This window comes from Lacerta agilis, chromosome 6 (assembly GCF_009819535.1).
Source record: "Lacerta agilis isolate rLacAgi1 chromosome 6, rLacAgi1.pri, whole genome shotgun sequence".
Taxonomy (NCBI): domain Eukaryota; kingdom Metazoa; phylum Chordata; class Lepidosauria; order Squamata; family Lacertidae; genus Lacerta; species Lacerta agilis.
In genome coordinates this window covers 29,632,849-29,753,381 of record NC_046317.1, presented here as the reverse complement: position 1 = coordinate 29,753,381, position 120,533 = coordinate 29,632,849, and the positions used below count along the sequence as shown (strand labels likewise).

General features: G+C 42.0%; 2 protein-coding genes across 2 annotated transcripts; one reads left to right on the top strand and one right to left on the bottom strand.

Annotated features, from left to right (window-relative positions):
* The first annotated feature begins 41,859 nt into the window (after positions 1-41,859).
* On the top strand, positions 41,860-50,799 carry IFI44L (interferon induced protein 44 like). Its single transcript, XM_033151749.1, has 8 exons — positions 41,860-41,936; positions 43,232-43,731; positions 43,820-43,871; positions 45,564-45,759; positions 46,983-47,135; positions 48,387-48,558; positions 49,265-49,365; positions 50,227-50,799. The coding sequence occupies exons 2-8, from the start codon at positions 43,239-43,241 to the stop codon at positions 50,437-50,439; spliced, it is 1,380 nt and encodes a 459-aa protein (XP_033007640.1). The 5' UTR covers positions 41,860-41,936; positions 43,232-43,238; the 3' UTR covers positions 50,440-50,799.
* An 11,270-nt stretch (positions 50,800-62,069) lies between these two features.
* LOC117047878 (vitellogenin-1-like) lies at positions 62,070-97,726 on the bottom strand. The gene is made up of 32 exons (XM_033151106.1): positions 97,660-97,726; positions 96,931-96,960; positions 96,669-96,811; positions 94,941-95,192; positions 92,412-92,573; positions 91,478-91,638; positions 90,306-90,453; positions 90,004-90,164; positions 89,739-89,904; positions 88,149-88,274; positions 86,692-86,901; positions 85,331-85,548; positions 85,130-85,227; positions 82,466-82,590; positions 81,706-81,777; positions 80,407-80,593; positions 79,439-79,532; positions 79,113-79,298; positions 75,258-75,393; positions 73,371-73,563; positions 72,763-72,878; positions 71,788-71,961; positions 70,655-70,795; positions 68,543-68,743; positions 67,666-67,808; positions 67,423-67,561; positions 66,287-66,419; positions 64,854-65,052; positions 64,289-64,392; positions 63,726-63,820; positions 63,452-63,608; positions 62,070-62,110 (listed from the first exon to the last, which is right to left on the bottom strand). The coding sequence occupies exons 1-32, from the start codon at positions 97,700-97,702 to the stop codon at positions 62,070-62,072; spliced, it is 4,554 nt and encodes a 1,517-aa protein (XP_033006997.1). The 5' UTR covers positions 97,703-97,726.
* Between the last annotated feature and the right edge of the window lie 22,807 nt (positions 97,727-120,533).

The following is a 120,533-nucleotide window of genomic DNA, read 5'->3' as shown; positions in this document are numbered from 1 at the left end:
TTGGGAATAGAATAGTTGCTTTGGAAGATGATAATTGGGCATCTGAGCAACATCACCAGTCCAACGGAGTTGATGCTGAAGAATCATTGATTCGACACTGGTGGTCTTTGCTTCTTCCAGTACACTGACATTAGTTCACCTGTCTTCCAAAGTGATGTGCTTTCAGTTTATGGGTCAAATGAAATGACATGCAGGTTTTCTGAAGCTACAGCTTTGCAGCACAATCAAAGCTCAAGATGTACAGGTATGAGAAAGTTTGGATTCAGTGGGTCTTGGGCTCTCCCCATTGCGTATGCACCTCCCTAAATTCAAATAAGTGTGAGACTGATTTAGATTCTCCCTTTGACTCAACTGCCACTATTTCATGTGCATTTTGTGCAAACAGTATATATGTGTTTGTCATCTTTTGCCCGAGGGGCAACTCTGTTAGCCTATTGCAGCAAAACCAACAAGCACTTTAAAGATGCACAAATGCATTATGACTTAACCTGTCATTGATTAGAGGCTATTTCAATAGCTGCAGAATGGCTAGAAGCATCTCTCTGGCAGAGGTCTTTCCTATCACCAGCCAACCAATGCTTTTAACTGGAAATGCTAGAGCTTGGACCTGGCACTGTCTGCACTGTGACAGGACAATGCTAAACTACAGGTGCACATCAAGCTAAAGAAAAAGGTCACTAGTGAAAGCGAAACAACTTGCTTCATTTTAGCACAGTGAATGATAGCTCTTCGCATAACAAATTGTAGTCAAGACTGATGTTTGCCATATGAAACTGATGCGTAATCATTTCATGGTGACTCGTCTACAGCCAAAAACAACCAGTGAATCTGCTATAATCTCATCAAAAGAAAGAAGCCAGAAAAACACATGTGTAGAAAAATATTCTCTGTAGTAGTTCCATGAAAGATTGAGTAAATATAATCAAGTGTTTTATATACACTTCCGTATATCACGCAGGGCCAAATTAGCTGAGATGCCATCGACAGATTAGCTATTGTGCAAGAGGCTTTTGAAAGGAACAGCAAGTTTATGGGGACTTGATTGGGACCCTGGCAGGACCGAGATCTGTATCTGGACTCCTACACTACAATTGGAAGAAAATTTCCCATTCATTCTTATGGACCTTTTTCTGATGCAAATAGGAAGCCCAGTATGGATGAGTACCACTGCAGAGGGAAACTCTACCTCCCTGCAAGGAGCCCAACCTACATATTCAGTGTGTATTCAAGAGCACCATATCCCACTTCTCGTGTTTCTTTTGACTGAATCATCCACTTCTCAGAGCTCCCTACTGGAGGTGTATCCTTGGTACACAACACCATGTTGTCCCTCAAGAGGTTCTTTCTCAGGAAGTATTCTTTTCCTGAAAGGGATGCTGTCCTTCCCTGAGATCCCCATTCTCCATGGCAGAAGACCCATCACCCTGGGAGTAGGATGCTGCTATGACAGTTTGAAGGCCTTGTAAGAAACCTCTCAGCTTCTCCAAGTCCTCGGTGTTAAGATTACCTGAGAGTCAGGAACCCATTTAACTGAATACACATCTATGATTTTGTCTGGCTGGCAGATAGTCATACATATGACAGTAGAATACACTGGCTAAGCCTCACATCTATGTTGGCTTCCCACCTTCATAACAGTTTTATTATTCAGAAATCTTTACTTGCAAAGCTATGTTATGAAGACCAAGGGTAGGAAGTTTCACAGTTGCTGAACTTATTTCTTGCTCTGTTGCTGAACTCACACAGGTGCTTAATGTGCCTGCCTGCTTAACTATTTACCTCAACATTTTGTTATTGCAACCAAGATGCTTCGACAGCTGAGGTTCCCCTCATGGACGTGGAACTTGACAATGATATACAGCATGTCTGGCTTGACTGCATGTGAGAGAAGTTCTTGAAACCAAAATCACAAAACATCTGGGTGGGGGGAGGGGACAGGAGCTGGATTTGATGAAAACTGGCTAATAGCAAAAGCTCTTCTCTCTGACAAATCTCATCTACTTATTTTCTGTGCGGAGTGAAACCAGATGGGGGAATGGTAGAGAGCCAACGAATATATTCTTTATGGATTTATAAAGATATTTGACTGATTCCAGGGTTGGAGACCAATCACACTGATGAGGCTCAGATTGTCCTTGGTGACATAAGAAATCTGTAAGGTAATTATAATACTATTATCTGCATTAGAACAAGATCAGAAAAAAGATGATAGTAACAAGAACAGCTGATTTTAAGTACTTAGCCATCCTTGAATTATTTTACTGAACACCTATTCATCATTTCTGCTCTCCTTCCCCCTGTGTACACCTACCTTTGTCACATTTCCAAGCAAGGAAGACTCAAGAAAGATAGTGCTTGGTACAATCCTTCAGTGTACTGGACCTTGAGTAGAAGTTTTCAAATTTCCCAGTAGTCCCATTCTCATAACTGATCTAATAGCGTTCCAGGAAAGATATCATTCATACACACAAGTTAACTTTACAGTAAGCCCCAGTGACCATTCACAACTGGCTTTTAAAAAACACAACCACAGGACCTGAATATCAGAAGGTGGTGAAATCACCAGGGCAGTTTCTGGGAACAATGAGCCTCAGTTTTTAAAAAGGAAGCAGAATTGCTTAATTTATTAACGGGGGAATCATATAACGTGTTTTACCCAATGTCTCCATTGTGACAGATTTCATTTATTTCTTTTAGGAATGGTTCCAAGTGGTGATGGCCTCTCTTTGGGTTGGAAAGGGTGATGGAAGTTCAAGAAAATGTGCACTTGGTGGATGCTCTAGTTTTTGCACTGCACACAGCTCAGCTACCATGTTTGGGGTCAAGACAAAACTCCCAGCCTTTATTTATCTTGGTGTACAGCAAGGGTAAGAAATCACAGCAGATTAATTACCTCCTCCACAAATTTATGTTGCGAATTATAGGGAATGTTGCTATACTTCCAATATGAATCAGATGAAGGCATTTCGCTTTAATCTCTCAAAGGAAATTTACTCAGGTTACCCAATTATTTCTCATTTGTGTGTGGAATATGCTCGATGATTTTGCAGATCTTGCTTCTAAATGTCCCCAGGAACCACAACTATCCAGGAATCCATCTTCCATTTGAACTGAACATGTAAGCTGCAATCGCTTCACAGTCAACCTGAGGTGTGCACATTTGACACAACCATCGCTGATGGGAAGATGACAACATCATGAATCAGAGTTCGGGGTGCTGCATGTGCATGGAAACCAAACAGGTAATGGGTGAAGGCATCCCTCCTTTGGTGTGTACAGTAACATGACCTGAAAACCCAGTGGGGATGAAGGTAGAGGGACAACCTCGCTGAATTTTAAGCCACTAATGTTTGCATAGCTTTGAGCTAGCTTCATAAATGTTTTTACGATTTCTTTCACTTCTGTTGGACATATTGGTTCTGTTTTCTTTGAAGAGTCCATGGTCACTCTGAAAAATACCACAAACACACACAACACAACACAACACAACACAATGATTTCCCTGGCACCAGCGTCATTGCCTTGTAGGTGGCAGATGTAAACAGTTTCATTTGCTCATGCTTTTATGAACAGTGATAATGATTTTTATTTGCCACTGCTGAAATTTACTGTTGTATTGTTTCATTGCTGCAATATTATTTTGCCTTTTACTGATTTTCTGCTCTTTTAGTGGCATTCTGTAGTACTCTTTATTTTATTTTTATTTTTTAAATATTTTTTATTAAAGATTTTCTTGATTTACAGAGGTAATGCAATGTCTCTCTCATATTCTTCCATATAACATTTTTACAAATCGGTTATTGCTTATAATTAATTCATAAGTGTAGATTAAAAATAAAAATAGGGATGTAACTGTCTCCATTCTCTCTTTATGAGATAGATAGATAGAGAGAGAGAGAGACTTTCTCCCCCTGTCTGACTTTGTCCAACCTGTCAATTTCCTGTTTCTTCCTGCACACACCTTTCATCATGCTCCAATTGTGTTGCTTTCTCCAAGCTCTGGTGGCTTTCCAATGGAGAGGAATTTCTAGCTATGTCCTAATTATCTGCCATTTAGGAAGCATTAAACAACCACCTAGACTATTAATATCAAATGAATGGTAACTCAGGACCCCATACACACAGTTAATATCTGTTTCCCACAATGAAATGAAAGTAATATGACACAACAGTGCTTAAGGTTGTAGTCAACTAACTTTTACTCTGAAATTAATGACTATAACTAACATTGGATCTGCTCTGAGTAAAACCATTAGAACCCTATATCAGCTGCGAAAATGAAGTGAATAAATCATATAATTTGCCCGAAGAGCTTTCAACCAAGGGGAAAAAAGAAAATAATGAAACCCCCAGTGACACATGCTGCTCATTGGAAACCAATAAGAGAACCCTGCCAGTTTTCTATTTCTTAAAGTATTATCCTTACATTTGGGGTTATGATTTGAAAGGAAGGCTCTGAGGGTGATTGGTAGAACTTACCTTCTTCTAATTCTGTAATATGCTGAAATTTATTTGTATCTTTGCTTTATGATCCTCCACAGTTGTTTATTGTTTATATTTTGTTAAAATCAATAAAATTATATATGTATAATTTAAAGACTGATCTGAGGAAAGAAAGAAAGAAAATACGGCTGTAAAGCACTTATAAAGATTTTAATAGCTTTGAAAGCAACTTGGTTAGAAGCTGGCTAGTTCCAATGAGATCCCCCCCCCACCCCAGATTTAGTCAATTTACTGAGAAGAAAGACTCCCAGTTTTGAGGCCATATAAATATGACAGCAATGCATAATTCAGTGCAGTGTGATTTATTGAAGCTTTATGAAGGTTATCGCACACCAAGGATTAGAATAATGGAATCCCAGTAAAGTGCTTAAAGTTACGAGAAGGTTATTACATCTGTTTGCTTATCTCACTGCAGGCCCAAGCTTCCTGCACACCAATAGTTTAACCCGCTTGACCCTGCCCACAGATGCATTGCAGACAGGGAGTTGGAATAAACAAGCATGGCAGGCCACAGTGTTTGCAGAGCAAATAATTTCAGATGACTCTGGCAAATAAATAAACTGAGGCACACACTAAAGGGTAAGGTAAGCAGCTGGTCTGATCCAACGCTGGCACAACACACAGAGAGCAATCCAAACACAAGACTGCAGAGATAAATGGGTTAGGATTCAGCGGATCACTGGCTCAGCCAGCTGCTTCCCAGCATAGTCCCACCTCCTGGTTCCTCCAGGAGCTAAGACCAGTGGATCTTACGTCCGTGTAAGCCTTGAAAAATTCAAGGAGCACATTTTCACAGCGCTGGTTGTGACCATCAATAATTTGATTTTCCTTTACGGGAAATATTCAGCTTGCTGCTGCTGCTGCTGAATAGTCACATGTTTTCTGAACACTGCCCTTCCTGAATTGCATTCCTGAATTTACAACTTGCTGGAGAGAGGGCAAGCGACTCTCTCACAAAGGCATGCTATTCTCAGGTGATAGCTATGTTCATTCCACCATCAGAAAGTGCGCACACATTCAGGTGCAATTTGAGTGGGAAGGTTGTGAGAATTTCTTCTGAGATGCCATGGCATTATCCCATGATCACTATTCATTTCAAAACCTATGGCACAGATTCTCAAGTTCAGCTCACGCTGCCTTTTAGCATGCCTTTTTAAAGCTATCTGCAGAAATCTCTTTATTTGGATAATGAACTTTCCACTTTTATTGTTTCATCCCAGAATATGGGTGTGATCCACAAAAGTGTCAGGTCAAGGGGGGTGGTGGTGGAGAGAAGGACCACCCTCCAGGCATAACACAGGAACATTTCCAGCCTGTCTCCCATCAGCTATGAGCGGCAGCTCTCTAGGGAGTTCCGAAGCAGCCTTCCCGATGTTTGTATGACCCGTGCCTTACACAGACACCGGGCACATTTCAGATATCTTGCAGAGTAAAAAGCAAGCAGAATTGAGGTAGAGGTGTGTGCTACAAACTGCATTTATTGCTAAGTAAAAGGCAGAGTAAAAGAAAACATGTCTTCCCTCTGTGAGAGAAGTCCGAAGAAAAAGACAACAACAGGAAACAGAGTACAGCAACATCCGTTCCCTATGATTCCAACAATCTGTGTGAAATATATGAACACAGTCTTGTGACTGCACAGTGAGAGGAAATAGAAACCTAACAAAAAGTGCATTACTAGGAGGAAGCTATTATGAGCCCAGGTAAACCTACAGGCCATGCAACTACCAATGGAACTGTCTGTTTCCTGAAGAGGCATTTTTCTGATACTCACGAAACCTCCTGGTGAGTAACAGAGCAAAGTGAGTAATAGAGCAAAGTGGGTAAGACAAAGTGGTTGCAAGACAAAGAATCCAAGTCTCCACACAAGGGAGATGTTGCCTACTCTGAGTCCCTCCTCTTCTACCCCCCAACAACATCCTGAGTTCCTATGGAAAGTCCCAGGAGTGACACGCCTCTGCATTCTCCGTTCTTGAATGCAAAGTGATCAAGGAGCCCTTGGAGAAACAGACTCTCCCAGACTCTCCAATGAGGTCTCTGCTGTCTGCTCTCTCACTCCCCCACCCTCCTCCACTATCTCGTAACTTGGCAGTTCTTCATTCAGTTGTAATTCAACCCTGTCTCCTTCTCCTCTTGAAACTGCTGGAGACAAGGGGGTCAAATCTCCCCCCCTCCTCTTTTGAGAGGAGCCAAGGAGATAGGGGGGAATCTTCCCAGCCTTCCTGTTCAGTCCAGTCCCTGACAATACAACACCCTCACATTCATAAACTGGACACCTGCAATCTGTGCTTGGTTTGACTGGGAAAAGTTACATTGCAGGGACTGTGGATGCACTGCATCAGCTTCTTCATATCTAATAAGCTTTGACAGAGGGCACTCAACTGGAGTGTTTGTTAGTCATTTAGTATCGTGGATGATGGTAAAGAGACAGCAATTGGTTGGTACATTGTAGCCTTTGGAAACAACTCTGTTGAGCTTTCTTTAATAGCTTTTGTCATTAGAAAACCACGGGGCCAAACTACACTTTGGCTTAGATCCAGAGATGACTTGTAGAAGGCAAGGCAGCACTGCCAAATTCTTCCAATTTACCCATCCTACGACACTCCCCTGTCACCCATTGCACATAATCCAGAGAGTCCCTCAAGCCTATTAAATCTAGCAATCGAAATCAGGAAGCATGAAAAACAGCGTTCGAAAGAAAAAGCACACACATTCAGTTCATTCAAGGGATTCCAAATAAATAGGTTTATTATTACCTTTTTGAAGTCTTTTTTCAAAAGCTTCCCCCCCCCCCGAAGGCATATCCCATTTCCTTTTCGTGCCACTTAAAATGATCAGTTTCAGTTCAAAGAAATGTACATTACAGCAAATACTGTCTGTATAACATATTGTAGCTAAATGGTGAAATGAAGCACAGATGCGTGATACGATCACTCAAGCAAGGTGTTTTCGGAAAGCAAAATAAATGATAGGGAAAATGGTGATCGAAATCTGTGCTAACTTTTTAATGCTTTTCAGTGAGATGAAATTGTAAATGTTCATCTTGCAACTGATTTCCCAGCTGATAATGTCCCCCCCCCGCCAGTTATCGCTAAAGGTATACAATTCCATGGGAGTATACATTCATTAGGACTGTGGGCATATGGAATCATTTAGGCTGTGATCTTTTACACACTTCTTACTTGGAAGTAAGATCTTACTGAAATCAATGGAATTCGCTTGCAAATGCCATTAAGCACTTCCCTCCTACTGCCATCTTTCTGCTTTTAATTTTACAGAGTCATTTGTAAAGCAAAGCATGCCTGGGCCAAGTTACTTTGGCTCCCTCATTTTAAGTAACTGCTGTGTTTCTTGGAATGAAAAACTCTGAGGGAAAATGGCATCGAATATTACTCATACTGACGTCATGAAAGCAATTACTAATTAACCAGCAATTCATCACAGTGCATTTAGTGACCAAGAGGTGTTCCCTTATACTTGCTTGAAGACACTGTACAGAGGAACAGAAAATAGCTGCCTAAAGAAACACAGCACCCAAAATAATATAGAGAATTTTCAGCGAGTCCACTTATTTATTTATTCCTTCAGGTTGTGTGTGGGAGGGGAAGCAGAATTGCAGCTGCTCTCCAGTTCCCCAAATTCCATGTGTTCATCTGAAGGTTTAAAAGAGTCTGCACACATACAAGCGGTATGTGCATAGAGTTTCTGTGCTGGCCCCAAGGGTTTGTCCATGAAGCGAGGTCCAAATCCAGTCCTGGGTCTAGGGGTCCAAAGGAGGTCAATCCGACAGGGAGCGAGGCAGGGAGCAGATCAAGGTCCAAGGCAGGTTCAGGCACAAGGTTGCAGGTTGAGCACACGCTTGCAACTAAGTTGCTCACGCAACTTGGGCTGGGTCTGGCTGGCTTTTATCTGGCCCTATGCTTAGGGCGGTCCCGATCCTCCGGAGACTCGCCTCTCCTCCGGGCCTGGAGGCGAGCACTCCTCCTCCTGCAGACACTTAACTCCCTTCGCCTCTGCCCTGAGCCTCTGTAGCTCAGGAGAGGATGGTGGGTTACTGGATCCAGGGGATGCCTCAGCTTCCTCTGAAGAGGCTGGGAGTGGAGCACCTGCAGGCAATGGGTCCTCCCTCCCATCAGGAGCCAGAGCAGACTCTGCTGATGCCTGCACCTGGGGATCCAGCACAGGTGGGGATCCTTCAGGCTCAAGCCCTGGCCCCGGCTCAGCTGGTTCTGGAGGCGGGGAATCCCGTGCAGGCTGGGATCCCTCAGGTTCAGCATCAGAGTCTGACTCCCAGGCCATCACACCACCTCCCCCCTCCAGGCCCCCCCCTCGACCGAGGGGCCGGACCAGGCTTGCTGGGGTAAGCTGCATGGAAATCACGGAGGCAGGCAGGTGCGTGGACGTTTTCCACTGGTTCCCATGAACGATCCTCAGGCCCATACCCCTTCCAGTCGATGAGGTATTGGAGCTTCCCCCTGCGGTATCGTGAGTCGAGAATGCGCTCCACCTCGTACTCAGGCTCCCCCTCAACCAAACTGGCTGCGGTCGTGGATTGTCTGGGTGGAACTCGTCGGGCGGGGCGACTGGACTAAGTAGGGACCGGTGGAACACTGGGTGAACCTTGAGCGATGGAGGTAACTGGAGGCGAAACGCCACCGGCGACACCTGCACAGTGATGGTGAATGGGCCGGCAAACCGTGCATCCAGCTTTCGTGAGGGCCGAGAAGGATGCAGGTGACGGGTAGAGAGCCACACCCGATCGCCAACATGGAGTTCTGGCCCCTCTGACGATGTCGGTCAGCCTGGGCCTTGTATGCGTCCTTGGCCTGGCGCAGTTGCTCCATCAATAATTGTTGCTGGGACTGAAGCTCCTGAACCAGTCTGTCACTGCGGGGACCGCGGAAGCTGGCAGCACGTCCGGGAACAAACGAGGATGGAGCCGTAGGAGGCCTGGAACGGGGTCTGCTGGGTGGAGGCGTTCAATGCATTGTTGTAGGCGAACTCCGCCAATGGCAAGTGATCGACCCAGTCATCCTGCTGGAAACTGCAGTAACACCGGAGGTACTGCTCCAGCACCGCATTTGCCCGTTCCGTCTGGCCATCGGTCTGCGGGTGGTGGGCCGAAGATAGACAGACCTCCGTCCCAAGGGTCTGTTGCAGGGCTCGCCAGAAGTGGGATGTGAACTGGACGCCGCGGTCAGAAACCACACGCTCGGGCAGGCCATGCAGGCGGAAGATGTGCTGCAGTACAGTTGAGCCGTTTCCTTAGCTGTGGGTATGGACGGAGGGGGGCACAGTGCACCATCTTAGTGAAATGGTCCGTGAAAACCAGGAGGCAGGTACAGTGACGAGATGGGGGCAAGTCCACCACAAAGTCCAGCGAGACCGTGTGCCAGGGACGCGGTGGGACTGGTAATGGCTGGAGCAGACCGGGGGGTCGCCCGGTAGGACCCTTGGCCCGCCGGCAGACATCGCAACCAGCAACATAGCGTGCCACATCAGCCTTCAGGCGGGGCCACCAGAACTCCCGGCTTACCAGATGGGTGGTCCGGTACCGCCCAAAGTGCCCTGCTGCTGGGGCATCGTGGACATCTGGAGAACCTCAGCCCGCAATGGTCCTGGTGGATGTATAGACGACCCTGGTGCAGCAGTAGGCCCTGGTGCAGGGCCAGCCCCGGATATCGAGGGCATGACCCGTCAGACAGTTCCCGGAGCCGTTCCTGTGCCCAAGCGTCGACCCGTTGCTGTTCTCGCACCCGAGCCTGCAGCGGCTTGGCCTCCTGAGTGGCCAGGAATGCGGCTGGTGGTAAGATAGTCGTCGGTACTGCCTGCTGTACAGTGTCTGCGACGTCCTCAGGTTTCGGGACAGGGCATCCGCTTTCCGGTTTTGGGAGCTAGGGATGTAGCGGATCCGGAACTGGAACCGGGAGAAAAACAGCGCCCACCGGATCTGCCTTTGGTTCAACTTGCGGGTGGTCTGGAGGTACTCCAGATTCCGGTGGTCCGTTCTCACTTCCACCGGGTGTCGTGCCCCCTCAAGATGATGGCGCCAGACCTCAAAGGCCACCTTGATGGCCAGTAGTTCCCGCTCCCACACGGTATAGTTACGCTCCCCGGAAGGAGCTGCCGGTAGTAAGCGCAGGGTAACAGTGGCGCATCGGGTCCGTGTTGCTGAGACAGGATGGCACCGAGAGCCGTACTGGAGGCATCAGTCTCCACCACGAAGGGACGAGAGGGATCAGGATGCTGTAAAATCGGCGCCCTCTGGAAACAGGCTTTCAACCCCTGAAATGCCACTTCAGCCTCCTCATCCAGGAGAAGGGCGTCTTGGGGCGCAGCAGTCGGGTTAATGGGGTGGTGCGATGAGCATAATCTGCAATGAAGGTCCGGTAATAGTTGGCGAACCCTAGGAACCGCTGTAAGTCCTTGCGGTTCCGGGGCGCTGCCCACTCTCGAACCGCAGCCACCTTCCCAGGGTCCATCTGCACCCCGTCAGGGGAGAGTCGTGTCCAAGGAAAGTCTACTGACCGCTGGTGGAACTCGCACTTGCTGAGCTTGGCGTACAGTCGGTGCTCCCGCAAGCGCTGCAACACGGACCGAACGTGACTCTCGTGACGGGCTGGGTCACGGGAATAAACCAGAATATCATCTAGGTACACCACCACGTATTTGTCTAGCAAGTCCTGGAACACGTGGTTGATGTACCGTTGAAACACGGCGGGCGCGTTGCATAATCCGAACGGCATAACCAGGTATTCAAACTGCCCATACCGGGTCCCGAATGCAGTCTTCCACTCGTCCCCGGCACGGATCCGAATCAGGTTGTAGGCCCCTCGGAGGTCCAGTTTGGTGAACATCTGCGCCCCTGCACCCGCTCCAGCAATTCTGCAATAAGGGGCAAGGGGTACCGGTCTGGGATGGTGATCTTATTCAGGGCCCGGTAGTCATGGCAGAGGCGAAGCTCCCCACACTTCTTCTTAACGAAGAGTACAGGAGCGGCAGTGGGTGAGGTAGAGGGCCTAACGAACCCGCGTTCCAGGTTCTTGCGAAGGAAGTCCTGCAAGGCTTCACGCTCTGGCTCCGAAAGAATATAAGCGGCTCACAGGCAGGGGCGCCCCAGGCTGTAGGTCTATGCCGCAGTCGAAGGACCGATGAGGCGGCAGCTTGTCTGCTCCCTGTTCCTCGAACACGTCTAAATAGTCCTGGTACACCAGGGAGCGTTGACAAAGCCTGACCCATGGGGGCAGCTGCTACTAACTCGGACTGAGCATGGGAACCCGGGTCTGGGAAGCGTACAGTCCGATTGACCCAGTCGATCTGAACATTGTGCGACTCCAGCCAGTCCATCCCAAGCACCAGGGGAAACCGGGGCATGGTGGCAATGTCCAGGGTTCGCACCTCCCGGTGCTGCTGGTAGCACAGGACCAAGGGCTGGGTCTCCCGAGTAACAGCGCCCGAGCGTAGGAGCCGTCCGTCAATTGCCTCCACCTGTACTGGTTCCGGCTTGTTCTGAAGCGGCACCTGATGCTGAGTGGCGAAGGCAGAGTCCATATAGGACGGGTTGCCCCCGAATCCACCAGAGCGTGGGTGAGAATCCAGGGCCCACCGGGGGGGGATAGACGCACCGGTATCATGAGGTGTTGCAATTCCACTGGTGAGGGCCCATCATGCGATGCTTGGGACCCAGGTAGCCTGGGCCATCGGCTACTGGGGTTGGCCGTTTTCCCTGCGGCTGGCGTTTCTCAGGGCAGGTTCGGGCGTAGTGTCCACTCCCACCGCAGTAGAGACACAGGTTCCCCTCCGACGCCGAGTCTTTTCTGAGGGGGAGAGGCGTGGCCGCGCTGCCGAGCTGCATCGGCTCCTCCAATGACTCAGCTCTGGCCACGGAACTGCAGGGAAGCACCGGCGCCGGGAGGCCGGAGTGCCCGGCCCGGGCCTGGCGACGGTCCTCCAACCGATCGTCTATCTGCAGACTCCGTTGGATGAGGGCATCCAGTGTGGCAGGGCGATCCAACGTGGCCAGCATCCAGTATCTCGTCTGAAAGTCCCTCGAGATACTGGTCCCGCAGGGCAGAGTCGTTCCAGGTCAAGTCCTGCGCCAGCAGCCGAAATTCCGTGGCATAGGTGGCCACTGTGGACTTGCCCTGTTTCAACCGCCGAATTGCCCGATTGGCTTGACTCCCCTTCTGAGGGTTGGCGAACGTGGTTTCCAGATGATTGCAAAACCCCGTATAGTCTGTCAGCAAGGGGGAGTCTTGCCGGAGCAGCGGCAACGCCCACTTGGCCGCCTGGTCCTTCAGCAAGCTGATCAGGAAGTGCACCTTAGTGCGATCGTCAGGGAAATCCCGAGCTCGCCCCTGAATATACAGCTTGGCCTGGGCGAGAAACATGGGAAAGCTGGCTGGGGACCCATCAAATTTCTCTGGCAGGGCCACTGGGTACTTGCCAGGAGCTGGGCGGCGGCCCCAGGAGCCAGTAAGGCATCCAAACGCTGCTGAAGCGCCGTAACCACATTGCTTAGCTGCTGCACGGTGTGGGTCAAGGCCTGGTTCTCCTGGGCCAATGCCACCAGCGCAGCCGCCTGGTCAGCCATGGCTACTAGTTCCTCCCGAACGCACCCCAGCGAAGGGGGAGTGCGGGTGTGGCGTGAGCAAACTGTGCTGGCCCCAAGGGTTTGTCCATGAAGCGAGGTCCAAATCCAGTCCTGGGTCTAGGGGTCCAAAGGAGGTCAATCCGGCAGGGAGCGAGGCAGGGAGCAGATCAAGGTCCAAGGCAGGTTCAGGCACAAGGTTGCAGGTTGAGCACACGCTTGCAACTAAGTTGCTCACGCAACTTGGGCTGGGTCTGGCTGGCTTTTATCTGGCCCTATGCTTAGGGCGGTCCCGATCCTCCGGAGACTCGCCTCTCCTCCGGGCCTGGAGGCGAGCACTCCTCCTGCAGACACTTAACTCCCTTCGCCTCTCTGCCCTGAGCCTCTGTAGCTCAGGAGAGGATGGTGGGTTACTGGATCCAGGGGATGCCTCAGCTTCCTCTGAAGAGGCTGGGAGTGGAGCACCTGCAGGCAATGGGTCCTCCCTCCCATCAGGAGCCAGAGCAGACTCTGCTGATGCCTGCACCTGGGGATCCAGCACAGGTGGGGATCCTTCAGGCTCAAGCCCTGGCCCCGGCTCAGCTGGTTCTGGAGGCGGGGAATCCCGTGCAGGCTGGGATCCCTCAGGTTCAGCATCAGAGTCTGACTCCCAGGCCATCACAGTTTCTCAACATGATCTGAAACCCCGAAAAGTCAGTCCAATCTTCTGGCTGAACACTATTATGCTCCCCTCCCATAATTCTATCTCATTGATTCACTGAGTGTGTGATGCTTGTGTTGTATTTAGGCACAATGAATGAACAGGCACAGTCTCTGGAAGCACCCTTGAACGAAAGAAACCCTTCAGCAAGCCTGTATTTTAGAGCCCTGCTGGGGAACGCGCTCTCTCTCTCTCTCTCTCTCCTCTCTCTCCATCTCTCTCTCCATCTCTCTCTCTCTTTTGTAGGGGCACAATAAGCAATTACAGTTCAAATCAACTGTCATCTGAACATGGGCTTCTGAGATATACAAAATTGTTTCAGTTGTACCCTGGCCAGACATGTTTCATAAAGGGAGAGAAGCTCGCTCTGTGTTATATGTATTTTATAGCCTTTTCCATCCCATCCCCAGCTAGGAGTGTATTCAGGGAGTCATCAGATTAATACAAACTACTAGGATTTTGTGCGTCGCCATAAATTTTCCTGAGAAGAGCTGAGTAATAGCTTGCACAAAACAGCAATTTGAGTTCATGAAAGAGTAAGAAAACCCATGCGCCCCATGCAGGGTGTCACCCTGAAAATGCACAGAATGAACATGGCAATCGACTATGACTTCCTCAGAAGTCCATGCAACCTATTTGCAGGAAATACAATTAGGATAGGATTGGCAAAAATGTAACAGACAATGTTAATTTTCCACCATAGCGCCTCATAAATATTAGTGTAATTTGCATTACTTTATTTGCAGGATCAAAGTGTCAAGAAGTCTATTACTTTAATCCAAGAGACATGGACTCTTTTAAAAAAACCATTCTTAGCTTATTCATTTAAGCATGAAGAATACAGAGGCTAGCCTATTTTAGGATTTAATAACATTAATAATTGCCTGGTCTTTCATGTCATTCAAAATCTGTGATTCATTGTGGGCTAAAGGACACATGTATTCGGTTTAAGCAATACATTTTGTTTATATAATTAATTGAGATATTCTGATGCCACTCTTCAGTCAAACTTTCAGGGCTGTTTTTAACAAAGGAATGAAACTTTGAACATATAACAATAATAAATGAAAAGCTCAAGTCAAAAGGCGCTATTAAACACAGCAGAGCAGTTAAAACAAAACCCACAATTGCCAGAACAGCAGATAATAATAATAAAAACCCTGAGCAGAGGGGAAGGATTTTTCCTGGTGCTGAAAAGGCACCAGAGATAGTGTCAAAAGAGGTCGTTTCATGCATTGATTACCACTGAGAGCTAGTGTGGTATAGTGGTTAAGTGCGGTAGACTCGTAATCCGGGGAACCGGGTTCGCGTCCCTGCTCCTCCACATGCTGCTGCTGGGTGACCTTGGGCTAGTCACACTTCTCTGAAGTCTCTCAGCCCCACTCACCTCACAGAGTGTTTGTTGTGGGGGAGGAAGGGAAAGGAGAATGTTAGCCGCTTTGAGACTCCTTCGGGTAGTGATAAAGCGGGATATCAAATCCAAACTCTTCTACTGAGAAGGTCATTCCATTATCATTACCTGCCCAGCTTCAGATGGTGAGCTGATACACTGATAAGGATGACTTTTGGACTTGTGAGGTAGAAAGTGATCTTTCCAGCCCTTGGGTATCTGAGTCTTTATTAACAACCACCAACTAATCAAATTGCTGGGTTTATGAGATGTTCAAAACACATGATGGCAAGGAAGAATGTATGCTAGCCCTTCAGGTTACGGGCAATTGGGCAACACCACTTTGAAAGTTTTAAAGAGAGAAAAAAAGTAAAGTTGATATAGATGGGATTGTGTTTGATTCATGTATGTTATATGTCTGAAGGCTTTCTGCCAGCTGTGTGGTCACAATCCAAACTCTTCTTCACAAACTTGGGAGCATATTGTTGGGAAGGATTGCAACTGACTGACCCCCATCGCCTGGTGTTTTCTTCACACTAGATAACAGTACAGAAGCATTGGTTCTATTTACCATCATAGCTAGCTCGCATTTATGTTCCGAGCAGCTTTAATTTAATAGAAGTCAAATCAAAGTTCAAAAATATGTCATGGAAGTTGGCTTTTGAGCTCTAGAAAACAGGTAATACAGATTATAGCCCATTTGCTTCTCCACGTATGATAATGTACTGAAAACATTCTCCGCAGTGCATCGGGATACCTTAAAAGGAGTGCTGGATGCCTAGGCAATCTCCAGGAACCAGAATGGAAACCAGGACTCAAAATCATACATACATTTCTGGGCTCCAGAAGTGGCCAGCTAACATTTTATAATAACCCCTGGGTTTTCAAGAGCTGTGCAGCAGAAATAGGTTTGGCAGTTATGGCCTTCTTCTGTCATTACAAGTCTAAGAAGGAAGAGGCGGTTTATTAGTTTTCTGTGCCACTTATCTGAAAAAACAATCACTCCAAACGGCTTAGAGCATTTCAAGAACTCGTTTGCCATAAATCAATTACCCGAATGTAGTAGCATTACCCAAATATGAAAAAATGTAATGCAAAATACTGAACTACCTTGCCAACGATAAAAGGACACTAATCCCAAATCATAATAAATCTTGAAAAACCTTCCTAATAAGGAAGGAAGTGGCAGCTTGAGACTGCTGCAATCATTATCCTTTCCCAGAGTGCCTGTGGGAAGGACACTAGTGTGTTCGTGGAAGAAAGGTTGTGGCAGCAGCCAGGACTCTGCTGCTGCTGGTTCACCACCAAATTCATTGTCAAAGCCAGCAGCTTTTAAAAGTCTTAAAATGAAAACAACAACAACAACAACAACAACAACAACAACAACAACAAACAACAAAATTCCAAACCACTTTAAATAAAAGAAGAAAGGAAGTGTAACGTGAGACTCTGTCTGCCAACATAACTGTAAGCCCCTCATCTTTACCTGAATCACTTGGCCCTTCCTTTTGTTTCATTTCTAGAGTTCAGCTGAAATATCCCCTCAAATCTGGCCAAACCTCCTGTGAAGAAACTACACAGTCAAACCTCGATTCCCAGACACCTCTGTTTTGGAATGTTTTGGCTCCCGAATGCCAAAAACCTGGAAGTAAGTGTTCCGGTTTTCGAACATTTTCCAGAAGCCAAACATCCGATGAGGCTTCTGCTTGAGTGCAGGAAGCTCCTACAGTGAATCAGGAGCTGTGCCTCAGTTGTCGGACATTTTTGAAGCCGAATGGGATTACGGAATGGATTACATTTAACAACCGAGGTTTGACTGTATATTATTACTTAAGGCTAAAAGGGCTACTCGCTTAGACTATGAATGTAGTATAAGTAAGTTACACATTGTGGTATAATAAAATACCTGGGCTTGAAATGGTGCATGAGGTAAAACTGTATCTCTGTGAGAGAGATAATGAAGCAGGGGGCTGACTCCCAACAAGAGCAATGTTAGGCTTGCTAAGGAGAGAAACACAGTTGGCAGTCAGCTGCGCCGAAAGAGAATATTTTGGGTATTTTATACAGTTGAGGATCGGGTGGTCATGAACCCCATTTTACAGGGGATTCTGCTATCTGAAGGTGTCCTGTATTTGAACGGTTGCCGGGTCCAAGTCCAATTCAAAGATAAAGAACTATAGGGAGGGAGAGCAGGGAGGCATATTGTCTTTATATTGAAATGTAAAATGGTTAAGTGCTTGACTCTGATGGCCAGCCAAACAATTTTATAATTGGATTCTGTGCGTGTCTATAGTGTCAGTTTTCCCACCACAGCCATGTTTTTAAACTGAGCTAACAAGCTAAGGGATGTGAGATTGGACAATACACTAATGATAATATACTATGTAATTAACTTGGCTGTGATGCAAGCTGCTGAAATCTTCTTGCACACTGATGAAAGCTGGAAGATCCTTCGGACAAGTATGAGGATTTTATGGCTCAGGGGAGACATGAAATCTAGTCCAGTTGCTATAGAGAAAACAATTGTAAATCCCCCTCGGAAGTGTGACTATTTCTTGGCATTTAAATGTCACATGGAACAGGTTTTAATGGAGTCCTTTGCTACGCTGAATCTTATGCACAGAGGAATACTATTTAGAAATATGCTCTATTAAACATAGCTGGACTTTGAGTAATACATACAGGGTAGCTAGCTGGGTCAGGCCAAAGCAATCTTCTCAGCTCTCCAAGACCCACCAATTTTTGTAGTGGCAGGAAAATAAATAAATAAAGTAGACATGGCTCTGTGCCCTGATGAGGATGCACACCATACCTCACCATTCATCAGATTGATTTGGAATCTGATTGGAACTTTGGAAGGCAGTGATTTGCATACCCATAAGCTGAATAGAGGTTGTTGCATCGTTCCTTAATCTTATTAATGGGAAAGGCACAGCTTGCATTCCTGTTTCAGTGCTGGACTGAGCAGAGTTCTGTTTTTGTGCTGTGTGCTTGTGCATGTGAAATGTTCATATGTGAGGGCATGCAGCTCTCAGAAGTTGAAAAATGGTGAATGTGGCCATGAGGTCCAAAAGCATTGGCTACTTTATATAGGATCAGGATGGCAGTTAACTTGATGGTTTAAAATGGCAATTAATAATGCTGAGCTATACACATTACCTGTAAGTAAGTCCCAAAGAACTTAGTGGGACTTGCATCTGAGTAGACACTCATAGGATTGCATTGTTAAGGAGTCTTGGAAAGAAATTGTCCTGGGTATCTTGCTGTAAATGATATTCGCCATCTTCCAAACCAGCTGTTGCCTAATAAAATATGTAAAAAAAAATGAAGTTTTTAAATATGGAGCTAAAATAAGATGGGGATTGGATATGCATGCTGCTTTAAAACTGTTTTGATGGCGAAGGTGTTAAGCACCCTGGGACTTGGTTTCAAAAGGCTTCAAAATGAATTCAGTCTGGTATTGGCAGCCTTGGGTGAATGAGTAGCATGCCATTTGGCCAGCAGCTGACTTTCCTTTGCAGTGTAGTTTTCGGTTTGCTGTAATGGCATACTGGAAAGACCTTGGACTTACTGAGTCAGTGTGGTTAAAAATATATCCACAGGCATTTTTTTTCATTGGAAACCATGTTTGTAGAATAAGTTTCTGTTAACATTCTCCTACTTTTCTGTTTGTTTGCAAATTCTCTTTCCCCTGCTTTTGGTATTTTACTGGAAAGTGAATGCTGCGGTTTAGAACTATTATGAACTCTCTTCGCTAAAGAAGGACTGGCCATAATTTTCTGCATTCACTGAACTACTTGTTCTAGCCACTCAGTTTGAAGGTGAGGTGGGGAACGGGTGAATCAGTTTCTCATTTTTCTAAAGTCCAGTTCTCCACATCAGTTTGTAAATTCATTTTTTTTAAAAAACCACATGAACAGAATGATTCCCCCCCCCCAACACACACATTTTGTGTGTGCATGTTTGCCTGATGATACATCTTAGCAAGCGATTTCCCCCAATGCATTTTCTATGCTGGCTCTCTATCTTGGCACAAAAACTGGGAAACTGGAAGCTAAGGCTGATGCTGCATAATCAGTAATGATGTTGTGCAATGACACACATTGTGCTTGCTTATGCAAACCCACATTTTTCCTTGGTCTTGAATGGGAAGGATGAAGTACCTGGGACCAGAGAAAATGTCCCACATTGTCTGGGTCATGTATTGCCTTATGAAGCATCTGGTATATCACTATGTTGCTACAGGAATCCTCCTGTGAGTTGGCCTATGCATTTGTTACTTACATCAGCACCAAGATAAACCAATAAAAATACTTTAAGGCTACAATCTTATAAGTCTCACTAAGCTCAGCTTCTGAAGTGTAAGACCTCCAACAGACTTTATTACAGAAGATAGACTCCCAACACACATTCCTAGGAATCTTTGGGAGAAGTAATGAGCTTTAAGTGTGCATTGGATATGCTCTAAAATATATGGCTTGGATCTACCCAATATTTGTTTCAAAAATGTGCACCAGTATGAAGGTTCATTATTAATAGTTTTCGATTTTTCTTTTATTGAATTCTGAAATGATGATTACTCTTAATTCACTGTTTTAAGATTTAGTGGCTGCAGCAACACATTTCAAAGATTCCATCGGTTTGCTTTGCTTTGCTTCTCTTCCCTTCTTTGTTTTATTCGAGTGATTGAATTGTCACCAGCCATTTATTTAATTAAATTTGTATAACCCTTGATAGCAGACTTTTCAGTGCTGTTTAGAGGACATAAAACATATCCAAACAATTGAAACCAGCAATAAATTAACTATAAACAATAAAGCAGACCAGCTATGTCAAACTTGAGTTTGGATTAAAAATTAAAACCAAGAGTTAACAGGCTTTTGCCTGGGTTTACATGTCTTTGACATTCCTTGTCCTCTAAAATAAAAGAAATAAAAGAAGAAGAAGCAAAGACAGCCATATTGGCCTTGGTTCATAAATCAGCTCATATTTCCATTTTCAATTAGTTACATAAACCTTTTAACAAATTATCTTTTGTTGAATGTTCAGCATTGTTAAGAATAATTTGATTGCATTGTTTCCCCTGAATTACTGTAAACTTGAAGATGACTCCAATGGCTATGATGTACAAACAAGTAATCACAATGGTATGTAACTCCTTCTTACAACATTTTGAAATGCTTGTACTGTGTAAACCAGAATAACTTGGAAGGTCAGGTTTGCTTTGCCTTTACCATTCTAACTGATTCCATCCCACAAGTCCAATTTGTACCAATTTCCTACAAGAGCCATGAGGATATATAATGAAGAACATGGGGCAGAATACCACATGCTATATTTCCCTTGAAACAGAAGTGATATGCATTGAGGTGCTTTCTTTGTATGAAACTGATGCTGTCAGTAACATCCCCGAGTCAACCATTTGTGAAGGTTAAACCATGCATTTTTTCTGCTTCACAGTTTCAAACACAGCCAACAGGAAGCAAAACAACATACAAGTTATTAAGCAGAAAGAAAACCAATTGTTAAATCCTGTTGCAGTGCTGTGGGTCTTTTGAACTGCTGGACTTTATATGCTTAGCAGGGAACTTAAGACAGGAAATAAACTTCAAGTCCTGACTAAATACAGTGATCAATGAAGAAGAAGAAGAAGAGTTTGGATTTGATATCCCGCTTTATCACTACCCGAAGGAGTCTCAAAGCGGCTAACATTCTCCTTCCCCTTCCTCCCCCACAACAAACACTCTGTGAGGTGAGTGGGGCTGAGAGACTTCAGAGAAGTGTGACTAGCCCAAGGTCACCCAGCAGCTGCATGTGGAGGAGCGGAGACACGAACCCGGTTCCCCAGATTACGAGTCTACCACTCTTAACCACTACAGCACACCATGGTGCATCTGCAGCAGCACAACTGGATGCCTTCATTTGCCCCAACTGCAACAAAACATGACTCTCCTGTGCTGGTCTCTACAGCCACAGCAGGCTCTGTAACTCTCAAACGCTCTCAAAGGCACACTCCTGCATTGTCCCCCAAAACAGAGGATGCCAACAACGAGACCTTGGTCACACCCACACTATACTTTTTCAGCACTATGTTATCACTTTAAACTGCTATGGCTTCCCCCAAAGAATTCTGGAACTGCAGTTTGTTTGGGGTGCTGAGAGTTGTTAGAAGACCCATAGTCACCTCACAGAGCTACAATTTCCAGAGTTCCCCGTGAAGAGGGAATGATTATGAAAGCACTTTGGGAAAGGGGAAGGGCTATGAGCACTAAAGCATCAATTGCTTACAACGAGCTTAGTCAAGACAAATAAGCAAACAAAATTCATACATGTTCTAGGATCGCGTCAATACAAGTGAGCTGTCTTTCTTCTCCTCTGATCTTTTCTTCCATGCCTTGAAGTTTAGAACATCATATTAGTTGGCACACTCAGTCACACTGAGCAATGACATATTGCTTTGTCTTGTGTGTACTTATTAATCCAGTTCTGGGATATCCACCAATCGTTCAGGATTTAATATCAGTTTAAATTAACATCTGATTGAGAGAGTTCAATTAAGCTCACAAAATAATGGTCAGAAATTATGGCACTATAGACTATCACAAAACAGATGGCACGAAAATTACTTTGGATGTTCAGCGCAGCAGTAATGTTCCATTTTAGTTCCCCAGGAAGAACAAGAATACAGCACAATAGCTGGAGCAGCCAGAAGTTCCTTGTCAGAAAATGATTGCTAAAAGATAAGAGACTACGAAGTGTCTGGCAACAGTAGCAAGGAAGAGCTAGGCACACTCAAGAGCAGGGCCTACTAAGAGCATATTCGAATTATAGAAGTGTAGAGTTGGAAAGGACCACGAGGGTCATCTCATCCAATGTCCTGCAATGCAGGAATCTTTTACCCAACATGGGGCTCAAACCCATGACCCTGAGATTGAGAGTCTCCTGCTCTACCAACTGAGCTGTCTTGCCCAGGGCCTGCTCTGGGTTTTTTGGAGCCCCTTGGACAAGCTGCTCTCAGTGATCCCCACCTCTCTAAATGACCCACCCTCTTTCTTTCCATGCACTAGTCCTCTCCCTGTGGCCCCAATTTGCACATCTGCTCATAGACAAAAGTCAAGGCAGGTGAAGGACAACACTCTATCTCCTCACTCTTGTCATTGCTTGCATTGTTGCAGAGGACAAGTGAGCAATAGCAACAGTTAAGAGAAGAAGGAAGAGGAGCAGGGACAAGAGAACCCAGGGATCAGCAGTGAATTGGTGTGGGTCTTAGCATGAGCCTAACAATACACTTCCCCAGACATCACTTCTGATCTTCCTTTAGGGCATCTGACAGCTTGGAACAGGTACTGGATTCAGTAAATAGGGTTAGATTGGGACCCAGGATGCCCATAGATTCTTTGGGAAGCCTTGGGCAAATCATAATGATAATCTCGCCATCTGCACAATGGAAATGGAGAACTGCTAAATCACAGAGTTCTGTCACATCAAAGCAGTTCCCAGGTAGTTACACTGGGAAGATTGTAAAGCAACAGGATTGGAGCCAGAGTTGCTCAACTGGGAGAAGAATGTGGGTTCTCCGTGGTAAGAATCCCCAAGTTTTATTTATGTGCCAAAGACAATGTTTTTCTTTTATGATTCTTCTGAAGCATGCACAAGGGCAATTCAAGAACACAATTTGGAAAAGGCAGTGACATTTATTCTGTTAATAAGCTTGAAGTTTCGACACTAATATTGTTTTGTTTAGAGTTAAATAACAGGAGGTCAATTATAGGTTCCTGGTAACCAAGCCATCAGTTAAAAGACAAGAATCAAAACATCAGTGAGTCTTTGCAGTGCCATGCCTAAACATGCATAACAACCAAAATCCACATTGTCATACTCTAAAACAGATACATTTAAAAAGCATGAGAACAGCTGAGACAGATAGAATTGGCTGGGCTGTAATTTGTACTGGGATGAAACTTCATAACAGAGAATAGGATAAGTTGGGTCTGAAACAAGAAGGATAAATTTCAGTGGCGAGAAGAGTTTACACAGATTTTTCTGTAATTTTCCGGGTACATAGATCATTGTTATCCAGTGTCCATAATGCATATATCTATTATCCAGATTTCAACTCTCTTAAAAAAATTAGTTCCTAGTTTTCCAGAAAGTTAAGCTGCACAACAGCTTTTTGAAACAGGAAATGTATTAGATGTAAGCTTTGGCTTAAACTGGATATTTTCCCCGGTCTTGTTGGTTTCAACCAGATATCATATTAAACATTTTTATATGGCATTGTGGGAGGAATTCCTAAGAGCAGGAGAGCAGCATCTCCAGTCTTGTGGTTCATTCCTGAATAGCAGTGATGAGAGCCAGTTTTCTTACAAGATATCTTTGTGTTTTGCACAGAGATTATTAAAGCATGTAGAGCCAGAATTAAAGAAAGAGAAAATACTTTATGTTTCCAGCTTGCCACTTGCAAATATTACCTACTTTCAACAGATCTTCAATGTGGTCCTAAGTATGCTTGCTGACAAAAGAACAGAGTTCAATGTGACATAGTCCCTAGTCAATGCGCTTATTGCAGCCTAATCCTAATGGTCATTTTATTTTAAGCATATGACTAATGTGAATCAAAACACAGTATATGGCTTCCATTGGCGTGAATAGTTTTTCTTTCAATGCAAATAGCACGGGATTTAAAATATTAAAAGCTATATATAACTCTTTTATTTATGGCTTTCTTGTATTCCAGCAGGAATTTCAATACTGCACAGTTTTGATACGGTGTCCACAGTATCCAGTTATTGGTTAGAAGATAGAGCAGAGAGCATGCCCTGACAGTTCTCTTACAATGACCTTTAGCTCAACAAGAAATTTAGTAGGTGACCGTGAAAAATTATTTTGTTACTAGGGAATGGTGAATCTGTTAAGTTTTAGTTTCTCTCCATCTCTCAGTATTTCCAGGCTTAAGGTCTGTTCTCCACATTTCCAGACTGTTGTGGCTGCATTTATTTATTTATTTATTTATTTATTTTTACTACTATCATCATTATTATCATTATGATTATTATAACACACCTGAAAATTCACCAGCATTTCAGTGCAAATTTCTCCTAAATACCAACATTTTTGTATGCACTTTTGTCTACGTGCACACTTCTGCACTTATATGCAGCCAAATATAAGGCTTTTTAAAATGTTCTTTTCACAAATATATACACACTTTATCCCATGATAAGGATTTTTGGACACATTTTGTGGCTGAATAACTTAACTGCAAGATTCAGACAAGTGCAGATTTTGAAGGATGGCTGTATTAGGGTTTGCGTATATTTTTTTTTAAGGGTGAATTAAATAGGTTCACTTTTAACTGCAAACTGAATTGAATTTCTCCCCTCTGCCTAGCTGATACTCAGCCAAGAAAACTGACAAAATTTGGGAGGAACACATTGCTTGGAAGCAGAGGTTTCAGACACCTAAGAGCTTTGCAATAACAATTGGTCCAGCAAGCATGCTAAAATTTCATTTGAAAAAAGAAACGGTTAGATTTCAAACACAATAAGGGATTTTGCAGTGATTTTTCTGCACCAAAGTACCTGCTGGAAATTAAATTAGTGCAAGATAACTATTTGTTTAGTATAATATAACTATTTATTTAGTTTCTTCCACTCGGCTGAGACCTACTTATTGTACCAGATGTCTTCCTGGGATGTAAAAAGATCAAATAAATTATGGGATGCTAATGTTTCCGTTCCTCCAGTAGCCTTGTGAATGCCAGTACTTTTTGGGCATTTTAACCTCTGTTTACCACACTTTCCCCTTCTGGAATATCAGTCCTTTCTTGCTTCCTTTATTCAATTCTCAGTGTTTTTCTTCAACTTCACACCTCTCTGTCTGAACAGGTCTTCCTGTTTTGCTTTATCACTACCATGAACTCAAGAACTGGACATCTGAATGCATTTTATAATTTCACCTTTAAAAGTTGTCCGCAGACTCTCTAACCTTTATCTGTGCTTATTCTATTTGGATGAGTTACACAAAAATAATCAAAGTTTCAGATGAGTAATCTAAGTTGGTGGAAAGGCAGAAGGTAACTATTAAACCTTTGTAATTTTTTTTTGATACAATTATGTTCAGTTTATATCCTGTGAGTCTATGGCCAGCCCTATCATTAGGCAAAGTGGCAGCAGATGTGGAAGGACAGCAGTGGAAGTTCCCCTGACCCAGTCGATCCTCCTGAGCTCCCTAGGCATCACCTTCTGTTGGAGGACAGAGCTGTGTGTGCCATGCAGCCTTTCATGCACCCCCATAAGTACCCTGCTACTCTCATATGTATTAGAGGACCACAATTCAATTGCCATTCCAGCTGGCTCATGAATGTGCAATAGGAAGGTGCCACATTATCTTTTGCCTCAGGCAGCAAAATGCCTTGGGCCTGCCATGTGTGATTCTGTAAGATTGATTGACTTCATCATTCACTGTGAACGTGCAGGAATATTAGGTACACATTCAATTCAACATGAATGAAAGGCACAAAAGATACAATTCTATCCACACTCACTTTGGAGCAAGCAATCCTATACAATGCAATACAATCCTATACATGTCAACTCAGAAGCCCCATTGAGTTAACAAGTGTGTAATATTTCATCCTGAAAGATTGTAGCCTGAAATTGGTTTATCTTGGTGCTGGGTCATCACCCCCTTTTTGTATCTTTCCCCCCATGCTAAAAGGAGAGACCATTATGGTTGTCTGAAACAGAGCTTGTCTGATAGAATTTTGCAGAGATATCACTACCATTCAAGAACTGGCAACACACACAGAGACACACAATTTCTAGTTTTGAGTCAAAATATTATTGGATTTTAAATAGCAATTTTCTAATGACCTATGAGGGGAAAACTGGATTTGGTAATAGAAATGAAAACTTGGTACTGAAAAGTTATAAGCACTTCTGGTTCAAGTATCTGTAGTTCAGAGTTCTGACCTCTGAAAGAACTAAACATACAATTATACAAGAAGACAGACTTGGTTCCCATGGCTGCTTCTGTGAAGTCCATGATTTAAAAAGGAATGCAGACACGGTTATGCAAGTTCCAACCTTTATAAATTACCCATGATTTTATTCTTTTTTTGTGCCCAGAAGGCATATCCATCAGAAAGAAGGTGTCTTAGCTGCGTCTTCTGGAAATAATTTGTCAGAGATGTTATTTTACTGAAAATTGAGAGTTCTTGCATTCAGTACGGATGGGTAGATTGATTTTGATATAGTTCTATGTTTTCATTTTTAAATAACCCACAAAGCAATGCATAATCCCTTGCCTTATAGAATAGGATTTCACCACTTCTTCAGTCATAGGCAAACACCCCCTCCACACACACATTGAGGAAAACATTAGATCTATTAAATGAAGCAGTCATTTTGAAAGAATCTAAATTACCCTCCAGTTGAGTGTACTTTGTGTGTTCCTGGGCAAATAAATTGTTTTACTGATCATGGACAAATGGAGAATCTGTATGCCAAAAAACAAACAAACAAAGAAACCAAAACAAATCTGTATTTCCTTTTTAAAAATTCCGAAGTAAAATAGGAGGCTTGCTGTGAATGTACAGGCAATAGCATAGATGACACTTTCTCCGCATAGGAAAGCTGAAAATGAAGAATACTAGCTCACTGTGTTGCAAACTTAGCAATCCCATCTGAAACAGGCCTAATAAATTGACAAGTCTTTAAGGTTCTTAAAGAATTTGTTATTATTATTTTATTTAGTCTATTTAGATAAAGGTAAAGGTAAAGGGACCCCTGACCATTAGGTCCAGCCGTGTCTGACTCTGGGGTTGCAGCGCTCATCTCGCATTACTGGCCGAGGGAGCCAGCGTACAGCTTCTGTGTCATGTGGCCAGCATGACAATACCGCCTCTGGCAAACCAGAGCAGCGCACGGAAATGCCATTTACCTTCCTGCCGGAGCGGTACCTATTTATCTACTTGCACTTTGACGTGCTTTCGAACTGCTAGGTGAGCAGGAGCTGGGACCAAGCAATGTGAGCTCACCCCATCGTGGGGATTCAAACCTCCAACCTTCTGATCAGCAAGCCCTAGGCTCTGTGGTTTAACCCACAGCGCTACCCGCATCCCTATTTAGTCTATTTATAAACTGCTTATTAGTCAAAGATCTTGAAATGGTTTGCAATAAAAACAAAAAGAGAAAATAGTCAAAATAGATGGCTATATAGTAAGCACGATATCAAATGATTTACATTAAGAAAAATCTAAATATACATTATTCATATCCATAAGCATCCTATCCATAAAGCTAAGATAAGAGAAAATTAGTAGGGAGCATGAAACAAACTCTCAACCAGCATAAAAACACATTATTTACACAATCACTCACACAGTCTCACCATCCAGTCCTGCAACCATTCATTACTTCAGACAGTATTTCTGATAACCAACCACTTATACCCAAATTACTAACAGTCACCTCTTCTACAACCCAGACACCTTTGCTGCCACACTTGTATCCTTTGTACACAGGAGAATTACAGGCTCTACGCATCTCTGTCGCGCTGAGTCATGAGCCACAACCAGGTAAAATGAACCCAACAGCTCCATTATGCAGCTATATGACTGCAAGATATTGCTTAGCCATTGTCTCAGGTTATTTATGCTTTTCATTTCGTGCTACTGTAATAATATACAGTGCATTCGCCACTAGCAGCTGCAATTAGCTAGGAATGAAGGGCAAGATGTTTCTGACAAGGCAAAAGCAGACCGCAATGTGTATGTTTCCATAACACTTTCCCCTAGCCAAGGTGCCTTTTAGAGTAGCTGGCAAATGCAAAGCCCTCTGCCCCTGGAATGAGGCCACTTTTTGATTATGGTCTGCAGGCGTGTGAGGTTAGAATCCTCCTGAAACGAAGGAGGTCAGAGCTATGTTCAGTGTCTGGACAGAAACCACTTGTATGCTGCCTTTAGTTCCCTAGAAGAAAGGCTGAACATAACTAGAATAAATAACAACAACAACAAAATATTTACTGTGTGCACATGGGTAAGTACAAAACATGCAACCCATTTTACAGTAACAGGGTGAAGCAACACCTTGTTCTCCCTGCATCTCACCCCCCAATACCATACTAGGAAACATCCAAAGCATCAAAAGAAACAGATGATAGGCTCTCACAATCTGTCTTCCCCATACAAACAGAAGAAATAAGCTCAAGCTATTGGGGTGATTACCTCCAGTTCACACCTCACATAGAATATTTGCTACCTGCTTATAGGCATTAGTGCCAAACTAGTGGAGGATAAGCCTATCAATGGTTACTGGCCACAATGTCTAGGTTCTACCACTGTTGGAGAAAGTACCGTATTTTTCTGTATAAGACGATGGCTTTTTTTTTTTTTTTACAAAAAAAAATGTTAAAAATTGGGGGTCGTCTTATACATGGATAGTGCAGAGGGGGGACGGGCGATTGGTGGCAGCCACGAGCAGGAAATTGTCAGCGGCGATTGGGTGGGTGATTGGTGGCTGCGGCAAGGCCTGCTGGCAATTGGCTGCTGCTGTGGCAATTTGGCGGGTGATTGGTGGCAGCTGGTGGCAAGTGGGCAGATGATTGGTGGCTTTGGCGAGGTGTGCAATTGGGGTCGTCTTATACATGGGGGTGTGTTATACATGGAAAAAATACGACATGTCTCTTATTACCAGTTGCTTGCTTTCAGAAGTGGTAAGAGGGCTGTTGTGCTCAGGTCCTGTGTGTGGGCTTCTGATAGGCATCTTTTCGGCCACTGTGACATAGGATGCTGGGTTAAAAAAGCCATTGGCCCTTTCCAGAAGGTCATACCCTCCAACATTTCTCCGACAAAAATAGGAACATCCTATTCCATACCGTCCAAAATTTCTCCGATGAAAATAGGGATGTCCTAGAGAAAAGTGGGACATTCCAGGATCAAACCAGGATGGCTTCTGTAAATCTGGGACTGTCCCTAGAAAATAGGAACACTTGGAGGGTCTGGAAAGGTTTTTCTTTTGTTCTTATCTATAATTCAACTGGGATGTGCACAAAGCCTGCGTGGTTGGTTGACATGGCAGATGTGGAAATTCCTAGCCTTGCAGAGATCATACAAGAGAAAGTGTGGTGTTGTCAGCCTCTTGCTATATTGTTCATTCTTTTCTTTGGCTGGCTTGTTTTAATGCACAGCTGGGGAAAAAGCACAGAAAATCAGAAATCAAGATGGCAGAACACATCCTGCATGGAGAGCTCTTATGTTTCCTTAGATGGCAAGATAATATAGTGATACTGTACAATGGTACTTGAGGGGCAAGGCATGTTATCACAAGAACCCTTGCCGTGCTCTCACTAAAAGCAGATACATGGAGAGGATCGCAACAAAGGTGTCCATGGGCTGAGGACATGCGGGCTGCCCTCCGTTGTAAACTGGAGAATAAGCTCAAAGTCTGTAAGAAAAGAAAGTGCAATTTAACAACAGAAAGTGGGACGAGCCTGGCCATTTCATGAAGAGGCAGGCAGAAATCTCCATGGTGATACATCTCTGTATTTTCTACTACATCCTGTATTCATGTTATATAGCTGGGAGCTATCTTACATAAGGCCTTCCCCAATTGACACAAATCTGTGATTTTAGCTCCACATGTATCCTATTGACTCTCATGTGGCAAAAATTGGCTAATGATGGATGGATAGAACATTATCCATTCCCACTGAACTGGCAGGTGGTTGTAGTAGACTTTGGCTTTAGTTCTTAGCTATTGTTTATGAAAAGCACAAAAAGGTTGCTTATGCAACATTGAAAAACATCACATTGTACACAGTTTGGTAAAAGGCAGGAAATCCCAAATATAGTGCAAGAACTTTTATTAGAATATTGTATGAGCTTTGCTAAATTGATTATGAAAACTTACCCCTGATTGAAGCGATCGAGTGGGCATGGATGGCGTGTGTTTGCTGAAACTCTCAAAGAAATCTGAAAGTTTGAGAAGGTGGGGCTTCCCTTTGCAGAAGCCATGCTGATTCTTCCTCAGGAAGGCTAATTCTCATAAGCATTTAGCTTTAATCATGTTACCCACTCGTTTGCTGAAGATCTTCAGATTTCCACCTTCACACAGCAGAATCAACCTGAGATTAGCTGTGTGACAATCTGCAGTGGCGACCAGAAAGGAACATCACCATCCAAATGTGTGACCAGCTTCCTCTCCCTGATGGGAAGAAGGGATTCGCTGGTATAGCCATCTTCTTGATTAGAGCTACTTACCTTTCCATAGTCTTGGCATTGTTACATAACCCCCCCCCCCTTTTTCAGTTGTTTATGACTCTGCTGCTTTTTATGTTGGACTGAGATCTGGCTTTTGTCCCAGCTGTTCCACCTGCAGGTTTTCTTTTCCAGTTGTAATTATCACAATGAGGTTGAGTTCACACATTTGTATGAAATGTGGGGTACTTGATAACTTGAAGAGGGTGCACAAATCACTTCATTTGGTGAGTAACTACAGATCATTGCCTTTTAGCACACCAGGAAAAATATCCCCAGATGGGAGCCATTCAGGGAAGTGAAAGGAGACAATGATAAGATGCTAGTGGCTTGGCTTATTACCAGAACTGTTGCTGCTGTAGCTTTGAAGTTAATAACAAAAGTGTCAGCTTCGTGAAGAATAAGAAACCTATAGAACTTAGTAGCACCTGTCCAGATCCCTTTAGGAAGTGTTTTTCCCCTTAAAATGTTTAGGGGTACTCTCATTTTCCTACTCATATTGAAATACTGCCCCTCAATGAGGCCAAACTTAGATTCACGAAATGTTTAGGGGTAGGCGTAACTCTGCATCTCCCCCAGAAACAAGCACTGCCTTTAGGTAGACAGAGATTGCAAACCACATGAGGTTTAAAAGAGGAGAACAGATTAGATCCTCTTGTGTAATCTATCCTTGGAACACTGTCCTTTCTCTTTGACTTGTTCCAGAAAAAAATATATGGATTTCATAACAGAAAATCAAATATTTGGTCCAAGATTGTGTGCAATTAAACGTTCCATAAAACAGTTTAAAAAATTTTTTTTATTTACTGCCAGTTGTTTTCCTGCAGTCAGTCTCAATTTCTTCATCACAGTTTTAACAAAATAATTTCCATCACTCTGGAAAATTGAGGGAAAAGGAAAATTAACACTCAGTTTAAAAGAGTGGTATTTGAAGAATAGCACCAGAGACAATCAGCTCAAGGAGGAAACTAAGGCCTGAAATATAGCAGGCAGGACTTGGGCCAGATTCTATTGATCAGACAAAGGCAGAGCAGAAGGTAGCATTCATCCCAGAGCCAGCCACTCTAGAGGCTTCAATATATGTCTTGTCACTCACAAGGGCCAATGTTGCACATCCCAAGCTTTTCTCAACCCAAGAAAGCCAGAGCCTGTGCTTACCTGAACACAGATAAGCCACCAGCTGCCCTGTGGGATGGATCTTGGACCACAATACCTCAAGGATCACCTCTCCCACACAAACTAACCTGAACTCTGTTTTCATCACCTGAGGCCCTTCTTTGTGTGCCTCCTCCATGTGAGGTCCAAAGTGTGGCAAAATGAGAATGGACCATTACTGCAGTGGCTCCCTGTTTGTGGCATCTGTCTGTCTCAAGAGACAATGGAGTGTACCTCTGGGGGTGTAGTTAGTAGCACCAAAGTGATCACCCTGGGGCACAAGCCTGAGCAGTGTGTATGGAGGTCCTGGGCTTCTTTGACAAGCCCTCTCCCTGGCTTCGCTGATGTGGTCCAAAGGAAAGCAGAGCGCTGCGAGCACCAGCCCAAAATGGCTGCCATGACCAGCAAAAAGAAGAAAATGAAGAGGTGATGGTACTCTGTTTTGGTGGGCACTGTCTCTCACACACAATATTTTAAGTTTCAGTAGCATTGCATCCCCAACCCAATTGCTCTGGAAACTGTTTGGCAGACCCTTCAACACATAATTCAGCATGTGAAGCATTTGACTTGGATGTGGATAGTTGGAATTCAAATCCTGGCTTGCCCATGGGTTTATTTGTGTCTCTGAATAAGTCCGTCTCTTTCCACGTCAGTTCCTCATTAGGAAATATAGCTAGTCATCTGGAGCCTTCAGATAAGAAGCATCTATAAATCTAAATCAATTAAGCAACTGGAATGCCACACGCTTATACATTCTGGAACTGTTTGTCTGCAAGTAACAAAGTAAAAACAAAATCAAACCTCAAAATTGCCCCCATTAAGTTTTGCTTATTAAAACAGAATTTAATTGCTTTCATAAAAAAATAACACCACAGAACTGCAATTTTAATTCAAACAGAATGTCTCATTTATATTTGTGACAGCCACTTCCGTACAGAACCTCTCACCCAAGACATAAATGAAAGTTGTCAGAGAATTGTCAGCCAGTTTTCCTGAGCGTTTGCTTTAAAATATTGTTGCTTTCAGAACTTGGTTAGTCACTTCATTAAACAGGGTCTTTTTGGGGACAGACTTCCTTTGAATACCTGGAAAGTTGGATAAAATCACAAAGGATATGTTTGGTTGCAAGGAGTTGTCACTGCAGAACATACCAGATTCGTTTCAGGAGCTGCCTTCAAATCTCAGCCAAAACTAATATCCCATTTTGATCTGTCTTATTCAAGCATTTGGAAAAGTCCCCACGTCTTCCTTCATCAGAGAAGTTACAGCATGACAAGTACCACTCACTGACATCTTCAGTAAGTGGCAGGGTCTCAGCATATTGTCAGGAAACATTGCTGATGCCTGGCTCTGGGTCCTTTTTTCTGGTGCTCAGTTTGTGCGGCCATGTGGTCTACTTTACAGAGGATAGTCCCCTAGTTGAAGACTAACAAATGAGAGCCTGCTATTTGAAGCCATCTATTTTAGGGGTGGGGAACCTTTTTGACACAGTGGGCCAGATCCACAAGCCAAATTTGACAGGTCAGTGGGGCAAGTCAATCACATGATGTCATGAAAACATCAGGTGATGTTTTATATGATATCCTGTCCACCTGTTAAAATCCCTTGCACAGAAGTGCACAAGCACCCAAACAAGGAAGGAATGACCTCCAAGGGTTGTATGGAGGTCAGTCCTGCTTTCTGCATGGGTCAGTTCCATGCACCAGTTCTCTGTGACGAACTGGAGCATACAGCCGAACTGGGCAGGATTAAACCCCCTCCCCCCTATCAGATGATGAATAGTTGATCCTATACTCTAGTTTCAAGGTGAAGAATCATAAGAAGGAGAGTAGGGGGTCAGCAGAAGTCAATATAGTGCCTTTAAGACAATATGTTTCTCTGGACACAAGAAATAATTGCTAACACGCCAGTATAGCAAATATGAATGCTGCAGAAAGACAGTTTTTTGTTGTTGTTGAAAACTTCAATTGTTTAAATGTTTTCTCCTCAAGCATGAATATTTCCTGAGCTTTGAATGAATGGATTTCAATTGTGACAAAGATTTCCCGATAATGTCTCAACGTGGTGAAGTGGTTCAATGGTTTAGTGGTTTCATCTATCTATCCTTTAATTTTCTGTCAAGAGGATCATGCTTAAATAAAACAAGATAGGGCCTCCTGTCATGTAGCAACGTGAAAGGGATTGAGACACATATTTGGATCTGAGGCATTAGAAAGGCTCAAAATATTGCCAAGTTGATGGTAGCTTTGGGATGAACAATCTTGCTCTGCAAAAGTTTCTGAGGCCCAGTAATAACAGGCACATTTCAAGAGCATCTCAGAGTGTAATCCATTGCTGATTAAATTTTAAGGACAAAACAGAAATAAGGGACATCTGCTCCAATTCCTTGGTATGGATGAAGCTGGCCATTTCAATCGACATAGGCAGTCTGCTGTGAAACGTCAGGGACAACATGACACGTAAAAATGAAGAAACCACAGGGAGACCTACAGGCACAAAGCCAATTCTGCTAACTCCTCGTGTCACTGAGCAAAGCAGAGATTACGGACAGATTAACCGGTCCATATTTCAACAACATATAAGTACAAGAAGTAGGTGGTAATGTATTCTTTTCTGAAAGACGTTTACACTGGGATCCCTTTCACATGACTTTTGAGGGCAGTTTATAGTGTGACTCCACCCTTGCCTGCTGAAGAGATTTCAGAAACCATGCCACATGAAACATAATTTGGGTGGCCCTTCAGATGATGGGCTTGATGTGCCTCATCTGATCAGCAGCCCATGGAATACGGTTGGGTACTTTCCTCCTCCTCCTCCTCCTCATCATCTAAAGAAACTTGTGAACTAGTGCAATTTAAAAGCATTGAACTTGTGTTGACATGGGGCAAAATGAAAATATGGTTCACGGTATGTTTTATTTCCATGCGTGTTTGATGTCCAGGGCCGGATTTAGGTTTGATGAGGCCCTAAGCTACTGAAGGTAATGGGGCCCTTTATATGTCCAGCTGTCCTTTGTCAACAATAAATTGACAATGTTTTTTTGTGTTGAATATATGCTAATAGGTAGCTAAAGCCATTTGCACATGCAGAATGTAGGCACCCTATATATAGAAATGAGCAAACCAGTGATATTTTAGGGAGCAGGCTAGCAGGCGGGGCCCATTACTTACACCATAGGAGCCTACACAACACAAAACACTGTTGCCGTATGTAGGTTTTATTTTATTTTATTTTTATCATATTTTGGAAATTTACATCAAGGTTTTTTTTCTTTACTTTTTTGGGGGGTCCCAAGAGAGTGGGGCCCTAAGCTATAGCTTGTTTAGCTTATACGTAAATCCAGCACTGCCGATGTCATACTAAGCCAAACCATAGCTTAAACAAGCATATGGGAGGAAATCTCAGTTGCTTTGCTGCTGCACCATAGTTTAGTTTAGTATGTCATCTGAACCCAGGTTTTCTCTCTCTCTCCATGAGCTGTAACCATGGCTTGTCCTATGGTTTACGGTTCAACGTTTGTCAGGAGAGCTAAACCATGAACCTGCGTTTGGATAACATGCTGTGCCAAAGGATGGCTTTACTCAGTGCAGTGCAGTCATGAAATGAACAGGGAGGAGCGAATTAGATAGCATGCTTGTGTGTTGATTCTAAGCATTACAACTTGTTCTAATTTCTTGTGATTTGACCATGCATGTTACAGTAAAGTCACCTTTTGTTTCCATTTTAAAGAAATATCCAAATCATATGGGGAAACTGCTTTGAAATAACTCCATGCCTAAAGGAAGTATATATTTTGGCAGGGATATAGAAGTGATGGCAGTTGCTTTTCATCTCAGCTACTCAAATCTTGGCAAATATTCCCCAAGTCTTTGCCATATGTCTATGCACAATAGAATCAATTTACATGTTGGTTTTTTTTTAAAAAGTTCCTATTATTCTAAACACATTGCAGCTTTGTTTCTTAATGATCATCTACTGAATAAAAAAGCACTTAGCAGGTGAGTAGAGCTGCATGTATTGTTATTATTATACCGCTGCTGTATATCAGGGATGGAAAACCTCTGATCCTGTCTATAGTCTGGCCTCAACCTTCACCTTTCCTGTTTCACTCAAGCCCTGCGCCCAGCAGTGTATTACAACAGTGTAAACAGAGAGAGACTTGTCAACAGTGTGGAGTTGTCTGCAAGAAAATAAACATAGCCCATTGGAAGACTGATGGGGTAAGGAAAGAGAGTCAGGTTGCTGCCATTTTTAAAACACCCTAGAGATTTTAGAATAGTTGTGGCTTCTCAAAGACAAAGCAAGAGAAAGAAAGAAGAAAATGGTGTTGCAAAATGAGAAAAGGGGGATAGAGAGAGAGAGAGAAAGGAAGAAAGAAAGAAAGAAAGAAAGAAAGAAAGTGTGGCACCACGAAAGAGAGAGAGGGCACACAGACAGAGAAAGAAAAGTGATGTTCCCATCTATATTTGGCTAATTGTCTCATGAGTCTTTTGTTCACCTGAAATGGGTGGACATCTTCCATATTTCACAATTACAAATGGTAATTTTATTTTTCATCCCGCAAGAAAAAGGCTAAAGGATGAAGTGAAATAATTTCACCCATCATCCACTCTTTAAAACTGAACTGAAAGCTGGTATAAACAGCTGACAATGAGCTTCACAAAAACAATCAGGCTGTGTGATTAGAAACGACTGTTTTCTTTCTAATCAGTGTCTGCTTGATGAAATGAGCTAAACAGGTTTGTTGGGGGCCTGAGAGGAAGAATCACGATTCACAGGACATAATCTGCAACCATAATCTGTAGTGTTTTGCAGTGCTTGCTCTCATTGATCCCTGTGAGAATGCAATTACACACTTGAAAGCAGTAGGATACAGAAGTACAGAAGTGGGAGCCATTTTAATTGCGCCCCTAATGGCTGATCATCAGAAGTGTTCCATTTAGAAAAGGACATGTGTTGGCGAACTCAGCAAACACATTTTGCTCTCTTAGAGGCCAGGTGAGCCTTTTGCACTAAATAACCAGCAATAAAGGATCAACAGGTTAAAAATAATGCTCACAGGGAAATGTGCAGCTGCCCTTTTGGACATCTTCCCACAGCAGTGCAAACAGACAAAGAAAGAAAGAAAGAAAGAAAGAAAGAAAGAAAGAAAGAAAGAAAGAAGCCAGTTATTCATATTAACAATAAAATAAATGTCGAAGAAGGAGACATATTAGAGATTTTCATGTAATGGTTTTGGAAGTCTATGGGAAAGCAGTGAGAAGCTGCAAGTTGGTGTGTGTCCCCTTTTCCCTTCTTCACCATCTGACACTTTCTGCCTCCAAAGCTTGTTTGAGGTTCAGGTGGACTGGTTTAAGCCAATTAAGCAAAGTCAACAATGATGAAATGAATCACCCAAAAAGGGGGGGGGGCAAAAGAGGATAGCAATTTGCATAAATTTTGCATATGCTAACATATTAACATAGACACACATTTAGAACTGATTATTGCCATTTAAATAGAAGTACATTTCTCAGCACAGTATTTCAGCCAACAGACCTATGTGCTCCTTCCCTCTTTATATCACAAACAAAATATTAGAAAGGGAAAATAATCCAAAATCCATTTTAGGACAATACCTTTAGCAGACCTAGCAAAATATTGCAAAATGATCTGTCAATGCTTGAGAACTTGAAAGCTTTTGTATTCTGTGACATTTTGGATGGTTCAAAAAATAATAATATTGCCCTAGGTATGGATTTGGGAATTTTGCCAACCTGGTCACCCTTTACCCTTAATTAGAATACAGAACTAAAATCCTTGCTTAAGAGCATTACCATCAGATGAACAGTTTTGTGCAGCTCAAAGGTTTGTAATCCCAAATGTTATTGCTTTTGGTCCTCCCAGCATTCCAGCTTTATTCTTCTTTATTACAATATTTGATCATCTGAATATTATGAGATAAAATGACATATTTGCCTGCAACCTGATGGTTTCACGTTATACAGTGATATTCTGAATATTGCTCAAATCTCAAAGAAAAGCATGTTTTCTGAACTCAGCATTCCTATTCTGATGACAGATTGCAAGGTCAAATGTATGAAGAAACATTTCGTTTATTATCTCAAAATCCAAACTTGGTTGTTGTTGTATCCTCTTATAACTTAAGGCAACCATAAATGTATCAACCTTGTTTTTCTCAGCATTTCATTATTTTGAACATTTCAGCATTTCTGAAAGTAATCCAACATCCTTCAAGTCATCTTTTGGCACTTTCAACAAGCTAGAGTCCAGTGCTTAAAAAAAAAAGAAGAATAAAAATTCCAGATGAATTATGACATCTCTAGAAAACAAGAGCACAGATGTCGTTTATAAACCTGTGAAATGAAATTTTGCTTAGTTATATAATTGGTATTGTCTACACAAGACATCTGACATGAGCATGTTCCAGAACCTAGTGAAGGAGAAAATACAGAGAGAAGGGTGGCAAGAAGGTGGGAGATGAAATGTGTTGGGGTTAGAAATGCAAATTGATTTCATTGTATACTGTATGATACAATCTACCTTGGAATTCATGTTGGAAGTATGTGTTGAAGTACAAAACTATACTAAGAGGGCCATCTCGTGGCAAATGGAAGTATTACCAAAAGCCAGACACAGCTGATTTACAGATGAAGGATTTGGTATTTCTGTATGGATCCATGAGTTCAGTGAGAGGCGTTGACTGGCTTATATTTTATCAACTTGAGCAGATTGCAATGCTATGCATTTTTACTAGGGAGTAAGCTAGTGCATTTACTTCGAAGTAAACACTCATAGACTTGAACAGCGTGACTGCTTTTTATTCTAGTATTTCATTCCCAGTATGTACACTTCTACACCTATGCTATGATCAGGAAAATTAGATCAATGGATTAAGGCATTGCAAATCCATGTATAATGGAATACATATTTTTAATTGCAGATTTTACAACTCATGCTGGAAATCATTTCCAATTTCACTGCAGAATACCTGGTTAAAACTCATTTTGGGAGCAGCGGTGGTGTGTGTGTGTTGGGATTTTCACCCACACATACCTAATGAATGCAATTTTTTTTTAAAAAAAACAAATGTTATTAAAGGTTGCATAAAGTCAAATAAAATAAAAATATTGTGGTATAGTGACTGGAGAAGCAAGGTCCAATGTCCGGACTAAGGATGCAATTGAAAATGGGCAGGTTCACAAGCTTAGTCCCTTTGTTTGTAGGTTCGACTGCATAGTTCCTCCATTCCATCTCTGAAATTCCTGAAGACTTCTTTTTGCTGCCAACCCCAACTCCATGAGCTTGTGCTGGTCTGTGTTCTAAGGCACACCTTCTGCATGTTGTAGCTGTTACTTGGCAGCTGAATTCAGGACTTCAAAATAGCTCACCTGCCTCAGGAGGGGCTGCCTGCAGATTTCATCTGAGTTTGCCACCATCATCATTTAAAAAAATCATAGTCATTTGTTGATTTCCCAGTTATAGTCAATGCGGAGACTTCCACAGTTTTGGAAAATAAACCAAAGTGAAATGCCAGCACTGAAGCAACCTGTTATCCAAAGCACAGAACAGATTATGAAGCAAATTTTCTCTTAAGGAAGAGCCACAGCTTATTCCCATTTTAGACATAGCAAAATGAAAAAGGAAATTGGAGATTTGCTCAGGACCTCAAAAGCACCAGCAGCTCAGCAAGCAGATAACCAGGCACCTGTTCAGAAGATATGGGAAACCCATTCCAGGTATCTTCCTCTCACATAGCAGAGGGCAAAACACAACTGAATCTGATATTATGGCTTTCAATGATTGCAAGCAAGGGCTGTTGCAACAAAAATACTGTGTGTGCACCAAAGTGGACTTGAAAAGGTGGGTCTCGTGAGATTGTGCAGTGTGATCTCTTGTTGGGTTTCGCCCTTGACCCATGTAAGACTCACCTTCTCTCTCCCACAACCACCAGCAACCCTGCTGGGCATTGGCCAACAACACCAGACCTCTGATCAGCTGTGGAAGCAGGAGCTGTGTCCTCTCATTCTTTTTCATGTGAGCCAGTCCCTTTCCTACAGGTGGCATCACAATTCAGGAAACCCTTTGTTGTAAAGCCTCTTGATAAGATGAAAGAAATTCACAAGCATTCTCTCTCCTTCTAGTTACTTCCAAGAGGCATAGATACCCCGTTATATGCATGATGAAATACGTGATCTGGAGCACACTCCGTTGCCATAAGAACAACTGTTTTATAGAGCAGAGATTATGTGACGAGGGAGAAAAGGTACAGAGGAATAAATTGGTGCTCCTCCCATTTTTTTCCAGTGGGTAATGCAAGTTCAGTTTTGATTACTGCCACAGAGCCGAGAAAATAACTAGCAAACTCCCAATGCTTGAAGTACACCTGAACAATGGTGCAACTGTTTTGCACAAGCCTGCAAAGAATAGCTCTTTTGTTCTTTCAGCATGCCTCCTTTGTAATAGGAGTAATAACTCCCAGAAAAAGATGTATGATTAACTGATCCATGCACTAGAGACTATGATTCCTGAATGTTCTGATATATGTTCATGGAACAAGAACATGCTGTCTCTGCTTATTATATTTTGTGGGGAGAAGCTTTGTATTACTTTTACCTTGACTCACCTATAGTAGTAGTAATATATATATATATATATATATATATATATATATATATATATATAATGAATAAGCTTGAGAAGTTCATAAGGAGAGGAAGCAGAGATGGCTCAGTGCCTAGCTCCAAACAAAGACATCTGAACAAGTAAATGAAAGCTGAAGATTTGAGAAATGCATGATGTTCTGTACCCAAGAAAAAAAATGTAAGAGAGCAAGAAAACATCAAAATGCAACATAACAGTCTTTATTGGTGTAGCATACATTGGCCTTAAAATATTCTAAACTTTTATTGTAAACTTAACTATCTGTATATACAGAACTATAGCTAAAACACACACATGCTGTTGAATTTTCACACTATTGTTGCTTTGTACTTGGACTTTCTGTTTTATTTATTTATCAGCTATTTCCCCTCAAAGAGGTAAAAGGTGGTGGTTCATTTTTAAAGGGTTGCACATCATCCATGATGTCTGGTTCTAGTATTTGACTACTGCACGCTTATTCCCCACGTACTATAGGAAAAGAGAATTTGGCTATACTAGTCTTGTGCTGATTTCAAATGCATGAATCCCAATAATGACCAATGGAAAACATTAACACTGGTATGGTTGGACTGTCACCACCAACTGTAAAGCTGCAGAAACGTGGAGGGCTCCACCTGTTGGTTTTCTGTCTGTCATGCAGCTGTGGAAGCTGGTGTGGGAAAAGGTTTTTTTTCTGTCAAAGGCTGCATTATCTCGGGGGCTGACATCAGCAGCTGGCAAGGCCAATGGCAGGGCCAAAATCATAAGGAGCAGACCACCCAACATTTTACAGAATAACATGGGGACGCTCTAATAAGATGAACTCCACCCCCCCCCGCCACGTCTGCTGTAAAAGAAGTGCTCTAATTCATGGTTACAAATTGGTGAATTTAAACTGGAACTAGTTCTGACTGTTCCAGGGTGGAGGAGGAAGCATAACACACCATACCCTAATTTTATCGATTGTTTTTCCAACTTAAAAAATGCAGTCAAATTCCATCTATTTATTTATTTAAAAACACCTCTAACCTGCATTTGCATGGAACTGAAATCGACAGATTTGCCTGTCCCTACACATAAGCCCACCCCTGACTGGGCTGCCAGGATGGAGTGCCCCACACATGTAAGAAAGGGTGAAGTTTGGGCTGCAACACATCCTTTCCCTCTCTCTGCGTCTCATGTGAATGTGGAATCTGTAGGATTGCTTTGTTCCAACACTCTTCTTTCCCCCAGACTAAGGGAAAGCAGAATCTTCCCTGCATTAGCCAGGCCCTCCTCTATCGGCCAAGAGCAGCCATTCATCCCCACCTATTTGCGTTGCTGCCCAAACACCCAGTCGCTCCTTCTCCTTGCAGGATCTTCGCAGCCTGGAAGGATTCAGGGACGTGAGCCATTTGCTCTTGCACAAGCTGAGACCCACTGCACCCCTCCCCATATGCTCACAGTCATTTCAGCTTTGTCTAGGATTCTGTCTTATTGGCAGGTATCTTGCAAGAAATTTCTATTTTAGTTCTACCTCCCTCCCTAAGAGCATTTCCCCTACGTAGTCACTAACTCCAGGAAACCCACGAACACGTGTTACTGCTCCCTGAGCGTCTCTGAACTTTCATTTTCGTTTCTTCCTTTCAGACACGAGCTGCTTCTCAGAGGGAGGAGGCTTGTTTGCAGACGCTCCCGGGGCCCGGGCTTCCAATCTGAGGTAAAACAGAGCTCTGGTCACAGGGGAAAAAAAAAAATACCCCAAAGCTAGTAAGATCATGTCATGATGATATTTTCCTGCCACGTGCAGCTATTAAAATAGAATGGGGACTTTTTTAATGGTTGCTTGGCTGCACCGTACTGCTTTTGGTGATTCAGCAGCTCAGCTTAACCATTGCTTTGTATGTATGTTTGTGAGAGATTTTCTGAATCTGATCCATCAGGGAAAGGGAAGCTTTCCGGAGGGCACCGAAATTTGCTAACTTTATCTACAAGCACCCTGTTAATCTCTTGGGTGGAGTCAGAAAGCCTCCGCTGGCATTGTTCATGTGAAGAGAAAAATATTATTCTTCGCCATCTAGTGGTGGTTTCTGTTTTTCAAACGTTAGATGGGGGAAAGCTGCTTTATATTTGCAGATCACCACGAAAACCTGATGCTTACTTAATACAGCAAGCTGAAGGCACAAACACAACAAGCCTCAATCAAATGAAGCTCTTATTGTCAAAAGCTTGTTCTCCAGCTCCTAGCACATGGGTAGGCAAACTAAGGCCCCGGGGGCCAGATCCAGCCCAATCGCCTTCTCAATCCAGCCTGCTCATGGTCCGGGAATCAGCGTATTTTTACATGAGTAGAATGTGTCCTTTTATTTAAAATGCATCTCTGGGTTATTTGTGGGGCCTGCCTGGTGTTTTTACATGATTGGAATGTGTCCTTTTATTTAAAATGCATCTCTGGGTTATTTGTGGGGCATAGGAATTCATTCTCCCCCCCCATATAGTCCGGCCCCCCACAAGGTCTGAGGGACAGTGCTGAAAAGGTTTGCTGACCCCTGTCCTAGCATGTCTTGGGTGGGACTGTAGGATTGAAGTCAAGAATCTTCCTTGCATTTAGCCTATGGAGGTTTGCAAGAGAAATGTGGCATATGTGTTTGAAAGTCTTGATTCCAGCATGCTCCCGCTGCCCATCCGTTTATGGGTATGTGGAATCATGACTTGCTCCATCAAAACTTTATGCTCCCAATTGTTCCTCTGGAATGCTGCCTTTCCTGCTCCACATCTGATGTCATATGGGGCAGGTAGGGGTTGCTTTATGAAAATGGTCTCAGGTTCAACATGGGAGGCTTAGAGGAACATGGCTGGACATGGCTGGCAGTGGCTTTCTGAGTTTCAGACAGGGATAGCTCCTAAACCTGTCTTGAGATGCTGGAAATTGAACTTAGGACCTTCTGCCACCTAGCTTTGGCTGTTCCCAATTCTAGAAATACTTATATTCCTACTATATCTCATTTCTTTCAGATTAAGGATGGCCCAATCTCGATTGACCAAAACTGAGAGAAAGGCGCTGCTGGATATTTTGGGATGCCAACATCTAAGCCTTCTCTATAAAGCAAGTTTGCACACCTACGATGTCAATGCATTTCATTACAAATGCAACAATCAGGGCCCAACTGTAGTTGTGGGATACAATGCAAGTGGCTATATCTTTGGAGGCTTTACTGAACAGAGTTATGCTTCATCTGGGAGATACCTATTTGATAACAATGCTTTCCTCTTTAGATTGAAAGGGAAAGAGCAGGAGCCCAGCATACTAAAATTCCCAGTCAAGAATGCTGTTGAGGCTGTCCTTGATAATAGTGGATATGGTCCTGCTTTTGGAACTAACACACTTGTATTCCTGTCACAAAGCAAGAATAGTGTTGCCACAAATACTAACACTAACAGTTACACATTCAATGCAGAAGACCTACATGGAAATGACCTAGTCCTTTTGGAATGTGAAGTATATCGAGCTGAAGGTGAGCTGAAATAATGACTAAGAAGTTATTTCATTTTTTGAAACCAGTTGATTTGCCCTCTTGCTGATAATTTTTATTTTCTCCTTAGGGCTGAGTAGCATTTTGGAAAAACCATGGCGGGAGATGACATGGACAGCTGAGTAGGTTACTGACTCGAGAAACACTGCCACCCCATTTCCCCCCACCCCACACAACATTTAGGAAAGCCAGGGGCATTGTTTCATTTATTTATTTAAGGCATTTATATGCAATTTTATCCCTATTATTTCCAAGTGGTTTCAAAGTTACCCCAATTCAAGGGCACATTACAGCTGGGCTAAAGCACTTGACCAGTGAGGGCCAAGTGAGGGGTGTGGCTTGTGGAGAGTTCTGGGGGGTAAGATGGAAGCCTGGAGGACCACATTTGGTCTCTGTGCCTGAGTTTCCCAACCCCTGCTTCTAAGAGGTTTCTCTTTCTTACCTTTTCTTCCCTTGGCTAGTCATCCTATCAGGTACATGGTCTAAAAACCACTGAGCCTGTTGAGCTTGCTGATCGTAAGGTCAGCAGTTTGAATCTGTGCAGTGGGGTGATATCCTGTTACTTTGTCCCAGCTCCTGCCAACCTAGCACTTTGAAAGCATAACAGCGCGAGCAGATAAATAGGTACCATTGCAGTAGGAAGGTAAACGGCATTTCTATGCACTCTGGCACTTGTCATGGTGTCCTGTGCACCAGAAACTGGCCATGTGACCTGGAAAAAAACTGTCTGCGGACAGATGCCGGCTCCCTTGGCCTGAAAGCAGAGATGAGTGCTGCACCCCATAGTCAAATTCAACTGGACTTAACTGTTCAAGGGTCCTTGACCTTTACCTTACCATCTCAGGATGCCATCCAGTTGTGGTTTTGGAACATCCCCCTTCCCTTCAGTCTAAAAGAAGAGTTACAGGGCAGCCTTATAGTCAATGTAGAAGGAAATCCCATTCCATTCATTGCGGATATAGAACAGCATCCTTAACCCTTGCACATTGTTTATTTTAACAGTATCACTATGCTGCTGGGGTCCGACAGGCGCCTTTCAAAAGTCTGTGCTAGAAATAAAATTAATGATTGATTTCAAAATGACTCCATTTTAACATCAAATATAGAACTTATTGATATTGCAAAACCATGACCCAATATGAAATGAATTGGTGGTGCATTGGAGTCTAGCGTGCTAACCTAAATTCATCTGTGGGCTATCGGAGCACTGGGGAATAAACAGAAGCATGCACTATGCTATTTGAGGCTACAGCTTTACCTGTCATCACCCTGGCATCAGATAACGTCAGATGATGGGCAGGTGGGTATAACTTGGACCTAACGGCCTGGCAGGTCAAATGGAGAAGGCTGCCAGGCCCAGTGAGGCCCACAAGCTGCAGCTCCCCACCACTTGTGATTAGTTTAAAAGCTGATTCTATATGAAGGCATGTAGAAAGATGTCTGCATTTTCTTATTTTAGGAGAATCAGGCAGGAAAGGAAGATATTGTATGGGGCAGTAGGCTAAAAATGGTGGTAAACAGCAGAAATTAGTCTCCAAAGAGAAATTCTTTTGGAGGTGGTATTTAAGCAATTTCTCAACAGCTGTGTCTGAAATGTGGCCAGTTTAGGTCACTAAACATGTAGGTACTCTTGTGCTAAATTTCAGAAGGTTTGTACACATTATCTTCATTTGATTCACAATTAAAACCCTCAGGCTTTAACATAATAGAGTGTTGCTTTGCTTATCAACTTTAACACTTTATAATCCAGGATATATGTAGATATGATTAAGCTAATATGGTTAATAGACAGGTGTATTTTGCTACCTTGGCAGGAAAAGGGAAGCGCTGATGAAAGAAATAAGAACTTACAAACCTTGCTTGGATGCTGTGCCCCAGTGTCGGGTTCTGCTCATTGGGCCAGTTGGAGCAGGGAAATCCAGTTTCTTCAACTCTGTTAATTCAACTTTCCGAGGCTACGTGTCAAGTCAAGCTTCAGCAGGATCAGATTCCACAAGTCTGACAAAGCAGGTAGCTCTGCACTGCTAAAACAAAAGTTAAAATGCATTCAGTATTTTTCAATGTTTCAAATGCATGTATTGTTTCAAAATACATTGTTTAGCCTAGCTAATAACAAATGGGCATTTTGCAAAGAGAATCCATGCCTCACAAGCCTTTTAAATCTGCAGACCTGTAGATAAGGGTGATTGTGTGGAAATAACTGCATGTGTGGCTGCATTTTGAAACAAACCATTTGTCATTAGGGGTAACTGCTGAGACAGTAAAATTTGTAGGTGATACATTATTCAGAGGTGATATCCTAAGCTAGAAGTGAAGAGCTTTGGGTTACAAAGTCCGCTAACCCGGAAGTAGTACCTCGGGTTACAAACTTTACCTCAGGATGAGAATGGAAATTGCACGGTGGCAGCGGGAGGTCCCAGTAGCGAAAGCACACCTCAGGTTAAGGATGGTTTTGGGTTAAGAACAGGCCTCCAGAACGTATTAAGTTCGTAACCCGAGGTACCACTGTATTTCCAAACCTGTTGGCCAATAGCTAATGACAACAAAATGATACATGAGATTCAATATCTAATTCAACTAGGGTTACTAGACTACAACTCCCATCAGCCCTTGCCAGGAGACCTTGTGAAAACCATAAAAAGCACAAAACACCTTGTCCTGCCCCTTCCTTTCCTGGCTGTTGTAAGGGTTTTCAAACTGCAAAGAAAACATTCAGATACCTTCAAAGAGCCAAGCCCAGTCCTTTTGGCAGCTGACTGATTGTAGCCCATAAGCGTATGTTGGTACAGAAGTGCCTCTTGATTAATGCCATTTGTCCAAATTATAGAGGAACCAAATAACACTGGAGACAGGGGCTCGTCCATGGCAGGGACACACCCAGATACGGGCTTGTTGGCACAGCAGGATGCAGTGAGCTCCCCAGATCCCACTGGGGAACATTGCCAGGATTTTTGCCATATAAATCCTGGCTTTCCTCTGCCTGAACCTCCTCGCTGCCCTCTGTGGGCAGCGAGGAGCTACCACCATTGACTCGTGACGTGACCGGAAACTTGCCTTTCTAACCTGTTTCTTATGTAATGGAACTTCTGTGGTTTTATACAGAGCCACAAAAATCACAGGAGGTTAGTATATATACTAGTAGGTGAGATTTGTCATTTACATATGTAAAATACAAAGGAAAGCAGATAGGAATAGATTTCAATATGGTGTTATTTGCATTTTTTAAAAAATAGTATAGGACTTACCAACTGAAAAGCGGAAGCGGTAGAACCCCACTCCCAATCATTTTCTGTGATACCATGGGACTTGAAGCTCAACACAGCACTGGTCTGGACATTGAGGATGTGCGCAGCATATTGGAGGGCCGTATTCCTGATCGGTACTTGGTAAGATGCATCATCTATTGTTCATTTTAGATTGAGAGATTATCATTTAGGAACCTCTGCTTTTCATTTCTAATTTACTTATATAATGTAACTTATATAATATCACAGTTCCTGTGGTCCACCATTATCACCCCAGCAAGCGCAGCTTTATTTTCCCAAGTGGTTTGCAAAACTAAGGATTGATTTGCATCTATGAATCAATGACATGGCAACACAGTTGCTAGAAGACTGGTCCTTGGGGCAAGCTGATCATGTGATTTGGCTCACCATGGAGCCATGGTAGTTTCAGCCCATGCCATCAAAACTCATATTCTGAGTAAAAAAATATCTGGGAAATATCTCATATATCAGGTTATTGTGCTGAGCAACGTGAACAAGGTTGGGTTTTTAGTTTCCGCCTGCAATTGAATGGATGTGCAAGGTAGACCTCTCTTTGGGAAAACCCAAATAGCCATTTGCTCTGTTTGACCACTATAGAGCAGTTCCCCTCTCCGAGGGGGGGAGAGCAGTATGGGGAAGCAGTGGAAGAAGAGGAAATGTGGGTAAGTCCTTAGAGGAGAATTTGGGAAATTGCTTGTTGTAATGGTATTCTCAGTACTGGATTGAGAATAAAGGTAAAGGGACCCCTGGCCATTAGGTCCAGTCGCAGACAACTCTGGGGTTGTGGCGCTCTTCTCACTTTACCGGCCGAGGTATCCGGCGTACAGCTTCTGGGTCATGTGGCTAGCATGACTAAGCCGCTTCTGGTGAACCAGAGCAGCGCATGGAAACGCCGTTTACCCTCCTGCCTGGAGTGGTACCTATTTATCTACTTGCACTTTGACGTGCTTTTGAACTGCTAGGTTGGCAGGAGCAGGGACCGAGCAATGGGAGCTAACCCCGTCGCGGGGATTCAAACCGCTGACCTTCTGATCAGCAAGCCCTAGGCTCTGGTTCAACCCACAGAGTCACCCGCGTCCCTTAGATTGAGAATACCAGAGTACTAATTCAGGCACTACACCCTCATCACACTGGGTAAAAATGCTCTTCAAAATGGGGCAGCAACTGACTACATGTCATTTTCAGTGTATTCGTATGCACAAATGGTCACTTTACATATCAAAGATGGCTGCTCCATGAGCACTACGTGGGGGCTGCCATCTTTTTGTATGTAGGTTCATCCATCCCTATGTCTCTCACACAACCCTATAGGAATCTGATTCCGTTGCAGCTATCCTATATTTTTGCTTCTATTACCCTTTTCCTTTTCAGTTCAATCCATCCTGTGTTATGAGCCCCAATATGCCAAACTATATCAAGTGCCCCTCTCTAAAAGACCGGATTCATTGTGTTGCATTCATTATTGATGGGTCCAAGGTTGAGATCCTTCCTGAGAAACTGGAAGAAAAACTGAAAGACATCCGTCGAAAAGCGAACAGTTTTGGTCAGTCTTTTTAATTTATTTTACATTTATGTTTTGATCAACCTCAATACCAATGTTTCATTGTCCGTGCAGGATGATTGCTGAAATGGTCCCTCAGCTATGTAGGAAACACTGACCATTGATTGTGAGTTGATGAACTTCTTATCTTGGTTTCTCGAGAAGGATTTAACACTTCTATTCAAAGCTCACACCTTCTCAAAGATAAATGATTAGAGATTTTTTTTATGAAGCAATGAGAAGCAGACCATATTGTCCCCACTACTTGAATATGTTGGAAGCAGTTGTGCATACCTGACCACATGACTTTTCAGATTGTCTCTTCTCCCTATTTGATGTCTGTCAGTGGCCTGTTGGCCCTTGGAAGGAGACTTCATAAGCCAGGGCTTAGATCATTGTACTTGCTTTACCAGACAAGGGCTGATTCCTAGAGATTTAACTATTAGCTTTCAAAAATGTAGAGGAATTATTCACAGGAAAGATCAGTTCCACCAATTTTCCCTTAAAGCATGAGACACCTTATCCGTAAATGTCTTCCCCAAAAGAACAATGTGGCTGCTATCCTATTTCATATTGTAAAAAATGGCTTCAAATAGTTCTTCGCTCATTGCTAAAAAATAATAATAATTCTGGTGTCTATTCTCAATTCAAAACAAAAAACAAACGAACATATATTGTACTACTTTTTTATAAGCTAATCTTCTTACAGGTGTTCCACAGCTTGTTATTCTAACTAAAGTGGATCAGATTTGTCCTATTGTTGAGGAAGATACATCATATGTATACAAAAGCACAGCTGTTCAGAAGCAGGTAAACTGTTAAATTAAAAGGTATCTTTAAAGCTAGCCAGGGTTTTCTTTAATATTTTAATCTTCCTTTTACTTTTTCTTTCCTTATTTTGTTTTGCTCTTGCGTCTTCGGTTTTTTATGTCCTCTACTCTGAGCTAATGAAAAGAAACACATGAAGGTAATGGCTGGCTGATAAATGTCCCTGGACTCAGCTACACAGATGATTTTTAAAGGGTTGTAAAGTGCAGTATACAAATGTGACACTAGCTGGCGATAGTGAGCTGTATTTTTCAAAACGTTTTTTAAAAAGCATTTTCACAGCATTTTTAATATGTGTGTAGATTCCTTCCCTGTGTGAGAGGCAGGAAAGGGAAGAGCTCCCAGGGTGAGAGGCTGGGAAGGTCCACCCCTTTCTGTGTGAGACAAGGATTAAGAGCTACCTTTGAGGGACGACTTTGCATTTTTCTTTTTCTTTCTGTTTAGATTAGTTTGATTTTTATTGCATTGTATAATGAAAAGCTGTCATAACATCTTTGCGCTCTAGATGTGCAAAGCAGGGCTGTTGAGGTTTGTAATTTGGAGTGTGTGTGGCCTGAGAAAAATCTTGAGGGTCAAAGAGAGGCTCACCCTGGTCTAGGGCATTAAAGGTCATAGGGCATTAAACCAACACTTTTAAGTTGGACCTGGAAATGGACTGGACCTTGTTTCTTGTAAGTGGCCCTGATTTATTTATTTTTTGGGGGGGGGTCAGTCTACAGAAATGGGGCATAAAAATGTAATTAATTAATACAGCCAGCAGTGACCTTGTGTCAGCTGGTGGAACCAAACGGGCATAAAAATAGTGTTCTCTTGGTAACAAATCACATTTTATTTCCTTTACAGATGCGGCTAATGGAAGCAAAACTTGGCATCCCCCTGTCTCATATCGTTCCTGTTAAAAATTATTCCTCGGAGCTGGAACTGAGGAATGATGTTGATATTCTGATACTCATGGCAGTGAGGCAGATGCTTCGTTTAGCTGAAGCCTACTTTGACGACTGTGATTACGAACCTTCGGTCAGTCGTTCCACGAAGGATTGTTACGCTGAGCCTTGAATATATTTACTGAAGCCCATTAGAATTCTAGTTTATGCTTTAGATTTTTAATAAAAGCGACCCTGTTTATTCTCCATTTAGGGAGATGCTGTTCCAGATTTGAAACATGCTTACATACCAATATCAGTATCTTGCTGTTGCTGCTGTATGTATGTGGCTAATGGACAGGTTAACTGTAGAGCTGCAAGGCTTTTATGTTCTTTTGGCCTACAACATCCTTTCCAACCCTAAAATTCTGTTTCTAAGACAATAATATTATATACTGGTAGGTAGCTTGCACGAAGTCCATTACACTGCAATTCCAGGCTAGAAACCAGATTGGTGTGTGCACTTGAGATTCATCTGAAGGGAAAGAGAAATTAAAAAAACCCAGCTGCCAGGAAAATATGCTATGAGCAAGTGCAAGAGGGTAACTAAGCCATTAATTAACCAGAGGCCTTGGAAAAGTTGAGAAAGTGGTACAACCTCAAGTTATAGACATGCTACTGTGGGAGGGGGGGGGGTTATATACAGTGGTTGGTGATTCTAAAATACACTTCCATGTTGATGTTGATGAGAAATATTTCAGGTGTTTTGTATCTTTTTTTAATGTCACTGCTTCCTTAAATAAATAAATGCATGCAAAACTCAGTGTATTAATGAATCCTGAAGTTACCAGCTGCAAAATATGACATCCCTGGTGCCTGAAGTCCTTACTCAACTTGGAGGATCCTTAAAAGGGGTAAGGAAGAAGGAAAAAGAAGGGTAGACAGTTAGCCCGTTGCTGACAGAAACCACAGAAAAAGAACTATCCCAGTAAGAGCACATAGTGCTGATGTGTGTAGATTTTTCTGAAACTTGCTCATATTGGGGGCATGCTAATAATCACTTGGCTAATAATCTCAGCAATGCAGCAGTTCAAGTTGAATAACCTTTGTGTCTCAGAACTGTAGGGATGTTTAGGACTGAATTGCTGCCTTCATGTGCATTCTCACCTGCTACTTAAAGGAACTCGTTTGGGGTACATGTTCCAGAGATGCCACCGTAGTCTTGACTGGGCACAGGAATCTCTGGCTGGCATTGCCCATGGTCAAAGCAATTATTTAGTGTGCTTCCCCCCCCCCCTAATAGCGTCTAGTAGTGTTTTCTATCATGGTTGCCTGTTGGGAGCTTCTATATATTTTTAAGCTGTTCAATGAGGAAATGGTATTTCATCCTTTTGGTAGTTTACCATTAGCATCTGTTGGCATGTTCACAGTAGCAAAACCAAGTCACGCTGAGAGCAAACTTAAAAGTTATAAAGACCTGTGCAACTTGGGACCTAGATATATTCTCAGATTGCCTGAGGGGGCCACAGAAGGAATTGTTGCCAATGCATCAGAAGGCATGCATTTCCTCTATATCTGGGGGTATATGACTTATATTTCCTGAACAATAATTTACCCTGCTGAAATACCTGGTGTTAAGTCAAATGTAACATACAGTGGTACCTTGGTTCTCAAACTTAATGCGTTCTGGGAGTTTGTTCGACTCCCGAAACTGCGAAAACCAAGGTGTGGCTTCCGATTGGCTGCAGGAGCTTCCTGCACTCAAGCAGAAACTGTCAGACGTTCAGCTTCTGAAAAACGCTTGCAAACCAGAACACATCCAGGTCTGCGGCGTCCGGGAGCCAGTTTGTTTGGGAGCCAAGTGGTTTGAGAACCAAGGTACCACTGTAATTTGATCATACCTTAGGAGGAAAACAGACTTGAAATCTGACCGAAAATATTTCTGAAAACATTATTTTTGTATGTGTGATTTCTTCTGTTATAAAATGTTCATTTCAATTAGAGGTGAAGTCTGTTAATAGCATTTGTCTTACTTCAGGGTTTTGTTTTTAAATGTTGATCAAGTTTGCCCTCTAGTGGAGAACAATACAATTTAAGAAAGATAAGGCACTCTTCTGAATCATATTGAATTTAGTGGCTTGATGCTGAAATAATGAGATGGCCTTGTGGAAAAGAAGGGATTTCCTATAGCCCTTTGCTATGTGTAGTCTTCAGCTCCTGAGAGTTTAGCCTGTGCCACCTGCCTTACTGCAGGAGGTGTTCTTATTCTTTGTTCCTTGCAAGAACACCATCCCAGCTGTGAGTTACTTTGTGACTAGGGATGTGGGTGGTGCTGTGGTCTAAGCCACTGAACCTCTTGGGCTTGCCGATCAGAAGGTTGGCGGTCTAACAGCTATAGATAGACGTGCGCACAGTAGAAAGGGGGGCTCAGACAAAGTAAGTTTTCTTACAGGTTCTGCTCCATAAACCCTACATTTGCTGTGGATAAAATGAGTAATGATTGCAGTAACAGAAACATGATTCTCAACAACAAATGCTACCCCCCACCAACAGCTCCTCAAGTTCTGATTTGTCCTTGAAAGAAATAGTCACAATAGCTTCTAGTACTATTTCTTCACAAGGGAGTCTGCCAGAAATCCTGCCTGGAACCTCTTACCTCTTTGGGAAATGAGAAGCTTGAACGAAAAAACGCTTTTTGAAATGTATAGAAAATTCTAAACCTGCTTGCTTTTAATGTGGGAATCACAAAAGCCTCGGATAGGTTTCAAGAAAATTGTGCCCTTAACCCTGCTAGGAATGGTAGTGATATATATTTCTAGTTATCCTGTAACCAAAACAAGATGGGCCCAGAGAGTGCCTGCTTACTTACAGACATAATGGGAAATTGGTGCTTGCAAATCTTCAGCATTTATAATGCCATGCTTTTGAACTGAAAAGAGATGGGTGGGAATATGTGTTACATTCACCCAAATCTTGCAAAGCTGTAAATCAACGAGCAAAACAGAACATTGAGCCACTCTATAATAACCTAACAGAACCACTAGATGGCAGAAAGGGGTCATAATTTAGCTTTTTTTTAAAGTGCGGAGAAATGCTTTTGAGTTGTGGCGCCTAGCTTCCGCTCTAGCCCCAGTCTTCTATTTTATGTAACGTTGTTTGGGAAAATAATGGAAAAATGCTTGCCTGCTCAGTAAGTCAGAGATTCTGAGACATCCTAGTCAATTTCTTAGTTTTCACATTTGCATTCTAGATCTACCGTATTGGCCTGAATATAAGCTGCACCTTTAAAATTCAAGGGAAAAAAGAAAAGAAAAAAAGACAATACTCAAATATAAGCTACTCCCTTAAAATTCCGCAGGCACTCACACCCATTCCGTTTTACCGTATGTCTGTTTCAGCAGCGATATTGTGAAAGCCAAGTTTTGTAAGGTCGCAAATTTAAGCCGCACTTTCACTTTTCACGGTTGGAATTTGGGGGGAAAGTGAGGCTTATATTCATGCCAATATGGTACCAAATGCCCTCTGGGCTAAAGCAGCTCTTCTGCTTTATATAGCAACTTAGCAGGAGTTAACAGTCACATCCTTTGTTTTAAATGATATTTTTTTTCTTCCATCTTTTAGAAATGGGATGAACTCTCCAACAGAACTGTGCATAGAATTCCATTAGGCTGAAATTCTAGTTCAGGATTTAATAATAAAAACCCACAATCGTGGTGTGTGTGTGTGTGTTATATAAAGAATCTACAGGTATGCCTACAAATGTGTTTCTTTTTGTACTCGTGAAGGAAAGTGCTGTGTTTCATCCATTCTTCCCTCTTTCCCTCTTACGGCAAATTTGGAAGCACAATAGGGCAATCCAACACTAAAGTTCTACATGCTCAGGTGAGTTCCTAGATCTGCAGGTGTATGTAAGTTTGTAAATTAAAAGTAAAAGCAAATAATAATAATAATAATAATAATAATAATAATAATAATAATAATAATCCAAACCACACTGTGAACTTGCAGGAGCCACAGAATACTGAAGGTAAAGAGAAAGAAGAAAATACCTGAGTAAATAACTGGGTAAACATTGGCCTGGTTAGCAAAACAAAGTACAGCAAACTCGAGAGAGTCCCAGTTCAGAGTTTTGGCTCAGCTCAGCATGACATGGCAGTAAATTGTACCAGGGAGAAACAGATTGGCTGTGATCTCCATTCATGCAGTCTTGCTAAGCCATAGTTTGGCTCACTGCATTGTATGAACGAACCAACTGAATACCAAAGATGGCAATTCCAGCCATTGCTGCTACCTTTTCTTTGCTGCTTTCTTGTATGGTGGCACTGCTATAAGCCTGATTTCTTTGCCACTTTCTGTGGTAGCAAGCATTCCCATGCCTCCCCCCACACTCCCGATCATTAACTGTGGGGAGGGGGAAGTAAAAGTCCCCCCTTTCTTTGATACATGGAAGAAAAAAAAGACTCATTCTTTCCCCCACCACCCCTTACTTTCGTGTCAGGCAGTTGTTGGGCAGAAGAAAAGAGAACGGGTGTCCTTTTTTATTTCAGGCATCAGGGGAAATTTTTTTTTGTTCTTTCTCCAGCTTCTTCCTAGAATATTTTGTGGTGATGGAGAGTGAAGAGGAAGGAATTGTTCCCTTTCCCTTTCTGCTATGGGAAAGAAAAGAGTCTTCCCTTTCTTGCTATCTTGCTAAGATGGTGATCAAGGTGAGGGGGAAAAGAATATCCACCCCCCCTCTTCTTTCATATATCAGAAAGGGAAAGGGGGTATTTTCTTCTCCTGTGCTTATTCCCTTCCTATATTGTCTTCTGGAAAGTGGGAAGGGAGCAAGCAACCATGGGAACTTGGGGCAGTGGCGATGTGGTTTGTGGGGTCCCCTGCAAAGCATTTCTATACAAGATCATCCTTCACCCAGTCTACGCCTGCTCCTAAGACTAATGTGAGTAGACTTTCTAGCCTAGGGCAAGAGTCCCATTGAGGTATTTTCACAGAAACAACTATTGTCAATATGGCCCAGCTGGAGTGCTGCAGTACTGATCCTGCTAACCATCACGTCCAAAATAGCTCATGAAAGGGAAAGAGATTGTGTGGTGGGGCCTACATTTGTTATTCAGCTTTGCTTTGCTATGAAATCAAATCAAAATAAAACCAACAATACAATATGTACCTTACAGCAACACTACAAAATCAGCTATTTATATGTTTGTACTGTATATACTGAAGACTGTGGAATATACATTTGAAGTCCCCCACCCCACCCCAAGTTTAGCCATAACGTTTTCAAACAGATCAAGAATAATTTCCAGTGATTTTTTTAGTCTGAACACCTGCTATGTGCAGCAATGGAACCAATGTGTGGTATATTTGGGGAAAGGAGCACATGTGTATTGACACTTCTAACATTAATAAGGTTTTTAAGTTTTTGGGGAAGATGGATTTTCATCTGAGTTTATTCTTTTCTTCACCCAGTTCAAGGCACATTACTAGATTTCATTATGTTTGGATTTCACAGCCAGGAGCATCGTTGGGTCTCTATTCTGTCTTTTGATAGATGCTCAGCCATCTCAGTATGGGGGCACTAATGAACACGAATTGTCGTCTGCAGAATAGCCAATGCGCGCGCACACAAAAATGAAAGAGACTTTTTAAAAATGGAAATAATATGAAACTTGCCTAACCTCTGTCCTGAATGGAACAGAAGAAATAAAAGCCAGTCCCTCCACCTTTCACAAAAGCGCCCCCCCCAATCCTCCACTCCCAGAGTTTTTGAAGCTGCTTTTGGAACAGAATTTTGCTTGACTATGAATGAATGGCTGCCACTCTCTGTGCTACCAAAGGTAAAACCAAACAGCTGCTGCATCACTTTCCTTTCTTCCCAGCATGCTCGCTTCACCTCTCTTTCGGAGCCGGTTGGCGGCTGCTGAGATCTCCAGGTTGCATTCATTTTGAGTGCACCAGCCCGGCCTTTGAATGAACCATGTCACTGGATAGTGTTTCCCATTCAAGCTGGCAGGAGGAGAAGCAAAGAGTCAAAGCCACAAGAAGGAGATGAAACAAGGATGTTGTTTTCACTGCTGCATTTCAGCGGCATTTGCATTGTGATGTCAAGGTGGGGTGCATGCCACACTTCCTATTTAAATGACTACGGAACATGTAAATTGAGTCTTGTCTGCCTTAAAATCTGGTAGGATTCTACTCGAGGCAGTTTTAGAGCAGATGTAAAACGGAACGAAAATTCCACTTCAGGAGGGTGCTGGGAGAGATTTTGGGGAGATGAGAAGATTCAAAGTCACTTTCAAAGGCTTGCTTTTAATATACTCCAGTAGGCTAGTTGAATATTATAGTTAACTGTTCCCTATTAAGTTGAAAAAAAAGCAGTTCATTTTAAAAGAATCTGCTATAGCTAGGTGTTTTGTTTTGTTTTGTTTTTGTACCTTACAATCACTGCATGTGGCCTGAGAACTACATACAGAGCATGCCTGAAGGACAATTGTATACAATAAGTTCAACATGTCCTGGTCTGACTTGGATGTTCTGAGAATAATGGAAATGATCAGCTGGAAGCTACAGTGATATTTTACAGTAAAATGGTATTTTACTTCAGACTTCTCATCATATATGTCAAATGAGAGAGAAGGAACAAGAAGCTCAATATCATTCCTGTTCGCTCTATATTCTCACCACAATGTAATCCATTCTGAGACTGTATCCCCCCACAGTTTGAGGGATAGAAAATGTGCAATGAGAGTGCACTCAAACCAATTTATGACATGAGTTGGAGAAGAAACCGATTTGCCAATTCATTATTTGATGTAGTGCAATTATTATCCAACTATATTTTACATAATGAATTAATGATGATAAATCTTGTCAGACTAAATTTTTAGAATATATTTTAGATTGTACTTCTGATTGATCTTTGTTTTAATTTGTCTGCTGGTTGTTGACCCTAATAAAATTTTGAGATTTTTTGTGCAATGAGAATTAATGGGAAAAGAAAGGAGATGGAAGGTAAATGTCCATGACATATGATAGGGCCATAAATAAATATTTGTAATTTCCCATTGCAACACATGACCCTGCTGGGTCATATATGTACGAGTGTATGATCATGCTTAACATACACCAATGCTCATGCTTATGCACGCACACACAAATTTATTTGAACATCTGATTTAAAGAAAAAAAATTCTGGAGTCAATTTTAAATGCACAAAAGTTTACAAGTAGAATGAAGAAGAAGAAGAGTGAGATAATGGTCAAGGCATTGTTGTAAACCTGGGAGAAAGACTGATTTTTAGGTATAGCATCTTGCAAATACATAAACAACCTGGTCTCCTGAATAGAAAGGATTGTCCTGTTTGCCCTGCTGTATATTTATTGCCCACTATTTTGTTGGGGAAAACGCTCACTGGGGCCGGACAGCAAACCCCCAGTACTTCGGAATGTCTCCCTAGCCCTCTCTGGCTGGCATCCTCCCTCAGTCCAGAGCGCTGGCAGTTTGCGACTCTTCTCTCATGAAAAGAGCACAGAATGTCTTCTCAGCAAGAAGAAAGACTCATCTGTAGGTCTAAGCTGCTTTATTGACAGTCTTATATACAGAAACTCCATAAGCACGTCTGTGTTCTATGAATACCAGTACAGAACTGTGACACTGCAAAAGTGAAACTAAAACACAATAAACATACTCAGACAGAAGAGATAAGACCAACTTCCTTTCTCACAGTCTAACTCAGACTCATGTGATTTACACCAAACATAACATCACAACAATCCTGCTGTAGCAGCATAGGATAGATAAAAATCCCAACATATTTGATAGAAGTTTTTTTAAAAAAAGAAAGAAAGAAAGAAAGAAAGAAAAAGTTTGAATATATTAGTTCTACAAGTGCATCTCACAAAACAGGGAAGCAGAGCAGTTCTTCAGTCTTTTTTAAGCTGGAAAAATTAGCCTCACATTTTCTTCTCAGATTAATGTTTGTTTTATGTTTTTGCATTTTAGGATAAAAAAACCCAGTCCCCAATCCTTGCCCCCAAATTCACACTCTTTGTTCAGGATACATCTATTTCCTTGCAATAATTTGTCCCCATCCACAAAGACCTTCCCTGGGGTTTTCAGCCCACCTTTGTCCATCTTTATGGTTCCTCTGCCTGCTGGGCTAACTTTTCATGGAAATGGTAATTTAAATTAGTACTGTAGGTAGACAAAAGCTTTCCTTCAATGAATACATTAGACCAGAGTTCCTCTAAAAGCTGCAAGCACAGATTTTCCTTGTTTACCAAAATTATAAAAAAGGAAAGAACCTCTTACTGTGACTTTATGGTATGAAAAATATGATTTTTGTAAATGCAAGTGGGAGTTAAAAGAAAATCTAATGGCATTAAGCTTTCATCACCCACTTAATGTAATGTTGGGCTGGCATAGAAATATAACATACAAATATTTTAAATTATATAAAGCAGAGATTTCTGTAAAGTGCCCACAGCACATTTCTTAGTTTAATGTTCTCAACAGAAGCAAACAAGGCAAAATGTTCTGGCTGGAATTGATAAAATGTGCTATTGGCAGGTAATAAATAAGATTGAAGGTCTTATAAATGAAAAAGACCAGCTAGTGACACAGTGTCTGGTTCAGGTATAACGCTGAACCATTATTAATGTTATGTGTGCAGGTTAGCTCACCCTCTCTCCTCCTCCTCCATTATGGCCATTAGGAGATCCAGCTAACCAAAGTTTGACATGTCGTCTGAACTGGGAACTGTGGTTAGTTTTGGTTATAGTTTGTATGGTTTATATGAATCGTAGAATTGAAAGGGACTCCAAAGGTCATCTGGCCAAAATCTCTGCAATGCAGGAATGAGCAAAACAGAGTCCTACATTGCATTTTGAGGTTGGTCTATTTGTAAAAGCTAAAACTAACTACAGTTTATGCAGGTTTGGACACAATGAACTGTGGGTAGTTAAAAACAGAAGGGACTGCTTTTGATCAGGCAGAGGGCCCATCCTGTGGGATGCCCGTCCATCAGATGTCAAGGAAATGTTTATCTATCTGACTTTTGTTCCTATCTGATCCTATCTGACTTTTAGAAGACATCTGAAGGCAGCCATTTAGGGAAGTTTATAATGCCTGATGTTTTATTGCTGTATTATTATTATTATTATTATCATTAATTCTGTTAGGAGCCGCCCAGACTGATTCTTTTCCCTGTCATACATCCTCCCCCAGTGACAACTGCATGGGCTCATTGGGTCCCCTCCAACTTTCTCCTGAGAAGACAGACTGTCAATCTTCTCTCCCATTCCTTTTTCCTCCCCCTGAGTCCTGGCTGAGACCCTGCTTATTCAAGATTGTTCCCTTGGCAACCCTGCATTCCACGGGGTGGTGAAGTTACCCCTGTCTGATGTGAAGTCTGCTCAGCCTGCGTGTGATCTGCATCTCTCTGTTCTTCAGCAGGCTGCAACCTTTCGCTTAGAGCTGTCTCAGTCCTGACAGTCCACTTGCCCAGTTCAGGAAGACTGCAGCTTGGGGGGAAAGCTGCTTCAACAGTGAAGCATCTCAGCCTTGAAACCTTACACAGGAACTTGAGGTTCCACCTCCTTCTGATTCTCAGTCAGATCCTGATCTTCATGGCTGCTTCCATGCACTTCACCCTCCTCCCAAGTAGTCTCATGTGCCACTAGCTGGACACTTTGAAAGCATCACTGAAACATCTTGGGTGGATGGGGGACATATCCTTATCCAAGAAGACTTCAGGTTCTAAGACTAGGCAGAGCTGAACCCTGACAGAATAGACACAGGAGTCCTTGGAGGATATGGACTATCTGGATTTGTTTCACTCCCGGTTCAGGCAGAGTTTTGGGACTAAATCAGCCTTGGTCACCAAGATGGATAACCTGTTTCAAGAGTGGGACAGGGTACCACCTTCTCAGTCTGTTGATGGCAATGACCATGGTATCCTCCTGGACTGACCTTGTAGGCTGTGTACTGGGGATACAGTTTTACAGTGCTGCCATTCCTACATGCAGGGCCGTATCTAGAGAATAACATTAGGGGATTGTCTCTTGGCTCCCTTTTCCTTGTGCTATGGTGTGCCTCAGGGAACAATCCCGTTGTGAATGTTCTTTGATGTCTACATGAAGCCATTGGGAGTCATGTAGAGGAGTTTGAGGGCAAAGTGTGTTCAGTATGCTGATGGTAACCAGCTCCATTTCTCCATAACACCTGAGTCAGGTGAGGCTAAGCATAGTCTGATACCTTGTGTGGATGCAGTTGTGGAATAGATGAGGGCTGATTAACTGTGCTTGAATCCCAATAAGACAGAGGAACCATCAGGGTGTAGTTCCAGTGCCTGGGAAGTTGGCCACCTCTCCACCCTGCCCAAATATATTATCCCACTAAAAGAACAGGTGGGGTTGCTCCTGGATCCATCTTTATCAGTTGACATTCAGGTAGCCTCAGCCGCTAGGAGTGCATTTTACCAACTATGGCCATTATTGGACAGGAATAGGCTGGCTGTGGTGATTCAGGTATTGGTAACTTTGACACTTGGTGACTGCAATGTGTGGGGCTACTCTTTTGTCTGGTCTGGAAGCTCCAGCTGGTGCAATATGCTGTTGCTAGACTGTTGTGTGGAACAGACTACTGCCAGCCCATAACTCCGGTCCTTAGAAGCTTTCACTGGCTTCCCATATGTTACCAAGCTATGTTCAAGGTTCTTCTGCTAATTTACAAGGCCCTTAACAACTTGGGTCTAGGATATCTTAAGGACCTGTCTGATCACTGAAATCTCTGAGGAGTCTTTGTTGGCACTCCTCCATGGGTCAGACATACAACTCATAAGTACTAGAAGGCATGGAGTCAGAGTATTGGGTCCAAGCTAGTGAAACTCCCTCCCACTTGCTGAATTTTGGGTGCATGGCTAGGACTTCCTTGTTCCAGCGGGCATTTGAAGGTAATATTTGGTTTTAGGATAAATTTTGAAGCTTTGTTGTCCCGTTTCTGTGGATTGTTTTTATGTACACCACTTAGCAATGTGAATAATTAAGTGGTATATAAATGTCTTTAATAATAAAGAAATAAACCTTAAGAAATCCAAATTCTGTGTTGTGCCAGTATGGCATGTTAATTTGTCAGCTGTTAACTAGTAGACTATGTTAGCATGTTTTTATTATGAAAGATGTTGAGGTTATTTTAGTGACAGCTGAACAGTAACCAATGATAAATGAGTTACAGGTAGGTAGCCGTGTTGGTCTGCCATAGTCAAAACAAAATAAAAAATAAAAAATCCTTCCAGTAGCACCTTAGAGACCAACTAAGTTTGTTCTTGGTATGAGCTTTCGTGTGCATGCACACTTCTTCAGATACACTGAAACAGAAGTCACCAGACCCTTATATATGACTGGCGACATATATATAGGTCTGTTGACTTCTGTTTCAGTGTATCTGAAGAAGTGTGCATGCACACGAAAGCTCATACCAAGAACAAACTTAGTTGGTCTCTAAGGTGCTACTGGAAGGATTTTTTTAATTTTTTATTTTGTTTTGACAATGATAAATGATTCTCTCTCTAAAACATTTTCAGCCCAATTGCTTTGTGGAAAAGGAACAAAATGATCACACATATTTATTTAATGCACAATGTATTATTTATTTAGAACTTCATACAATGCAGAATGTTTTTGATTTTAGTTTAGTTCCAATTTACATTAATTAATATATTTATCATTTGATGAAGCACTGGCATCTCCAAGGTGGTTCTTGAGATAACTCAGTAATTTGAGATATTGAAAGGTAATGTTCACCCAGTCCGGAGTCTTCTCAGAGCTAATCTGCCAAAATATCTGAGTCAGACGTTGCTTCCATTTCTGTCAAAAAAAGAAAATCACCATCAATCAACAGAGTCAAAGCAATATATTTTTAGCAGTGTGGACATTCCCACCTTGAATTAACAAAACAAAACAAAACAAAACAAAACAAAACAACAAAACAAAACCAACCTAGTCAAATAATTTGTTGGAATGGGTATGGAATGTTTTCAGTACTGTATACAATTCTAATTTTTGTCTCTACATCTACAAACAGAGTAAAATTTGGTAATTCTTTCAGTTTTATAGGCACAGTTGCAAATCCAAACTGGAAGAAGCAAAGAAAGATGCAAGTGCTAAGAAGAAGAAAAAACCTTTTATCAAATAATAATGCTATTTTTGTTGAAGAAAACTTCTGCAGGGACATGTGGGTTATCCTATTAGGGCAACATGATAAAGATCAGTTCATTCAACCAAGCAACTCCTTCCAGCTCTGAACTGTGAAATACTAAGGGGCAGATAACCCAATGGTGTGGTGGATTTGAATGTCACACATACATTTTTTTTTTGTTTTGTTTTTACATATTTTTTATTAATGATTTCTTGGTTTACAAAAGTATATGCAATGTCTCTTTTTTCAAGTTGCATTTTCTACAGGCACACAAATTTTTGAATTAACCAGCCTCTTCAAGAACAAGAAGGGAGGCAAACCCTGGGCAGGGCCACTCAGTAAGGAGAGTGACATTGCATCAGCTGTCTGCATTAATGGTACAAAGCCTCGCTTTTCCCTTCCTCCTTCCATTGCAGTGGCAGTCAGCTTTGCCTTATGAAAGGCACAGCTGTGATCCCAGTTGAAGGGGGTATATGGCAATCCACCTCTGTCTTAAAAGACACTCTGCTTCGGACATGCATTCTGCTCACAGAGACACATTTGCAGCCTTAGTAATGGTAGGAGGTAGGGAGACTTGAACTTTCAAGCTGAGATATGCATAGCAGATCAATGACAAGACAATTGTCACCGTCCCCTCCCAACTTTGTGTAGTCGGGAATTAGGCATGGACAGGTAGCCTTGGCACTTATGCATGTGGACAAAGCAAGGTCTATTCTGTTCCATTCACACTGAAAATTTCATCCCCTAATATTTGCTGAAGGCTACTTGCAACTTTACAGACTGCTCTGAAGGCTGCCTTTAAAAGACTGCCCCAATTCCAGATAAAAACCAGTTTAAGTGGCTAGAAAGTGTTGCTGCCACTATGAGTAGTGCCTGGGAATTCCATCCACAGCTACAAGTGCCTCTGGGAGGGATGTGATGTGGTGCTGTGCCATTTTTTTCCTAGGGAAGTTGTATGGACAGTGTAGCCAAGCTATTAATTGATGCTCAGGTTTCCAAATTTAACTGACCTCTATCACACTTATCCGTCAATGTCCAGGAACGCAAAAGCTCTGTAGTGGTTGATGCCTGTTCTTGATTGGGCATCTGGGCTTCATTACTCATTTCACCGTCATTGTTTCCGCAGAGTCCGCAGGTTTTACCTCTCATGTTGGAAGCGACTGTAATCTGCATGGATAATGGATATTTACTGTAGAAGCTTGTGTTTGTATCCTTACAATGCAGTGCATTAAAAGAATGAAGCAAGAAATCCTAGCACAAAAAGCAGCAGGCTGGCAGACTTACCCTCAGTGTTTCGCCATCGTACGTCACATTCACTAGGCCTATCAGTGGTGCCTCAATAGCAACAGTGGTCTCATTTTTACACATTTTAATGTGTGCTGTGGAGAAATGGGATAGTTGAAAATGGCTTACCAGTTATTTCAAGAGCAAGAGCATGTTTCAGCAGTGTACACAGAAATGTGCACATTTCGTTCATTCATTTTACATTTCTTTTTGAGTCTTGCCTACAGAATGAGACCAGAGACACAGCAATTTTCGCTACAAGATTCTGTGACATCAGCTTGTATTGACTACCATGTACAGAAATTTTAATCAAATTTGTGGGTAGGATAGGATACTCAACTAACCCATCACACCTTTACTGATCAAGGCTTACTAACTTATTTTCAATGTTTACGTTCTTTCGTTATTATGCGGGGTGGGTGTGTCCCAAGTTATTCAAGGTTGTGTTTTTTTTAAATGATTATCAATATGTAATCAATAATCAGAGTACTTGGATTTAAGTTAACTCAGGTGAATGGAACTGTGTTGTGATTTAAGGAAAAGCATAATATCAGATGCAGTACCTTTCTCATCCTCAAACTCCTTTTTGTCAAGTAGGACTCGATCCTCATTATATAACAAAGAAAGTTTATTCATGGTAGGTAAGATTCTGATATAACTTCTGAGTCTGGGGGAAAATGCTTTTTGTTAGAAGGTGAAAAAACTGATATTAACAATCAATGTAAAGCAGCCCATCTTTCTGCCATAGTTGGCATTTATGAGTGCACTGCAAAACTGCACCAGTCCCCCCCCCCCCCGAGGCTCCTCATGCTGCCTTTGCTGTGGTTTGGAAGGAAGTAGGTTCACATTAAATTTGAAACCAAATGCATTTCTTCCCCCAATATTGGTTGCTATAGACCCCTCAAGGCACCAGAAGCATGGCATGGGATAAATGTGATCTGATTCCATTTAGATCTGAGAAAACCAACTGCACATTTCTGCAGTCTGGGTCCTGTGGCCCAGTTTGCAATTATTTATAATGCAGTTCCCATTACATGGGGAAAATGGAAATACAGTAAAGGTTAAACCTTTATTTTCCCCCCTTGTGATTATATTATATGAAAAAGCTGTGTATTTGTTAAAACTTACTCTGAAGAGATATTGATGTGAACCTCTCCTGGACTATCAGGTCTGGCCTTTGATATCCAAACACGGAACCGTGGTTCATAATTTTCATTTTTGTTGCAGTCTTGGACTACCAAAAGGTCACAGGCATGTTTGGTTGTAGTTACATTGAATACCTTGTTATCGAAGGTCATGATCTGTTCGTTGTTCACCTCACATACAGCTGGTAAGATGACACCCCCCCAAAAAAAGAAGTCAGATGCAGCAGTGAACATAAGATAGCCATAAATATGCAAATATGCAATGGTTAGGCAGATGTATGGAAGCACATTTTCTTGCCACTTTTACAAAAGACTGCCAGTAGAGCTGTCCAGTTGTGGACCCATGCGCAGTGTGCCCCTGGGATGGGGTAGGGTGAAGTGAAGAACAGGTGGAACAAACTTACACAACTATGTTCTGAGACTGAATATTGGCCACAGCTTTATTGATTACAGATGTAGGTAGGCTTAGGCTTTAGGCTTTGGGTGTGCATCTTGCACTAGCCTCCCAGAGGGTCATACTTGAGTTACAGGCCACCTCAAGATGCAGGTAAACTAAGCTGGCCCCCGTCAGGCTGCCATTGGAAGTTCTATAGCCCAGCCACTCTCTAAGGCTTTAGGACAGAAACTTCCATTCAGCCCCCTTTACCGGGCACCCTGAGGTATTGCATCTGCCTGAGGGTGGAGTAATGCTCAGACTCAACCCACTCTTCAGAAGCTACACTAAGGAATTATCTTCTGCTGACTGTGCTGCCAAGTCCAAGCACAGATGGCTTAACTAGAGCAGTGGTGAACCACAGAGAAGACTTGCTCACTCTGTTCCGTTGCCTAGGCCCCACCTGCCCCATCAGCCTCTATTGACCAGTTTAATTTAAAGTTGTGGCAGGCAATCCCATTACTCCTTACAGCTGCCCGAGGCCAAAACCAGCAGCCAGACTTGACTGGCCACAACTGCTGCCCACCCTGATCACGGATAAGTGACCTTTTTGTGACCATAAGCAAGCAAGAAAACTCCTTCTAGCAGTTTGATAGATGATAATGTGGTTGTAATTTATATACACTTCCTGGGCATACATATGTCTTATAGCACTTATTGGGACTTATGTCTGAATTTATGTTCATAGGACTGTGCTGTCAATTATTTATCTATTTATTAATTTCAATGTATTTAAGGTTGCAAGGTGGGTTACAAAACAGAAGAAGAACATCATAATTTATAACAATTATTAAATATATATATCAAATGAGCCGGTAAATCCATATAAAGTCACTAAATCCATTTACAATATATAATTGCTAAACAGAAGGCTTAAAGTTAGAAACATTATGCTTGCAAAATGGTCCTGTTGTAAGCTAAGAACAGGCAATGCATTAAATTCAAAGACTTGAATTTTACTTCAAAGTAAAATATTAATTTACCTTCACCTCCTTTGGGTGCCCATGACATTAATTCAAATAAATCAAATGGCCTTTTTGCTGGAGATTGATAAGATGGAGTTTCGAAAGCGGGTAAAGAAAATGGAAAACAGAGGCCATCTCTGTAAAAGGTTTGCTAGAAAACAAAGAATGAATGTATAAGGACCAATGTGGCAGTAGACAAAGCTTGTGTTTTGATTTATCATTTAACTACATAAACTAAAGCATATATTTCTTTCTTTTTTTCAAATTTTCTAAACCCATAGGGATACATCCCGATTTAAGCTCACAAGTTCCACTCTCACTAGAGGAAGTGGAGGGGGCGGTTACCTTCGTCAATTCTTTCTTCCCCTTAAAGTTCCCTGTGTCTCCTCAAAATCTCCTCCACAGGTTGGGGACTGTTGGGAGTAGCATGAGAAGTAATATAGACAGCTCTAGGGAGAAAATGGCTGCCTCCTTCCTCCCTGGATTTTGACTTAATCTTCAGACAGAAAAAGCCCTTCTGTTTGTGGAAATGACACAAACAAAATGTGGATCCAACCTACAGGTTGCTTCCAGGGGCCTGTTGATTGAGCAACCATTCTGATTTGTTTGGGGCAAGTTACCGTATTGGCCTGAATATAACCCTCACTTCTTCTTCTTCTTCTTCTCCCCCCCCCCCCCCAAATTCCGACCATGAAAAGTTAAAGTGCAGCTTAAATCTGCGACCTTAGAAAAATGGGCTTTTATGATATCGCTGCTGAAACAGACATATGGTAAAACAGAACAGGTGTGAGTGCCTGTGGAATTTTAAGGGAGCGGCTTATATTCGGGTATTGTCTTTCTCTCTCTCTCTCTCCCCGCCCCTTGAATTTTAAAGGTGTGGCTTATATTCAGGCCAATACAGTGTAAGACACTGAATCAAGCAATTGTTATTCCACACTTTCCAATGCACTTTCACATCACTTTTAGGGAGTAGGGGGCCTGCTGTGCAAGATCATCCACTTTAACTGTACCACCCGAATTTGACTGTATGTGGTTGAATCAAACCTGAAAATAGTCTCCTTCTCTATACTTGCTGATCACCCAGTTGCTTCCCCGAAGACAAACTACACTTATTTAATAACCCATATTTAATAAAAGAGATAACAAACACATGCCTCGGGAACTCTCAAGATTGTAGCCGTTGTGTATGGAGAGGACTGAACCACTCTGAACAGAATCTGACGTGAAGGGTTCTTCTGATAAACCGCTGTGAAGTATTTCATGTATGCAATACCAGGAATGAGATCCATAACCCTTGATGAAATCAAAATACGATTTAGTCAGATTTTTTTAAAAATTAAAACCCCCCCAATATGTGCATCAATTAGGTTTAATAAGAAATGAGGTGGATGTTATACCAAGCAGCACATCTCTCTAGGTAGCGTGGAACCTTTGTCCATTTCAACTCAATTTGGAATGCGTCCCGTGCTGCAACCAGCCCACTGGAAGCCTTTACTCGAATGTTGTAATCTTTGCAGTTGTTGCCCCAACTCAGTTCATTCTTAGGTAGGAAATAAAAACAAGTTATTTAATACCATGGGAATGAAAAGCCAATGACCCATTTGGATACTATCACAATGACATCTTCATCGCATTGGGGGGAGATGCCCCTGATTTATATGCTGAAAATATTTTTATTCTATCAACGAGAGAATTTGGGACTGGCCATTTGCTCTGTGTTTTATTATCATAGAATCCAATGAGTGCTTTAGTAACTGTATAGTAGACCACCATTATATTTTTCCTATGAGTTGGCAGTTCATAAACAAGCAGTTGGCCAACCTAAATGATCTTGGTAAGGGATATTTAAAGAACTATCTCACCCCTCACAAACCTGCATGTTGAGATTGGCATAGGTATGGTTTGTGCTTGTGTGGGACACTTTTCTTTTCAAGTTATTACACCAGGATGCGGCAACTTCTCCCTCTGCATTCTAAGAGATGCTTTTTGATTTCTGAAGCTTAGTGAACTTTCAACTTTAAGCAGATCTTCTGCCTGTAATAATCTGTGCCCCCTAGCTAGTGTGGGATAATTGTTTTTATTATCTTTAAAAATAAGAACTGCTCTGCCTCGGTTCTTAATCTATTCAATGTTTATTATTAGTGAAGATTTGTTTTATTGTATTTCAATATTTTATCACATGTAGCTTTGGAGAAGCATTGCTGAAAATTGTCTTACAAACCACAAAATAAATGAAAACACATTTTAAAAAATGTTTTGGTTTTGGTTTTTTACCTGGAATGTGTAAGGTTGCACAACACTATCAAGACATGCTCTCCACCTGGTTCTGGCAAGCTCAGTTCCAATTATTTTCATCTGGACTTTGTAGAGGTCATGCTTCATGTACATTGAAAATTTGTAGCCCTGTTCTTTCTTATCACTCCTAACTGCCTCAGCCACAATAGTAACGTAAGGTCGTAGCAAATTGCCATGGTCCTGAAAGACAGAAAAACGAAAGGGCACCATTTTAATGCCTATGGTGATCAGTTGCCTTCAGCTGGAGTCAGATTCACACCATAAATTTCAAGCTCTGTGAAACCACTTTGAACAGTCCTGGCTTTCCCCAAAGACTATTGGGAACTGTACTTTGTTAAGGGTGCTGAGAGATGTTCCCTTCACTGATGTTCCCTATTCCCTTCACTGAGCTACAATTTCCAGCATGGTTTAACAATCAAATCTCTTTACAGGAAACTTTGGGAACTGTAGCAGGAAGTCTGTGGTTGACACCCTATGTACTTCATGCTGCCTAAGAGCAAAATCACATGTATATCTAGAGGTGTAATTATTTGCCTGCCCCATTCATCTATAAAATGGAAGGATGGGTCCACTTTTAACACTAAAAAGGGTGCGTGGGGAGGGGAGCTGAACTCTGCTTCCATTTCCTTCTCTCCTTATGCTCTGCCACCCAGCTTTCTCCCTGTTGATTTGATTTGTACTTCTGAAACTGCTATTGCTATTGTGACCCAGAGCTAGAAGGGGAAGAGTAATATTTTCTTAATTTATTCAGTATTATTTTTATACCACTTATTATTAGAAGAGAAATCTTGAAACATTTTATAAAGATTATACACATACCGCATTAAAACAGCAACAATATTACAGATGTCACACAAAGCATAAGGCAAGTGAAAACATATTCATTTGCTTAATCGCAATCAGATTCTAGCCTCCACTGTGACTGGGAGAGACACATGAACAAGAATTGTAGCTGTTTTGAAAATGCTTTCCCCTTGTATTTAATATATAACAACAACAACAACTTTAATTATTTATATCCTGCCCATCTGGCTGGGTTTCTCCAGCCACTCTGGGCGGTTTACAGCATACAGTCGTTGAAAGTCGAACCTAATCCGTTCCAGAAGTCTGTTCGACTTCCAAAACGTTCAAAAACCAAAGAGTGACTTCTGAATGGCTTCAGGAAGCTCCTGCAGCCAATCAGAAGCCGCGGAAGCCCTGTCGGACTTTTGGCTTCAAAAAGAACGTCCAAAAATCGGAACAGTCACTTCTGGGTTTCGATCGTTCGGGAGCCAAAACGTTCGAGAACTAGGCTGTTCGAAAACCAAGGTACGACTGTATATAAAGCAGACTAAAATATCTGTCAGGATACCCCAGGGGGTTGCTCACAAGTAACGACAGAGTCCTCTTACTCTAAAGACTACTTTATTGTGCATACTTATTTACAGTGCAGAGCTAACTAAAAACATGACTGCTCAGTCACTTGAAGAATCCGGAAGTGCTCCTCTCTGGTTTCCTGCCCAGCACCAAAGCCTCGGTACCCTGAAACAATGTCTTCTTGATCTCCTAGCCCCCCTATGCTGTGCCTGTGCTGGAAGCTACAACTCTCCCTCCGATCGCGTCTGGCTGGCAGTGCTGGGTCTCTCCCTTGCATCTCTGACCATCTGCTCCTCTTCTTCCGTGGGAGAGAGCTCTGGCGACGGGCTTTGAGAGGAGTCAGATGACAGCAGTGGCTGGGGATCCCTGTACCTAAGCAAGACCTTCTCTCGAGGAAGTTCCCTGTCCCGATCCTCCCCCCTCGGAGGATCTCTTTCCCCTCTCTCCTTGCGAGGAGTACTCCCGCCATGGCTCTCCTCACGAGTAGGACCTCTGCCCGGGCTCTCCCCGCGAGGAGAAGGCAAATCCCTGACAATATCAAACATTTTAAACTTCCTGTTACAGGGCTGCCTTCAGATCGCAGTTTAAAGAAACACTTAGGAAATAAATAAAGGTAGGGAGAAAAACTGACAACTCTTCTAGCCACTTCCTGTAAATTAATTACCTGACTGAAACCTGGACCCAAGCTAAGGAATGAAGCAATGACCTCCCCCCAACACACTTTTATAAACTTACCTCCTGGAAGTTGCTGCCCTTTCCGCCTTTCTGCTTTCTGTCTCTGCTGCTGCTTCTGCTGCTTCTGGAGCTGCTGCTAGAGCTGCTGCTGGGTTCAGAGGATGAGGATGAACTGCTTGATGATGAACTGCTTGATGCTTGCTGATTTTCACCCAGTAATAGTAAAAAAGGTAAAGAGAGATAAACAGAGAATGAGAAGAAGATGACACTGTGATACATAGGACCTGTCACAGTGGAATTCCCACCCCTGCCCCAGTCTCCAAAGTCCCAAGTGCTTTTCAGACACATGGATGGCTTGCAAGCTCTTTGCAGACAGTAGCCACAGATGCTTCTTCTGGAACACCCACTCTAAAGAGTTACGATGCCAACTCTATTTGCAGCATCAGATGCTGCAAATTCACGCAGGCTATATTCCTAGGCACCGTTTAAAATGGTGCAGAAAAAGTCTCATTATTTGGGTGAGTTTGTCCCAAAGAAGGTTGACCCGCATAACATGGATTTCTGCCATCTTTCTCGGAGAGGAAGTCCATTTTTAAGAATCAATAATATCAAAACTACCTGCTGCTTTGTCTGCTGCTTTGCCTGGTGTGCCATGTATTTCGCGTTAGCCAATTCCAGACCTCGCAAGTCCTTCTAAATTCCAAGAAGAAGGAGAAGAAGAAGAAGAAGAAGAAGAAGAAGAAGAAGTGGGAAAAGGTAAATCAAATGCACTCTGGTAAATGGAGGAACAATTTGGCAGTTGTTTCATAGAAAGCACTTACTGAAGGTCTCTTGCTGCTGCCAGTGTCCTTAACATGCTGCTGTTTGCTTGGGCGGCCCTTGGAATGTTTTGTGTTGCTGCCACTGTCACTGCTGCTGTCACTGCTGCTGCTACTGCTGTCACTGCTGCTGCTACTGCTGTCACTGCTGCTGCTGCTGCTGCTGTCACTGCTGCTGCTGCTGCTGCTACTGTCACTGCTGCTACTGCTGTCACTGCTGCTGCTACTGCTGTCACTGCTACTGCTGCTGCTGCTGCTGCTGCTGTCACTGCTGCTGCTGCTGTCACTGCTACTGCTGCTGCTGTCGCTGCTGCTGCTACTGCTGTCACTGCTGCTGCTACTGCTGTCACTGCTTCTGCTGCTGCTGTCACTGCTGCTGCTACTGCTGTCACTGCTGCTGCTGCTGCTCTTCAAAGAAGTCTTCCTGGGGTGCTTCTGATAACGTTCTTGCTGCTTCATATCTATCATTTCTTCTTCATCGCGGTCATCCCAATCATCGCTTGAACTGTCAGAGCTATCGCTAGAGCTTTCGCTGGAGCTGCTGATGGGCTAATGGGGGAAGTACCCGGAGAAAGACAAACACGGTCATATTAAGTTTTCTAAGCTTGAAAAAGAACATTTTGCAGACAAGGTACTTCTTGTTTGGCCAGAGGGGGGAAAGCTAATTTTCAGGTTCTCATTTGCACAGAATTGTTGGCACCCATCTGTCTCAAGAGACAATGGAGTGCTCCTCTGGGGGCAAAGAATCACTGCACCTGCTGTGGCTGCAAAGACCGGTAGCTTGTAACTGCTGCCTCTTACATTATTGCAGCACCAAAGTGACCTCTGCGGGGCACAAGAAAATGTTTTACACAAATACATAGGTTACATATACAGTCAAGATCAGTCTTCAACTAATTGCTTCCTTGGTTCACGATACTGGATGCTGTTGGACTAGGATTGCCATACTTCAATAAGAGAAAATCCAGACACAAAAGTTGTTGAGCTTTGCTTTTGCAAAATAAAACTGAAATGTAAAAAGAGCTATTTTTGAGCAATTTTTATTTTAACAGATTTCTGGAAATTCTGTATGGACGCTATTTTTTGCAAACACATCCTGGGTATGTACAGGAAATTCCAGACATATGGCAGCCCTATGTTGGACTTAAAATCTTAACACCCTTTGCCATGCTAGCTGAGACTGATGGGACTCTGGCAACATCTGGAAGGTCAAAGGTTCCCCACCCTTGAGTTTAACGCCTTAAATGTAATACAGTACACACTTTCCGAAAGCTAGAACAAGTTGTAGAATATAAAACATATGGGTAGTAGCCCCTCCCACATGGTGATATGTATTGCTATCAGAAATACCTGAATTCTTCTTAAATGTCTTTCTTCATCTCTCGTCAAACGCACCATTGGTAAACTAGAATGAGCGCCTCCTTGAACAGTCAATCGTAACTTCTCAATGGGTGCTCTTCTATCAGCTGAAATTATAGAGTTAGTATTAGTGTTACTGGATGGTTTATCTATGCAATAAATCATAGTTTCTGAAACATAGTCAATGGGTGCTTTTGATACATGCAGCCACCAGTTGGGTCCATTGATTTGTATGGCATATGAATGTGCTATGTGACCACCATGCATAATCTGTGGCTTCACTGGCAGGCCCAGAGAAAGACCAGCTTGAGAACTATGGTAGTAAAACTTTAAAACTCAGATTATTTTGTCACCAGTTCACATTTCAGACATGGACAACACTGGAGGCTCTGGCTCACAGTGTCATTTGACGACAGCATGACAACAGCCTTTTGTGAGCTGCTCCCCCCCCACCAGTCCCATATGACACAACAACACTATCCAGAAGGACTGCCAATTGTCCAGGGAAATATTGCTCCTGTTGTTTTCCCTGAACCCCTCTGCATTTTGTAAAAGCAAAACCACCCCAACAAACATCATAGAAAATAAAGAAGAGTTACCTTGCTTGAGTGTTACTCTTAAAGTATGTTCACCAGCCAAGTTGTACAGAGAGTCATCTATGGAGCACCCAGCATAAATGTTTGACCATTCAACGCAAGCCTTACATCCAAATGTGCATGCTTCAACACACTCAGTGTGTCGAGGGGCAGGCATGTGACGTTGTGACTGTCCACTTTCTGCGGAAATTTGGTCCTGGATGGATGATGAACATATTCCAGAATGAGAGGTTGCAATCTCAGACTTCTGCCTCATCATCATCATTATTATTTTGGTAAAGATCAGTAATTCAGTTGGAACACTGCTTATATAAAACACAGCATCTCGATCAATGGTTAAGGGAAGCCCTCGTATTTAATAGGGGGGAAATACAGGATGATTTCCAGTGGCAAGTAATGTAAGTCCACTGATTTCAATAGGTCTGCTCTAATTTTACATTAGGGTTTTGTGCTCAGCCTTTCAGGACTTAACATCCTTAGTTGCATCAATTTACATCCTGCTTCAAGAGTGGAAGTTACATCCACTACACCATTAAAACTACATCCCAGAGCTGTCATGCACAGTAGGATTTATTCATAGCTAAGTTTATTTAGATCAAGGCCACTACTTTTTACTTGACATTGAGAACTGCAATTATGTTCTTCATTGACACAATAAGATACCTGTTCTCTGTCTATTACACCCCAGTTTTAAATCCCCCCAGAATCCCGAAATAAAATACATAATTAAAATTCTGATTGTAATGGGAATTTGTCTTTAATTAATAACAAATAAATCCTTTATTTATCATGCGAAAGGCTGGACTGGATGAATCCCAAGCCGGAATTAAGATTGTTGGAAGAAATATCAACAACCTCAGATATGCTGATGACACAACCTTGATGGCAGAAAGTGAGGAGGAATTAAAGAACCTTTTAATAAGGGTGAAAGAGGAGATCGCAAAATATGGTCTGAAGCTCAACATAAAAAACTAAGATCATGGCCACTGGTCCCATCACCTCCTGGCAAATAGAAGGGGAAGAAATGGAGGCAGTGAGAGACTTTACTTTCTTGGGCTCCATGATCACTGCAGATGGTGACAGCAGTCATGAAATTAGAAGACGCCTGCTTCTTGGGAGGAAAGCAATGACAAACCTAGATAGCATCTTAAAAAGCAGAGACAAAGGTCCGTATAATTAAAGGTATGGTTTTTTCCAGTAGTAATGTATGGAAGTGAGAGCTGGACCATAAAGAAGACTGATCGCTGAAGAATTGATGCTTTTGAATTATGGTGCTGGAGGAGACTCTTGAGAGTCCCATGGACTGCAAAAAGATCAAACTTATCCACCCTTAAAGAAATCAGCCCTGAGTGCTCACTGGAGGGACAGATCCTGAAGTTGAGGCTCCAGTACTTTGGCTACCTCATGAAAAGAGAAGACTCCCTAGAAAAGACCCTGATGTTGGGAAAGATGGAGGGCACAAGGAGAAGGGGACGACAGAGGATGAGATGGTTGGACAGTGTTCTCGAAGTGACTAGCATGAGTTTGGCCAAACTGCGGGAGGCAGTGAAAGATAGGCGTGCCTGGCGTGCTCTGGTCCATGGGGTCACGAAGAGTCAGACACGACTGAACAACAACAACAACAACAACAACAAATCCTTTATTGTAGCTATAGTGCTCTTATGACTGCTAAATTTATATTTGTACCAGTAGGCCAGTTTTTACACTTCCGGGGGAGTAGGTCTCATTGACCACAATGTGACTTACTTCTCAGTATATGTGTATCGGACTGAACTATAAATGTTTTATTGGGGGGACGATACATTAAAAATAGCTCACACAACTTCTTTTCTATGTAAAAGTAACATTTCTCAAGAAAAAAAGTGCACACAAAAATCTAATATGGGTTACCTTTCTTTCATTCTGTTGTTCTGCTGATTCAAAGGAGCCTCTTATTATTTTAGACACAGTTTGAGGGACAAAAAGTGGATTTGACTTGGTAACAGGTGCCTCTTCAAGGTTGCGAGTGATAACAGATGTCAATGCACTGCCGGAAAACAGAGGGAAAAATGCTGCGTTAGAAGCACAAATACGTTAAAAAAGATCTGGGTTGTGCCTTGTAGTATGGACTTGATCACACATGGAGTTCCTTGCAAATTGCTCTATGAATTGTTCCTAGGCAACTCCAAATGCCTAGATACAATTTTGACTAGGCAAAAATGACTAGGCAGCCGTGGCTAGTCATATTTTAAAACAACATCAAGCTAGTGTCATCTATTTTGGGTGGCCATTTTCAGACTTCAACATAAAGGCAGTATTTCATGCTCACTGCTCCTAATTTTCTACTGAAGTTAAAAACAAAACAAACAAACAAACAATGCACAAGCCATTGACATAGTTAGACACAAAGGCATTTCCTGTGTCATAGGATCTCTGTTAAAAATGTAGCCCTTGCCATGGGTTACTTGTGTGCAGTGAGCAAGCATGGTGAAAGGAGTTGTGGGGCATGTTCCGTCCTGCCCCCCAAGCTGTAGTGTCATTTAGAACAGTAGACAAAGTAAAGAACAAAGAAAACCATTCAAGGGAGGAAATCTTAATCTATCAATCAGTTAAAGCCACAAATCTCAATAGCAAAAAGATTACGTTGCTGATATTTCTGGTGCATAGAAATATAGCTAGGATATTTTACCGTGGTGGGTAGGTTGAGCCTTCAGTCTGAAGCTGTAATGTTCACTGGATTAGCTTTGCCTAACTCACTGGCTTATTAGTCACATAAAATAAGCAAAACTATTGCTATGAATAGGGGATGCAGGTGGTGCTGTGGTCTAAACCACAGAGCCTAGGTTTGCCGATCAGAAGGTTGGTGGTTCGAATCCCCGCGATGGGTTGAGCTCCCGTTGCTTGGTCCCTGCTCCTGCCCACCTAGCAGTTTGAAAGCACGAAGTGCAAGTAGATAAATAGGTATTGCTCCGGCAGGAAGGTAAACGGTGTTTCTGTGTGCTGCTCTGGTTCACCAGAAGCAGCTTAGTCATGCTGGCCACATGACCCGGAAGCTGTCTGCGGACAAATGCCAGCTCCCTTGGCCAGTAAAGCGAGATGAGCACCGCAACCCCAGAGTCGTCTGCGACTGGACCTAACGGTCAGGGGTACCTTTACCTTTTTATTGCTATGAATGTGATCAAGCGATATTACAATATTATTCCTTTGAGTCAGTCACCTGACAGGAGCAATTTGCTTCCAACTACTGCTTTTCCACATCCCACAGATTGTGTACATATTAACTCAGAAGCAAGTCTTACTAAATTCAGTGAGTTTGATTCCAAGGGAAGTGGGCATGAAGATTGCATCCTGTGCTGTAAAACACTAGCAGTACAGTGGTACCTCGGGTTAAGAACTTAATTCATTCCGGAGGTCCATTTTTAACCTGAAACTGTTCTTAACCTGAAGCACCACTTTAGCTAATGGGGCCTCCTGCTGCTGCTGCGCTGCCAGAGCACGATTTCTGTTCTTATCCTGAAGCAAAGTTCTTAACCTGAAGCGTTATTTCTGGGTTAGTGGAGTATGTAACCTGAAGCGTATGTAACCCGAGGTACCACTGTATATGTACTCAACAGCATTTTAAACAAACTCTTATCTCTAAACTGCTGGTAGTCCAATCATATTTATGATGTAGGCATTACATTTCTAACTACATGGCTTCAAAATGCATTGAACACACACACACACACACATTCCATTGTTAGTATTTCATGGAAGCAACTGATATTGTCACCTGGGGGTTGTTTTGTGAACACGGATGGATGGAAGTGACCTGCCTGGCTGTGAGCTGAGAGGTGGTCGGTGTTCCCATGTTGAGAGTAATGGGCTTCACCCTCTGTGAGGGAAGCCTAAGAACATCTAATCTACTTTATTTGAAAGGCGAATTTGCATTCCTTTTATCTTTCTCTCTTTTCCTCTTGTCGATGCCTGCAGTGCTGAGGGTACTGCAGAGAACATGCAAGTTGTGCTTCACATGGAGCACTTCAGTCAAGTCAAAATAAATAAATGACACCTTATTACCCACAGGCTTTGTTTTCTGTTCAAGTTCTCTGTTTTGGATAAAGGGCATGACAGCTGCACCCCACACCAAGCTTAGCTAGAACCTTCAGGATTTTTTTTAAAAAAATTATTATTAAAAAAGGGACAAAAATATTCTCTCAGACAAGCTGAGGGGATGAAAGAAATTACAAATCAACTTGCATTTTAAGATGGCTCATCTGGGCAGAATAGATTAAAAGGAAGTGGCTTTCACTTGATTCACATTTAATATTTTAAACCGTCACCAAACTACGGTTTGCGTCTCCAGGCAGAGATAGATGTCATCACTCCCCCACCCTAATCTTTCTCTCAGTACTGTTATTTTTTTAAAAAACCCAATAGACTACATTTGCCACTGAACTTAATGATCAGTTCTTCCCCACTGAATATAAGAGAGAACCAGTAAATTTAGTGGCAACACAGGTTTCACATATTGTTTTCTGCAGAAATCAGCTGCCTGATCCAGCTTTAGCACTTTAATAAGAATGGGTGGAGGAAAGTTACAAGGAACTTCCTAAAGGTTCCAAACGGGTCCCTGGTGAGTACAGGGAGCCACAACAAATCATGAGACTGGGCAGAAGGCTCCTTACTCATAAGTATCTGGTCACTGTTCAATGACTGCAACATCAGCATATGAGGTTCTTGACTGAGAAGAGCAATCATAGATCAAACACCATGAGAACATCTTAAAGCCCATTTTTTAAAAAAGCAATGGCTACTCCCACCATCAGATCAGAGTGACCAAATGATGTGATACTAAACTTCCACTCATTCCCTATGTTAGGATACTGGCATCGCTTCTTAATTAACTACTGAGTAATCAAGGCTAAAGGGGCCAGTCTTCTAAATGATTCTCCCAGACTTAATGCATCCATACAATGCTATATTTTGGACAGTGCATTCTCTGGCAGCTTTCCAATATTTCTGCTTTAATCAGATTTAGGTTTTCCACAAGTTCTATATGCTCGTTCTTCCTCTTGATGTTATGTAGAAAACTGTAATTTTAAGTTTATTCATTTGTTGGTTCACCAAATAATGCAAAAATACATTGCCTGGTAAGGTTTTGAAATACTTTCTGTTTACACAGTTTAATGCCATTCGCTTTAACTTTACTAGTACTCAGATTTTCGTGGTTTTTAAATTAATTTTAAATGCCAAAGGCCATTATGAATTCTAATGGGAAGTTTGTCACCCAGATAAACAGACAACAGATACCGGTATTGATTTACCTCGCAACACCATTGTATTGACTGGAAAAGAAAGCCCCAGTATATTTACATGTTAGAGTAACAGTCAATAATGTCCTTATAGATGAGGGGGGAAATTGTATAGTATATAAACCTTACAATACGGTTTCAAAAATCCAATTATAGGATTATTCTGTGCAATCTAATTATCTATGAAAAAGCTTATGTCAAACATTTTAAACATATTTCATGATCTTCAAGCATTTAAAGCTGATTTTTAATTTAAAGCACTCTCTTTCAACTTTGTCAATCTCAACTTGACACCTCTATAAATTTGATTGGAGTGTTTAACTTTAAAATAAGTCCACTGCACTAGATAATACAAAATAATTAACTCCAGAGATCAAGTACTAATTATAAAATGTATTTCGGGAGAAGGGGGGGGAAGGGGTGTTTTACCAATTTTCGCTTTATATGAAGATGGCGGCTAATCTAGCCCTACCTGAAAGACATGAGTTCAGTTTCCTCTCTGCATGGTGGAAGTTCAAGTTTGAAGCTCCTTTCCTTAATGTTCATAGAGACATCAACGTTCACAGGGATATTGGTGACCATTTTGGCATTCTCTTGTATTATAGCCTGGAATTCAGGGACAACGATTCCCATCGTCACGAACATATCTTTGTCCATGCTAAAAATGAAAAACAAACAAACCAACCCATTATGGTGACGTTATGGCAACTATACGTTCAAGAGTTAACGAATACCGAGGGCACATTTGCACCACTTGAATTGCATCTTGTCATTTTATGTATCATTGATTCTATTTACCTGACAGACAATCTGGTTTTCAGTTTCATATCGATGTTAAGCAAGTCAGGCAAAAACAAATGTGATGTCGGCTCAGGACTCATGGATAACTGAACTGTTTAAAAGAAAGCAAATAAAACAAATGTATGCTATAAAATAATTATTATGCAAAATGTGATATATAAAAATGCAATTATTTTGTTACTACTTTGATATTATTTTGATAAAGGGATAAATTTGCCCTGAGCAATTTGTCTCACAGTTAATAATGGGGGGAACTGAAACCCTGGAATGCTTATTTAATCCCCACCCCAGCATCTTTTATCCTAAATATATTTGAAACTCAGTCATTTCCAACTAAATGTGATCAGGAACACAGTCTTAGGAATACCTCACGTTACATTTTTTGTCCTTATATATTTTTCCTGTACCACTTTAATGAGGTCCTACCATTCTCATGGTAAAACCTAAGACCAGGAGTCCTAGGGAGAAGAAGAAGAAGAACAGAAGAGTTTGGATTTCATATCCCGCTTTATCACTACCCTAAGGAGTCTCAAAGCGGCTAATGTTCTCCTTCCCCTTCTTCCCCCACAACAAACACTCTGTGAGGTGAGTGGGGCTGAGAGACTTCAAAGAAGTGTGACTAGCCCAAGGTCACCCAGCAGCTGCATGTGGAGGAGCAGAGATGCGAACCCGGTTCCCCAGATTACGAGTCTACCGCTGTTAACCACTACACCACACTGGGAGTCAGCTATACAGCTGCAAATGAAATGTTTTAAGTGTGTTGTAAAGTGCAATATACAAAAGTGACTCTAGATGGCGAAAGTGAGCTATAGCAAATTTAATGTATTTTTCAAAACGTATGTGTGTAGTTTTTTTTTTTAAAAAAGCATTTTCACAGTATTTTTTAAATAGGTGCACAGTATATATGTTTATACTACCCTAGTTAGTCACTGTGCTTGATAGATGATAAATTTCTATTGCCTTACCATTTCCATTGACTGATGTGTGAGTAAAATGAACCAAGCTTATTTGAAGTGGAAGTCCAGTGCATGTAGGCACAACACCGTAGATTTCTGCAGATACTAAATTGTTCTGCCACTGCAAATTTGGGTGATTTTTAAGGCCATCTACAGAATCTTTAATCCAGGGGAGAGGCATTTTGCCATGGAATGCCTGCAAAGAAAGTTTGTGCTGATTAAACAAAGAGAACAAGAATATCACGTGCTTCATGTCACTGTTCCTTTCATAGGAAAAAAGAGGTTGCCAGTGCAGTAGTAACCAATGCTGAAAAATTATAATTGCACCCAATCGAATCCTGAAAGCAATCATGCTCAAGAGCCTAAAGAAGAAGAAGAAAATACAATTTATATCTAAACAATATGCATGTCAAAAAAGGCACCTGCAATGCATCCTGGATGACTTCAGGAGTGAGCTCCACATGCACGATTTCTTGGCGTGCTAATTTGAGATATAGTCCTCCAAAAGTTGGGTCATGTCCTCCTTTTTTCTGCTCCAAGGGCTGTGTGATAAGAAGTAGAAACTTACTGAAATATTTATTGTTTTGTTTGTTTATTATTTTAAGAAATGATGGTGTATCCGTTTTTTGCAACACATGCGTTTGCAATGTTCAGGGTGTCTTAAAACTCAACAAAACAATGGGGAAATCTAATGGCAATTAAACAACCACCAACAACAGAATTAAATAGAAGGTGAAACCAAAATGATTGGGGGCAGGGGGAATCAGCTGCGAAAGAATCCTCATTCTGGCAGGTCAACTGTCTTCTTGAATGAAATAAATAGATAAGCTAGGCTGTGAAAAGGAATGAGAGAAGGGCCCCAACACACACCCTGAGTTAGGGAATTTCACCATCTAGGTGGAAATTCAACCAGGCCTTTGGCTGATTAACATCCTGCAGGCTTTAAAATGGGAGGGGGGATTACTGCTTTGTTTCTGTTTTAACTCTTTATTTGTGCTTTTATCTTCTATTTTTATAATGTGAACTGCCCTCAGATATTTCGATGAAGGGTGGTGTATAAATCCAATAAATGAATCAATAAATAGATCCAGAAAAGGCAAGCACATCCCAAGCATGTAGCACATCCCAACCAGCCATGCCTTGCTTGGTGATGGGTACCAATGGGACACAGAGAAGAGCCCCTCTATCAAATTTTATGGACTGGGCATGCTGGTACGGCAGGTATGCGCCCAAACAATTTTGGGCCTTAAACAGACATAGCATTTGTAGGAACAACGCATTACGAGGTTTATTATGCCGCCCACTTACCAAGTCATGGAGCCTTCCTTCTGTATATGCCCTTTGAAAGAGGTGAGCTAGTCCTTTACTCTTAATGCCAACCTGTGTTGAAAGGGGGTGTATGAAACAGTTAAAAGGGCTTTCTATGCTTTACATAAATCAGGGCAGTTTCAGAATATTTTAAATAATTAAGATCTATGTTTCAGTCACTTGCATTTAATACATTTATGAAGGCTGGTTGAGCATGAGTTAACTTAAACCATTATAGGCAAAAGTTGTAATTTGTTAATTAATTATTATTATTATTATTATTATTTATTTATTTATACCACACCCATCTGACTGGGTTTCCCCAGCCCCTCTGGGTGGCTCCTAACCGATTATTAAAAACACAACACAGCATTAAACATTAAAAACTTCCCTAAACAGGGCTGGCCTCAGATGTCTTTTAAAAGTAAAATAGTTGCATATTGCCTTGATATCTGATGGGAGGACGTTCCACAGGGCAGGCGTCACTACCAAGAAGGCCCTCTGCCTGGTTCCCTGTAACCTCACTTCTCGCAGTGAGGGAACCACCAGAAGGCCTTCGGAGCTGGACCTCAGTGTCCGGGCAGAACAATGGGGGTGGAGATACCATGCAAGGATGATCTGCCCCCTTCTAATCAGAGCTTAATGTATGGAATGCTCATGCTATAGAAACAAACCACACTCAAATGAATTTTGTAAGAAAATAAATTCAAGATCTAACAGTACAGGCCTAATGCAATTTATAATGGACAGCCTCTGTTACCTCTATGAGATCAGAGGAGACGCCAAGGATGTTTGCCCTGGTTTTGAACATGGTCAAAAATGGGAGGATATTTCCTTGTTCACCTATGGAGATAACCTCAGCTCTCAAACCAGCCATAAGTCGTTCTGAAAAGGGAGATAAAACAACAAGCAATAAGCCCGGTCAGTTCTTCAAACTGCATAATAATACAAATTTAATTCCCTAATTGTTTAATGTGAAAACAGCATCTTATGAAAAAGCGAAGAAACTCCATGTACAAGACCAGTTGCATAACAAAAAGAGGCTACTGTGTCTCAGTGGTTTGGGCTTGGCACTCTCTCTACATTTGACCAGTTCTTCTGGAAGGGGGAGAGAGAGCGAGACTTTATAGAACATGTTGGAGGAGAGAGTTACAGCTCCACCCAAGAGCACTTCCTTTGCATATGGAACGTCACCGATTCTCTGTTATTTTCAGTTTTTTTTTAATGTTGTTATCATGGCTGGGAAATATCCCCATCCCTGGTTTAAGTCAATAGGCAGATTCTAGATGTTTTGTGGAATCTTAGAATTGTAGATCGTAGAGTTGGAAGAGATCCCAAGGGTCATCTAGTTCCACCCCCTGCAATGTCCACACCTCATTGGCCAACAATATCTGGAGGAAGCTATGTTGCCTATGCCTCACCTAAAGAAACACAGAAAAGTGACTATTTTTGTAGTGTGAATAGACACACAAGAAAGATGTTATGACAGACATAGGGCTGTCAAAATGGTAGACCCATGCCTAGTGCTCTCCACCCTTCTCTTATAATGTCTACTGTGACTTTTTTGTGTGTGATTTATTTCCCTCCTCTATATGACTGCATGACATCAAGCAGGGAGTTTCAATATATCCCCTTCTCAGCAATGCTGACTTGAATGCAAAGGTGAAATGCAAGCCATTCTGCAAGCCATTCATACTTGTTCTATATGTAGGCTGTCACAAAACAGCACTGGGACGCGATGAAAGGGAAAGAATATATTTTATGTAGCATTTCACCCTCACTGGAGCTTACTTGATAATTAACTGTTACTGAACAAGGAGTGCCATTTGATTTGGCGTTTCAACATTTATTGCTAGACGTGTTAAGCTTCCTAAAAGTAATTTGGCGCAGCAATCTGTATCTTACCATCTGTCTTTAACAGGACACCATGCCACCTCTCTGAAACTGTTAGCAAAGGCGGCAAATGTCTTTTGGTTTCTTACCATTTTCAGTATGTTATATGTGACTGATGGGAGTTGTGGTCCAGTGGCATCTGGAGGGTACTACATTGGCTACTCCTGCTCTGGAGATACTTATAATAGAATAATAGTAATTTCTAAGAGATTTTTTCATGCTATGATATCAATTTAGCTAATATCCGAATATGGTTACCAACAGTTACCAGCAGTTTATGCCACTTTAAGCGCGCACACTATTGGATCTTTAAGTATTTGCAAGTTATTCTGCTTAAATTTATAGTGTGTGAAAAAAACTGAGCAAGGACTAAGGAGATAAATCTCATTCCTTTAACTTTAAAAATAGTATATGACAATAAAGATGCTTTGGAGGGAAGAAAATTTCATATACCTTGAAATTATTTTATCTCTTCAAGAGCTCCCTACATATATCTGTGAAGCATCAGATCTGTATATCCTAGTCATGTTCATGGTACTTATTTTTATTATGAAACTGATTTCATGGTCATGTAAAAGTCATGAGGCACAGCAGTAACCTAAGGCACTGTGCAAAAATCTAACTTTGCATTTTCTGAAATTTTCATGAAATATTTGTCATTAGCTTTTCAAGTGTACTAATAAGTTACACAACTATTGAACAAGCCTATATTATTTTTATTAAGTTATGTATTGAGTTTTGTTTGTTGTTGTTTAAAAATGTTTTCCCAGGGATATGCAGAAAATCTCTAGGATTTTCATGGTTCTTTAAGAATGGATCCACTTAAATCATATAATGTAAAACTTTAACTTTGCCTGAAAATAACATGACATTTGGCCTAGAATACACAAGATGTGTTATCTTATTCCCCCTCCAAACAACCAGTAAATGTATCATTGGTATTACATTATTAATAGAAGGATGAAGTAAAAAAAATTACAGTGGTACCTCGGCTTTCGAATATAATCCATTCTGAAATGTTTGAAAACTGAAAACTCAAAACTGAAAACTCAATATGGAAAACTCAATATAGATGTCGTGTTTCATGTTCGACTTCCGAGACGCGTTCAAAAACCGAAGCATTTACTTCTGGGTTTATAGTGTTCGGAAACTGAAACATTCGTCGATGGAGACGTTCGAAAACCGAGGTACCACTGTATAACATAGGTTTGTGGCATAAAAAGCAAATGTAACATCCCCCCTTCCTTAAAATATGAGTCAAAATGGTTCTAGGTTCTAGTTTAGAAACGAGAGAACATTTTGTTTTTGCAGACGTCACCTCCTGCCCTAGAATGCATACTTTCCTTCCCAGGTCTTTCCTTGTGCTTTCTGAGCTAGTCACATGACAAGACATGGCTGATTTCTTTCTGGTTCTTGAAGCAAACGGCTTTTATTCTTGAAAAGCAGGTTCATCTTTTAATTTTTTTAAAGCAATCACTATTATTCTGGGAGGAATTAATACTATCTGGGGGGGAAACCAAATGTCTCTTACCACTGTGAAGACCAAAGAAGTAAGCAATGTTGTGGCGATAGCTTGGCCTCTGAATCCTGATGCTCAGTACTTTCAGTGCCACTCTGCAGGCAGAAGCCCTGAATAAAGCAAATTAACCAACATTGTTCACATTTGCTACTGCTGTTTGTTGTGTGCCTGCTCCTTTTAAAAGGAAATCAATTTTTAAGAAATTATGCTTACATTTCTTGGCAGTCAGGAGCTCTGCAAGTGGACGCTTCACGTATAAGAGTTAACAGGAAATATTTCACTTCTGACATGGGTGTCTCTGATGCAAAATTAGCCATTGCCATCAATGAAGGGAGAGCTGGTAGGGATTCCATATAAACAATGGCAGCACATTTTCGAGTTAAGGGATCTATCTTGTTATCCATGATGATTGGAACAGTAAGTGCTTCCACCTGTGCAACATAGATTGAAAATATAAATTTTGCACTCTTATTTTTCTCCTTCTCACAATGACTTTGGCTCACAGCTCAAAAAGCTTGTACATGCTAAGTAGGCATTTTGATTTTTCTTCAGCCAGCCAGCTCTAGCTTCCACAGCATACAATAATCAAATTCAGTGGCTTGCAATATTATGTAAGGGACTTCTGTTAAAACAACATGGAACTTTTCAAAGCAGTTATCTGCAATGTAACTTTTCTGATTCCCGCTTTTCAGAACAACATGCCCAGCCAAGATTTAGGCCCTTCTCCTTCTCTGCGTTTTGAGAACAGACCTTCTAAAAGCCTGCTCCTAGAAATATCTGCCACTTGAGAAAATGCAAAGTAGTATTTTCTATTGGTGTGTTTTTGCTTGTACAGAAGAAAGACACATTTGGACTGGATAAAGCACCCATTGGTGATGTGAGTGACTTGTACATCATCTGCCCTCTCAACTGTTTAAAGCAATATATCACACACCACTCTCTCACCGTAAAAACAAAAACAAAAAAACATGAGTTTCAATTCTGTGCATAATGGTATACATATCTACACAGGCAGGGGCTGCATGAGTCCACCCCCCCCCCTTCTTGGACATTTATTCCCTACCTGTCCCCAATGCAACTGGTCTTTGGGAAAGAGAAGTGGCTGAATTGCAACTAATCACCAAACTTAAAACCATGGAGAAACCTGGTCTGAACAAAGACATTGGATTCTTATCTCATTATACATGACAAAGCTATCTTTAGCCATTTCACCCCTTGCCTTTCCCTGCAAGACTAATTGCAGCCGTTAAGAGTCGCCAACAGGTTTTCCACACCTATCAGCTGATCACCCATTCCCATCACCCTTCTGAGTAATACCCCTCCCCACTCCCTCACTATATTTAAGGGTCTGGTGACTTCCGTTTCAGTGTATCTGAAGAAGTGTGAATGCACACGAAAGCTCATATGAAGAACAAACTTAGTTGGTCTCTAAGATGCTACTGGAAATAATTTTTTTATTTTATTTTGTCTTCACCACGATCAGTTAGCATTAGAAAAAAAGACATTCCTAATAGCTCTATAATGTTGTTGAAGAAACCCCACAAGATTCCCACAAAAATGCCATGCTTTCTTACCCGTGCAGGATACTTCTCAACAAGGCCTCTTAGAGCCAACATGGCAGAGCAAGGATGCAGGCTGTCAGGAGAAGAAATTAGAGTTGCAAAGGTCTTCATGATGGGCTTCTCAATGATGACATGTCCCACATTTGCTAAGGCCTTCAGTACCAGGATTTGTCCATCTACATCGGATGTACGTTTTGCTCTAATTGCAAAATCATTCAAAGGCTGTTTTAGGAAAAAAAATGGTTGCAAAATTAGTTGCAAAATAGTTGTTTTTTTCATTTAAAAAAATGATTTGAATCTTGAATTGATATTGGGGACAGCTTTATGAACATCCTGTGATCTCAAGTTAGAAATGAGAAGGTTTGACAGGGGTTGTCCATCAGCACCGCCTATGGTGCAGGTCTCAATAAATTTGGCCAAGTACCATATGCATAGCCAGTGCAGGTCTTTCAGAATAGGAGGTCTTATGCACTGTCAATAGGGCACCCTCTTCAATAGTCTTTCTGAAGCATTCTGCATTAGCTGTAGGTTCTGGACCAACCTAAAGAAAGCACCTCGCAGAGTGCATTGCAGTAATTCAGTATGGATGTTTTGAACGCCTGGACTACCATATCAAAGCCATCCTAAAGCAGGAACAGCCATAAATATTGCACTAGCTCTATTGAAAAAGATGGATACAGGATCACCCCCCCCCACAAGCTCTTTCAGAGGAAGTACAACTCCATCCAGAACAAGCTGCACCTCCTTGACTAATCCAAAGATCAGGACATAATTATCCTTTGGATATTGCATTTCTCAAAACATTTCTTTACAAATTTTGGCTCAAAAAACTTAGAAAATAAAGTGCAGATTTTAGGTTGGAATACATACATTAAGATTAAATGCATATTTAAAAATGCATTACATATTTAAATATTATTTGTGTGGATATTTTTAAATCAAATAATAATGTGGAAACAGGATAGGACATAGAAATTAACGCACGCAGAATTGCCATGGACTAGAAATAGACTGACCTGCCCATGCCAAATCTTAGATAACCTGGAACAAATGACTAGATATGTGTTGCTATTGCTTTCAGTGAGAAGTGAATGATACTCAGTTTAAACATTTTCAAAGAATTTACAGTAATAATTACTTTATAGCAGTATCATATGATTATTTGAATGATTGATTAAACAAATAATATGTAAAGATTCAGAGAACTACTGAGACAAGTATACCATCGTAGTATAGTGCTAAGAATAATCCCCCCGCCTTTTTTATTATTTCAAATTGAAGACAGTAATCCTGAACTCACTGAAACCAGCAGCAAAAAATCTCATTGTTTTCAATGTGTTGCAATTTCTTCCAAAGGCTGTGCTCAACACATGCATCTTAACTTGTAGGCTGATAATTATAGGCCAACTTAAGCACCTTATATTGTTACTCTTTAAATGAAGAAATGTCATTGAAACATGGCACAATACCTTGATGTATTTGTCAGGGCAAGTTTCTGAGGAAGAACAGTATTTTTTAACAACAGTTCCATAGGCAAGGCAGGTGAAGCTGCGATACAAACTTCTTGGACCTTTGAGGACATCTGTCACAATTGCCTATTGAGAGAAAAGTTGGTCATTGAAGCACACAGAAAACAAATTATTCATCTCATTTTAACATATGCATCAATTAAATCAGGTCTGAATGCATTTCAGACTAAAGGAGAGAAAATAGCCCAAAGCGTAACAATTGCTAGGAGTGTATAAAGCGATTGATAGTGTTCCAAGAGTTTCAAATGTATATCATCTCAGTAATTTTTACAACTGTTTTTCCAAGTAAGAAGGCATTATTCCTCCCATACTATAAATGTGTGGCTGATACATAATGGGCTTGCCAAGGGAGAGGTAATGACTCATCACAGCAGAGGTAAAATTTGAACTAGGGAACTCCAGCTCACTTTCTTAGCCCATAAGAGCACTAGCCTTACAACAATTTCTCAGCCTCGACTAAATGGGTTGTCTCCAACTAAGTCAAACTCAGAGCAGAACCATTAAATGCACTTCAGTTCATCACGATGAACTTGTCCAGTGATTTCAGTGGATCTATCTGGGTATGACGATAACACCCAATAAAATTTATTTAAGTACAAATAATATCCTTGATGCCCACAGCATTTCAGAGACCTGAGTTAAGAGGAACCCATTAAGAGGAACTGAGTTAAGAGGAACCCATGGGCCTCCAGAGCTATCAATCATCTGCACTGCAACAATAATAGCCATAGCCATAGGATCCTGGCCTGCTTGCCAAAGGAATTGCCATTTTAAAAGGACCATACATAACTGGTATGCATATAGGTTAGATTTTATTTTCCTCACACTCTCTGACACACACCTTTGTATATCGACCTAGCCTGTATTTCCTCCGCTGTGAATTTAAAGTTAAATATTAATAGGGTTTTTTTGGTCCGGCAGATGTGTGGCTACACAGCTCTGTTACCTGATATTGAGGGATAGCCAATGAAATCATATTTAGAATAGACCCACTGAACTCCGTGTGGACCAAAATTACTTCTGTCTGACTTCAGTGGGTCTACTTTGTGTATCAGTAGCTTTGGATATCACTTATTATTCAGGATTTGCTCAGGTTTAAGTGGCTTGTGGCACTTGGGGTGAGTATGGATGTCTGGTATGTTTCAGCATTTTAATAAAAACTGTTGCCCCCGTGGGAATTCTCTGCTCTTGGGACTTGGCCAGAGCTGCTCAAAGGCATGGAAAACAAGAACTTAGATCAAGAAGAGCCAACATGGTGCTCTCCATATGTTGATGGAATCCAACTCCTATAAGTCCCAGCCAGCATGGCTGGTGTTCAGGGATGGTGGGAGTTGCAGTCCGGCAACATCTGGAGGACACAATGATGGAACAATGCTAGTTTGAAGTCTTCAGGATGCCTAGGTTGTGGGAACTGTCAAATTTTAAAGTCGTATGCACTTATTCTTGCAACCCCCCCCCCAAAAAAAAAGATCAATTCAGGGAAAGCCAACATCAGCAAACATAAAACCCATACTGCATGATGTATTTTACCATAGCTGTTTCTAGGATTTCTGGAGATGGAGTGCAGGTATGAAAGAAGGTAACAAATGCCATTGTCGCTTCAATCCTGCTGATTTCTCTCTGATCAAACCTATGTTTCAAGAATCTAAGTGCATCTGGAGTACCAGCAGCAGCAGCTAGTTGCACGATGAGGTGTCTACAAGAAAAGAAGCAGCAATCAAGTCTGAGCTCTGATCACTTTAATTTAGATCTTATTCAATTATGCTTTTCAAGATAACTTCCTCTGTTATCTTACCTGAGTGCTGGCTCATTGGCATGTTTTCTAAAGAGCACATCTAAATATTTTGTATCATTCATCTCACGCACAAGTTCGATAGCCTGCAGGAATTTAATTGCACCATCTCTTGGAAACTTTGCATTTGGGTGTCCTGCCAAATACTGCAATCTTTCCTCAATCTGTTGGATAGATTTAAGAGAAAGAGAGAGAGAGAGAGAGAGAGAGAGAGAGAGAGAATTGTCAGGTATTGTTTAATGCCTCAGGCAAAGAACACTGGTACATTGCAAAGTTCCATTTGCATTACTAATTTTAAAACTTACCTCTCTCTCTACGTTGTTGCTCTTTATTAATGGAATAGGAAGAGGAGGAAGTTCATAATTAAACTTGTAGGAAAGTGAGCCCCATCTCTTCAAGTCAGAAGGGACATGTGGCAAGTGGCCATGCATATTGATGAATACCATTTTAAGCCTAGTGTGGAAAGATACAGAAAGCTGTTTTTGTCTCTTGGCTTTGCAAATAATAATAATAATAATAATAATAATAATAATAATAATAATAATAATATTTTGTTTTGCAGCAGAAAAAACAGGACTAAACTAGCAAATACAGTATGTAAATTTAAAATGATTCTTTACTTGAAGGTGGATCTGACCTTCGGGTTATGAAGATTTGCTGAATCTAAAGACATAATGGGTAATACCCAATCTTAGTCAAATTGGCTATCTGTTGACTTCTACAAACTTTTGCTGCTTAAGCCCATTCATTTCAATGGGTGTACTGTTCTTTTAAAGATACCCTTGTTTATTTATTAATATGAAACACAGTCCTAGAAAAGTGAAGCAGGCATATCAAGTACAAGAGAACTACCCCTCCTCTCCAAAAAAAGACATTCAGGAGAAAATCAGTGCAGTGGCCCCAATCCAGATTAGGATCTTGTTCTGGATTGGGGCACCAGGGCTCCTTTTTCTCCAAAATAAAGCCAGGCAAGCTAAGCACATGTTTAAACATGGGACTGCTATCACATGTACTTTGGCCTGAAGAGATTTTTCCCCGCTACTGTGATTTTCCAGGATTCTCCTATTCACTGGGCTTCCACACTTTAAATCACTGTATACCTTTTTAAAATCAAATTATATTTGTTATGGTTCTTATATGTGTGCATATGTTTCAGATTTATAGCTAACCATGACACTCCGGGGAAATCCATGGGTTTATGAAATGAAATGCTGGCAAATACGGCACAGTAGATATTGAGACTACTCTTATTGAGTTTGACTAGGTAATTTGGGATGATGAATTTAGGGTTGCTTTTAAAAAATTTTTTATTAGGAAACCAACAAAATGGTCGAGCTTTTTGTTTAGGGAACCTAACCCAAAAATAGTGAAAACCCCAAAACCAGGTCAGGAATTTTCCTGACATCTGACAAACCCAATGAATTGATAAATTGAAAAGCATTTGTAAAAAGGGAGCAGTTATATAAAGGTGCGGTACCTGGCCTCCATGATGCCTGTTGTTCCGCTAAGCTCATTGAATGGTGCAAACTCACGGATTTCCACACCTTCGACCTGCATAATCGTTCTCTCGTTGTCTCCCTTTTGTGCATCCCTAAATCTGTACTTGAATGTAGCTGAGCCTTGGAAAGGTTTGACTTTCTGTATGATAACAGGGAATGGCAAGTCATATATTAGAATTTCTAACGTAATCATAGCAAGTCCAGAAATCATCACACATAAGGTTGCACCCAATGTTTGGTCCATTCAGAGCAGACACATGGAAAGTAATGGGCACAGGGCTAATTTATGCCCATTCATTTCAATTGGTCCAATCTGAAGAGAACTTGTTTGGATATAACCAGTGTGCTCAAAGGATATGTATTGCCAACACCTCTCTTTTTTTTGGTTAATAAGTGTGACACTTATAGTAACAACTTCACGGTGAGTACCGGCACATATTTTCTAGAAAAAAGCACCGGATACAACCCAATCAATATCATTGGGCGTGGCTATTTTACATTAGCAATCTCTACAGATGTGTTTGGCAGCTAGCAGACCACACAATCTATCCAGGCACCTGATGCCCAATAGATCTCTATTGGATTGCTCGGTCAAGTGATTTGGTGGGGAGGAGAGAGAGAGAGAAGGAGAAAGAAAAGAACAAATGGATTGTCCTATCAGAAAATGATATTGTTTCTGAGCTGCCCCCCCTTCTCCCTCTGCTCTCCACCCCACCAGCCATTTAGAAGAAAAAAAGGTGGAGAGGGAAAAAAATGGTGCAAAGTAAATTATTTGTAACATGGCCATCTGGGTCTAGAACCCAGCAAGGGGGGGGGGTGTCATTGACAAGGGTCCTTGTGGATCTTCTTGCAAATGTGAACAGGACCACAGATGATATAGTTATATACACACAACCACCATACTGTACTAACCTGTTGACAGGCTTCACATGAAGTAACATGTGACGCACCAAAGATCTTGAAAGCAGCATTGTCGCAGTCGTTTAAGTCCATGGACTTGGTCATGAAGATCTCATCGGCTTTTACAGCATTCTGAACGAGGTATGTTGTGTTGCACCTCCCCCAAATACTATTCTGTAAAATGAATAAATAAATCAGATTGGCAGGTTCATTGGGAGAATATTGGTCTTCTTGTGAAATTGCCTTAAATAACCTTACTCTAACTCCTTTAATGAACCTCTCAGTTTTTCTTATACTCTTTCCCCCCTTCCCCTTACACACATTTCTCGTCAAAAATTCCAACACAGGTTTCTACTGAAAGATCACTGGCAAACCCCGACGGACTTCAGTGAAGCCATGGCTTGTCCCACTGGGAAGTTCTTTATTCAGTTCCAATTAGGGCTTATTGTATATGAAGGATAATTTGAAAATTTTAATAAAAAATGTGGTGAAATAATTTGATCCGTCAGAATGAAACCTCAAAAGCAAGAGATTTCAGAGTCGGGGCTGGCTCTTTGCCCCTAAAAATCCCATTACACCTAATCTACAACTCACACAATCTTCTGTTAGAAGCCTTAGAAGCAGATGTGCCATAAAAGCAGCAATAATTAAGCACCACTGAAGAACTGAGGAACCTTAACTCTCTTTTCTTACATTAGCAGGTTTCACTCAGATCTATAACATCACGACATGATTTTGTATTCATCAGAAGTGCAATATCAGTATATGCACATAGTACTGTTTTTCAAAGTGTTTCAAGTCTGGAGTGCCTTCCATATGCCTTATGCTTGGCCATTAGCTAATGAGCAAATTTGCACCCTGCGAATCAGATCAGTCTCACAAACTAGGAACCCAACATTAAATGGGGGAAGAGCTTGCACTGGAAGAACATGCCGGCACTTCATGCAGTTCAAAATGTGTGACATTTGGCCCTTGAAGTATTTCCCACCCTTTCCCCTTCCCCAAACAAGCTTCTTGTGGGTGAGTATCCATAAGTATTGGCCACACAGAACACCTTGGCAAACTGTGATCACAGTCATTTAAAGCATTGGACCTGATCATTAAAATCTCATTGCCTCCTCCTCCTCCTCGAACTGTTTATCAAGTGATATACCGGTAAATGATAATAAGCTACTTAATGCTGATATCATGCAACAAAATAAACTCTAAACTGTTCAGCTAACCCTGGTATCACCTGGTTTGTTTGCATTAAGTTGAAAGGATTTAACTGGAAGGAATTCAAAATTGGCAACCAAAATAACAAAGGACCTGGATCAAACCACTCTGAGAAAAAGGCTACAACATTTGGGGCTTTTTAGTTAAGAAAAGGGCAAGTAATTGGGGGGGCAATGAAAGAGATGTATACAATTATGCATTGACACGGAAAGAGAGAATTTGTTCTCCCACTTTCATAATTGAGAATCTGAGGCAAAGCTGAATGATAGGAGAGTCAGGAGAAACAAAAGGAATAACTCCCCCTGCCCCCCCCCCACAGTACATAGGGTCAGGTAACAGATCTCACATGCCATTGCCTGATGCCTACTTAGGGCAATGGAAAGTGTGGAGGAAAAATAGGATGGCTATAAAACTAGGCACAATGTGATACAGGGACAGAATATTGGTCGACGTCTCCAAACCAATTTCCTAAATTAAATATTACTGTATTAAAGTATTTGTTTTCTAAATTAAAGCAACCCTATTCTAAATTTCATACCAAAAAATAATTTCAAACATTTTCAAATATCAACATCTGAATCAAAATTGGCTTGATTAATGTAAATATGGGACTGTGAAAGTGAAATTAACTGTAGTCTGTAGTCAGGATTTCAATATGAGCCAAATTACAATTTAACACAGTGTAGTCCTGACATTGCAATCTTATCCCCAAGGCAGTTTTAACTCAGCCAGATTTATTTTGTAGGAGATTAGGTATTCTAAAGGTAATTTGATCATCTGCAACTGCAAATAGAAATTATGGGGTGTGTGTGTGTGTGTGTGTGTGGAATGACCACGTCATTTGAGCATTATGATCTAAACCACAGCTAAGAAGTTTATCTGTTGACTCCAAATCATTCTTTGAATTCAAGTGCATGAGCCTCATTTTAGGGGTGGAAGTTTGACTCCTGCTTATTTCTATATATTTATTATCCATATTGGTCTATTAACTTTGTTGTGGTATTGGAGGAATATGATGTAGTTAACACCAACAGCGATGTGCTGGTTCAAATATGAGCTACAAACTCCGCAACTAGCTTTAAGTAAGACAGATTCTTTCAGTTTACAGCTGCTCCCCACCCATCCACAAACTATTATATTGAAATAAACTGGCCAGTCTTACAGCTATTGAAAGGACTGCTGATAAAATATATGTGAAGAACTTTGAAATTCTCAGGAGTAGAGAGAATATGAATAAAAATAACATATAATCGTAAGTGCCTAGTGTGAAAATAAAATAAAATAAAAGCCACAGTACTACAAATGCAACTGAAATTAAAAGTTCACCTCTCTTAAGTTGTAGCTTTTCTGGTCTAGCTTCATGGAATATTGCAGGTTGTTCAGAAGTCCTTTGAAGACTCCAAGTTTATATTCTGAGAAGTGTCCTGAAGCCATGATGTCATCAACAAACCCTTTCCTGTGGCGAAATGTAACTATGCCAGGTAAGTCTTCCTCAAACATCTTGGTCAGCTTGGATGACTGCTTGAAGTCCTGCTGTGGCTGGATGCCATTGAGCTCAAGCACTTCAACACTATGAAGCTGTCACACACAAACACAAAGAGTAAAGTTCATGTTATCTTCCTCCTCCCTTTAGAATCCATGTAGGTTATTTAAACAGCAGTCTTCAAAACCACACCTTCACACAACCACATTAGAGCTTAAATGTTTTCCGCCTAGCATCTATTTCACCACATGTAAACTACACATTAATGTTAATGACAGGACTTCATTATTACATGTGTAAGAATCTTTTTACTGTATCTAAGGCTAGCCATTTGAAGTCGGAAGCCTAAAAGAATGCTGAAGTGACGCTAACTAAGCCATTTTAGTTTCACTGACTTGACCTTTAAGAGTTTTCAAGAACACTACAAGTGAAGACAAATGTAGTATGATAATAGGATCCCTCCCCTTTGCCAAGAGGCCAGTTTTGTCACGGACTGACAGGCTGATCAGCTAACCAAAGCAGTCTTGCTGCTTCCTCCTGTTCCTTAGACCTCTCACTTGCCACCACTCTTATTGCCTCTTCTTGCATCTCTGCAATCTGGGGAAATTTAGCAATGGTACAGACATTCAGGTCTCTGGAATGGAAATGGCGTTGACTCAGACCCTTTGCTACAGACGTTATGTTAACTTCCACCATCAGAAAGGAAGGAGGAAGTGGGTGCAGTGCAAGCGAGTGAGCGAGCCGTGTGGGCCAAGTCTGGTGTGTTGTTATTATTACTGTGAAGGAGGGCTTTGAATATGTGAGCACACATTGAACCCCACTCTTGTATTATGTCTTGTCTTCAGCCTACAGCAAGCCCACATAATTTCTGACCAGTAGGGTTTACAAAGTTTTCTCTATGTGTAGCCAGGCTATGGTCTGAAGTGAATCTAGGGTAGTATAACAGGATTACGTCTGGCACCAGGACAGGATGACAGGGAACAACGGGTTCTGCTGCAAACCTATGGGGAAACCCTTTCTCACTACCCCCCCCCCCCGCAATTTCAGTAGCAAAGGTTTTCATGCTGCATTCATTATTTTTAAAAGATATTTAAATGTCACCAGATTGCTCAAAATATGCAGAGTGGTGCATAGAATATCATTTGCGCTCTGCAGGTACTGAAGTAGCCACATGAAATTAAGAATTGTCAATATTTGATGACATCCCACTTTGTTAGAAAATGCATTAGTCTTTGTTTAATAGTTACAACCATCATTTGATTAAGTAATTTTCAAGGCATCACAGTTTGAGAACAATTGAATTGATGCCACAATAAAATTATTGTGCATCTGAAATTACATCCTATTGTCTTTTTCACCACTAAGCAGAATAAATCCTTCAAGCCCGAGTTTGGCTTGAGCTGACTGAGAATTGCCTGGTAATGTGTGAAAAGGAATTTCGGCCAGCGCATAAATAATAATACTGTTAGTTAAAGTCTATGCAAGTTGCACAATAAAATTGAATTATTTCCCCCTCAACTTTAAAAACTCACAGAGAAAGTTAAATTTCAAGACTGGAAAAGTCCCCTTACCTGTAGAACTTTACGGTCTGGTGCAATTTGGCCAATGGCAATTTGACATTTTAATTTTAGTCCAGAGCTTCCTGCACCTTTTCCTGGGAGTCTGATCACATTTTGAATTTCGACTGCATATGTGGCAACATCACCTTCACTTGCTGGAGGGAGGGAAATCCAAAGAAATATTATAGGCAACATGTGAAAAAATATTACGTGAAATATTTCTAAAACTGCCCAACAGCTTTCAAAATTGCATACTTCTTTTTTAGATACTTACGTCGTTGTTGTTGTTGTTGTTGCTGACAACCTGAAAGATAAAAAATAAAGTTAAAAAAGGGAAAATGCATTTGTTCCATGAATTTTTGTACTTCATGCTTTTCTTTTCTTTTAATACATAGGCACGAAATCTTTGTAAACTGCTTAGAGGTTTTATTTACAGTTAAGCATCTTACAAATTGTGCCAAATAAAAAAAGTGTTTTTTTTGTAAATGTTGTTTTATTCATGCAAACCTTTTAGGTATTTTCCATTTACTGATAAGAATTTTATGTTCACACTCAGTCATACTCAGAGAAGACGAGACACATTGAAATTAGTGGATGTGACTTGGGTACCGTACTTTTCTGTGTATAAGACTAGGTTTTTTTCTTTAAAAATTATGTTAAGAAAAGGGGCAATTTTATACAATCTTATACATCGGGCAATTTCCTCCCATTTTCTTAATTTGGAGTCCTCCAAAATAGGGGGCATCTTATACACGGGGCAATCTTATACACGGAAAAATATAGTATATCCATTGATTTTAATAGGTCTGCTCTGAGACAAACTTAACTGAATACCACCCACTGATTTCAATGGGTCTGAGTTGGAATGAGGCAAAATGAACCATATCCCATTATTTGCTATAACAGAGAACTATGAAACAAGCACAGTACTGTTTTACATTTGAAATTTCTGTAACACTCCCCCCCCAGCATTTCTGATAGATAGTACACCTAGTATACTTACCCACAAGGGTCAATGCCAGTGCTAGAATTAAGGCCTTCATCATGGATGAGGAAGGTACAGCTGAATGGGTTGCTGCCACTTTTATAGTGAGGGGTATTCGGTCACATGATTTTCTTGGACATCTTTTTTGATGAACCAGCATATTTTGTGTTCATTATTGATTGACCAAGCAAACAAACATTGCTTGGGTTAGAAAGTGATATTGCAAAACCATGGCAGGACTTTGCTCGAATATATGTTTTATGTAAACTAAGAAAGCAAAATTCTAATAAATTATAGTTATGGGAAATAAAATGGTACATATTTAATAAAAACAGTCACATCTAAACTTAAAAAAAGGAGAGTGATGAGTTCAAAGCTATCTGTTTTGCTAGACTGATGTTAGTGCATATCATCAAATATGTTCCTTGGAAGATGCCCAGAGTAGCTGGGGCAACCTAATAAGATGGATAGGGCATAAGAATTTATGATTATGATTATGATTAAAAATACTATTCCTGTATCTACACACTCCATGTTTAAAGTTCAGTAACTTAAATAAAGTGTAGTACTGGTGTGTGTTTGTGTTTGTGTGTGTGTTTGTATGCCTTTTGTATATGTCAGAAGTTAAGAATAATTCTGAGAGTTATTATTTATTACATAGGAAGATGCCTTATACCAAACCAGACGATCGATCCTGCTACCTCAGTGCGGTCTACTCTGACCAGCTGTGGCTCTTCAGTGGTTCAGACTGGGGACATGCCTCTTCCTACCCGGGGATGCCCGGAATTGAAAATGGAACCAAGGCTATGTTCTCTGGGAGAGCAGCTCAGGGCTCATTAGATTCTGTGAATCTCCCACCCTACCAGGGGAGATGCAGGTCTGTCACCAGAGGCCTCTACCTCAGTGTGATGGCAAAAGGTCCATTGCTGCCATTGTTCTGCTGGCAGTGTTCCACCAGTGGTAGGCCAAGGAACAAGGTGCTGGGGGAAACTATGGAAATGCAGCATTCTAAGCTGCCTCGTTCCCCTATCATATCCCACCAAGGGGCCAGAAACTGTGCCAATATGGTATGGTGGTTAGAGTGTTTGACTAGGACCTGGGAAATCAGGGTTCAAAACCCCACTCGAGCACGAAGCTCACTGGGTGACCTTGGGGCAGCCACTGTCTCTCAGCCTAGCCTACCTCACTGGGTTGTTGTGGGGATTAAATGGGGTGGGGGAGAGAGAACCTTGTGCTCCTTGGAGAAGAAGGTGGGATATAAATGCAATAAAATTATAATAAATAATTTCTCCTCCACTGGGCTCAGTGAGAGGTACAGACGTAGCCAGGATTTATTTGAGGAAGGGCAGGCTTTATGTTGGGGGAGCAGAACCGAATTATCTGTGACAGAATTGGTTCGTTAGTTAAGTATTTTTATTTATTTTCTTGATTTTTTTGTGGGGTAAGTTGCACCCCTGGCTACGCTTATGGTGAGTTGAGTTTTTTTTTTAAGACCTGGGTGGTGGGGAGAGGAAAAGCTACTCCATTTGTGACAGGTAGCCATTGATAGACTCCCTTCCCATAAAAAAGAAAACCCAGAAACACAATTGCGACTCTTCGTTTCCTTCCTGCCTTATGGTGGTGGTGGGGTCTAGCACATTTTCCCTTGAACTTCAAAATGTAACAGCTGCTTATTGAGCAGAGAAGTAGAGAAAGAAGAAAGTTTCTCCAGCTGCTGATTGATTTAGAATATGAATGGAAGCCCACTGGGTTTCTGAAGCCCTTGAGTCTGAACTTGAGCTTCTATTTATTGGAGGGTCTATCCAGCAGCTGCCTCTCCTCTGTAATGATATTATTACATTTACTCAGCGTTGTGTCACCTATCTACAGGAATAATGAAGGTGATTATTGCTGTGCAAGTTCTGCTGAGTGTGTGAACCAGTCAGCTATGCAAAATAAAAAGGAAGCACATTTGCAGTGTATTATCAAGAGTGCCATTCAGCTTCACAACAGCTATGGTCTGAAAGCATGAAAATTGCACGGATTGTTCAAAGATGGAGCTACTAGAGTGCCTCGTTGCTGGAGGTGAATGAGTGGACAGTGAAGGAAGGAAGTATAAAGAACATGAGGGGGAGATGTGAAAACATGGAGTAAAACTTTGGGAAGCATCGAAAACATGGGTAGGCAAACTAAGGCCTGGGGTCGGATCCAACCCAAGCACCTTTTAAATCCAGCCCATGGACGGTCGGGGAATCAGTGTGTTTTTACATGAGTAGAATGTGTCCTTTTATTTAAAATGCATCTCTGGGTTATTTGTGGGGCCTGCCTGGTGTTTTTACATGAGTAGAATGTGTCATTTTATTTAAAATGCATCTCTGGGTTATTTGTGGGGCATAGGAATTCATTAGTCCGGCCTCCCACAAGGTCTGAGGGACAGTGGACCGGCCCCCTGCTGAAAAAGTTTGCTGACCCCTGATCTAAAAGTAGCTAACTCTGTGATACCCCTCTTAGATTTATGGTGACAAGCATCCCTTCAATTGGGGAATGGGGACAGGGGTAGACAAATGTCCCATGATGTGTCTCATTCCTCTCTGCTACTGCGATTGAGTACTGCTCTGTGTGGTATTTGCAGTGTGGGTTGGAGCTCCAGGCACTCCCTCTATTCTCCCCACACCAAGATATGCAAAATGTGAGATTCTACCAACTCCATGCCCTATGGCGTTGCTAATGCAGTGCTTCTCTTCACATGTTCTTGCCGCATCCTTTGGCTGCTTGTCAGAGGAGTGTTCCTCCCTGGGTACACTCCCTGGGTACACTTGAACCCTTGCCCCTGGAGGGCTGTGTGTGCCTTGCACATGGAGCTGGGGGCTCTGTTACATGCCTCAAAAACACTCTTTGTGCATAGCACAAGGGGATTTGAACCCATGTCTATCAGTATGCTTGGGGACTTGCAGTAGAGTTGTTGTTCCTGGATGTACCACTGGGACTGAAGGAGGTTTAGCATTGTCTTGCATGTTATGTGTGTGGTGATGCAAGGGAGGATATCCTAACTCTCATGAGCTCATTGGCTGCTTTTGTCTGAAGTTTCACTGTTAGCACAGTCCCTGGTTGGTGGGCACTGGCAGAGTTTCCAGGGACTGTGCATCTTGTCATTTCCCCACCATTTTGGAATGTTCTCAGATATGGTGGCTTCTCCACTGGATGTGGTGGCTTCTCCAACCCTGCAGCAGGGCTATATATCCCATCGTGTAATAATAAGTATAGAACTGATTAGTCAAGGAACTATTATAATGATGATGCATAAGTAATTCACAATTTACTTATTTTTTTTTTAAAAAAACTCTTGGAGGACAAAAATGAAGCATGGTTGCTCGTGAATTAATCAAAGAAAGAATGTAGAACTTCACGGTGCTACTGTTTAAAAAACAGCTCGCCCGCAATGCACCTAATATGTGAACACAATTGCCCATAATTTCAACACATGAAGGTGAGAGTAAAATAATACATGGTGCCTGTATATGCTTATGAGGGTTGTGGTGCAATACAGTTGGATAATTTGGATTTACAAAGTGCTTTCTCCATAAATGAAACATGAATAAACCTGTTGAGAATGATCCCTTCTACTATGTTTGCCCCTCCATAGCATATTCTTCTCTCGTAACAGGAGTCTTATTATCTGTTGCTGCATTGCCACCAAGAGCCCCGAAGTCTCCATATTTTATATTCACATAGTTAAATTATGGTGCAGTGAGACCATTTTCATACTGTTCATATAATGCCAAACAACAAAGCAGGGATTAGGAAAATAACTCCCAAACAAAAAAATGCAGATAGTTAAGCACTGAGAGTTTGTTTATCCTGTTTCTAAAGAAGGGTTAAAATATTGTCTGTTTTTCATTCACTGTTCCCAGGGCTTAGAAAATTCTAATATCACTGCTTTTGTGGAGTAGGATCGGCCCTACCATGAGGCAATGTGAAGCAGCACCTCAGGCAGCAGGTGCTGAGAGATGGGGAGTGGGCAGACCATTGTGTGCTACATAGCCTTCCCTGAACCCTCTAAGATTATCTCTCCCTTTATTAGGAGACAGATGGGGAATCCTACCCTGTTGGTTCCACTCAACCTTCCAGTGGTTTTGGACACTATTGACCATGGGGTTCTTCTGGAGGGACTGAAGGAGGTGGAGTTGGAGCTACTGTATTCCAGTGGTTCTGCTCCTACCTGCAGGGTTGCTACTGGAAAATAGTTTTAGGAGATTGTTGCTCAGCTACATGGCTTTTGGGCTGTGTGGTCCGCAAATGGTCCATTCTGCCTCCTATGTGGTTTAACATCTATATGAAACCACTGGGAGCTCTCATTCAGAGGTTTAGAGTACAGTGTCATCCGTATGTTGAGAGTATGCATTCCCATCTCTCCTTTCCATCTGAATCAGGAGATGCTATGAAGGTATTGGACAGGTGTCTGGAGGTAGCGATGGACTGTATGGGGGCCAATAAACTGAAGAGGAATGATCATGATAACCATGGGGCTATGCCAGCATATCATTCTGACACACAAAGCAGGCTATATGGTAGCCCAGGAGCTGAACAAGGAGTTGTTAGTAGTTGTGGGGGTAGGAATGTCCCTATTGTTTTGGCCAGATCATTTTCTGGAGAAATTTAGATGGATAGTGACTAATCTCTCTGGATAGTGTATGAAATAAATTCTCACCCATCATTCTTGCTCCTGCAAAAGGCCTCCTTTGAACCAGATGATTGCAACAAGCATTGCCAATCACAAATAGCCCTTTTTTTAAATTAAGGTGCTCAAGTGGATGGTGGCTGTCTTCCTCCAGACTCTGTGGGATGAGATGGATTATTGAGACCAGTTTTAATCTATTGTAAAACCTGGTTTTGGTACCAAAGCAACTTTGACCATCCTGATAGATGGGCTCTACTAGGAGAGAGACAGGGCGAGTGTGATACTTCTGATTCTCCTTGACCTCTTAGCAGCTTTTGATACCAGGGACCACTGTATCCTTTGGGATTGGCTCTGTGAGTTGGGAGTTCATGGCACAATGCTAGACTGGTTCTGCTCCTACTGACAGGGTCACTTTAAAGAGTTGCGCTGGGAGAATTCTGCCTGTGCAGGGGGTCTCACAAGGATCCATCTTATTCCACATGCTCACTCATATATAAAGATTCTGAGAAAGGGTATCTGGGGATTTGGGTGAAGTGTCACCAGTGTGTTCATGACACCCAGATGTGCGTCACATTGTCCTTGGGTGACACTGCAGACATGCTCAACCAGTGTCTAAATGCAGTAAGGCATGAGCGAGGGCCAACAGAATTAAGCTTAATATTTAAAAACATCAGGCAGTATACACGTTTTAAATAAAAAGAAATATGTCACTTTGTATCACAAAGAACCAGGTCACCGAGACTCTACTGATAAAATGTGCACAGCAACACTCATTTTTGTGCCAGTACAAATAATAGGTATTAACATTAATCTAAAAGCAATGAAAAGCCATCTCCCAGGATTTCAGCAACAACCGGGGCTTCCGGTTACCCAGAGTGTGATTTTGTGCATATTTACCTGGAGGGTGAAGGTCTTTTCTGGGTCCAGTCAGACATACTACAAGTAAGTGCACATGGGACTGCAGGCTTAGTAATCTAAACATATGAAAATCAAAAGGTACTGAAGGCAGAGTTTAGTTTTAAATATATATCTTGTAAAATATGGATAGCATGAATATGCTACAATGCTATATTTTAACAGATAAGGAAATAATATGTTACATTTATGCAATAGTTTTAGCTATGTTTACTCATGTTTGTTTCTCTCCTTTTTTTATAAAAAAATAGAGCCTTCAATAAATAAATTAAAATACATTGTGTTTCAAAATATAAACTGCCAAGAAGTCACAGACCTGTGCTAAAGAAAGGGGGAAGCCAGGTTAGGACAAGAGTTCAGCAAACATATTTGATTTGACATTATCCTAAAAGGCAGCCATCATTCAGATTGGATTAAACAGTGCACAAAGCATACGAGAAAAGAAAGTGCAGAGTATGGAAGGCAGAGGAATTAGATTATATTTGCAATAAAAGCCAAATTTATCAAATTTGCACTTTCCAAGACAATGTGAGAACAAAAACACAGACATGTTTTGAAATTTGCGCTTATCTGAATTTTGTGATTCAATTCACCAACAAAACCAATGTTTACAAAAATTCATGTTTTGGGATGAAATGTGCATGACACTGAATATATTCAAGAAAATAACATACAAAATGCATTATATCAGGAAACATTGTTTGCGGAAATGTGCACCTTAGTCAAAATTGCATACACAAATGTGTTTATTTGGAGAAATCCACAAAAAAGTTGGCGAATTTTCGTGAGCATTATTTAAAAAAATCACAAATTGCTGCAGGAATGTGGGGAACTGAATTTAAGATTGGAAATTGAGTGGAGGTGATAGATTGTTGAAGGAGAGGCCCTGGGTAGAAGGCAGGGAAATGTCGGTCTCCCGGGGTGAGAGAGGAGAAAGGAAAGGTACCAGCAGAGAGCTGGAAGAGGCCACTACCTTCTGTGGGTGGCAAGGATTAAGAACTACCTTTAAAAGAGGACTCTGCATTCTATTTTTTAGTTTTTGTTGCTTTTTTATTTACAATAGTTTTCTATATCTTATTGAATCATGAAAAACTTTAAATAAAAATCTTAATGCTGAAAAAAAGAAAAGAAAGAAAAATGATAAATTGAAAGAACGGACAGATCCTTCCACCCCCAGGTGCCTGGAAATGGAACTGTTTGCTATAGAGGAATTTTGGCAGATTATTATTTTTGTATTAAAAACTTTTTTTTTCTAATTTCAAATTTTGTAGTAAGTTACCCTAGGAACCTGATTGAAAGGGTAGGATATAAAATGATATAATGAACAAAATAATGGAATTGAATGGACATGATAGTGCCCTTCACAGAGGCATTGTAGGAAGGAAGGGCCCCAGCAGTGACCATAGCTCTGCCCTATTGCTCACAATGCCAGATCTATCAACAGAACTGGTAGATTCTAAATCTTAAAATAAAGGCATTGGAAAAGTAAGAAGTCGCCCCACTACCATGGCAACCCCAGTCCCAAAGTGGTACAAATTGCCTTTTCTGCAAACCCTTTCCCCATTTGGAGGTTGACCTGAAATGCCACTCCCCCATATTAGGTAAAATCCAAAATAGGGAGGAAGTCCAGCAGACACAGTCACAATCAATGGGCATTGAGAAGTTTTTGCTGTCGTCATTCTTGATCCCATTTCTCTACCTCCAGGCACCCTTCCCTGCAGTCTACTCATTTTGGGTGAATGTACCTGGTGTTGGTGACTCAGAACAGGATAGGGATTCTGTATAGTGTCAGTGAACTTACACAACCCACTGCCTAACTGTTTTTCTGACCGAGCCAATATGGCAGCATGTGTGATGTTGTCAAGCCCATGCAGAAGGGGGGCAGCCAGGTACAATTGCCCTGAGCCTCAGAGGACTTAGCTGGCCAGTAGGCCCCACCAGGGACTGGCTGCTTTTTTGTTTGAGTTTATAACTTTATTCCGTCAAGATTCTTGCCTCAGGCCTCAGACAAGCTCTGCATGGGCTTTGATGTTGTGGATCACACAGTGTACCTCTCAGCAGGTGTTACTTGTGTACTTAGCACCCCCCCTTCTCTTTGAAAGCCAAAATAATTTTGTAATAGCAGGTTGTGTGCTCAATTTTAATTTGCTTATGGATGGGCAAGATGGTAAATGTGAGACTTTGGATTTTTCAGTACTACTATACCGGGTCAGAGTGACTCAACTGATAAGAGAATCAGTGTAAAATATTAAGACAGCTGCACATGCTTATTTACCAGTACAAATAATTGGCATGGACCCAGTGACTGCAAGTAAGACAGCAGAATCATTGCAGGGTATCCAAAACAGCACACTGTGCACCTTTACATGGAAGTAAGTCCTGCTGTGTTCCACAGTCACAGTCAAAAATAAGCATGCAGATGATTATAGACTTCCAGTATAATCCTATGCACATTTCCTTTGTAGTAAATCTTACTATCTCCAACCATGCTATGTACATCACAATGTTATGCCTTGCTAGATGTCCCACTGTGTTTGAAGTTTATTCCCAGGTTAAGACTAGAGCCCTTTTAATCTAACCATGGAAGAACTAGAAAGCAGTGTAGATAGAGTTCAGTTTTTTTATATGCGCAGTGTGTTATACAGATACAAATATGATAATAAGATAATACAAATACGATAATGCAGTTCTATAGCTATAATACAAAAGCTATAGAAAGCACGAACTAAAGAGTACAATCTCTCACTTCTGCATTCTTTGCAATTACAGTATCAATAGTTGGTTAGTTGCTGCAGCCATATGTAGACTTTTCTCTTCCCATGTGACTGAGCTCAAATGATGGCTGTTATTATTAGTGTTCAGAAGAACCCCTTACAAGTTTATAGCTAACATCTGCAAGGTCTGCAGGGCTTTCCTTGCTGGCCTGGTCTATAATCTCCGTTCATCTACTAGCCCCACCCTTCAATGTCCAGAAATTGAGTGGGAAATTATCAAGGAGGATGCCAGTGTGAAGGGAACCCTCTGTGTTCAGTGGGCATGGTCCTGATGTCCTTCCCACACATTAAATATATGCATGAGAGTTGTATTCTGAGGGTCCCTATTCTTGTTGCACTCTCTAGTTCACACTGTGTGTGTGTTCGAGATGGGCCAACTCTCATGTTAGGTTAACCCAGAATCACCAGAAGTCTATTCTGAGCCAATCCATGGGTTTTGGGAAAGTATAAATAAGTCACAATACTATACTTTAATAGAGAGAAGTTAAGAAGCAGAAGGTGAAGCAAGCACATGGGAGGAGGGTCAAGAGGCAGAGATGATGTCCCCCTCCTCCCGCACTGCAACAAGCTCCCCCCTCCCCTGTTGTTCTTAATGCACAAGCAACATAATCCACACCAACCTTTAATAAAAACCTAGGCTTGTTTTGTGGCTCAAGAGGTTTTGCTCTCTGAACACAGATGAAACACTTATTGGTGATGGGTACAATAAGTCAGTGTTTGGGTGTAGAACCAGTTTAGCCCTGTGCACTTAGCAGCCCCCCTCTTTCGGAAAGCAAAAGTAATTATGTAATAGCCGGTTATGTGTTCAGTTTTGATTTGCTTATGGATGAGTAATATTGTAATATGATACTTTGGATTTTACGGTACCAGGTCACAGTGACTCAACTGATAAGAGAATCACCGTAAAATATTAAGAGAGCAGCACACATGTATTTGCCAGTACAAATAATTGTCATGGACACAGCGACTGCAGGTCACAAGCAATAGGACAGAATCATTGCAGAGTATCAAGAAACAGCATGCTGTGCACTTTTATATGGAAGTAAGCCCAGCTGTGTTCAACCAGACTTACTGTGTTGGCCTGGGACTCGGGCTCAGACTCAGAACCAGAGGAGGCTCAGTCCGCGTTGGCTCCTGTCTGGGCCTGATCCTGAAGAACCTCAGTCTGCTCAGGTTCCCCTGCAACAAGCACCAGCTGGGCCAAGTCAGGGGCCTGAGCCTGTCCTGGCTCCAGGTGCTGAGGATACTTCATTGCAGTCAGCTGGGACATCAGAGGCTGAGGCGGCCCCTGGGTCTGGTAACCCTCCGGCGCATAGCTGTCAACTTTTCCCCCTTTTAAAGGGAAATTCCCTTATTCCAAATAGGATTCCTCACAAGAAAAGGGTAAAGTTGACAGCTATGCTCCGGCGTCTCCTGAGCTGCAGAGACTCAGGGCTGAGAGAAGGAGAGACCTGAGTACTTGCCTTCAGGCGAGGCAGGGTGGTGAGTCAGTGGAGGATCGGGACTGGCCATTACCTCGGCAGAGATAAAAGGGCGGTCAGATCCCACTCCAGGTTGCGGGAACAACATTGCTGCTTGCCAGATCCTGCCTATGTTCCTGTTCCTGACCCTGCCTGGATTCCTGCCCTGCACCCTGCCTCGACTTCATCGTTCTGACCTCTCGTTGACTCATTGGACTTCAGACCGGACTTGGACCTCGCCTCTCGCATTACCCTCGGGACCAGCACACTTACTCAGAAATAAGCATGCAGATGGTTATAGACGCTCAGTGTAATCCTATGCACATTTCTTTGTAGTAGGTCTTTCTGGGAGACTGGAACATGGAAAATAAACTGATTTGTTTCTGATTTTTTAAAGACACAAACCAATTCACTTTTGGGACAGTTCAAGAGAACCAAAGAATATTTACCAATTTCAAGTTGCACATTATTTTTAAGAGTACCCATTAATTTTTATTTTCTTTTAAAAAATGGTCCCAATGTGACAAAATTACACAGAGGAGCTAAGATTATATCCACTAGGGTTGCCATAAGTCTGGGAAACCTGGACATGTTCTCTTTTGAGGGGCCAACATGCCCATCTGGATGGATATTTACATTTTAAAGGGCTTGGGCAGCTTGAGCTACTCTGCACACCTTGGCTGCTGCCAGCCTGAGCCAGGGAAATGGTGGCCCTACGCACCCGCGCCCACGCACCTCTTTCCCTGGCTCTGACTGGTAGCGTCTCGGCTGTCCTCTTTTTTGCTCTTCAAGATATGGCAACCTTAATATTCTTATTAGCTAAGAAGGCATGAATCCGTGTATTTAGAGTGTGCAGGTATTTTTACATACAGATTTGCAATGGAGCTACCGGATGCACTGTGAGAGTTTTCAGTTAAGATACTCCACTATGCATTTGTGAATAGAGATGACCTCTCCATTGAAGTGTATTTTCAGGAGCTCTGTGCACACAGCAGATATGCACAAGGAGCTGATTATTGTAGCTGCACTGGTGGACTAATGCAGGCCATCTCTTAAGTAAATATTCCTGTTTTGATATTATTTCAACAGGCACGCAGGAACTATCACACACGCTGGAATAATTATTGGGTGAAGTATGCATAGCAATAGCCCCATTCACATCTTAATCACATGTAGGGCACTTTTGAAGTAAAGTGGGCTTCCCAAGTTTTTGATTCAATGAGTGGTCAGGAGACAGTCAAAGTCAGGTTAGATGGGTCTGTAATTCAGTGGTAGCAAGGCATGCTATATTTTTCCTCGTGTGATTAAGGTAGGAGAATTTGGCACGGGGTTCATTAATGAGAGCAGAGAAGAAGAAATTGTCTATCATGCTACACAGTGCTCATCAGATGTCAACAGTTGCAGGAATCAGAGAAGGTGAATGAAGCATTAAAGGAACCCGGCAAGTCCCAGAATGAGCAAGCAGGGGCTACTAGGTTTCAGGATTTAATGCCAGGAAAGATGTGCATCTTTCTAACATTTTGCCTGGCAACAGCAACAAACAACAACAGCAGGCACATGTTAGGAAACCGATTAACACCGGGAATAATTTTATAGCTCTGTTCCCTCCCCTGTCCTTCCCACATTAATTGGGAACTCTCTCGCTACAGTAGGTATTAACCTCATTACGGAACAGGTAATCATGAAGAGAGGTTTCTCTAGAGGGCTGTGTTCATGATCAAGAAGGATGGAGCTCTTACTTTCCATCTAAACCCGATTTTATTCAATTTCACGAAAATCTGGCGGTGAGTAATGAAGGAATCATTTTCTATGAGCTCATTGAAGGGGAGCTATGTGAGAGCTTCATAGTTCTTTACATTCTACGGTACATGAGTGAGCCTTTGGGGCACCTTTTAAAACAAAAGTTTCGAAACACTTGATTTCATTTAGTCTGAATTCAAAGAGTTTAAGCAGAGAAATTGCCTTTGCACACATAAAAATGAAGGGTTTTAAAAAAGGATCTTTTAGCTAGATGACAGCAAACCTGCATTTTGTAATACCACAGGGGTTCTTTTAATAAGTCGCCAAAAAGTTCCATTTGATGAGGTGAGCCTAGGATTTTTCCCTCTTTCAGACTTATTATAGCCAAGGAGGTGCTAACCTAATACAATGGACAAGGGTGTGTGATTGCAATTCAATAGAGCAGGCTGAGTTAGTACAATGCTAGGAAACGGGGGTACTTAATGCAAGGAGTGAAAGCGACGGTGTCGGTAAAACAAGAAGTGTGCTTTAAAATAAGCGACACCTGGAGCTGCTAGTGAGTGGACACTTAACACAGCTTCACTACAAACGAAAGGCAAAATAGCCTTAACTTTGATAACCAAACACATTAAAATCACAAATGCAATAATGCTAAAATAAGTCATAGCAATATTTTGGAGTCTTGTAGCAAAGCAGCAAATTAAGAGAGCGTTAATGTGCCATATGTCAAATGCCTCTTCCTTGAATTAGAGCATGGGTGGAGAATCTCAGACGCAGGGACCAAAGTTGCTCCATGCAGGATTCTCTATCTGCTGCGTGGCTCTCTCCCCAGGCCACAGGCCTTGCAAGCCCTGATTTGCACCTAGGCGCTTTTGTCTGCCTGGAATTCTGATCATGCCTCTTTCCTGTCTGGATGCAAAGTATGTGAGCTTGCGAGGAAGCTGTGCAAAGGTAACATTTGCATTCACTGCTTTGCCCACTTTTGCTGGTTTTGCTACCTCTGCCTCACCACTGCAGAGTCTCCAACTGCCCCAAAATGGGGGGGGGGACCATCACAAAACCACTTAAGCCACTTGCGTCATGCAGAATCCTGCAGGGGAAGGTGGAGATGGTGGTGGCCTGGCCACTCACAGTGGTGCAACGGGGCCCGTAAGGAGGAGAGGGTAGGGCTCCAGCTCCTCACCCGCGCAGGCACACAAAGGCCCTTCACTTACCATAGAGACTACATTGCTGGTGTGGAATTGCAGCCTTGTAAACATCTGGTGTGGGTGCCTCCTCTGCTGCCGAAGGCTGGCTGATGGAAGCTTCACGATTTTACCATTTATCATCCAAGGCTCCCGCATATAACCAAGCCATTTGGTTGCAGAATATTGTTACCTGCTCCTCTTGGTAACAGCCATTGGGGCAGCTCAGCCAGCCCCGCCCTCTCTCCCATATTCAATTTGCAGTGCGTGTATATAGGGGGTGCAGGTGGGTACTGATGTAGAATAGAATGTCCCTATTTTCATCTGAAGAATGTTGGAGGGTATGTCACTGGAATGTGGCCCTCAGGAAGCTTCCCAGCCCTTGGGCTGAAAAAGTTTTCCACACCTGAACTAGGAAGTCTTAGCTTTGTTAGATATCACCTCCAGTCTGTTAGATGCATGTAGGACATTTTTGCATTATGGCCTTTACAATGGGGGCATAGAAATAGTCTGCGAAAGGGTGGGTAGCACATATGAGGCCTGTGGATAGAGAGGAATGTCACACTGTAAGGCACTGACAAATTGAAGTAAAACTATAGCCATGCTGCTGGCTCTCTTACCGATATTGCATGCTTGGGCTTCCACAGCCAATGACATCTCTGCACTGCATATGGATGGCTGTAGAGAAGGCCTTATGTGTGAGACGTCGGAGGCAGGTCTGGCCTGAGAATTCAGCACAGAGACTTGGTAGCTTCAGTTGTACAGATGCCACAGGTCTATTCCAGGGAAGAGACAAATCTGAAACTTAACTCCACCCTTCTGCAGCACATATCGTTTTGTAGCTTGAAGCAAAACGGGAATGTGCCCTGCTAAAGCATTTAGTTTAATGCAGAGTTGCAGTGGAAGGCATGTGGGCTTTCAGTGAGAAAATTGCTCGGTGTTTGGTCAGAGTCTCTTGTTGCTTTCTTGTTGAACAATTGCTGCTTTGGTTTTGTTTTGTTTTTTAATACGGCCTTGCATATTGTTGGGTTTTATTGTGTTTTTATTGCACCCTACCCTGATCTTGCTTGTTGAAGAAGCTCGGTATTAAAGTATTCACATTTGTAATAATGTAAACTGCCCTGTTATCCTTGGTTGAAGGGCCGTCTAGAAATCAGTCTAACAAACAAAAAACAAACAAACAAACAAACATCTTTCTAGCTATTTCTGGAGCCCATGGGGAAAGTCCATGGCATATTGGGAGATCATTCGCCTTGCATGCAGAAGGGCCAGAGCTAGCAGGTGGTGAGGTGAGCCCCTGCGAGGGCACAGATGAGAGGGTGTGTGTGCAGAATCAGCTTTAAAATATGTCCATAAATAAAAATATTGATTATTGCTTCATAAGAAAATGTTTTAAATAGAGGGTGAATTGAATTGGTGGAGGGAGGGGGTTGGAGGAGAGGTGGAAAGAACTAATTTGTCAGTGGGTAAGGGGCAAGATCACCCAGCTATGGCTCTGGCTGGGAGGGAACTGATGGCTTGGCAGTTTCCTTTATAAAGTAACACAGAAACTCTATGCTAGAAAAGCATGGTATTCATGCTGAAACCTAGAAAGGCTGGCATGTTACTGAGAGACCGAGAAAATGTATTCCCATTTCCCACAAATTGTCCTGTGGTTACAGGTTCTTGCCATAACATTCAAAACCTGCACTGTGTCAATTTCTGTAGGTATTCAGGTGAACTAAATTGTGTACATTTTTGCTGACCTGGTTTGTGCCGCCCTGCGTAATACATAGCAATGTCCCTTTTGCCAGTCCACATGGCAGTCTCCAATGTTCTGCATGAACCCTTGATCTAAGGCAAGTAAAAATGTTGAAAAATGACAAGAAATAAGGCAAGAGGGAAAGGTGGAGGAGAAAGTGAGATGTGTTAAGTGCTAAATTTCACATAGCAGTGGGCAAAGTGCACTGCTGAGGGAAAGTACTGCTTGTTTCTGTTGTAACTGCTGGAATGATACGGTTTGGAAACAATGGTATCATTGAGAATACATCTGATAGTCAGGGATGCATCCCAATTTCATTTTAGCATTCACGTTGCAAGCTTTTCCTGTACCTAGTTAGCACCTTTCTACATCTGTTTAAGTGCACTAAATACAAAACCAAATGTTCCAAAACACCTGCTTGCCAATAATCATAAACACAGTTAAGGCTGCCAGTTGATTAAAAAATGCTATAGTTAAATTGACTGTGCTACATGTACCACTTTTCCCTGTCCCTCTTTGTGTACGGAGGTCAGCCTCACCAGTGAGTACATGGAAAGAAACAGAGGGATGGGTTGATGATGCAGGAATTCTGTAAAACCCATTATCATTGAGGCCAGTGCCATGTATGCAAGAAAACAGCCTGACCACAAAGCTGGTAAAAAAAACCAGTTTAGGAGGAACCCCATGCTGATTGTTAGAGTGAAAAACAACTCCAGACAAGATACAAGGAGGACACTGTATGTGTGGTAAAAATGAGTTGAATGAAGTTGCATTGAAAGGACTGTGATTGGATGAGAGATAGCAGAGCAATGGGATGGCAGAAGGTGGCTGGAAAGATGTTAAAACAGCCAAGATGATGCATTTTGCCTATGCAGTGGTACCTCTGCTTACGAACTTAATTCGTTCTAGAGGTTCTTAAGCTGAAACCGTTCTTAACCTGAGGTACCACTTTAGCTAATGGGGCCTCCCGCTGCCACCGCACCACTGATGCGCGATTTCTGTTCTCATCCTGAGGTAAAGTTCTGAACCTGAGGTACTACTTCTGGGTTAGCAGAGTCTGTAACCCGAAGTGTTTGTAACCTGAGGTGTTCGTAACCCGAGGTACCACTGTATAGATTGCATTCAAATGGAGAGCTTTTACAGACTCTCTGAGCTGTGCCCTATTACTGACTGAAATCTGACCAGTTGGGAGCTTGATGTGATGTGGGGAAGATTGTAATTCCGGTGGATCATGAAGTATCCTGGCATTCACTCCCATAGATGTTCTAGGATGATGGACTGTAGCTCTCTGCTGCTATCTCCCTGCCATTTCTGTTGAAAGGAAGCAAACAGTTCCTATTACATGGCAGTTTTGAAGTTTTTTCCCAAGGTCTTTTGCATTAATTTTAATGTTGTACAACAGAAGAATCCAACACAGCAGTTGCAGTGGTGGAAACTCGTTGCAGTAAAATTATCAGAAACCTGCTTATGGATTCTCTTGCACAACAATGTCACACTGGCTCAAAACAGTTCACCAGCGGAACAAGTATACCATGAAATGACAATCCAGTGCTTTATGCAATAGAGGCAGAGGTAACCCTGACTGTTAGGTCCAGTCGCGGACGACTCTGGGGTTGCGGCGCTCATCTCACTCTATAGGCTGAGGGAGCCGGAGTTTGTCCACAGACAGCTTCCGGGTCATGTGGCCAGCATGACTAAGCCACTTCTGGCGAACCAGAGCAGCGGACGAAAATGCCATTTACCTACAGTATTTATCTACTTGCAGTTGACTTGCTTTTGAACTACTAGGCGGGCAGGAGGCTTCATGCAATAGTTGTGAGCAATACACTTGATTATTTTCCTAATGTAAAGTGTGTCCCAAGCATACACGTCTGAGACTGAAACGGCTCTTGCTGTTATTACCCACAGTCAGAGCAATTTTTAAGCAGGTGATTGCTTGATGGAGAATTAATATCATTTTAAATAATGCATGAATGGTGAATCCTTATCGTCAACATGATCACTGACATGATCACCAATAACTCCATTTGCCTCCTGGAGGGCTGCTCATACTCCATCCGTCAATTATTTTCCTGGACTGGAACAAGTGCACATACAATTTTGTCTTATGCTCTCTGCTGCTCTTTTGACTTCAGGCAGGAGAGCCTATGGAAATTACAAACCTCATAACATTTCCCGTTGTGCTGTACTGTATGAAATCTTCAAACTGCAATTTTGTTATAAAAAGAAACCAGCCTGACAGAGAGTGGTATACACAGTGAGATGCCACCACTTCTTTAAGAAGATCTTTGTCCCATGAGCTGTCCCAAATTGAGAGAGCAATGTGTATGTGTCATGCTTGTCATACTGAGGACCAGCCAGGAGGCTGGTTACTGGATAGATTGACAGATAATAAAGGAGGTGAAGAAGCTATATACTTCGGCTTTCCCCAATTGTTTTCTTTATTCGCGGAAGTCTTTGCTCTATAGGAGGCTTCTGTAATCAGGGGGAGGAAAGAGAGGCTTTGCAAATTTCCCTATCTCCCTTCACCTCCCAAACTGTTCCAAGGGATCCTCCATCCCTCTGGAGCAATGTTTTTTTTTTTTGGGGGGGGGTGGAGTGCAAGGGGCTACATAGGGAAGGGGGGAAATAAGGGAAACTTCCTTCCTCTCTCCTATTTGGGAAAGGTTCCACTGGATCATCTAAGTAGCCTGTCAGAGCTGATATATACAGTATCTCAGCAAAAGAGATAGCCTCTTGCCTGCAGCTTCCCAAAAGACACACAGTGCAAGAATCTTGAAAGGGAGATGGATGAACTGCAGCAAGAGGTCATGGTGCTTCCTCAGGTCTCCTTTATAAGCACTTTGGGCTGATCTTAGAGCAAACTGTTTTAGACCATGTGGCAAAACCCTCCTCCTTCTCTGTTCCTACTTCAAGTGGATTTAGTGCTGGAACACCAACATCAGCCATCCCACAGGTATGGGCTATTTGGGATGAACATTTGACATCACAATCCTTGTATTTTCCCCTTCATGGATCGCTGCCTTGTCGTGGCGAAAGGGCTTGAATAACTCCAAGAAGCTATGAGTTATACCATGCAGGGCCACTCAAGATGGACAGGTCATAGCCAAGAATTTAGACTAAATGTGATCCACCTGGAGAAGGAACTGACAAACCACTCCAGTATTTTGCCAAGAAAACTCCATGGGCATAAAAAAGGAGAAGCTTTGAGAAGAAAGTGAGAGTTTCCAAGGCATGCTCTGGTTCATGGGGTCATGGAGAGTCGAATACGACTAAAACGACTAAACAACAACAACCTTGTATTTTGGGGAGCAATAAATAGAAAATACAATACAACAGGTTCTTAATAGCTGGGCAGTTGTATACATGAGATCCAAAACATAAGCTGAATAAGAAACCTTCTGTTGTTATAATAATGCACTTAAAAATTAAGTGGACAATGCAGTATCCTATCCCTGCCGGCAACCATTCTATTACTAAATGGAACTAATTTTGTGACCAAAATGCAAGTATAGTAAATATTATGACATTTTTTTCCCCATTTCAGTGCCACCAAAATGGTTAAATTTCTGTTTCTGGTTATTTTAAATGTGCAGCTGTTATTCCTGGTCTGTAGTTATATCTTCACCTCATATTCCCCTTGAACAGCTTTGCACAGCGATAAAAGTAAATGATTTGAATAGGATGCAAAAGAGTAAACAAACCTTTACCCTGCAATTGTTCTGGGCACCATGAAAGAACAAATAATTCTGACAGGGAGACAGAGAACAGGTCAAAGTGGTCTGATGAAAGTTTGCTTAAAAGCAGAGTTTGCCAACATACCATTTTATTTTATTTTAAAGAAATTCAGGGTGACCCAGCAGCATTTACAGGTACAAAGCTAAAGCAATCACTGACTTCATTCGCAGACATAATTCCTAGTTTCTCCAGTACAGGTGTCACTTTGCTGAAAGAAGTACTTTCCTTGCATTTTAGAGCAGGTGGACAGAATTCTGTTTGCTTCTGCAGCGCATGGCATTTATGGCTGTGCCTTAAAATGTCATCTAAATTCCTTTGAAGTGTCACTGTAATTCCCTGGAACTCCCCTTTATTCCTTTTGTTATAGCAATATTTATATCCCACCTTTCCATAAAGTGCTCAGAACAATTCGCAACAACCATATAACATCAAACCATATAACCATTAAAAAACGCAATTTTCAAAGAAAAGGACTAAAGAGCAGTCAGGAGCAGCCAAATATTAACTCATTGGGCTGACCAAACCAGTCCCAAATCATTTCATAAAAAGCCACATGAATAGAAATCAGCAATGAAGTAGTCACACCAAATTCTTTGGGGAAATCGGGTTCTCCCTTGGGAGAGCACGTGTTGCGGTGGGGGCTTGCAAGCTACCTCCCTGGTAGCTGGGCGGGGGTTAGTTAGCTGGCCAGAGCTTCAATAGGACCCTGGGGAGAATTAAATGTTGCAATGTTGTGATGGACAGCCCAGCGTCCTTTATATTGCTCTGCACGTAAGGTGATCCTTCTCTTGGTTGCGTGCTGCGGATCACCCACCCTCCCTCTCGTTATTTTAGGCCTATGCATTGACCTTGCAACTGCCTGTCATGGGGTCATCTGCTTTTGGGGCAGGAGCCCAGTAGGAATTTTGTCCATGTGGCTGATTGGCTGTTGCCATTTGGTTTTCGCCTACTGCAGTAGCAACTAGTCACAACTTGTAAGGTTGGCGGTTAGGCATTGGTTATTGTCTTGGTTACTGGAAGGGTGGTTTCCCCCCCCCCTTCAGAATGATAATGGTGTGTAGGGAATTCTGTTAAAGGAATCCAGGGGCTCAACATGCTTTTGTCCGAACCCCTGGTAGGGGGACAGGGCCACGCAAGAGCCCCTGGGACCTCTGGGGAGAGGGAGGGCTTTGCCCCCAGCCTCCTTAACTCTCCCCAGATGGCATTCTCCTGTCGCTGACCGTAAGTCAGCTCTGTCCCGGTGGACAGCTAGTCTGAACAAATGCCTACGCAACCACTCACATAATTTGTATTTTAATAAAGTTGTGGCATAAATTATTGCCAAAAACCCACACAAAAATTATGTCTGAAGTGTAAATTTTTTGGGGGGTGGCTTGGGGACCTCAACACGCAAAGCATTCCCCAGCCTAAGGCTCAGTTTCCCACCCCCAGAACATGCCTCTGTGCCCCAGAAAGGGATTACGGGGGATTGTTTGGGAATCCCAAAAAGCCCAACTGTTTTCCCCAACCAATTCTTTTGTTATTCTATTGTTTCTTTCATGCCTGATACCAGAAGGGGGAGAGGTGGAGGAACACCTCTGTTCGTGCATGTGTGAAAACACCTCTGTTCGTGCTAAACAGAAAGCAGTGAACTATTCTTCCCTAATGTTTGAACTTGTTGTTGTTGTTCAGTCGTTCAGTCGTGTCCGACTCTTCGTGACCCCATGGACCAGAGCACGCCAGGCACGCCTATCCTTCACTGCCTCTCGTAGTTTGGCCAAACTCATGTTAGTAGCTTCGAGAACACTGTCCAACCATCTCATCCTCTGTCGTCCCCTTCTCCTTGTGCCCTCCATCTTTGCCAACATCAGGGTCTTTTCTAGGGAGTCTTCTCTTCTCATGAGGTGGCCAAAGTACTGGAGCCTCAACTTCAGGATCTGTCCTTCCAGTGAGCACTCAGGGCTGATTTCTTTGAGAATGGATAGGTTTGATCTTCTTGCAGTCCATGGGACTCTCAAGAGTCTCCTCCAGCACCATAATTCAAATGCATCAATTCTTCGGCGATCTGCCTTCTTGATGGTCCAGCTCTCACTTCCGTACATTACTACTGGGAAAACCACAGCTTTAACTATACGGACCTTTGTTGGCAAGGTGATGTCTTTGCTTTTTAAGATACTGTCTAGGTTTGTCATTGCTTTTCTCCCAAGAAGCAGGCGTCTTCTAATTTCGTGACTGCTGTCACCATCTGCAGTGATCATGTTTGAACTTAGTGTTTCCTTTTTCCATGACAAAGCTCTTTGTGTGTATGTGTGTTACCATAATAAACATTGAATTCTATTTGTCATTCTTTCACGCATTATGTCACCAGTATTCTAAATGAATACCAAGAAGAAAACTTGTGGTCATGTATCCTCCCCTTCCTACGCTTGTATTCTCTGAATTCAGGCAAATCCAGATCAGCCATTGTTAACTGTATCCACGAAGGGGCTATGGCACAGGACCCACCCCCTCCACCTTGGACATTCCTACAATTGTGTGGGGTTCTCCATCATGGAGAGACTGCAGAAATGTTCAACTGAATGTACAGCTGCCCTTCAGATCTTCTCAAGCAATACAAAAAGGTCAAAGGTGGAGAGGCAGCCCCTCCACAGATATAATTAACCAATGCCTGTATAGGGATATATCTTTATATTACAACTGAACCAGCAAATTATGGTCTGAACATGCACTCCACACAGGGTGGAAAACCATGGTTGGAAGCTGGCAAAATACAAGTCCATTCCCGATCCTCCATGCTGTGGTTTCAAAGATCAGAAATATTGTGTCTGAATTTACTGAAAGCTGGCTTTTTATTTCTCAACACTGATGAATTCCGGGCCTTCTTTTCCCCAAGAGGCACCACTTAAAATAATGCTTTTGTTGAGATATTATTTGATGGAAGGTGCTTAGCTCAGATTCTAAGCTTCTTCTTTTATTGACCTCAGGGGACGCTTTATATGAGAGTCTTTTCTAAAACTCAAGTGTGTTTATTTTCTACTGAAACAGCTGCATTTCCTTTCTGGGCCATCTTTTCCTTTAAAGCTGTGGCAGCTCAATGGCTCCTAAGGCTGGTATGTAAGTGTTTATGACAAAGCGTTTATCGAAACACCGCAGTCCCCAAACACATTAACAGTATTGTCTTATACATGACTGCTCAGAAGTAGGCCCCATTGAGTTCAACGGGGCTTACTTCCAAGTACATAGGTATAGGGTAGTTCCTAACACACTCTGAAGCGCATACTGGATTCTCTGTCTCGTGTTTGTCTCATAATTCTAATTTGGGTGTATACTTCTTCACTCAGTACATAGTTAAATTGTGGAGCTTGCTCCTGCAGAAGGCAGTGAAGGCCACCATTTTGGATAGCTCTAACAGACAATTATTTATTTATTTGACACATTCATGGGGGACACGGCTATCAATGGCTACTAGTCATGATTGCTGTGTTCTGCCTCCACAGTCAGATGCATTATGCCTCTGAATACCAGTTGCTGAGAATCACAGGTGGGCAGAGTGCTTTTGAACCCATGTCCAACATGCAGGCTTCCCAAAGGCACCTTGTAGAACATTGGGACAATTGGATGCTGGACTAGATGGGCCATTGGCCTGATCCAGTGGGTTCATCCTGTGTACCTATGGATTACCGTTTCTGGAGAAAGTCGGCAAGGGGCACTTGCCCCTCTTATATTCACAGATTCTTTTCCAATATTTTTTTTCTGCCCTCTCTCCAGCTGGGTCTGAGACTGCAAGAAATACAGCAGTGAGGAAAAGCAGCCTTGAGGAAGCATTTACAGAGCAGAATTGTTGGGTGCTGGATGGATGGGATAAGAATAGAAACGAGGGAGAAATTCATATCAATTCGCATTTAAAGACAAACATACAGAATTCATGCTTCCTAAAACAGTACATGAACTGAAATGCAGCCAGCGTTCAAAACTTACACTTTTCTGAATTTTGCAGTGCAGTTCTCCAGCCAAGAGTTGTGTACAAAAATGCATATACTAAAATAAAGTGGGCATAAAGGCACATATATTAGTGAAAAGAATGTAAAAAAAAAAAAGCTTTCTGCTAGGGGGAAATTGCTTACAAAATATATTAGACAAAATCCCATTCTGTAGATTTAGGAAAAACAACAATTTGTCTTCTCAGGGCCATTTCAAATTTTTGTTATTGTGTTATGAAAGCAACTAAAAAAGACCATTGGTCTTCTCGTATTTAAAGGCAAGACCAACTCCCTGAAAACTGGGGGACAATATTTGGTCCATGTTTGGTTTAGAACTCTCCACCTACAGCCATTTCTGCTCTTTAGGTTGTTCCACAAGGATTATCCAGCAGATGGCAGTAAAATGATATGGCATGACATCTCAAATGTCACAAGGCTGTAAAGACGGGGAAAAGGTGTACTTGCAAACAAAGGCTCCTTCACTATATGTATTTTAAAGATCTTTCAGTAACTATCTTGAGCTGGCCTTCCTATTTGAAAGAAAAGAAATGCAACAGAGATAGGGAGAGGAGAGAGAAGGTGTGTCATAGGGATGTGTTGAGGTGAGAGTAAACGTGTGCTTTCTGAAAAGAGCCCTTTGTTATGTCTGGGTGAATGTGATATAAAAGAAAATCTGCATGGAACCAGAAATAAAATAGTATATTTATTAATATCCTCAGGGCAA

Excerpts from the sequence above, each read along its gene's own strand:
- LOC117047878 (XM_033151106.1), bottom strand. The coding sequence starts at position 97,702 with ATGATGAAGGCCTTAATTCTAGCACTGGCATTGACCCTTGTGG. Across the intron at positions 95,193-96,668 it reads CAGACCGTAAAGTTCTACAG|CTTCATAGTGTTGAAGTGCT; the intron begins GTAAGGGGACTT and ends TGTGTGTGACAG. Across the intron at positions 81,778-82,465 it reads TCTCCTCTGATCTCATAGAG|GTTGGCATTAAGAGTAAAGG; the intron begins GTAACAGAGGCT and ends CTTTCAACACAG.
- IFI44L (XM_033151749.1), top strand. The coding sequence starts at position 43,239 with ATGGCCCAATCTCGATTGACCAAAACTGAGAGAAAGGCGCTGCTGGAT. Across the intron at positions 47,136-48,386 it reads GTATTCCTGATCGGTACTTG|TTCAATCCATCCTGTGTTAT; the intron begins GTAAGATGCATC and ends TTTCCTTTTCAG. Across the intron at positions 48,559-49,264 it reads TCGAAAAGCGAACAGTTTTG|GTGTTCCACAGCTTGTTATT; the intron begins GTCAGTCTTTTT and ends ATCTTCTTACAG.